We start from the raw sequence: 121,896 nt of genomic DNA on the forward strand, positions 1-121,896 counted from the left end.
AATTCATCTTCATCTTAACATACACAACGTTAAGTTGAGTTATTGGATTGTAAAAGACAATAGCGTTTGAATGAGCGGTCCCAAGAGGAACTGAACTGAGACTTTTAATACTCTTCAGAGAACCAGTAGTATCAAAATAAGAGTCTCTCAGGACTCCCCCTGGTGGTCCAGTGGCTAAGACTCCCTGCTCTCAATGCAGAGGAACCCAGGTTCGATCCCTAGTCAGGGAACTAGATTCCGCATGCCGCAACTACGAGTTCACCAGCTGCAACCAAAAATCCTGCAGGCCGCAACGAAGACCAAAGATCCCATGGGCCCCAACTAAGACCCGGCACCGCCAAATAAATTAATTAATAATTGATCATTTAAAACAAGAGTCTCTCTTGCCACTCCCCCAACCCCAACTTAAAAGCTCTGTTTGTCACAAGTAAGCCAGGCAGAAGAGGGCCAGTCAGAGGTGGAGCTGAAAGCCCGTGGGCCCTGCTGTGGGCAGCTGGTGTCCTGGGTCCAGAAGGAGAACACGTGGAGGCAGTGTGTGGCAGGCAGGACGTGCCCCGTGGTAAAGCAGTCTGGAGGACGGGCAGTTTTTAGACCAGAGTCCAGGCCCCTGCAGGGGGGACGGCTCCCCGCCTCCAAGGACCTGCTGCTGGCAATGCTCTTCGCACCCCTGACTGCCTCCCCGCCTTGGAATCTATCAGTACTTCCTCTCCTGACGCATTCTGCTATCTCTGCTGCTCAAGGCGGCACAGAGCTGAGACCACCCAGAGCTGCCCCGTGTTGATGGGGGCCACACGGGGGGGGGCGGGGTGCTCTGCCTCTCACTTCCTATTTCCCTCTGATCAAAACGTGGCAGACTTCCCTGCTGGTCCAGCGGTTAAGATGCCTGATCCCGGAAGATCCCACAGGCTGCGCAGCAAGTAAGCCTATGTGTTGTGAGCACTGAGCCCGCGCCATACAGACCGTGCTCTGCAACAAGAGAAGCCACTGCCGGGAGAATCCCGCCCGCCACAGCTAAAGACACACGGATGTCCAGTGCAGCTACATCAGGAAATCACGACAGGGCAATGGATGCTGCTGCTATCTCTGCCTCCAGGAGCTGACAGTCTTGCTGTTATCATCCCCCAACACAAAGGGGGAAACCGGGTCCCCTGAAAACAGGTATTCCCGTTTTCAATGCCCCCCAGCAATGAAGACCCAGCACAACCCCCCAAAAAAATAAATGACAAAAAATAAATAAAAACAAAAATTTGGTTCTAAAAGAGATACCTAAATACCTCATATCCAATTTCAAATCATCTTCCACCTACCCCACTCATGATAGAGTAGAAACTATATCCTCTGTTCCTAGAGCAAAAGCAAAACCCTGTGGTAAAGTTTAATAAACAGGTTCTCAGCTGAGATGGGCTTCCCTGATAGCTCAGTTAGTAAAGAATCCGCCTATAATACAGGACACCCCAGTTTGATTCCTGGGATGGGAAGATCTCCTAGAGAAGGGATAGGCTGCCCACTCCAGTATTCTTGGGCTTCCCTTGTGGCTCAGCTGGTAAAGAATCCACCTGCAATGTGGGAGACCTGGGTTTGATCCCTGGGTTGGGAAGATGCCCTGGAGAAGGGAAAGGCTACCCACTCCTGTATTCTGGCCTGGAGAATTCCATGGATTGTATAGTCCATGGGGTTGCAAAGACCCCACAACTAAGCAACTTCCACTTTTTCTCAGCTGAGATACAGAGATTGTCACAGTTATTGAAATGGAGCAGGACCCTATGGTCCTTGCCCTCACCCCTCCACGTCCTCTGCCTGCCTTTTGTCTGTGGAAAACTTTAGTCGAAGAATAAGTTTAATCAGAGAAATGAGAAATGCAGAAACAAAGGAAAACAGTCAAAGGAGATCAAATAGTAATAATGTAGTCGTTAAGCATCATCAAGGACCTTAAGTTCTTTCTCAAGGACTACGAATAATACTCAGAACCATAACCAGGGAGCTGTCTTATCGATACTAAAACCCCAGGTGGAAGCAGTTAGCTACATGGTGACCAGACCGTACCCACGACACAAGGTGCCACAATTCTGAGACTTGGCCTCAAAGAAATGGGAACCCATGGACCCTGGATCCGAAGATTAATTGTACCTAAAACAACAAGATGACCCTGGTCAGCCACCGCTGACCAACCTGAAGATGACTGGCAGAGCCGACCGTTTGTTCCTGCACGTGGCCCCTCCTTCCGTCTGTGAGAGCTCTTGCCCCACTGGTTGCCAGAGTGGGCGGGAGGAGCTGGCCTTTGGACAGATGTCCACCTCCCTCTCCTGGGTGCTGGCTTCTGAAAACAAACTTTCTTTTCCACCAACCCGGCCTGTTTATTGGCTTTCTGGGCGGTGAGCAGCCGGACCCCAGCACATACACTTTTTCAGTAATATTTTTTGTGGCCATGTAACAAATCATCAGGCTACAGTCCATGGGGTTGCAAAGAGTCAGACACGACTGAGCAACTAACACACATACACACACACACAACAAATCATCTCGAAGCTTGGAGTGGGTTGCCATTTCCTGCTCCAAGGGATCTTCCCAACTCAGGGATCAAACCTGCCTCTCCTGCATTGGCAGGCAGATTCTTTACCACTAGTGCCATCTGGGAAGCCCCTCAAAGTAAATTAAGGTGAATGTTTTCACTAATCTGGCTAATCTCAAGGTCCCTTTTGACTTTACCACTCCAGTATTCTTGCCTGGAGAAACCTATGGACAGAGGGGCCTGGTGGGCTACAGTCCATGGGGTCACAAAGTGTCAGACCCAATTGAGCACACACACACACAATTTATTCTGAAGATGTGACGAGGAAAGGAAGATCCCCCTGGGAGTGTTTGCTCCTGAGTCCCTTTGGCCCGAAAAGACCGAGAGGGTCTACACCGTTCTAAGTCAGCAAAGGTGATGTAGGGGATTTCACACGGGATTGCTCTGTGTGTGTGTCCTGACAGCCTGGCAACGCTGCTGGTCAGGACCAAGCCTGCCTCCGTGAACGGCCTCCTGGGCCAGCAACCCCTCATTAATCTTAAGACTTAGTAAGCCTGAGAAGCGAGCGGGCACACCTGTCTCTAGGGAGCAGCTGTGGGTTGGTCCATGTCTTCTGGATTCCTTCCAGCTTCTGGGTTGGCTTTTTTCTTGCAAATCAGGAATGGGTGTGGGACACAGCAAGCTTCTGACCCCCACCTGCGGCAGCACATTCATTCACCTGCCAACACAAGCCGCAGCTTGCAGGATCAACACTTCACTTCTCTTGTCTAGAGATTTCAGACAATCAGGCCCCCTTCTCATGAGGCCCATATAAAGAAATTGCATTAGAGGCGTCCCTGGTGGTCCAGTGGTTAAGTCCCTGTGCTTCCCCTGCAGGGGCCATGAGTTTGATCCCTGGTTCGGGAAGTAAGATCCCACAGGCCATGAGGTATGGCCATAGAAAAATAGCATCTTTTATTTGAGGAAGGAACATTTCAATTCAGGAGCATAGGGAAAAAAAAAAAAAAAAAAAAGATGAAGAAGAAATTGTGTTAAAAACAAGAATATATACTCCAAACACAATTTCCACCTCTCTCCCTACCTACCCACAAATACTCATGGAGGTTGAATTTCAGAGCAGCCATGCGTGTCTTTTAGAAGATTAGCTTCCTCCCAGTCAAACCAACCAAACCTCCAGCGTCTACTTTAGGTCTTAATGACTTCCTTTCTTTTAGAATGTGTCATGCTCCCATCAGAGGCATTAAATCTTTCTCTTTTTATGAATTAAAATGTCACAGCTAGGAATTACAACTCAACATTTATCTGCCCTCATATGCCACTTCCTACCTGAGACTTTCAAAACTTTCAAGATAGAAGGACAGCTCACACAGTAGGAAAAAGATAGACTCTGAGTGAGTCTGAGCACGTCATTGTCCTCTTCCTGAGACGGTGCGTGCAGGGCCAGAACGCTATCACAGGGACTCTTTCAGATCCTTTCTTCCTCGAGTTTATGATGGATTACAGAAAATGCCAAGGACTGTCCCCAGTTTGTGACAGAATTAAGCGTGGTGTGTGATCCTGGCTCTCCATGGTCATTTCTGAATGTTAAGCCTGCCAGTATTCTATTTTCTATTATCTTTCTGAATGAAGCAATAATCATCTCATTATTCTGCCTTTTTTTGATATTTCCTTTTATGCTTAAAAACAGCATCTTCTTCAGATTATAAAATTAGTACTGTTCATTACAAAATTCTAAAATATGAAGAAGTTATGAAACATATCAATCCCTCTACCAAGAGATAATTTAGGAAATTCCCTGGCAGTCCAGTGGTTAAGACTTCACCTTCCAATGCAGGGGGTGCGGGTTCATGCCTGGTCAGGGAGCTAAGATGGACCACATGTCCCAGGGCCAAGAAACCAGAACGTAAACGACAAAAGCAGTATTGTAACAGGTTCAGTAACGACCTCAAAAATGGTCCACATCAAGAAAGATCTTTAAAAAATAGATAATGTAATTGCCAATATCAGTTTTGGTGAACTTCTCTTTAGAGTTTTTATGTAAAATCATTTTCCCTCCCCCCAAAAGCCGCCTAGCAGATAAATCAAAAGCAGTTTTCTCATTCTTGACCCACATCCACGTGGGATAACACGACTGGGCCTGGTGGCCAGCTTGTCCCACATGCCACCAGCCTGGGTGCTCCCATCACAGCCTGTGGTGTGGTCCAGCCACCTGAACCCAGCTCCTGGGCCAGGACCCCACAGGACTGCAGGCTGGGGTTTTGAATACTTGTTTTCAGTGCTGTTTGACCCTTTGGACCTGGGGAACAAGGACTGAAAAAGCAACTCTTCAACTTTGCACCTAATATAACAAAAAGCAAGTAAGGCTTTCCTAAATCGACATGCTTTACTGTTTTCGATGCTTTAGAAATTAATCTAGAGTTTTACTCTGCCTCTTTTAAATGGCAACGTTTCCAAAGACAGGGGCTTCCCTGGTGGCTCAGACGGTAAAGTGTCTGCCTACAATGTGGGGGACCTGGGTTCAATCCCTGGGTCGGGAAGATCTCCTGGAAAAGGAAATGGCAACCCACTCCAGTATTCTTGCCTGGAAAATCCCATGGACAGAGGAGCCTGGTAGGCTACAGTCCATGGGGTCGCAAAGAGTTGGACACGACTGAGCGACTTCTCTTTCTTTTCTTTCTTTCTTCCAAAGACAGGAGATGATACCAGAGAGCAGGCACCTTGCCCCATTCCACATGTATCAGCATGTGGACCTTATCAAGTGCTCAACGAATGTCCACAAACGCTTAAATGACATTTGTCAGACTCTGGCTTCCTCTCTGGAGGGAATGGAATCAAAGCTTGAGATTAATACAAGCAACAGTAACGAATGTGATCACACAGCAAGAGTGATTAGCTTCACTTTCTGTACCTTAAACTTCAACCCACCTTTAAAGTTTAGGTAGCAAATTCTACTGATTTTACTATATTCTTGTATCTTCTCCAATTGCCTAAAACTTGGGTATCGATGTTTTTGAAAAACAAAATTATATTTTAGAATGTTGCTACTTAAAAGAACCCAGACACTTCATACTCAGTAGGATGATCCGTTAAAAAAAAAAAAACAACCCAAAACAGAAAATAAGTGTTGGCAAGGAGCTGGAAGCCCCCGGTTGACTCCGTGGTAAAGAATCCTCCTGCCATGCAGGAAATGGGAGTTCGATCCCTGGATGGGGAAGATCCCCTGGAGGAGGAAATGGAGACCCACTCCAGTATTCTTGCCTGGAGAGTCTCATGGACAGAGGAGCCTGGGGGGCTGCTGTCCACGGGGTCGCAGAGAGTCGGACACGACTGAGCGACTGAGCACAAGGATGTGGATAAATTGAAACCAAAACGATATGGAGGTTTCTCAAACATTTTAACATAGAAATTCCAGATGATGCAACAATTCCACTGCCGAGCATTACCCCCAAAGAATCGAAAGCAGGGACTTGGAGAGTTATTTGGATACTCATGTTCCTTTGTTGTTGTTTAGTCACTAAGTCGTGTCCGACTCTTTTGAGACCCCGTGGACTGTAGCCCGCCAGGCTCCTCCGTCCATGGGATTGTCTAGGCAAGAATACTGGAGTGGGTTGCCATTTCCTTCTCCAAGGGATCTTCTTGACCCAGGGATCGAACCTGCCTCTCCTGCACTGGCAGGCGAGTTCTTTACCACTGAGCCAGCAGGAAGGCCACTCATGTTCCCAGCAGCATTATTCTCAAGAGTCGAAAGGTGGAAACAACGCACGTGTCCACCAACAGGCGAATGGATAAGCAAGTTGTGGTCTATTCACATAAAGGAATATAATATTATTTGGCCTTAAAGAGGAACGCAATTCTGACACATGTCACAACATGGCTGAACCCTGAGGATATTATACTCAGAGAAATAAGCTGGTTGCAGAAGGACAACCACTGTATGATTCCACAGGTATGAGTTTTTTGCGTCGTCAGATTCATAGGAAGAAAGAAGCAGGGAGGTCGCTAGAAGCTGCGGGGGGGGGAGGGAGGGATGGAGTTTGTGATTAATGCGGACAGAGGTTCAGTTTGTTGTTACTGTTCAGTTGCTAAGACATGTCTGACTCTCTACGACCCCACGGACTGTAGCCCGCCAGACTCCTCTGTCCATGGGATTTTCCCGGCAAGAATACTGGAGTGGGTTACCGTTTCCTTCTCCAAGGGAATCTTCCAGACCCAGGGATCGAACCTGGGTCTCCTGCATTGTAGGTGGATTCTCTATCACTGAGCCACCTGCGAAGCCCCAAGGTTCGGTTGGGAAGATGGGAAAGCTCTGGAGATGGATGGTGGTGACGGTGGCAGCAATGTGAAGGGACTTCATGCCGCTGGTTTGTGTTATTGCATGTTTTCCACAATTGAAAAAAGAGCCATAGTTGAGTCCTGCTGTAAAGCAAAGTCTCTTGAATGACATCAGGCATCACACCACCTCCCCCTCACTAACCTGAGATGCTTAGATTACATATACCGAATTCTCTGAAGCCAGGCACACCTGGGATGTGTTTTGCTCTGGGAGCTGCCCGTCTGCCATCACTTCTTCCAGGAGATTCTATGAAAGCCCCTGATGTACAGACCTTTCATTGCATGCTTGTGTCTAAAACCCACTTTGCGAGTCATGGCCATTTATTCACCTCCATCACTGTGTGTTGTCAGATGTGTGAAGACCAATCTGCTGCCTGACCACGTCACTGTGTATCTGCCCCACCCCCGGGGGCTGGGGCCCAGAGGCCGTGGGCCCCCTCTCATCACGGAAGCACAGGGAAAAATTCCTGCTCCTTTCACCCACGGGTCTGTGAGTAACAAGGATCTGCCAGCCACAAATGAAGCTTCTTCTGACTCATCCATGCTGGAAGCTGCTTTATCCCCCTCTCCCCACCCTCGTGGCCTGCCGGTCTTTTCCCAGACAAGCCAGGGACAGAGATAAAAGTGGGCAGTCTGGGCCAGAGAGCAAGGAGGCTGCTGAGCGAGGCCGCCAGCCACAAAGGCCCCAGTGATGCTTCCAGCTGGGGCCACGCCTCTCATCGGGGACCACAAAGGCCTTGAACAGTGGCCTATGAGTCCCAGGAAGGCCCTGGGAAACGACTGGGCTATTCTCGAAGTCGGGGAAGCTGAGGCACAGTGAGGATCACGGTCGTGACGGGCATCACGTAAGAAGACGCTTCAGTAAGAACTCAGGGGCTTCCCTGGGGGCTCAGTGGTTAAGAATTTGCCTGCCGACGCAGGAGACACAGGTTCGATCTCAGGCCCAGGGATAGCCCACACGCCGCAGAGCAACGAAGCCCATGTGCCCTAGCGCCTATGCCCTGCAAAAGAGGAGCCACCGCAACTGGAAGCCCGTGCCCTGCGACCAGGGAAAGCTCCGGCCCAGCAACAAAGCTCCAGCACAGCCACAGATAAATAAGTAAAATTATGAAAAACAAGGATGTGAGGCTTTCACATTATGTTTAATCCTTCCTCTCTCACCCTTTTTCCGGCTATTTTTTGGAATCGGCTTCATATTCCCAGGGGCTTCCCTGGTTGCTCCGACGGTAAAGAATCTGCCTGCCATGCAGAAGACCCGGGTTCGATTCCAGGGTCAGGAAGATCTCCTGGAGAAGGAAATAGCAACCCACTCCAGTATCGTCGACTGGGAAATCCCATGAACAGAGGAGCCTGGCGGGCCATAGTCCACGGGGTTGCAAAGAGTCGGACACGACTGAGTGACTAACATTCTTTCATATTCTCAATGGAGGGGAAAGGGAATAACAACTTTGTACAAAATATATAAATAGCCACCCAAAGCTTGAGGAGAGCCTGGAGAATTTTGGTTTGCATGGCTTTTAGGACAGCTCTGGGACTTGCCAGGTTGACCAGTGCTTAGGACTTCACCTTCCAATGCAGGGGGCGTGGGTTCGATATGTGGTCCGGGAGCTAAGACCCCACGTGCCTCATGGCCAAAAAATCAGAACATAAACAGCAGAAGCAGTATTGTGACCAATTCAATAAAGATTTTTGAAACGGTCCACAGTAAGAGAAAAAAAAAAAGCAAACCAAAAAACCCCTTAAGAAATAGAATAGCTTTGCTTCCTACACTCTCCCAGGAGTGTCCTCTTCTGAAAGCTTTATTTCTTACAATATCAGTGTCTTTTCAGAAGGCAGGCTCCTCAGGTTATAAGATGGGGTGTTTCTCAGAACTTAACACTCAGAAAAATGACCCAGAGATCGTACTAAAAATGCAGACTCTGATCCAACAGGCCTGGGAGGGGGCTGAGCCTCTGGATTTCTAGTAAACTCTTAATTGCTGCTGGTTGTCCAGAGACCACACTTTGAATAGCAGAGAACCAGCCGGGACAGCCACTCGTGGACACTGCATATCTCGAACAATCAGACATGGAGCCCATCCATTGCTGCCCTCAACAACTTTCTGGGAGCTTAATTATCTGAGCCTTTAATTATTCTGGGGCTTCCCTTGTGGCTCAGCTGGTAAAGAATCCTCCTGCAATACAGGAGACCTGGGTTTGATCCCTGGGTTGGGAAGATTCCCTGGAGACCCTGGAGAAGGGAAAGGCTACCCACTCCAGTATTCTGCCTGGAGAATTCCAGGACTGTATAGTCCATGGGGTTGCAAAGAGTTGGACATAACTGATCGACTTTCACTTTTGCTTTTTAATTATTCTGAGTTTAATTATTCTGCCTCTTTAGAGTCTGATTTGCAAACCATGCTCATGTTAGCACAGTACTGGGATGATGATGATGTGGTTGTTTAAAGCCTATATACACTAGGGAGGTGGTTTTATCTCCGATTGTACTTAGAGTTAAAAGACATGCTCCTTCAAAGAGTACTACCAGGTAAAATGGTCTGCTAAGCAATGTAATAGACTGAAAAAGAGAATAAAATTAGTAGGAGGTCACTTAAGTGAAAAGAAACTACCTTTCAAACCAACCATCCATGCATCTCAAGAACTGAGTCCACACACATAGGAAATTTTACTGTGTACGTTTATCAGTGTCTGACATGACCCTTCACCTCTGCCAAGTTATTCATGCGCCCAGTGGTTGTCAAGGCAATGCTGATAACCAGCAGTGACTTCTCAACGTCCATGGAATGCTGGAGGGATCGTAACAGACTCAGTTTGAAGCCTTCCAGCCAGTCACGCTATAAACTAAAGGACAGCTGAGGCTCTAGGACAGTGTCTTAGTAATTAGGTGTATTGCTGAGTCTAGGACCTTCCCAAGCCTAAAACCTCAACCCCCAGCCTCCAGGAACAGGAGACAGTCACCGCAGGAGGAACCCTGCCTGGGCTATACTGGCCCGAAAGCAAGAACGGGGACAAACATGGGTCTGCTAACATCTACTGCCCACCAGCCCCTCTCCCCGCCCCCCTGCCCCTCCCTGCACCCCCCTGCCTCTCCCCACCCCCCACCCCCCGGCCTTGGCGAGGGGAGGATGGTGGAGATGGAACTGATGTTGCCCCCAACACACTCCACTGCCCCCTCTCCAGCTGAATGAAGGGGCTGGCTTGGAGGGTTAGGGGGCAACCTCTCCAGCGCTGACTTCCCCTAGACAGCAAACTTTCACTCTGTCCACAAATGCCTACAGCCCAACAACATAAAACTTCACTCACCTTTTTCTTTAATATTGAGAGATATTTCAAATGTACTGAAAAGTGCAGATGATTTTGCTAATATGTAGATACTAGTTTTATCAAATATTGACATGAAATGTTTTCAAAAGAAACCAATGTCCAGGTAGAGTTAGTATTCCCTGAGTATTCACTACCAATCCCTTTCCTCTTCTTTTTTCCAGAGCTAACTATAACCATGACTTTGCTAGTCGTCGTTCCCCTGCATATTTTATCCTGTGACTTCAGTTGTTAGTGATAATACAAATATGTTATCTTTTGCTTGGCTTTGTATAAATGCATGCCACTGTATGCAGTTTCTTAAAAAACTTTATTTCACCGAAAATTATGTTTATGAGATGTATCCATGTTGACATGTGTGTTCATTCATTTAATCTGCTGTACAGTATTCCATTGCATGAATTAAAAACAATTATTTACCCACTCTCCTGGCCAAGGGCACTAAAGTCAATTACAATTTTCACTCTTGCAAATGAGGATGCCATGAACATATTTGTGAAGTCCCCTCATGCGCAAGTCCTAGATTCATTACCTAGAAGCAGAGTTGCTGGGACACAGAGTGGCATAACTTTCTTTCCAAAGTGAACCAGCTTATGCTTCTACCAGCAGAGGGGAGGCCTCCTATCTCTCCACGTCTTTAACAACACTTTGAATAGTCAGACTTTACAGTTTCTGCCCATCTAGTTGGAAGAAAATGGAATCTTCCTCCCTCTTTAAAAACAGCCTCATTGACATATATATTCATAGACCATACAAATCATCCATTTAACGTGTGCAATTTAATGGCTTTGAGGTTACTCGCAGAGCTGCGCATCCATCATCACAGTCAATTGTAAAATATTTGGGGGGTTTTTCTGGCAGTCAAGTGGTTAGGACTCTGCGCTTCCACGGCAGGGGTCACAGGTTCCATCCCTGGTCGGGGAACTAAGATCCCACAAGCCTCATAGCAGAGCCAAACAACAACAACAACAATAAAAAAAAAAAAAAAAAAACCTGTGAAATATTTTTATTACCCCAGAAAGAAATCCGGTTCCTTTTAGCTGTCCCCCCATACCTCCCTTCTCCCCATCTCCCCAGGCCTAGGCAACCACCGACCTGCTTTCCCTCCCTGTAGATTTGCCTGGTCTGGACCTTTCATATGAGTGGGACCACACTTTCACTCTTTTCACAGATTTCTACAACTTGACCACACAACGTTTTGCTTAGTGTTTTTCTTTAATTTGGGGGAAGATATCAACATGTGGTTGGTGCCCATTTTAATTTGCATTTTCTAATTGCTAGTAATTCAGACAACGTCTTCATAGGCTTATTGGCTATTTGGGATTCTTCTTCTTGAAATTGCATATTTACATTGTTTTATACATTTTTAAATAGGATTGCTTCCCTTCTCCTTGTTCATTTGCAGGACTTACTTCAATATTCTCTGTGTATGTGTGTGCTCAGTTGATGAGTTGTGTCTGACTCTTCTGTGACCCCATAGACTGTGGCCCACCAGATTCCTCTGTCCACGGGATTCCCCAGGCAAGAATACTGGGGTGGGTTGCCATTCCTTCTCCAGGGGATGGTCCCAGATCAGGGATAGAACCCTCGTCTCCTGCATTAACAGGCGGGTTCTTTACCACTGAGCCCAAGAGGAAGCCCCTCCATATTCTACACAGGGATCCTCTTCGACTCTATATACTGCCGATATTGTTGGAAGACAATGCTCCCTGGATTTCTCAGGGTTCCCTGCAGTGTCTGGACCTTTCTGAGCAACATGTTATGAGGGTAGAAAAGGCTCCCTTCTCCCCAGACTCATTTTCCCTTCATTTTCTAAAGGTGATAAGCCCAGAGCCATGTGTTTACATTCCAAGTGGCTGTAAAATCCCAGAGAGCATCCTCTCCTCTCCCCAGAGTGGAATGCTTTAGGTCAGAGAGCAAAGGTCTCTCCCTCCAGAGTGGGAAGGAGGGACGGGTGAGCCCTTGGCATCTACAGCTCTGAGAGCCCTGGATCTCCAGCTCCTCCCAGTGGTACCAGCCCCTCCCGGGCCCATCTGCCCTCGGTGTGTTGCCTGCTGGGAGTTGGCAGTAAGACTGATAATGTCAGCAAATCATCGGTCTCTTCTCTGATCCAGAAACCTCATGCTTCCAGTCAGGATACTAAATGAAGACAGATATAAAAACTTAACCAAGGGACTTCCCTGCTGGTCCAGTGAATAAGACTCTGCGCTCCCAACGCAGAGGGCCGGGGTTCCATCCCTGGTCAGGGAAGTAGATCCCAACTAAGACCAGGCCCAGTCAAGGTAAATAAATAAACAATAAATACTTTAACTAAAAAAAAAAAAAAAAAAAAAAAACTTAACCAATATCTTCTCCTGGTCTGAAGCTTATCTTTTCCCTTTGTTTTTGTTATCCTTTCTTTTTTTCATTGTAGTAAATAGACATACATAAAATTGACCCCTTTAACCATTTTTTAGTGTAGGTTTCAATGGCATCAATATATTCAGTGTTATGCAACTATCAACTCTCAAAATTATCCATTCCTAGATGCTTTCCATCTTCCAAAACTGAAGGTCTGCACCTGCTGAACATGAAGTCCCCCTCCTCCCTCCCTCAGTCCCTGGCAAGCACTGAACTATTTCTGTCTCCATGAATTGGTTACTCTGGGACCTCACATAAGTGGAATCAAACAGCATTTGTCCCTCTGCGACTGGCATATTTCATTCAGCATAAAGTCTTCAAGGTTCACCTGTGTTGAGGCATATGTCTAAATTTCCTTCCTTCCTGTTTTTCAAATTGTGGTAAAATACATATAATAGAGAATTTACCATTCCAATCATTTGTAAGTGTACACTGTAAGGAAAGTAAGACTCGCATTGTTGTATAACTATTATACATCCAACCCAGAACTCGTCCCATTTTGCAGAACTGAAGCTCTGAATATCCATTAAACAATAACTTTCCATTCCTCCCTTTTCAAGGCTGAATCCTATTGTATTCACTGTGTGCATACAGCACATTTTCTTTACCCAATTATCTGTCCCTGGACACTTGGGGTGTCCTCAGCTTCTGCCTAATATGAATAATCCTCTGTGAACATGGTGCACAGATATCTGTTTGAGTCTCTGCTTTGTTTATGCTGTCTTTTAGCTTTTTTATTTTTTTGGTCTCACTGCATGGCATTTAGGATCTCAGTTCTCTGACCAGGGATCGAACTCTTCACTGGAAGTGCAGAGTCTTAACCGCTGGACCGCCAGGTAAGTTCCTTTTTCTTTTCTTTTTTTTTTAAGTTTTAACTCATTCATTTTTTTTACTCTTTCCTGTATGGTCTGTGCTTTCTTGTTTTTTATCCCATGAAACATGATTTTTTTAAATTTATCACGTTTGCTGCAGTGGCCTGCCTATCTCTGGTTCCTGTTGTCCTAAAAATCATAACGTGGAGGCTGTTCACACCTAACTCTGGCTCTAAGCCAACCTGCTCAAACCCGAGCAGTCAGGGCTCGCTGGCTGATGATTCACTCAAACCTGATCCCCTGGACCCACTATCCAGGCTGTTCGGTCTGCTCCCCTAGGACCCAACCCCCAACTCACAGCTCCAGCCTCAGTCTGGCTCCTCTTGGCTGAGTCCCGCCCACTCTCATTGGTGGTTCTAACGAACAGCCTTGGGCCTGAACTCAGTCCCGGAGCCTGGGGCCTCGTGGCATCTGTGCCTGATTCCCCACACCCTCCCCATACGGCCCCCACCCCCCGTCATTGGATTGCCTGAACCTGGAGCAGCTTGCTCCAGGGATCTTTGGGAACCTCTTGCAGGCCAGGGAGGTCTTAGATGGCCTGAGTCTTGGGGGAGGGTCACTGCTTCTTCCCCAGCGCCTTTTAGACTACAATCAGAGGTACTTACGTTCTTCATGAAATGAAACTGACCATTATTCATTCTGCCTTTTTTATGTGAAAATTAAGTCAACAAAAGGAAAGCAAACTAAAATAGAATTGGGAGGCCAGAAGGGGCACTTTCACAGCCCTCACACTCTGCATCATTCCATCCCAACAGGAAGAGTTTTTTTTTTTTTTGGCTGAGCTGCGTGGCTTGCAGGATCTTAGTTCCTCAACCAGGGATCAGGGATCGAACCCAGAGCCCTCCTGTGGAAGTGCAGTGCCCTAACCACTGGCCGGCCAGAGAACTCCCTCAAAAAATATGTTAAGCAAGTGTTTATTGAGGAGCTAACAGGTGGCCAGCCCTGAAAATGCAAAATAAACAAACAAACCAATTGAAATCGAGGTCTCAAACCTATGTTCACAGCAGTACTATTCACAAAAGCCAGAAGGTGGAAGTAACCCAAGAGTCCATCAATGGATGAATGGATAACAGAATGTAGTCTATATGCACAATGCAGAATTAGTTGGCCTTAAGAGAGGAAAACTCGGGACTTCCTGGCTGCCCAGTGGTTAGGTTTCCATGCTTCCAGTGCAAGGGGCTCAGGTTTGATCCCTGGTCAGGGAGCTAAGATCCAGCATGTCACACGGCACAGCCAAAGAAATAGAAAAACAAAACGAAATGAAAATCTGCCATATTCTACAAAATGGATGAATCTGGAGGCAATTACACCGAGTGAAACGCACTGTTACAAAAGGACAAATACTATGTGATTCCACCTAAATGAGGAGCCTAGAGTGGTCGAATTCATAGAGACAGAAAGCTGAAGGGTGGTTGTCAGAGACGGTGGAGAGGACAGAATGGGCGTTTAGTGTTTGATGGGGACAGAGGTTCATTTGGGAAGATGAGAAAGTTCTGGAGGTGACAGTGGTGGTTGCACAACAGTGTGAAGGTACCTAACGCCACTGACGTGAGAACTGCAAAGACTCCATTCAACTCCCTCTCTCAGTGACCTGCCCAAACTCCAGACGGCTATGGCGGTCTCAGGCCCCATCCCTGGAAAGACCCCACCGCCCCCACCCACCCCCTTGCTGTTCTCTAGAAAAGCTCAAAGCTGCCCAAAGAAATTTACCATTTACCCAGCCAACCCCTTATTGATAGGCTTATGATCTCTCTTTCTTGGGGAATTTACTGAAAACATCAAAACAAAACAGAAAAGCTTACAATTGTAAATCTTTCCCCTGTCCTTCTGAGATGCAGGTGTTTCTGTTACAACCCAGGACGATTTTTCTCAAAGACCTGAAAGCCATTCCCTTTAAGTGTCATCGCCAAGAAGAACAGGGCTTCCGACCGACCCCCAGTGTCTGGGGGAGGGGAGAAGCCTCGCTGAGAAATGCCAGCTAGTGAACACAGCGGGCCTGATGGCATTTCTCCTGACCAGCCCTCTCATCAGCGTTTTGTAAGGTTTAATTTCCCTGTCTCTGCTTGAGCCCTGCCAGCCGCTCCTTCCCACTGCCGTTTTCCCTTGACGGTGCCCAGTCACCTCTGGCAGTTCAGAAGGAGCTCAGCTATTTCCCCTGAGGTGGGAAAGAGTTCAACCAGACGCGCTGTCTAGTGAAAGGAGCCAGGCACAGAGCCACAGGATATCATTATGTGTTTAAAGTGGGGAGGCGCAAAGTTTACATACATATTTGCCTGTGTACACAAAACCTGCGAAAGTCACACAAGAAGCTGGTAATGCTGCCTTTAAAAAAAAAAAAAGTTGCCACTTTATTCATTTATTTTATTAATTTTTGGTTGCACCTCGGCATGCAGGATCTTAATTCCTCGACCAGGGATCACACTCACGCCCCCTGCATTGGAAGCATGGAGTCCTGACCACTGGACCACCAGGGAATTCCTGGCAATAAAGGCTTTTTTTAAGTTAACTTTTGGAGAGGGGAACTGAGTAGCTGGGGGTGGATTGAAGGGGAGTAAGATATTCTTCTGAGTCTTTTGAATTTTGAAACATGTGACTGATACTGTTTCCAGGCGGAAAAGATTTACATAGCAACAAAACAAGAAGAGTAGGGCCAAAACAGAGAAGTGAAGCTGCAGAATTGCAGGATTCTTCTGTCTTTTTAGTTGAGGTGTAATCCACATATCATAAAATTCACCATTTTAAAGTGTACAATTCAGTGATGTTTAGTATAGACCGAGAGTTGTACAACCATCACCACTGTCTGGTTCTGGAATATTTTCATCAGAAGGGAAACCCGTTAGCTGTTAGCACTCCCGGGTCCCTTCCCCTGAGTCCTCGGGAACCACTAACCTGCTTTCTGTCTCCATGGATCTGTCAACTCTGGACATTTTGTGTAAATGGGATCATACAACACGTGGTTCTTTTTTATTGGCTTCTTTCACTCAGCAAAATATCCAGGTTCACCCATGTGGTAGCATGTGTCAGAATTTCATTTCCTTTTATCACTGAAAAAAATTCCATGCTACGGATATACTTGCTTTGTTTACCTGTTGATGGACAGCTGGGTTTTTCCACTTTGGGGATGTCATGAATGTTGTTCAGTCGCTCAGTTGTGTCTGACTCCTTGCCAACCCCATGGACTGCAGCACGCCAGCCTTCACCATCTCCCAGAGTTTGCTCAGATTCATGTCCATCGAGTTGGTGATGCCATCCAACCATCTCGTGTCATGAATAACACTGTAGAAATGCAAAATTCTGGCCCATGCTGAGTCCAAGATTTCCTAACACTCCATATTAAAACTGGGCAGCATGTCCAGCTACAAAATGAATGTTTTCTGTACACGTTTTAATACACATTTAAAATAAATTCTAGTGCAAATGTGAAAAGGTCAAAATTTCACTTAAGTCAAATCTTTGCTTTTCTGTCCCATGCACCGTCACCCACCTGCTGCGTTTCTTCTATCCCTTCCTGCCTTCTCGGTCTTCTGCACCCTCTCTCTCTCCAAAAGCCCAGTCCCTCCCCATCTCCCCCATCCCCAACAAAATAACTAAATTTTCTTCCTCTATTAACAACTATTTACTTATTTATTTGGCTATGCGAGGTCTTAGTTGCAGCATGTGGGATCCAGTTCCCTAACCAGGGACCAAACCCAGGACTCCTGCATCGGGAGCTCGGTGTCTGTCACTGGACGACCAGGGGAGTCCCTAATCATTTTCTCCTTTACCGGGCATTTTTTCATTCTGCTTCTGTTTGCCAACATATATAATCATTATTTCCAAACTAATTCATCCTGGAAAAAAGAAAATTAAAAGCTGGCACCCGGGAGCTGTCTTTGAATAGTCACATTTACCATTCGCTCTTTACCTGCAGGCCAAGAGGTTTGTTGAAACCCGCCTGCCCCTCAGCTCCCACGAGCCTGAAACTGTGGTCTGTTCAAGCCCAGGTTCACTGGGCTCCGGAGACTCTCTTAATGGAGGTTAGGATCAGCAGCAACTAGACTGTATGCAGCTACAGATAAGATCTGGAGAAGCAGGAGGGCAGGGTCTGTCTCACACATACACACTCACACACACACACACCCCACAGGCTCTCTTCAGAGTGACCTCTGTGCCTGGAGTCTTCCCTGGGAGTCAGAGTAAACACGAAAGATAAGGGCTCAGGCGCTTCCGAGTCTGATGCCATCGCGTCCATCCGGCCTCCGGAGAGACTTCCAAGGAGGGCAGGCCTGGTTGACCAGAGACAGGTCCTTGGGGGCCAAAGGTCAGGCTTTCAGGTCATGCTGGTACAGCCTGAATAAAACCTGCCGGATTTTTAAATTATGTCATTGTCCTTTCCGTGGCTAACGTGCTCTTTATGGGAACACAGAAACACACCTCTTTCAGCTGTGTATCACGGACTCTGTATCCCCGTCTGCCAGGAGCGGCCAGCACCCTGCCTCTCCGGGTCTCCCACCACAGGGCTCACTGCTCCCGGTGCTCGGCGCAGTCCACCCTGCACGGAGACCCAGCTTGATCTCCGCCCTCCCCGTCAGTCACCCCCAGCTCTCACGAGTTCCCAGGACCAGCAGGACAACGTCCCGACCCTGAGCCTGATGCACAGACCTGTATGATGTACCCCGACGACGTCCCGTCTGCCTTCACCGTTCTCCGCTCACACCTCCACCCCAGCCGAGCAGGCTGACTCCCTCTCCTCTGAGCATCCCAGGCTCTTCCCAGCCTCCACTCAGACCACACTCTACTCTCTGACCATGATGCTCTTTATTTCCCTGTTCAACAAATATTTACAAAGTCCCCACCACGTCCTCATGGGGCGACACAGCCAGTGCAGATGGTGTAGAGACACAGCCCGTTCAAATGCAGCACGCAGAGGCTGTCAGGAGCAGGGCTCTTGGGGGGCAGAAATCACTGGGGTGGAGGGGACAGGGAAGAAAACCAGGCACATCGAACTGCACATCAGCAACTGTTAGGGAGATGCGGTCCCCGCCATCCTAGAGCAGAGGAGGTGGACACCGAGCTCGTGGCGAGCTCATGAGTGGCTGGCCACTGCCCTGCAAGGCTGCATCCTCCCCCAGCCTCCCCAGACCAGACGGACCTGAGGACGGAAGCTGTGCCTCCTGCCTTTCATCTGGGGAGTCACTGCCTAAGCCTTGTTCTGGGTGGCTGTTTTTTTTTTTTTTTTTTTTTATTATTATTTTTTTCCAGTGGGTTTTGTCATACATTGATATGAATCAGCCATGGATTTACATGTATTCCCAATCCCGATCCCCCCTCCCACCTCCCTCTCCACCCGATTCCTCCGGGTCTTCCCAGTGCACCAGGCCGGAGCACTTGTCTCGTGCATCCCTCCTGGGCTGGTGATCTGTTTCACCATAGATAGTATACATGCTGTTCTTTTGAAATATCCCACCCTCACATTCTCCCACAAAGTTCAAAAGTCTGTTCTGTATTTCTGTGTCTCTTTTTCTGTTCTGCATATAGGATTATCGTTATCACCTTTCTAAATTCCATATACATGTGTCAGTATGCTGTAATGTTCTTTATCTTTCTGGCTTACTTCACTCTGTATAATGGGCTCCAGCTTCATCCATCTCTGGGTGGCTGTTTTAAACTTGGTGTGCGTGTCTTGTCTTGCCTCCCTAGCTCTCCATGTCCCTGTGGGCAGGGTGGAGTTCCATACACGCTGTTTTGTACAGAGTAGGCAGCCAATAAATACCTGCTGAATGAGTAAGTGAATGCATGTCAGGGAATGCGACCCTGTGGACTGTAGCCCTCCAGGCTCCTCTGTCCATGGGATTTCCCGGGCAAGGATACTGGAGTGGACTGCCATCCCCTCCTCCAGGGGCTCTTCTGGACCCAGGGATCGAACCCAGGTCTCCCTCATTACAGGTGGATTCTTTACCAGCTGAGCTACCAGGGAAGCCTAGGAATACTGGACTGGGTAGCCTATCCCTTCTCCAGGGGATCTTCCCTACCCAGAAATCAAACCGGGGTCTTCTCATTGCAGGCAGATGCTTTACCAGCTGAGCTGCCAGGGAAGACTGTGTCCTCCTAGCTCCTGCCTATCTATCCAAAATCCATCCAAAAAATAGCTCCATAAAGCACAGAGGATTGCTTTTCCCTGTTTTACAGGGAATGCTGAATAGAGTCATTCATCTGTGACCTTAATGAGGCCTGCATTCTTCTGATCAGAACCGCTAAATCTTTAGCAGGCTCACTGACCTAGAGAACAAGCTATGGTTTCCAGTCGGGAGAGGGAAGGGGAGGAGCAACGCAGAGCTAGCAGATTGAGAGGACAAACTACTATAAACAAAACCAGCTACAGGGACATGTCACACAACATGGGAGACATTGTTGTTTAGTCGCTACGTGTCCAGCTCTTTTGTGACCCCAGGGACTGTAGCCTGCCAGTCTCCACTGTCCATGGGATTTTCCAGGCAAGAATACTGGAGTGGGCTGCCATTTCCTTCTCCAGGGGATCTTCCTGGATCAGGGATCGAACTCACGTCTCCTGCAATGGAAGGTGGATTCTATACCACTGAGCCACCAGGGAAGCCACATAACCAATATTTTATAATAACTATAAATGAGGTTAAAAAAAGGGAAAGTGTTAGTTGTTCCATTGTGTCTGATTGTTTGCAACCCCATGGACTGCAGCCTGCCTGGCTCCTCTGTCCGTGGAACTCTCCAGGCAAGAATACTGGAGTGGGTTGCTATTTCCTCCTCCTGGGGATCTTCCCAACCCAGGGATCGAACCCAGGTCTCCCTCATTGCAAGCAGATTCTTTACCATCTGAGCCACAGATTGGCCTATTAAAACTGTGAATCACTAAAGAAAATTGTGGATTACTATAGTGTACACATGTAACTTACATGATATTGCACAGCAACTATACTTCAATAGAAATACACATACTGGGTTGGCCAACGAGTTTGTTTGGGTTTTTCCAAACCCAAATGAACTCCTTGGCCAACCTGATATATGATAAGAACAAAACCCACCATATATTGGTGGTTGGAAAAATTTTCATAAAATAGAATTTATTTTATCTCATAAAAGGGGGCCTGATTACCCTCCCTTAATAACCATAAAAAGTCACATTTACACTGAAAACACAAAGCAGAGAGCATAGGATAAGGGTAAAAACATATGTTCCCCTTTTACATGTCATTTCTCTCTTTTGCAGGGTCGGGAGTGATTTCCGGAGGTTTCCCAGGTGGCTCTAAGTGATAAAGGACCCACCTGCCAATGCAGGAGACATAAGAGACGCTGGTTCAATCCCTGGGTTGGGGAGATCCCCTGGAGGAGGGCATAGCAACCCGCTGCAATATTCTTGCCTGGAGAATCCCCATGGACAGAGGAGCCTGGTGGGCTACCGTTCATCGGGGTCGCACAGAGTAGCACACAACTGAGGCGACTTGGCGTGCACGCATGCGCAGTGATTTCTGAGTATGCACGCATGCGGTGATTTCTGAGCACTGGGCGGTGCTGCCAGAATCACAAGACACGTACGCAGCCTTGCCCAGCTCAGGGCTGGCCTCTTCCCATTGGCTGGAGAGCCCAGCTCCTTCAAAGCCAGGACACCGAAGTCTTGGAGCAGCTTCCCACTCAGCAAAGGGCTGGGGACGCTCCACCCGGGCCCCAAGCACTCGCCAGCTTTTGTCTCTGGGAGAAAACGCTGCTGAATCCTAACTGAATGTGCAAGGAGATTAAAAGTAATTGAGGGAGACCCAAAGCTCTGCTCCCCACCCTTCTCCTCTGGGCACCTGCGGCTCCCTGCTCCCGGGATGCCTTCAGTGGGAGGCGGCCCTGGGGAGACCACCCCCTTCTTTCAGGCTGCCCTCCATCTCTTTACTTCTCTGGTGGTTTAGTTGGTAAAGAATCTGCCTGCAATGCAGGAGAACAGGGTTCGATCCCTGGAGAAGGGCATGGCAACCCACTCCAGTATTCTTGCCTGGAGAATTCCAAGGACGGAGGAATCTGGCGGGCTACAGTCCATGGGGTTGCAAAAGGTCAGACGTGACTGAACCACCAACACTCACTCACTCCGTCTGTTTGGGCGACGCAGCTGGAGTCTTCCTCCAGTCCTTCGGAGTGCTCCTGCGCGCTGTCCCAGCCGCCTTCAAGGTTGAAGGCAGTGTTCCCTTCCGGTCTTGACTCCTCACGCTCTGTCAGGCAACCCCAGTTTTTCCTATAATGTCAAACCCTCCTCCTGCCCCTACCCCCAAGTGGCACCTCCCGGATCTTCACATCCCTTCACACACTTGCAAACTCATTAATCCCCCAAAGCATCTCTTTCTCTCCCCCCCAAACCTGATCCCGCCCTCCTTTTCTATCTTGATGGCTTGAACTGCTGTCTCCCCTGCTACCTGCCACCAGGGCCGGGGTCCTGGGAGTCAGCGAGATGCTCCACCTCCGCCCCCGTCTCTACAGCTGCATCTCCACGTGCTGTCAAGCGGGACCCTCTGCATCCTGAGCCCCACTGCCTCCGCATGGCGCACTTCCTTGTCAGCCTCCAAAGCGGCTCCTTCGTTTCCAGAGTGGCTCTTGCCCAGTCCGAATTCCACATGTTGGTCAAAGGGCTATTTCTCAGATGACAATCCGATTATGTTCTCTGACCGTGTAAATTCCTTTGGTGGGACTGTACTGCCTAAACCAGTGGCTCCTAAGCCTGGTTAACAGAGCTGAGAGCGTTTTAAAATGTTATTTATTTTTTAATTGGAGCATAGCTGCTTTGCAGGTTAACTGTTTCTGCTGAGCGACAGTGTGATAGGCTATGTGTGTATTACATCTCCTCTCCTCCCCACCCCAGCCCGCTAGGTCGTCCCAGAGCCCCGAGCTGAGCTCCCCATGTCTTACCGCAGCTCCCCACTCGCCATCTATTTTACACCTGGTAGTGTATGTATGTCATTGGACCTGAGAGCTTTAAAAAAAAAAAATCGAGGATTCAGAGGACCAAAGAACGGCTGTGTTGGGATCTCCAGTGAGTAGTAAGAGGGTAGCCCCTGCCCTGGGCCTGGTTTTGAAAATCACTCGCCTTAAAAATCTACTTTAAATTCTTTTGACGCACCTCGGCTCTGACACTTGTCCTGAGTAGCCGTCCTGAATGATCTCATTTCCCACAGGGACAGCCCATCTCTGCCTGGAGCCCTGGGCTCACTCAATGCCCTCTCCAGCTGAAGGCGACCTGCGCCCCCAGGCGAAATCAATGCCGTTCTTCTAGACCTTGTAGCGGAGAAAACCTTCACATACCATATCGTACCTCTAGGGCGTTTTTTAAAAAGATGCCCCTCTCTCCAGCTGGGCCATGAGGCAAGTCTTAAATAGCTTTGCCCCCCTCAAGTCTCAGCACAGAGCTGGCACACAATCGGGGCTCAATAAGTAGGTATCAAATGCAGGGCTAAGTGAAGGTGAACACATTCTTTCCACCCCCAGGATTTTACAGAGATGAAATAATATGAAGAACCACCGATAATTTTTACAGTTTCTGAAATTTTAAAATTTCTGAAAGCCCAGAAACTTGCCATTTTCTGCCTGAAGTCTGACATCTCCACATCATCACAACAGGTTTTCTTTCCCCAGGATCCTCAACCAGAACCTCCAAGCAGCGCTGTCTTAGGAGAGGGAGACGTCAGCTTAGGTGCAGACAGTAAGGGATAGCTCTGTCTGCAATGATTTTAAAGACAGTAGTAAGCCAGTTAAAACTCCCTCTGCTTTTTATTGGGACTTCTCTGGTAAAGAATCCGCCTGTCAATGCAGGAGATGCAAAAGACGCAGGTTCGATCCCTGGGTCGGAAAGATCCCTGGAAGAAGGAAATGGCAACCCACTCCAGTGTTCTTGCTTGGAGAATTCCATGGATAAAGGAGCCTGGGAGGCTGCAGTCATGGGAATGGCAACCCATTCCAGTATTCTTGCCTGGGAAATCCCATGGACAGAGAAGCCTGGCAGGCTACTAGTCCAAGGGGCTGCAAAGAGTCAGACATGACTGATCAACCAAACAGCAACAAAAACTGCTTTTTATTTTCACCATGTGCTGGCAATTCTAAACAATGTGAATAATAAAATTCTGTCGGTCCTCTGCCCACCACGTAAGCCTGTCTTCTCATGTTTCTGTCTTTGTTATTATAAGTGAAGATATGTATGATCTTTAAAGCTTTATCAATAAGAGAGAGAGAGAGACCTGAAATCTGTCCGTGATATTATTTCTACCTCTCCTTCACTTTCCTTGGCTGGCTTTGAAAAGACTCTTAGAATAACATAGCAATAAAAGAATTACCCATTCATCCAAATATAATATTTTTGCTTCGTTTTCTCTTAGGAGCTCACACCAATGAAGTTAGAGATGGCCAGGCCACCTCTGCTGTGTTTGTATGTCCTTCCTTAAGCAGACAGTCCTGCTAGAGTCTGAGATGCGGTTCTGGATAAAGACACATGACGAGCAAACCTAGCTCACTTCATTCCTCCTGAAATGCTAAAAACCAAAGAAACAAAACTGGCGCAGGGCCAGGGAGAATGAGAGAGGAGACAAAATAAAACTTCGGAAGCTGGAAAAGATGGACCAGTGGTAAGCAACTTGGCTGACCTGAAACGGCTGAATGTTACCAATGAGGGAAGCTGAGCGCAGCTTGACTTCTAGCCCGGGATCCTTAAAAGGTGCGGGAAATGGCAGCTCTGGGGTCTCAGGTGTGTCAGTCACCCAGTTATATCTGACTCTGTGCGACGCCATGGACTGTAGCCCACCAGGCTCCTCTGTCCATGGGATTCTCCAAGCAAGAATCCTGGAGTGGGTTGCCATTTTCTGCTCCAGGGGATCTTCCCGACCCGGGGTCAAACCCACATCTTTTATATCTCCTGCATTGACAGGCAGGTTCTTTACCACTGGCGTCACCTGGGAAGCGTGGGTGACCTCCTTTCATTGTCCTTTGTTTTCTGGGGACACCTGGGTTTCCATCACGTGGAGGCAGGACTCACGCTGCCTTAAGGCGCGGGCAGCCTCCCCACGCCACACACCCAGCCTTCAACAGCTGTATCCAAACCACCCCTAATTTGCCTCCTCGGATTGCTCTCCCCTCAATCCACATGGTCCGGAAAACAGATTCCTGCGCCTGCCAGGGGCTGATACTGGCTGGCAGGAGCCCAACCTGAGGCAGGTGGACCAGGGCCGCCTGCTGAGGCTGGGCGGGGCCTCCCTCGGGCTTGAAGACAGAAACAGCTGAAATTTCAAACCCCAAATGCAACCGTTCAGGGATCTTTACTGCACTTGCCTTCTCGTAGGGGCTTGCCCTTTCTTTGTCACAGAAATGTTTTCCTATCATTAAGATCTTTAAGGATTTTTTTTCTTTCTTCCCAAGACTCCTGATAAGCCTGTTCCAGTCAAAACAGCCAGATTTCCTCTTCCCGACACCTTGAGAGACTGTGCCTCATTCTGGCGAGCTGCCCCCAGAAAACGCGCTCTCTGTGCCCTAGGCCCAGACTCCAGCTCTCTCTGCACCATCCTGGGGCCTCAAAGCCATGCCCCAAAATCAAGGGTATTCAGAGATGCCAGGAGAGTGGATCCAGCCATGGGCCAGGGCTGCTCACTGCTTTTCTGTTGAGGCCGCTTTCTTTAGACTGGCAGGCACAGCCTAAAACCCAGCAGACACATAGTAGACTTGTTCAGAAACTGGGGAAGACGCAGTGAAGTTCCTGCAAGAGGGGCGGGGAAGGTCCTAACAGAGGGCGCTTCCCAGGAAAAGCAAGGGCCCCAGCTTTTTACCTTCCACCAAGCTGGGTAACTAGGGCTTCCCTGGTGGCTCAGTGGTAAAGAATCCGCCTGCAGTGCAGGAGACTCAGGTTAGATGTCCTGATCGGGAAGATGCCCTGGAGAAGGAAATGGCAACCCACTCCAGTATTCTCGCCTGGGAAGTCCCATGGACAGAGGAGTCTGGGGGGCTGCAGGCCACGGGGTTGCAAAGAGCTGGGCTCGACTTAGGGACTAAACAATAACAACAATAACAAGCTGGGTGACTAGGTGCTCGGTAGGCTGCCTTATGCCGAAAACGAACCAATCAACCCAACAAAAGTCAGCCAGAGAGCAAAACCAGAAAGCAACCACTCTGCAAACAAACCGCGGATCTCCTGGAGAATCCTGACTACGTGACCAGCTTGCCTGGGGGTGTCTGGATCCACCAGGGGGAGGGGCGGCCTCGGCCCCGGCCCACTTCCTGGGGGGAGTGCTCACCTCTTCACCTGACTGGGAACTCCAGCCTCTACGGCTCGGGTGATAGGTGTGGGTGCCAGCTCCCCAAACCAGCTCTGCCTGAGCCCCCAAGCAGCACACCTGAGATCCCATGCCCCAAAGTGGGGAGCGGTTTCCTAAAAGGATGACGCCGACTCCTCCCACCGTTTTAAGCCGGGGCGGGAACGGCCCAACCGAACTGCCAAGTCAGGAAGTTTGGCCACCGGGTTCCTCCACCCTCCCCTTTGTAAGCATCTGCTCGCTCCCCACCCGACCCCTCTGACACTCCCTGCCCTCCGCCTCGTTGAGGTTCACTCCCCAGAAATTCACTACGTACAGTTTGGTGTGAATTTATCTTCAGATGAAATAAAACCCCTCATCAGCTCTTTTTCCAGTAAATTGCTTATAGCTAGATTTCCCCCCTCTGGCCGCTGCGTGGTGGGCAGGATCTTATTTCTCTGACCAGGGATCAAACCTGTGTCCCCTGCAGCAGCAGCAGCTGAGTCTTAACCACTGGACTGCCAGGCAAGTCCCACCCCTCGTCTGCTCTTAAGACTCTCATCCGAGGCAACGTGTTGGTGGTGAAGGCCATTTTCTCCTCTCTGCTCCCAAGGCTGTCCGTAGACTTGACCACTCGCTGCAGAGTCCTCATCTTTTAAGTTCCCAATTATCCTGTTTGTGAAATAAAACGTATTCATTCTGGAAGAGGGAAACAGAGCAAGATACCGACACTGCCAGGGAACTTGCCCTAGCATTTCCTCGAATTCTGAGAGGAAACCAATTATTAATTGAGTACCATCTTCGTTTCAGATGAAGGAGCAAGTTCAGACAGTTTGGTTTGCCCAAGTTCAACTAGCAAATAGGGGAGGTGGAATTTGAAATCAGACGTCTGACTTGCAAGTTCAGCACTTGCAACTGGAAGAGGCTTTAGCAACCACCCTTATTAAGGAGATGAGGAGACAAGGACTTATGTCAAATGACTTTTCCAAGCCCAACACACAGGGAAATCCAGCCAGGCGGCAAGTGTATCAGCCTATGCGCTCAGTCGCTCCGTCGTGTCCCACTCTTTGCGACCCCATGGACCCCCACCAGGCCCCTCTGTGCATGGGACTTCCCAGCCAAGAACACTGGGGTGGGTTGCCATGTCCTCCTCCAGAGGATCTTCTCGACCCAGGGATCGAACCCGCGTTCCTGTGGCTCCTGCACTGAGAGGTGGACTCTTTACCACTGAGCCGCCAGGGAAGCTCATATCAGCTTATAGGTTTTTGTTATTTCACTTCTCTCTTCCTCCAAATGGCTTTGTTCTCTTCATTGATAATATTGAACATGCTGTTTACTAAAGACCATTTAACAATTCTTCAGAGGGTATAAATTATAAATAAAAAGGAGTAGAGGATCCCAGATTAAATTTAAGAGTTTCTTAATTCAGATCTGGGACTTTCTCAGTTAGAACATGTAGGCTCTTACTAACATCTGCCTAAACATGAACAAAACTGCAAATGAAATGGGTGATCCCATAGGTTCTATGGCAGTGCTGGTACAATGTCATAACTTGCTGTGAGCCATCCCAGTAGAGTCAGAATCTTCTTAGAAAAATCCTTCAGCCTCTATCCTTCATTTTATATGGAACAGCACCTATTAGTAACTAGCTAATACTTAATTTTTAGAGACAGGTACAGTGTACTAAATGACTTGTCTGCATTAAATCTCATTTAATTCTTACCGCAAGAAGACGGACACTGTTACTCTACAAGCAACAGTCCGCCTACACTAGCCTTACTAGCAACGGGTTTTTAAAGATGCATCACGTATTTTTGGTTGCACTGGGTCTTCACTGCCACGTGGGTTCTCTCCAGTGGCAGTGAGCGGGAGCCTCTCCAGTTGTAGCGCGTGGGCTCCTTATGGCCGTGGTATCTCTTGTGGAGCACAGGCTCCAGGGCATGTGGGCTCAGTAGGTGGGCCACACGGGCTTAGTTGCTCTGGGGCAGGTGGGATCTTCCCACACCAGGGCTCGAGTTCGTGTCCCTGGCAGGCAGGTTCTTATCCACGTCCTAAGATACGATTATGATGGTCCTGGTGTGGACCTCGGGGACCTCGGGCTAAACGAGGGGCGCCACTTCCTGGAGCGTTGAGGTTACTTGAGGGCAACTGAAGACTTTTCCCAAAAGTTCTTTACAGAAATTTATTATGAATGCAAAACTCACGTGGATTCTGTCTTTTAAGCTAAAACAAGAGATCAGGAAAAACACGTCCTGTCTGGAGGTGGAGAGGAAGGCAGCTTCAGGCTGTGTTCTCAGCGAATCCTTTTCTTTCTTTAAGGTGGACCATTTTTAAAGTCTTTATTGAATTTGTTCCAATATTGCTTTTTCTTTTTTACCTTTTTGGCTTTTTGGCCCGGGAGGTATGTGGGATGTTAGCTCCTCCATCAGGGATTGAACCTTCACCCCCTACACTGGAAGGTGGGGGCTTAACCTCTGGTCCACCAGGTAGGTCCCTCAGGGAATCCCTTTTAGCAGAGAAGTTTGAGGGGCAAACCGAGAAGGTCACAAAATACTGGGGTGGAGGGGTGGGAGCAAGTCTTTAATGTCGCCTTTACGTGTTTAACATTTTTTAAGAGCCCTGTTTCCCCTCATACACTATATATATGATCGGTATTTAGGCCAACTGGAATGGCAATTTTACTTTCACAAATAATATATATATATATACATTTGAACATGAAGCTTCAGAACTGTCTTATAGAAGATTGGTTGAGACAGATTCTGGGGAAAATTTTGCTCATTCCTTCCTTCACTCATCCCTTGCTCTGTCCTACACACCACATAGTCACAGATGCCATTTAAAATGATCTACCCCACAAAAAAAGTAAACAAAGGTGAAATTAATTCCAATTTACTCTATTTCACCCAATATATGCAGAGTATTATTATTTCGCAAGTAATATCAAAAAGTACTAAGTTACTTTATATTCTTCTTTTCGTACTAAGCCTTCACAATCTGGTGTGTATTTTACATTTGCGATCCAGACTAGCACCATGGCAAGGACCCAGGGGTCACCCGTGGAAAGTGCAGCACAGGAACCATCAGGGGGCTTCACCTCTTCAAGGTCTGCATCTCACAGATGAGGAAACTGAGGCCCAGAGAGGCGAAGTGAGCCTCACAGTTAACAACGGATCAGACTCCCAATCCAAGGCTCTCCATTTAAAATGTGATTTTAATACTGAATACTACATGCCTATGTTTGGGTCATCATTTTTTAAAATTAATTTTTATTGGAGTTGCTTTATTTTTATTAATTTTTAGTCTAAGTTTTATAGTTGCTTTATTTATTGATTTTGAGTCTAAGACTCTTGAGAAGTCTTTGTGTGTGTGTGTAATTGATGTTCTTTTCTATAAGTATGTGTCTAATTTTAAAGTAAAACAAACAACTCCTGATTAAAAAGACTTTCAGGAAATGTTATTCGGCAGCTCTTTCGAAGGACGAGTTTAAACACCAACCATCAAGCACGCACCCTCATCAGGATCCATTAGTTTAATCCTTCTTTAGTGTTAGTCCCTCAGTCATGCCCAACTCTTTGCGGCCTCGTGGACTGCAGCCCATCAAGCTCTTCTGTCCCTGGGATTTTCCAGGCAAGGATACTGGAGTGGGTTGTCATCTCCTTCTCCAGGGAATTGTCCCAGCCCAGGGATTGAACCCAGGTCTCCTGCACTGCAGCCAGATTCTTTACCAACTGAGCTATGGGGAAAGCTCTGAATCCTTCTTTAAGAGGAATGGAAAGATGTGAACTTGACCAGCCTTCTGCTTCCTACGCAGTCAACAGCCCACAGCAAGTTCCTGCAGTTCGCAGGACGTTCACGATGAGAATGTAGGCACACACCTCCCTCCAGAGGAACAAAAGTTATTGCAGGACAACGAACAGAATCCCCGTCACAATAAATGGTGCAGGGTAAACACACAAAAACCTGCCTTACGGGATTATGAAACAAGTGAAAAGCAAAGCTGGCCTGTGTGGTAACTGACACCTTAAACCCATTTATTGCGTTTTTTAATAAACACTCTTGAGATGGAATTGTAACCTGGCCCCGTGGCCTCTGAAGGACCTGTTCTAACTTACTGATCTGCTGCACTTTTTTTTCTTTGTCAGTTGCTTTATCAATTTTATATAAAGCCAGAAATCAAGTAGATGGTATAAAATGTGCCATGTGCCGTATCCATGGAAAAAACATGAGATGTCTTTGGGCATGAAATCCGAGAGGCGTTTGGGCGTCCTGATAAAACGATAGCATTTGGCTTAGCAATATCCAGGATGCCTGGAAGACAGTTATTTTAACAATGGATGGCTGTTAATTATTTGCCCTCACACGTTACTTTCTTTGTGCTTCATACCTTCTTCCTCAAGCCTTCCTGAGACCCCCTTTTTCTCTAAATATACATTTTTCACACCTCCCTTCGTTAAAGTCATCCACTTATGCTATGGTTTTTAAAATAACAGAATTGTAAAGAAATTTGATGACCATTTTGTGTGATGAGAAATGCTCCCATGAAGCAAAGTGGGTTATCCATTCCAGCATCCCTTCCCCACCCCAGCAAGCCCGGACCACGCTCACATGCTGGGCGGCAGGGGGCAGGCTCCCAACGTCACTGCTGATGTTGGCATCATTTAGTGAAAGAAACCAGGCTGGGCGAGACCAAGCGCCTCCTGACATTCATGCCCACCCCTGGGGCTAGGGTACGCCCTGTGTGTTACTGTAGGACGTCATCAGCTTCTCAAACAAGCGGAGGTCATGTTCAAGCTTAGGACCTTCCCTCGAGGAGGAGGTCAAGACAGGGGAGTAGGAAGTGGCGCTAACACCCGCCCCCCCACCCCCCCACAAAAATACATCTGTATCTGGAGCGATTCTCACAGGACACCACCAGACCCACCTCTGGTCATCAGTACGTCTTCAAACTTCCAGTCTATACTTGGGAAGAGATGGCAACACATGTGCATAATGAGCCTTGGCGTCTACCAGGTCCCCCACTCTCCCGTATTACAGTGAACTGGATTTCTGAATGAGGCATCAGCTGACCCACGGCTGCCCAAGCACGCTGGCCAACACTGCTGTCAAACAGTCTCACGTGGGCAAAGTCAAAGCCACAGTCCAGGTTCAGACGCACCCGTCCCCTGGCTGGAGAGCTGTGCTGATGCCACACGGTTCTGGGGAGCAGAAGGCTGCAGGCATGGCCCCATCCCCGACGCTGCTCAGGCTGGTCACCTTAAAGTGGGTGAGACCCGGTCACTGGACAGAGGGCTGGAGGGCATGACTAGTCGTCATGGCTGGGGGAAGGGGGGGGAGGCGGGGCCCAGGGGGAGAGGGATGCAATTGATGCCACAGCCCCATCTTTAAGAAACACAGTACATCATTCACTTAAGTATTTATTGAGCATTTACAATGTTTTAGACACAATTCTAGGTGCAGGGACACAAAACCGAACAAAGGTAAAAACCCTTGTCCCCGTGGAGCTTATTCTAGTAAGAGGTTGGGAGGTGAGGGAAAGACGCATGACATGTGTTAAGAAAATGCAGACACGTACGTACAGGCAGAACGCGGACACTGTGTGCTCGGCTCTAGACCACGACACGAAGCGACTATCGTGGTAGAACAAGTTACATGGAGTTTCTGGTTTCCCGGTGCATATAAAAGTGATGGTCACACTTGAGTGCAGTCTGTGTGCAGACATTATACCTGAAAAAGTTCATTTAAAAATCCTTTATTGCTAACAAATGCTAACCATCACCCGAGTTGTCGAGGTGTAACCTTTTTGCTGGCAGAGGGTTTGAAAGACGGCAAGAATTACCTCGTGACACAGGGGCACAAGTGAGCCAGGGTGCTGGGAAACGGCAGTCAGACGCACTCAACATGGGGCTGCCCCAGACCTTCAATCGGTAAAAGAACCTCGGTATCTGCGAAGTGCGGTAACGCGGGGACAGCCTGTCGGGTAGCCTGTTAGAGCAGCTTTAGAAAAGCAATGCAGAGCAAAGGTCACCAGGACTGTAGGAGCCTCAGCTGAGGGGGCAGACCGCACGCCAGGGAGTGGTCAGGACAGGTCACTGCGAAGAGGATGGTCAGGCTTGGCAGAGCCAAAACTCAGGGCAGCTCAACACACACGTTCTGGAAATGCCTCCACCAGGGGAACCAGAATCTCGAAACCAAAAGGCATGTCAGGGTACCGGAAGGCACTAACAGTCCTCCTGAGGCCTTCCTCTTTGGCCCAGATGATTAAACAATTAAAGACCGGGCCAAAAAAAAGGTTACTTAAAAAGAACAAACAAAAATACAGACGCTTGTATAACACAGTACAAGTATGTGGCATTACAAGTATGTGGCAGGCCCTGTTTTAAGTACTTAATAGAAACTTCGATTAAAAAAAAAAACCCCAGCTTTCTTACAGAAATTGTGAGAGAGAAAAGAGTGTAATGAATCACAACACACCCATTAGTACTCTGTCTCAGCAACTGCTGACCTGCTATTCTTCATCCACCGCTGTCCTTTGGGGACTCAGGAAGGATGGAGAATTTTGAGTCACAGGCATCCAATCATTTCACCCAGTGAGACTTCAGTCCAGGCTCTGAGGGAACCATGTCAAGCATGAATACCATTATGACATCTGGTAAAGGAACAATCCCTTACTATCACCTGACATCTCCATGCTTACTTTTCCCTGTTTGTCTGAAAAGAAACCCCAGAGAGCCCATCTTTTTAAAACTGGTTTCATCTAACCAGGGTCCAGCTGAAATCCACAGCACTGGGACACAGCTCTTAGACCGCTTTTCCTTTTCATTAGACATCTCTTTCCCTCCCCACTGCCCTTTTCCTGAATTCCACTGACCACATCCTCCCAGCATCGCGGATCCTGCTCCTGTGAGCTCACGTTTCCTGTAACCTGACAACCACAGCAAGAGGCTTCGTGGGTTGAGGTCCAACCTTTCTGGGGAGAGGCAAGGTACTGTCTAGGGGATTCCGTGAACCTCTTTTCACACCACCGCGGGAACATCGAGGAAGTCAGTGGCTGAGTTCACTTTCACTGGCGTGATCCAGCCCCGGCCAAGCTCCCCTGAGCTCCCCTCAGTGTCCTTCACAGGAACCCCATGAAGCAGGCACTGTGCTGAGCTCCATGCACTGGTGGCATCTGACTGCTTCACAGGGTCAGGCTCCCCCGCTTCATCGCCCTGAGATGCTCCCCCGGGGCCATGGGGACAAACGTGGCGTCTGACGCCAGCAAAGTGCCTCGTATTCTCAACTGCCTCTCTGGGGGACCCCCCTTCCTTGCCCCATTTAAACGCTGGCTGTCCAGAGAGCAGTGACATCATCAGACACCACACCCCCCATGGTTGGCCCGCCCGCATCCCAGCCTGCTGGAGACTCAGGCGTGTCTCTCATGGACTGTCTAAAACCAGGCCTGTCCTAATCCAGGACGGCCCTTCCAAAACGCCGGCCTCGGTCCCCTGAGCATCTAGCCTTCAATACCCTCCGCTCCCCGCGGCAGCCACTCACGGCCCCGCGGTACCGCAGACACAAGCCTCAGGGGCGCCTGCGCCCGGACAGCTGTAACCGCTTGCCCCTGCCCGCCCCCCCTCCAGCTGAGGCACCCGGGCCCAGGGACCTGCCACCCTGTCACCGACAGGTTCATGACCCCAAGAGAGCGATGTGGCAGATGTGTAAAGGGTCAAATTTTACCCCGAGATGCTGTGGTTGTCCGGCCTTGAAACTACTATGCGGTAATAAGAAATGCAGAAAGGCTCAGAGAGCTGGAGACAGCTCTGCTCACCCAGATGACACCCCTGCTATTCTGGAAAAAAAGGACAAAGACTAGTGTGGCTCCTCCAGGCGGTACGAGGGCCCCCTCCCGGCGGCTGCCAACCGTCATAGCAGGAAGTAGTGTGATATAGAAAGTGAAGGAAAGCTGGAAACCACAGTCACCAAGTCCACAAGTTTTCATTACTCAAATTCAAGCCCAGAGGTTCCCACAGCGCTTCAGCTGGGACTAAGATCTCCAGAGAACACGGGTGCGGGAAAGCTATCTTTTCCTTTGGAAACCAGCTTAAATGATTTCAGACCCAACATTATAACCTCCCCCAGAAAGTTGATAAACGCCCTTATGTCCAAGGCAACACAAACCCAAAGGATATGAAAGTTAAAAACTCCAACCAAAATGCAGGGACTGTAACAACCTAGTCCAATTCAACAGACAGAACATGGAGCACTCTTGTTTTATGACCACCAGGGATTGAAAACCTTATCTATCTGATGCAATCACAGGAAATCTTCACAGGAAATTATACAGTGAGGATCTGCTATAGCTTCTGGACTTTTAGAAATGTCAACCTTCAGAGCCCACGACACTCAAGATGCCCTTCGACTGAGTTTTTACCAGCTTCTAGAAGAACTTTCTCAGCTCTTCACTTTCTGAGCTGAGAGGTTAATGAAATCATAGCCACAAAATAGGATGGGCCCTCAACCAAGAAACAGCAAGCTGCTTGCACTGTATTCAACAGAAACTAACAAAAAGAACAGATCTTCTCCAACCAGTCTTGGTACCAAACTACAAAACTCTCCAACCTTGAGTCCACCATCACCAAGGAGAAGCAAAAGTTGAAGAAAACTTGATGTCGGCCCCGAAGGCAGACTCGCATTTGATCAGACCCGGGCAGCCGGCCGCCGCGGCGCCCACCTCTTCACCCCGAGACCAGGCTCAAACACTGTGCTCCCGGGCGGGGGAAAGGGCCTGTCCCTGAACTGCTTCATCAAAGGAAAAATAAGGACTCGGGCTGCAGAGGAGATGGCGGTGACTCCGCGCTTCCATGAAACCACCCAGATCCCTCACAGTCAACTTTGAGAGAAGAAACGCCTGCATTTTTTAAGGGATTAGAAAATCGACAAAATAGGACAGAAAACCAGGTATGTGGACAAAATGATGTCCCGGCCTTTGGGCCAAGAGACCCCAAAAGCTCACCCCTGCAAATGGAAAAGTCACTGCACAACCAGTAATTCAGGGACAACAAACCCACCAGGTGCACAAATTCTATTGCAATGGGAGCCAGAAGGGGGCTCTGGACGTTTACCTAAGACGGGGCTCCTTCTTCCAGATCTCCTGGCAAGAGTCAAACAAGGGAAGTGGCATCAGACCCGTCCGGCAAGAAGGCTACAGTGGTTCCCACTCAGCCACAGCTACAGCCCAGAATCCAGACGGGGAAAGGGCTACGTCAGCACGTTGTCAGAAAGAAGGCGTCTTGAGCCAGAATCCCCCTGCAGGCCCCTGTCCAGGCGCGTCATTTCCTCTTGGCAGCCTGTGATGAGGGCTGGCCAACCAACCAATACTGGCTCTGCCCAGGGAAACTGATTCCAAACTCAGCGGCTGCACTCGATTCAGCAGAAATGGCACTGAGGAGCCTGACCATCTGGATGAAGCTCACCTGGCCGGGGAGGAGGCCCCGGCCCAGGCCAGAGCCAGAGCATCCTGAAGGTGACGCCCCCGAAAGGGCACTGGACTGCTCAGCCCCCTGTCTGTTTTCTCCTCTGTTGTGTTCACTGTATAGTATTTCAGAGGGGACACAACAGTGTTTCGCTGAAATTATATTTCGTATTTGAACTTTTTTCAAGTCGGGAAAGGAGGTTATTATGAAGATAAAATTTAAGCGGTCTGCTTAAAATTTTAAGACCTCAGCTGACCCTGCCCCTCTGCCAATAACCCACCAATTCTCAAATAAGCAGGGGCAAGCTCCAGTTTAGGGGAAACTAGGTTCATCTACACAAATTTTTTTGATTCTGGGGCTAAAATCGGCATTTCTCGTAACACACCCTGTAGCTCCTATACTAAGAATCCAAAGGCTTCTCTCCATGTCCACTGCTACCATCCTACACCAAGCCACCATCATCTCTCACACGGGTCATAATAAATACCCAGCCAGTCCCTACCCCTTACCTCCTGGTCAATTCTCCATGAAGTCAGAGTGATTGCAATTCTTTAAAAACAAGCCAGATCACATCATTCCTCTGCTCAAAACCTTCCAGGCTCCTACCACCACCCAATCTAAGCCGCTACATTCCATCTCCTTGACCCAACCCCGCCCCCCATGTGGCTACGATGCTCTAGCTTCTGGGGTCTGGAACATTTCAGGCACACTTCTGCTTCAGGGCCTTTGCACTGGCTGTCTGCTTTACCTGGACCATTATTCTCTCCCAATAGGCACACGACTCACAGACTTCAAGTATTTGCCCAAATAAGGCCTCTTCTAAACGTGCACACCCTTCACTGCCCCAGGCGGTGCTATTTCTTCCATGAAATTTACTAAGCTGATACACTGTTTTCCTTAGCTTGATGTCTTGTCTTCCTATTAAAATGCAAACTACCTGAAGATAGTAACTTTTGACTGCTTTACGCAGCTGACCCTGCTCCTCCCTCAGTAACCCATGGATCCAAGCCAGTGCAAGCTTCAATTTAAGGAAAACTAGGATTATCCATGGAACTTGCCTTTGATTTACTGCTGTGTCTCCCAAACCCAAAACATCCTAATGTTGATGAATGAATGAATGAATAGGCCACATATTTGAATGTGAAATAGCTTATGAACTAGCTCAGAAAAGAATAGTAAAGATGAAAAGTAAGTACACTATAAATAATTACCAGTACACACAGAACGAAGCTTCGATAAACGATCATATCAGCAGCCAACTGAATTCTAAACAATGGCCTTACAATGATTCCAGGTGGGTCTTTGGTACAAACAAAGACAACTTGCCCAAGTTTGTCCAAAGTGCCTTTACACTTACACAAAAGGCAGGAATGCTCAATATGTTTAAATAATTACAATGCTTTAAAAGCAACATTACAGAAGATAAAAATATACAAAAATAAACTTGTATAAAGTTCATTAAAACAGTGGCTTATATAAATCCTCTATCAATACCACAGAGCTAGGGAATGGACCTAGACAACAAAGCTCAGAGCTGTTTACATAATTACATGAAAACATGAAAAGCGGTCCCCAGGGACACTGCAGTAAAAACCATTTGGTTAAAATCAATAACCCATCCTCCAGGGGGAGCTCAGCGCACAGGCGCAAAACCTAACTGATGGAAAATCACTGTACATGATACAGTTCTGGTTCTATTTGCCCCTTTTCATCTTGGCTGCCTTCTCCTTTCTTTTTTTCACGTGTTTAGGAATTTTGTTTTTTCTTTTCTCTCTCTGGGCTTCCTTGACCATCTTTTTTCTTTCCTGTAGAACAAAAATAAAAAGTATGAGGATTTCCTGGCGGTCCAGTGGCTAAAGATCTGCCGTGCAAGGCTCAGGGGCGTGGGTCCCCCTCCTGGTTGGGAATGAAGGTCCCACGCACGCCCCATCAAGACAGCCCGTGGGATGTGTGTTGCCATTAAGACCCAACACCGCCAAATCAATTAGTGCTTTTTAAAAAAAAAAAGTTTGGAAAAAATCAAAAGCAAAAAATCTGCAAATTTCATTCATTCTGAGTAGTCACATTATTATTACAACTAAATTTTTAATATATGTAAAAAGATAAAAGGTGAGTGTCACAAAAAAAAACTGCAAATGATTATGGCTTGGTGGTGGAACCGGGGGTGAAAACTGTCTTTACAATTTCTTCAGACATTTCAAGACAGTCAACACAGATGCCCATGGGGACATTATTAAATGTATGCCACTACTTTTCTTTATATGGTTCGTATTCTAACAGAAATAAATGTTGGAATGAGAGACAAAATACATATTTCCAGGAGACAAAGAGAGAACGTGTACTAGAGATCTGGGGATGTCTCTTGGAAGTCTTGGAACCCACACTCTCCAGGGTTTAAAGGATCAGGCTAAGAATAAGGAATAAAAAAAAAAAAAAGAATAAAGAATAACAGTCACTCAGCCGTCATGGATCATGTATCAGTTGTGTCTCTTATGTCTACAGGCAGGAGTGTAAGAAATATCTGAGATTCTGAAAATGGGGAGCTGGGCTGTAAAAACGCCCCTGGAGTGGTTCTTTGGTATTTCACCATGGGGGCCACTCCAGCATCACTTGGACAAGTGCATCACAACCACTTTTAATCAATGCGTTGAAACTAGTGTGTCCTCTCCCTGGGCAGTGCCCAAGGGCTCCTAGAAGAAGCCCAATCTCCAGATGATGTTACCACCAAAGTGACGTTCACACTTCAGGAACTGAAAACTGAAACTTCAGCTACTCTGATCCAGATATCTGAGTACACAGTCTCAAGGGACTGCGTGGTCGTGTTGACAAACGTGGGAACATGCACTCTCAGCTAACCTTTCTATCAACTTCAAGGTCGGCAGGGGGCTTCCTGGAGCAGGCGTGATCCCCCTGCTCCTCAGAGTCTGTGTCAGAGCACTCCACACTCCCTTCATCTTCTGAATCAGAACCAGTCTCTTCCCGAACCTGACTTTCCAGGAGTGCAGGGACCTTGAAAACATCACAGGACCATGTTATTCTCAACAAGCCAGCTACCTACTGGCATTCAATGTGTTAATGACAGAATTCAGATTTCAGCCTCACAGACTTTGAAAAATGTACTGAAACATCAGAACAACAGGGTCCACGCTCAGCAGGAAGCCTGAAGCAGCCATTCCAGGACGGCTCAAGGACGCTCCCAAAGGGGGGAGCCACCCACATCAACAACAGGACTGTTCCACCCCCTTCAGCACAACTGGCGGGCTGAGCCGGGATTTGGAACACAGATAGGAGAAAAAAGTGAACATATCTGGATAACTTCACAGCTGTTGGCCTGCAGATTAAATTTCAAGTGGAACATTTGTTAATCCAAGAGGGAAGACAATCTTTAAACAAGAAACATGTTCACTTTTTTCCCTGAAGGTTAGCAGTTTTTAAAGTAGCAGGAAGCATTTTTTAAAGCACGAGGCCTTCTTTTCATAAAAAAAACAAACAAACAGATTTTTACACGGTGATGGTACAAATAGGCTTCCTGGCCAGTGGTAACAGAATCTTCCTGCTCTGGAATTCAAAGCACAACTATCGTCACACCTGCCACAAAAAAACCAGAAACGCAGAATCCGAGAATTCTCCTAGTCCGATTCTTCCCACAAAAGAGAGTCAATTTTCAAAATGTAAACCACAAACCTTCATATTAAAACATCCATTAAGAACATCAAAAGAAGTTAAGAGCCACCTTTATTACTGCTTGAATTAATCTCTGCTGATTGAAAATGTTAAGACACAATGAAGCTGCTGTAAGAAAAAGCACTACTGGAATCTGCACCGTGAGACGGCAGGACCCGTGAGCCAGCCTTCAGCAGCCTGTGCGCCAGGGTGAGACCAGCCCCCACTGCTGTTTCAGGTTGGTTGTAGAAACATCTAGAAGCATGTGGGTACTGTTAACAGCTTCACCAGCAAAGACAGGATACACAACAACAGACCTCTGCCTCAGCAACAACAGACCGATTCAGGGGCAGAGTAAACAACAAACCTCATGTGCCCACAGCTCAAGCTCACGGTTAAAAGGAATGAACACAATGGCCACAGACTGTGAAAGCATCTATACCAGTAATAGCGCACCATTGTTATTTCAACGCTAAAACTACTTGACACACAATTTTATACCCTTTTGAGTTTTCATGTAAACAAACACACGTTCCTCATACCTTCTGAACACCCGACAGATCTTTCTTCAGTCCCGTGACAGTTTGGTATAGAATCTTAAAACCAAAGAGACAAAAAAAAAAAGAAAAGAATAAGCATAAAACTGAACACTGAAATCCGCTGCAATATTAAGAAAGGATACTGTTGCCAGCTAAATGATACCTTGTGTGAGTATAAAAAGGTGTCCAAACTGTGTCTCAGGGGACAGAGAGTCTAGCGTGGGTGTGGTTCTCCTCCACAACCACACAACCACAGCAGGTCTGCACGCCCCGGCCGGGGGCCTCCGCTCACCGGTGGTGGCCTGGGGGCTCTTACGGATATACAGCTGTAACCGATCAGTGACAGGCAGTCCTAACTCTGAATCTCAGCTAAGTGCAATGTTTTCTACTCCCCCAAATAACTCCATTCCTTTCTCATTATCATGAAAAGGTGTATGTAGTCAATATTATTAGCATTTTTAATGTCATCAAAAATTGGGAGAAAATTTTTTCTCTCATATAATGACCCATACAATGCCTCAATTTTGTTTCTTGGCCCGCGAAGCCTTAAATATTTACTATCTGGCCCATTAGCAGAAAAAAATTTTCCAAACCTCGAGACGTGTGTCAATGGATCTAGCACAATGACCATTTATAGCCTGGACTTCTATACATATCTTCCTTTCCTGTGATTACAGCCTGTTTGACTCATTCATTTCCTTTCGTAAAGGCCAGTGGATTGATGTCCTCTGCAAGCAACGGACACAGAGGGTGTGCTATGCGAAGGGAATGAGCTGTCTCACTAGTTCAAAGGCAGCACTCAAGACCGCGGCTTCCCTGGTGAACTCGCTGAGGACAAACCAAGCTACTCACGTTATCCTGCTGGGCGTTCATGGCCATGTCCTCTTCCTTCAATTTCATCATTATATCCATGTCCCTCTCATAGTTTTTCACTTCATTCAAGGTTCTAGGAATGTAAGCTCGCTTGAACACCTAGCAGAGGCAGAAGAAAAGTGACGTGGAGACTGAGTCACGGCTCCTCACGTGCACCGAGCCTGCCCCCGCCCTCAGTCACGGAGCAGGTCGTCACCGTCCTCACGCTGGGCGCGGAGCCTCAGCCAGGCTGTCTGCACACTTGGCGCGGCCCGGGCCGTGTGCTGGGCACAGGAGTTAGTGACTAACGATGAAACACAGAATGATACACAGTTTCCCTTGGAATAACACCCCTCCTCTGTATTCCAGAACGTGGCATTTCTGAGTGGGACAGAAGGGAGCCGCCGTGAGCAAGCACTGCCTGGCTACGAATGACAGAGGACGAGGTCTTCTGGGGGAACAGCGTCTACCCTGTGCTACAGTGGGAAGTACGGGGTGCCTTATACTCACCCATCACACCAAGAGCTCTGAGAATTACTTTTTTAAAAAAGCCTCCTATGGATCACTTTCACAAAAAACATACTGACTCCCAACATCTTAAAAAAATCTTCCTTTTTACCAAATGTAAATATATAAAATCTACAATGTTACTGGAATCAACACTTAGATCGCTTAAAAATTCACATTAACAACAGAAATAGACTTGCAGACTTATGGTCTGAGAACACACTTATGGTCGCTGGGGGGGAAGGACGGGGGTGGAAGGGATGACGAGGGAGTTTGGGACGGACACGCACACACTGCTGTATTTAAAACGGGGTCACCAACCAGGACCGACTGCATGGCACAGGGGTCTCTGTTGAGCGTGGCAGCCTGCGTGGGAGGAGGGCCTGGGGGAGCACGGGTACATGTGTGTGCGTGGCTGGTCCCCTCACCGTGCACCTGAAACCATCACAGCGTCGTTTGTTAATCGACCATGCCCCAATACAAAGTAAAAAAAAAATTCACATTAGCAAACTAAAATCAGCTTTTCCTTTTTTGAATCACATCCTCCAGTCAGTTCTGTAAAGATGTTCTCCATGCAGAACTAGGGGCAAACAAGCGGGAATGGAAGGACATAATGGGATGTAAGCTACACAATTTGGGTCAATTTAATCATGTAACATGTTATCTCAAGAAAACATTATCATCATTTAAAATACTGCATGTCTAATAAAATCAAGATCATGTCCCAGCAATATATTTAAAAAAAAAGACCCCAGGACACAAGTGTTCCCAAGGCTCTAACAGATGATCAATCTCACCTCCTCATCCACATGATCTTGGCTGGACCTTTCCTCCTTGGTCCTTTGAGATGCTATTTCCATGGCCTTGGAAAGAAAACAAAAATCACCTTCCTTCATATTCAACCCACAGAACATATATCCATTACCCAGAAACCTGGCTTTACCACTGGCTTTTTACTACAGTTTGATCCCTCACTTGTGAAATCAGAAGGAAAAGGTCTCCGGAAGCTGTCACGATGAACAAAAATCATGCTAAACCCCAAGTCCTCAGAAGTGACACAGAAATGCCACCACTACCGCTATTTCCTGTTCACTCCAGTCTCGGCCCCGCCTCACCTTTGAGAGATACGCATCCATGTTCTCGGGTGTAACTGACGGATCCGTGACAAATTCAAAGAGCTCCCGCACAGTCATCACGGCAACGCCATGCTTCAGAAAGAAATCTGCCAGAGAAGATGCTTGTGAGAGCTCTGCGAGGGAAAAGGGTGCTATTCCAACCTCTTCACAGACAAACAGATAAAATTCACCATCGCTGAGCCAAGGGTGTCAGTATCACTGAGTCAGACGGTTCAGTGCCACAGTTCTCTATCGACGGTTTAGCAGAGTACAGAGCCACAGGCGCAAACAAGTCAGGGAGAAGCGTGGTTACCACTCACCATTGACGTTGGCGCAGTCCTTTCTCAAGAACTCCAAGGCGTGCGGGTGGTCGTGCTCCACGGACTGAGAAACGTCGATGATGTACACACCTCCGCCGTGGTACCTGCGTGGGCCAGGGCACAGGGGCTGAGCCAGGCTGCCACCACACTGCCGCAGGGGCTGGGCACGGGGGCCTAGGGGACACCGCTGCTTGCCTGTATCTTACCTAAAACTTTCTATTTTAAGAGCAACAGAAGACACTAACAAAGTGAATGAAGTGGATAAGGAAAAGAGCCACTGTGACTAACAAGAGATGGAAACAGAAAATATCCAAAGTCCTTTTAACTCTACCAGTGATCAAAGCAGTCAATCCTGTGACCGAGGCCACCAAACACGTCCTACCCCGTGACCCTGTGGAAGACAACTTGAAAACTGAGAATTCAGACGACTTCTGGGATTGGGATTTAGTTCGTGTCCCTAAAGGATCTGAGGGGACTTGTGGAGGCTCTCATGGGCTACCCACTCACAGCATGTTGAATTCACTGAGGTCCGCATGCACCAGCCTGGCGTCCTGGTACATTCTCCTCATGTACTCAATCACTTGCATGTACAACTCCCGAGCCTTGGACTCTGATAACTGGACGTTTTTCAAGAGCGGCGCTGGCCTTGAACAAAAATAAAGTGAACAACTCAGATAAGCAGACTCAAGTTTTTCTTGCTTTCTGCTACACTGACACACATTCTTTTCTTCTATGGCTCACACTGACCAGTTTAGTTCACTCTAGAGATACAGTTCTAAAAAGCTGTCCACAAACAGGTGCTCTGCCAGATAAGACATTCCTCAAAAACAAGGTGAGCTCTGCTGCTCTGAAGCATTTTGAGACTTAAAAAGGTTAAACAAATTAAAAACCCATGTACTAACAGAGTGGGAAAGGCTTATTAAAAAATATCCCAAGGCAAAAGGAACTATTTAAACGGGAAACATTCATATATTGGAAGACTCAAAGCACTTAAAAATACAATGCTGGGCGTGTAATTACTAGCCCTCCTGTGCACTCACATGTCGTCTTTGCCGATGAAACCCATGATGAGAACATGACTTCGCAGCAGGATGGGTTCTGGGCATGGAATCTCTGCTGTGTTTAGCCTGTGATATGAAAGCAGGCGAAAAGGACAAATGAGAAGCTGAAACAAATGACCTAAAGCATCTACTCTGAAACAGCTGACAGAGCACTTGCTTGCAGCGTACAAGATGGACAGGGCTATAAGCAAACAGCACCCAGGCCTCTCGATTTATTACTCCATTTCATAAACTCTAAAACGCCTGAGACTTTAAGTGGCACCGTTACACGTCACAGAGAATGGTGACTGAACTAGGTCCCACAGCCTCTAACACCCAGCTCAAAGCCAGACGTGTTAAAACCATGAAGACACAGGCCCCTGAGAACTGACGAAACACAGAAGTTATGTTTGCGATTCTTCTTTGAGTTGATCAGTGTGGACAACGATTAATAAAAATAGTGGACTCATGGCCAATTGCTAATTGAGCATAACATTTCAAAAGGACTTTCAAGCAAGTAGACTTGGTTGTTGTTCAGTTGCTAAGTCCCGACTCTTTGAGACATGGACTGCAACATGCCAGGCTTCCTTGTCCTTCACTATCTCCCTGACTTTACTTAATAATATGAAAATACCCAGTGTATGACACCTAGATATAGCATATAAAATGTTAAAAGACATTTGAAAGAGAGAAAGAAAACCTTCATTATTTAAAGCATATTTAAAACTCCAAATGAGGAAGCTTGAAGATGCCTTTACTTGATACAAAGGTGCCAAGGCAAAGAATATATAAATGTGTCCAGAGTCGGACTGAAGAAGAGGAAACTACGATAGAGAGTTCAGGGCCTAACAAAACGGTCTAAAACTCCAACACCTGCACAAAACAACACATCATTCTCCCAACCTGATTGTGTCGCTTCCCTGCTTCAAATCCTGCAGGCTCTTTATCACCCTCACAGTAAACTCGAAACCTTCTCACGAGGCTCCCAAGGCTTTTCATGGGACCCAGCCGTGGCAGAATTCTTCCGCAGCGGGTTTGTATGACAGGGAGAGAAGGTGGTTCCTACTTGCCCAGCAACCTCTCCTCTGTTTACCTCTGCACATCTCAGGGACTGGAAGTGCCCTGAGCGTCCCTGGCCTTGACAGAATCACAGCAGATCTGCTGGGAGCCAAGTGCCGGGACTGACAGGCAGACACGGCACACACAGATACAGACACACACACCCCAGACAGTCACCTGATTAAGTTCCTCATTTCCTTCTCTGCCCACGTCTTCACCATTTTTCTGGGGTTGCCTTTACAGTAGCCATGGCGAAATCTTGAATGAGAAAAATACCTGTTATTTCAATCATTCCATTATCCTAGTTTTTACTTTTTAGGATATGGAAATTAAGCCACTTGGGGAAAAAAATTATCTGAGCTTACCTGAATTCCCCACTGACATACTTATCCCGGTCTTTGAACACCAGAATCGAAGTCTTGTAAATTTTGATTGCTCTGCTCTCTCCATTTGCTGTGCGAGCATGATATACATTAGCCTATTTTAAGTCAAAAACAAAAGAAATTAAGTCTGTATTAAATAAATATAATATTTTGCTTTTGCAATCTATTTGATTCTATCCTCAAAAGTAGAAGTCCAGTAAACTGAAATAATATGCATAAGGAATACCATCCTCTTTTGAATATGTGCATTAAAATATACAACATAATACTAAAAGGTATAGTAACTATACCTCCTACTTACATATATAGTAAACAACAATTTAAATTACGTTAGATAGACAAAGAAAACAAACTTATGGTTACCAAAAGGGAAAGGTGAGGGGAGGGACTAATGAGGAGGCTGGGGTTAACAGATACACACTGCTATGTATAAAATGGACAACCAACAAGGGCTCATGAGATATATATATATATATCTGAATCACTCAGATGTATACCTGATACTAACACAACATGGCAAATCAACTATACTTCAATAAAAAGTAATTTAAAAAACAGGTCTTCAAATTAAATACCTACATATATACGTATACACACCTGAGTACTTTGAAACATTTTTATATTTCAAGTATGTGGAAAATATCTGAAGACATTCTTATATCTCGTGATTTATAAAGTGAGTTTCACTGAGAACTGCTTCCCACAGAGTAAGTTGCTAATTGAAAAGCAACATGCCCGTCTTTCTCCCATACGTAAAGAAAATACTGAGAAAGACATGTGCTGACTCAAGAGACTAGACCCCCACCCCTGCCCCCATTGTAACTGTCCGACCATCTGAACCAGCGCTGGGCACACCTGGATGGGCTGACGGTGCTGGGGAGGCACGCTTCTGTGCACAACTCCTCCCGGCCGTAACAGTAACAGCCATTTTTAAGAAACGTCACTGACTGAACTACCCTCATTTGGCACAGTTTGTTTACTAAGTGCCCTAGTTTCACTTCTGGGGGGTTTCCCTGGTGGCTCACAGGGCAAAGAGTCTGCCTGCAATGCAGGAGACCAGGGTTCGATCCCTGGGTCGGGAAGATCCCTGGAGGAGGGAATGGCAACCCACTCCAGCATTCTTGCCTGGAGAATCCCATGGACGGAGGAGCCTGCCGGGCTACATCCATGGGGTTGTAAAGACTAGGATACAACTAAGTGACTGCCACTTTCACTTTAGTTTCACTTTGGTATCTGAAATAAGAAAACGAACACGGAAACATTCAGACACCCGAAGACTGGCTCACTTCTTTTCCGGTGCTGATGCAGCCATTGATCTCCGCTATGACTCCCCTCGTCAGCATCTTGAACAGGATCATTCGTGTTCTGGGGTCCAACACCTAAAAAGAAATGCAAAAAAGTAGAACGTTCAGACAGAGTGTACCAATATTTCTCATGGAAGCATTAGACAAGAAACTGGAGCTAAGTGCACTGTGCAATCCTGCTGGGCTGATAGAATCACTATGGCAGTGTTCTAGTCACTCACTGCAGTGAATAAAATGCAAGATGAGACCCAAAGGAACCAGAGAGGCAAGAAACCAGCAAGTTCACCCAGTCGGGGAAATCAAAGGCCAACAGGTCCAAGGGAAGCAGAAACTGACTTCAGACCCAGGAGAGCTACTAGAAATACAATCAAACCAGAGGTAACTTTGTATTTTTCAGCCATCATAAAAACAGGTGAAATTAATCTCTATTTTATTTAACCCGGTACATCTAAACCACTATCATTTCAACAAGTGGGCAAAGTAAGAAGTTATCAGAGAGAGGTTTAACATCCTGCTTCTCACAGTCTTCAAAGCCTGGTGTGCCTGTGCAATCCTGGCACACGAGGCGCCAGCCTGGCCGCTGCCCTGGACACGAAGCTCCACAGCAACCAGCAGCACTCCGCAGTTCCCGATCAGATCGGCCAGCCTGCTTCCTCTACAGCCTGCAAGCCGGAAATGGTTTCTACATATTGAAATATTTAAAAAATTGGGAATTCTCTGGAAGTCCAGCTGTTAGGACTCTCCACTACAGACGGCCTGGGTTCAATCTCTGGTCAGGGCACTAAGATCCCTCAAGCGGCATGGTGCAGTCAAATAAAAAAGAGAACTGTGACCCACAATGCCAGAAGTATTTATCATTTAGCTCTGTAAAGAGCTGGCCAACCCCTGCTGGAGGTGGGTAAATCCAGGAAAGGTGTTATCTCCTTCAAGGTTAGAGCAGTCAGTCTCAAGTAAAAAGCAACCTCAGATTCGCTTTAACAAACAGAAGGCAATGAATTTAAAGGCTGTTGCGCCTGTTCAGTAACTCAGAAGAGAATCTGAAGATTCATGTCTGACTGAGTCACTGCTGTACACCCAAACTAACACGGCACTGTACGTCAACAGTGCTTAACTCAACACTTGGAATGCTCTGGAATACCACTGCTCCAAACTGGGTCTGTGCTATGTGTATGGGACGGGTGGGGAGGCTGGCAGGGGGTGGAAGTGATGGTCTGACCTGTTTCATCACTCTATTCCCTTCAGATACCTGGGTCAACTCCAATACCCAACCACAACCCTCGACACGTGGTGGGTGAAGTCGGGTTTCCCCCCTCATTCCTGCATAAAGAATAAAACAAGTCTGACTTCTAAACCAAGTAAGGGATTCTAAATGAATATCTGAAGGCATTATCTGTCTCTCTCCTTTTTTCTACACACCTACACACACACACACACACTTTGTGGTGGATACCTGACTCACCTCCTGGGAAGGCTCATAAAATTCCCGCAGACCTTGTTTAAGACAAAAGAAAAGATTCCTGGACTTACAGGCAGTTCTGCTTCCCCCAAGAAGATGAAAGCATTGCTGGGTGGCTTCATGGGCCATAGAAGCAGGGCATGATTCTAATTTATCTATTTAAAGTGCTGTTATAAATAAAGCAAAATGTAGATCTCTAAACTCAAAACTATAAGGAGGAGCAATTTTATACAGAAGCAATTCTAGGTGACATTAGCATGACGCAAGGAGGATGAAAGCAAATTACAATTCAAAGACAAAAATAAAAATTAAAAAAAAAAAAAATACAACTCAAAGACAGAATTACTACTTTAAAGAGCATGCAACACATTCATTTACACTATACCTGTTCTACAGTTGCTCTGTCCGCCTTATCTTTGATGCGATACCTAAGACAAAACCAAAAAATTAAAGGTGACATTCAAAATTCAGAGGAGCAAAACCGAAAGATTCTAAAGGTACATGATTCCATGATATTCCTAAGCAGGTAGTTCTTTAATGACACATTTCATAACCTCGTTGTAGTTTCACATCGTGTGAAACTTCACTGCCTTTAACAAGCCAATCAGTTCCCTAGGGCAAAGGGAGCGTATCTGCAGTAAGAAAAAAAAACTTCCGTCCATATTTCAGAAGGGTTAAATAAGAGCAGTGAGGTAAAACAACCTATGCAGGAAAAAAAGAACAAGTCTGTAAGTACTGTTTCTTAGACCATTAATGATTTTCTTAGTACAGAATTAAAGTAATTTATAAGGCTTTCTCTTCAGAGTCCTTTTCTACAAAGAAAACAAGCTTTTATCATTTCAAGACAGCTACTGCATGAAAACAGACTCTGATTACTTTGGCTCACATGCTAGGTGACTCAATTCACAGACTAACCTAAACTAATAAAAGGTCCAAACAGGCAGTTCAGTGAAATAAAGTGTGCCGTTTCTCAAAAAGCTGGTATCCCTTACATGTAATAATAAACCAGAAGAAAACTGGGTTTTAAGTTCAGTTCTAACACTGCTATTTTTATGATCTTAGTGTCATTTTCTGTAACATATTGTTAATGCTTTAGCATTATTAGCAATAGGAGGTGAGCCAAAGCTTAAACATTCGGTTTTGAGAACAGAAATGGAAATTGTTTTCAGTTAAACTACTTAGTTTTAAATCTGCTCTCACATTTCTAAGGCTCCCCAGTGGCTCAGTGGTAAAGAATCCGCCTGCAGTGCAGGAGACACGGGTTCGATCCCTGGGTCGGGAAGATCCCCTGGAGGAGGGAATGGCGACCCACTCCCGTATTCTTGCCAGGAGAATCCCATGGACAGAGGAGCTGGGCATGTCCAGTCCATGGCATTGCAAAGGGTCGGACATGACTGAGCGATTAACTTTCACTTTCACTTTCCATTAAAAAAAAATATTTCATGGAAGGGAGCAATCCTTAATAAGCTCTAAAAAGGGGACATTTTTTATACTCTAACATTTTAAATTGAAATCTACAAGCACTGTTACCCTGAGAGCACTTTCATGAATTTTACACAATTATAGTTTTAGCACAGATTTCTTAAGAAAACTCATCTAATATTTTCAACTTACAAAGTCATAGGATATCCTCACTTAAACTTAAGAATTGGTTTAGGTATAAAAAGGAACATCCTTTGCAAAAGCATTATGAAAGAGACGCTACTAATCTGTCTACAATTAGTTTGTATCAGTCACATTTTATTTACTTTACTGTATATGCTTGATATATTACTTACATATCTGCTTCCTTTTGCCGAGACTTTTCGGTGACTTTGTTTATTACAGAATCAGTAACATTTAGCTTATCTAAAGAAAAAAAACCCACAACATCAGCAACATAAGACAAAGTTTCTGAATAGGATACTTTTCCCCTTTCCCTTCTCCACGTTCTAAATATTTTACTACACACAGTAATGCATGTTAGTAATGAAAAGCGTGTTTTGTGTTTTTAAGGGCAAGCACTTACTTACTAACAAAAATGATCACTTTCATCATGACAGGTGTCATTTCTCAGCCAGAGAAATCTAGATTCAGAAATCCCTCAAAAATATTCTATCTGCTCTTTCAGACATTTAATATTTTGTACAACTATCATAAATATTATAATTCTAAAAATGTCAGTTTCACTTCCAATTACAGGTCCGCACTAGGGATGATCAGATTTGAGAGCTGTCATACCAGGCTCCTAACAGCCTTCGTCTACGAGAGAAAGATGACCCCGTGTTTCTCAAGAGGCTTCAAATTCACACTGTGATTCCCTGCATTCGATGGCTCATGAAATGATTTAATGCCACACCAAAAGTCAAACAAAATGTGATTATATTCAATAGTCAGGTATTTTCACCATTCTACTACAAGATAACCCTACTAAAAATCTAACACAAAACCAATGATAACTTGAATAAGTATCTGTAACTTTGTGTTTCCATAACAGGAGAGAACACAGGACTAAAAAAGTGTAAGCTAGAGTCTTTTCTTTAAGTCATGTTTTTAATTACTAAATTTTAATTTCCTCTAAGCTTTATTATTTACCCTGTAACACTGAATATATCCACTGATTGATCTAATAAAATTTTATAACACTTTTTGTTGTCTTTGAAGAGTTTTCTCGTTGCCTAGTGAGAGGAACTGTATCTTAAAAACTCACCTAGATTAATTTTATTCTCAAATTTCCGTAAGACTTTGTCTGCTGGAGTAGACATTTTGGCTGCATTGAAGCTGGGAGTCTGTCTATTGGCCTGGAAAAAATGAGTTCCAGAGATGAAAGCTCTAGATATACATACAAGCCTAAAATTCATCATATCTTCCCTTGGTTCATAGTCAATTATTAAAGCATCAATACTTAGGGGAGTACCCTAAAGGAAGGAAAGGATCAATCACATTTGCCCAAGAGGTTTTTAAAAAGTCACTTGAAATATGCTAGACATTCAGAGACGTGTTCTTTTTTAAAAGGACTTTTTGTGGCTCTGGAATTTACAGAAAGATTTTCACCAAGCTATGTTGCCCTGCAGCCCTAGCCTACACGGACTTTCATTCTTCATCATTTCCATATTTCTGATAATGATGTGGATTCATTCCATAATCAGTAAATTTAAAAAGAGTTATTTAAATCACCATAAGAGCCTTAAAAAAATTGCCTGGGAAAAGACACAAATATGCAGTTTACTGCAAACAGTAACAAAACAGAGAAAAGTGCAGCTTAACTAGTAAATAAAGAAAAGCAGATTAAGTATGTAGAGGTGCTTTGTTTTCAATTATGAACTGACAAGAGACACTTAGTGTCTGATGGGGACAGAGGTTCAGTTTAGCAAAGTGAAAACTTCGGGAGAGGGATCCTGTTGAGAGCTGCACAATGTGAGCGTGTGCCGGCCACTGCACACTGAACTGCACAGTTAACTATGGTGAAAACACGGTATGCTTTGTATCATGTGACTTTCACCACAACAGAAAACAACAACTACTAAAGAAGACATAAGCAAACAACACAAAGACCTACAGGATTGTGTACAAAATACCTGAGGGTTACTCCCTCCACCTGAAGCGTAACACCGGGTGAGCTTTCCGACTCCATCGCCCCAGGCCCAGTCATCGTCTTCGTCATAATCTCCGTCTTCCTCCTCTTCCAGCTCACTTTCACCCATCTTCTCATTGGCATTACTCTGAAGGTCTTCAAATACAACATCGTCTTCCTCTTTGACGGTCTTCAAGTCAATGTTTTCACTAGAAATAACAACATTTTAGCCTGTTTACACATTCTTAATTGGACTTACGTATGTATTTAAGAGAGAGTAGACGAATCTATACAGATACATCAAAAAGGTTCAATTATAACATGTATCTCCCAATAAATTCAAACTTAATACCAAGTTGTCCTGTTTCTGAGTTCTATTTCAGCCGATGGGTGATTGTCCAGGTCCGAATAAAGTAGTAGTATTCATCAGGTTGTTAAATCTGCTCCTGCCTTTGTCATTTTCTCAGCTGAATGAACTAGCTCTGGTCAGTACAGCAGACCTCAACTCCAGGAAAACCACTCACAAAGCTGCTCTGAGAGCAGACAGGGGAGGCTTTCTGACAAAACGTGGGAACAAGTCTAAAGCTTTATTTCAAGCCTTACCTTGAACTCAATTATCACTCTACAATGAAAAAAGCTTTAGCAAGACTTGTGTCACACAAAGAACTTCAAATCACCCCTGCTCCTGAAAGGAAGGATGGTGACGAGAAGCAGCACAAACGAGAGAAGAGGGCCGGGTATAAGTAAATGGGAGAAGCGGGGATTGTCAAGCCCAGAGAACTGGCCCAGAGGAAGGGATCACAACTAACAGGGTCTGTTTTTGCCACGTGAAAATTCAGACCAGCGTCGCTGAATCTTCTTAGTTTTTCAAGAGAAGCCAGAACTCTGCACTTCCGTGGAACATCTCCCACTTAACTGGTGTGTTCAATTTTAACAGGCCACTGTGCACACCAAACACGTCTGCAGGTCAGATCCCCGAGAAGCGGTGAGTACTGCCAGTTTTGAGCCATCAGATGGACGGCAGGTACAGAAATCATGTGAAACACTCAATAACATGCATTTCAGCACACAGAGGAGTTTAAGTAAATTCAGATGACCAATCCCAACTCATTAATTAGCCATGGCTTAGAGGGCTCCAAATCTCCATGGACATGGCTGAGAAGAGAACAAATAACCATCAACCCCCTGCTGTTTATTAGAATTTCATAACCATAATCCATAAATTGATCCTTCAAACTGCCAACCACCTCAAGCGGCATGTTAAAGCTATCCTGTCACTTGCACCACGGCTTTCCCACCTCAGCTGGGCAGTCCCTTGCTGTGGGCGGTGGTCCTGTGCAGCAGCATTTCCGGCCCGAACTTTCCAATTGTGGTAAGCGCACAACCACGCCCAGCTGTGACGCCTCCCAAGTTCCTGGAGTTGGCAAAACCCACTGGTTTACATCTTCACAAAGTCCAGTGCACACTCCTGACCGGTAACTACTCACCAGGCGCACTGGCTGTTTCCTTCTCCCACGTGACTTAGTCTCTGGGGACTGCTGCACGCTCACCTGAAAACACTGACCTGCAATGCCTTCCTCATTTCTCTGGCTAAACCTTACCTACCCTTCCAGTAATTAACTTTGCTCAGGGAAGGCTGTGCGGTTCTTCTCCTTTCTACTACTTACCCAAATCTCATACAAATAATTTGTCCAGTTATTCAATACGTTGCCCTTGCTAGAGTGCAAGCTCTGTCACCCAGGGGAGCATTTACCAATGTATCAAGATCAACCGACATGAGATCTGTCACACAGAAAGCGATCAACCTGTATTTACTGAAAAATAAAGCAATACCGTCTGCACACAGTAAATCCTTACTATGAATACAAAGTAAAAACCCTCTTCTGGGAATTCCAAAATGAACACTACGTTTCATTTTGCTTTCAAAGTAGGAGTTATCCCCAATTTCTTTTGACTCCCACTTCACATCTATTTTATGGTTAGAAATCTGTCCTTCTACTTCCAGAAACATCCCCGTCTAGCGCCCATGATCTATGAACTGAATTCCCCTAGTCCTTTTAAACATGTCCACTCCTGCCCTCCAAAACCATCTCCTCCATAGCAGAATGATTCCTGTCAATCACAAACCGGGTGATGTCCCTGCCCTGCTGAAAGTGTGGCTTTCTACAGCATCAAGAATATCTCAAATCCTTACCATTCCTTGTCACTCTCTTAGGCTCTGGCTCCTCACTTCTGCACCAGCCGATCTCTTCATTTACCTCCACCGTGCTCTGGGCACAATGACCTCTAGATCTTCCTTCCACAGCCAGGAGGGACCACACCTGCTGTCCCCTCTCCCTTCTCTACTTCCACAGGTTGGCTCCTTCTTGTCCTTCCGATCTGGACTTAACGTTCCCTGACTGTTAAGTCACTACTTAGTTCTATCAACTGATTTTAACTGTTTGCATAGTATATGTGTTTTTAAAAAAAAAAAATTCCATGTACTTATCTGTCTCCGCCTCCTTCCCAAGTAGAAGGGGCTTAGTTTGTCTTGTTCATCACCGTCTTCAGCGACTAGAACAGAACAGGCACACAGTAGGTGCTCAAACATTTCTGGAACGCTAAATGGTAGTTAAAAGCTCAAACACCTGCTTCCCTGTTTCTCTCCCCAACTCTAACCCCTCAGGGATGCTGTCAACCCGGGAGCCGCGGACTAACTGCCGTCACCTGGATCGAAAGACCCAGCTGAGATGGAAAAGCCCCAAAAGGCTGTGAAAAGAGGCCCAAGGAGAGATGCATAAGACCGGTCTCCCTCTCAACCACAAACAAGCGTCAACGCCCCCAGGGGACCGCGGCGGCGCAGGCGCGGCTGCCCACCTGTCCGAGGAGTCCGCGTCGTCAAACTGCCCGGGGACCACCCGACTCATCAGCAGCCGCCGGTAGTCCATTGCGGGAGCAGCACAGTGACGGTTCCGCCAACCGGCCCAACGGCCTCTGCGTGGACGCCCGCCTCAGAACGGCTCAGTGGCCGCCGCGCCCTACGCGCGGGCCACGTGCGGGCACCACACGCCGAACGCCCGGACCTACGTCCGCCCCGACGGGAAGTCCCGCCCCCGAACGGAAGCTGTGTTCCCGCAGGAAGTTCCGCCTCGCGCGGGGGCTGAGCCCTGGATATTGACCTTCCGCGGAAGCCGTTGGTTGTGTGGCGATCTTGCTGTGGTCGGTCCCCGCGGGTCCTGGGCTGGCCTTCCTTCCCGGAGCTCTCCGCGTCGGCTTGCCGTTTTGTCTCCTCCCGTGGAGGCACGTGTGTAAGCTCGGCCGGGGCTGCTGGCCCTGGGGGCTCACGCTGTGTAAGTCCCTAAGTGTGTGAACGGAGACCTGAAGGCGCCCCTCGCCGGGCCCGCGGGCATGTCTGAGGGGACGTCGGGTGGTTCGGAGGCCGGAACTCGGCGGCCGCGGCTGGGTGGACGTCACACAGGGGCGTTCCAGCGTGTCCGCAGCGGCGGCCCGGCGTTGAAGAAAAAGGTTGAAAGCGTTCTCCCCGCGGTAGAGCCCAGTGCGCAGGGAGGAAGCCCGAAATCCTTATTTCAGATCCGAGCCTCTATGGACCCTGGAAGTGAGCATACTTTTGCGACCTAAAAAGTTTGTTACGATATTGTGAGGTGGAAGTAAGATGAGTGCTTTTCAGAAGTTAAACTTTGACTGAAAATTAAACTTGAGGATATTTGCCAGTAACCCCAGTGACACTCTTTTTATTCCTGTCCTAAAACAGCTTAGAAGTATCTCTGGAATATCTATCCAATCACTTGAGTAAGTTTTTTTCTTATGTGTGGCAGAAGTTATGTGAGGACAGAATGAAAGATGAAAAAAGTAAGCCTAACTAAAAAAAAAAAAGGTGAATTGGCAGATCATGCCATAGGGACAGAGTTGTAAAAGTTCTAATTGGAAGTTCTGGGTTCACAGACAAAATTTTGAAGAAATAAGGGCCTAGTAGTTTTTTATTCTTGGAGAACAAAAGGATGCTTTAGTCCTCCTCCACCAAGGCCCAAACAGCATTTATGTATTTGGAAGACACTATAGGGAAAGTGAAAGTTAAGTTGCTCAGTCATATCCACCTCTTTGCGACCCCGTGGACTGTAGCCCACCAGGCTCCTCCATCCATGGGATTCTCCAGGCAAGAATACTGGAGTGGGTTGCCATTTCTTTCTCCAGTATATATTTGGAAGACAATATAGGTGAGTATAAAGTCAGGTCTTTCACCAATCCCAACTAAGCTGTTTGGCTCACTGGCTTTTTTATACTTTACCAAATGATGACAGGTTTGAAAAAATTAAACCTTAATAAATTATTTATTAATCTGATAGTTCAATAAAATAGCCCAGGAAAGTGATTAAGTTGTTTTGATAGAAATATATCATTGGAGTGCAGGATTTAGTGAACATATTCTCTAAACAACTCTGATTGGTTTACCTAACGGGATATTGAAAAACCTTAAATAGATTCTTTTTGTTGTGTTGCTGTTCAGTTGCTGCTGCTGTTGCAGCGGCGCTTCAGTCGTGTCTGACTCTGCGACCCCATAGACGGCAGCCCACCAGGCTCCCCCGTCCCTGGGATTCTCCTGGCAAGAACACTGGAGTAGGTGTTCAGTTGCTAAGTCATGTGTTTGCAACCCCATGGACTGTAGCCCACCAGGCTGCTCTGTCCCTGGGATTCTCCAGGCAAGAATACTGGCGTGGGTTGCCATTTCCTTCTCCAGGACTCCTCTTGAGGTCTGTATAATATGTGAGTTCCCACACTAACACCCTTGAAACAATGGTGAAGACTAAAATAGCATACAAATAATGTGCTGAATTTTGAGATAGACATTTAGACATTGTAGGAATTTTAAAACTAGATGAATGGTAAATAGGAAAGTTTTAGGAAGAGAAGCACTTGCCAGAGCAGACTATTGAAATTGTAAGGCTCATGATCTGTTTGCAGGAAAGTAAGCCTGATCTGACTCGAGCAGAGGACTGGGTGGGTAATGTGGGTCCAGGCTGCGTAAGGGCTGAAAGTCAAACAGAAGAATTGGATTCAGTGTAATGTGATTGGACAAGTTTTCTACTCCCATCCTCTGACAGACCTGAGGAGGTCATGAGAATGTGGATCAGGATGATGCCACAGTGAGGGAAACAAAGCACGGGTTATGAAGAACATTTTTAAAGTAGAAAAGGACAGGACCTGGAAATTGAGTAGTCCATGGGTGATTAGGTAGAAGGATGCCAAAGACGTCTGGTTTTCAAGCCCAAGTGCCTTAGAGGATAAGTGTGGCGCAGGGAAGGGAGGGAAAACTGATGTGTAGTGTTGGATTTCACTTGGTAATGAGGTGAAAGAAAGTATCAAGTACATAGAAACTGTGTTTTACAGATGCTAACAGTGCTCTGATAATAGTAAGTATCTTTTGATTAAGTGAGAGATCCTTTCACCTTCTGGGTCCCAACACTTCTTTTTGTGCAAATCAGTATTTACTTCCATACAAAGGTAGTAAAGGCAAAGGAGAAATGGAAAGATATACCCATCTGAATGCCAAGTTCCAAAGAAGAGCAAGGAGAGAGAAGAAAGACTTCTTAAGTGATCAATGCAAAGAAATAAAGGAAAACAATAGAATGGGAAAGACTAGAGATCTCTTCAAGAAAATTAGGGATACCAAGGGAACATTTCATGCAAAGATGGACACAAAGGACAGAAACAGTATGAACCTAACAGAAGCAAAAAATAGAAGAGGTGGCAAGAATACACAGAAGAAATATACCAAAAAGATCTTAAGGACCCAGATAACCACCATGGTGTGACCACTCACCTAGAGCCAGACATCCTGGAATGTGAAGTCAAGTGGGCTTGGGAAGCATCACTACAAACAAAGCTACTGGAGGTGATGGAATTCCAGCTGAGCTATCTAAAATCATAAAAGATGACACTGTGAAAGTGCTACAGTGAATATGCCAGCAAATTTGGAAAACTCAGTAGTGGCCACAGGACTGGAAAAGGTCAGTTTTCATTCCAGTCCCAAAGAAAGGCAGTGCCAAAGAATGTGAAAACTACTGCACAATCTTACTCATCTCACATGCTAGCAAAGTAATGCTCATAATTTTCCAAGCTAGGTTCCAGTAAACTGAGAACGTTCAGATGTTCAAGCTGGATTTAGAAAAGGTAGAGAAACCAAAGATCAAATTGCCAACATTGGTTGGGTCATAGAAAAAGCAAGAGAATTAAAAAAAAAATCTGCTTCATTGACTATGCTAAAACCTTTAACTGTGTGGATCACAACAAGCTGTGGAAAATTCTTAAAGAGATGGGAATACCAGACCCCCTGACCTGCCTCCTGAGAAACCTGTGTGCAGGTCAAAAAGCAACAGTCAGAACCAGACATGGATCAATGGACTGATTCCAAACTAGGAAAGGAGTACGTCAAGGCTGTATATTGTCACCCTGCTTATTTAACTTATATGCAGAGTACATCATGCAAAATGCCAGGATGGATAAAGCACAAGCTGGAGTCAAGATTGCTGAGAGAAGTATCAATAACCTCAAATACACAGATGACACCACCCTTATGGCAGAAAGTGAAGAAGAACTAAAGAGTCTCTTGATGAAAGTGAAAGAGGAGAGTGAAAAAGTTGGCTTAAAACTCAACATTCAGAAAACTAAGATCATGGCATCTGGTCCCATCACTTCATGACAAATAGATGGGGAAACAATAGTGATAGACTTAATTTTCTTGGACTCCAAAATCACTGCAGATGGTGACTGCCAGCCATGATATCGAAAGATGCTTGCTTCTTGGAAGAAAAGCTATGACAAATCTAGATGGCATATTAAAAAGCGGAGATACTACTTTGCTGACAAAGGTCCATCTAGCCAAAGCTATAGTATTTCCAGTAATCATGCATGGGTTTGAGACTTGGACCATAAAGACGGCTGAGCATTGAAGAATTGATGCTTTTGAATTGTGGTGTTGGAGAAAACTCTTGAGAGTCCGTTGGACTGCAAGGATATCAAATCAGTCAACCCTAAAGGAAATCAGTCTTGAATATTCATTGGAAGGACTGTTGCTGAAGCTGAAGCTCCAATACTCTGGCCACCTGATGCGAAGAGCTGACTCACTGGAAAGGACACTGTTGCTGGGCAAGATTGAAGGTGGGAGGAGAAGGGGATGACAGAGGGTGAGATTTTTGGATGGCATCACTGACTTGATAGACACGAGTTTGAGCAGGCTTTCGGAGATGGTGAACGACAGAGACGCCTAGAGTGCTGCAGGCCATGGGGTCGCAAAGAGTTGGACACAGCTGAGTAACTAAACAACAACCATACAAAGTTACTGTGACTTTATACCATACTCAGACTAGTTTTTTATGTTTCCAATAACTTTCATGAATGACATTTTAGATATTCCCCCCTCACACCAAAAAAAAAAAAAAAAACAACAACAACAACCCAAACACAGGGCCACCAGCTTCAGTATGGGTCTTCCCTGATAGCTCAGTGGTAAAATCTGCCTGCAATGCAGAAGACACAGGAGATGTGGGTTCGATCCCTGGGTTGGGAAGATCCCCTGGAGTAGGGCATAGCAACGCAGTCCAGTATTCTTGCCAGGAAAATCCCATGGACAGAGGAGCCTGGTGGGCTACAGTTCATGGGGTCACAAAGAGTTGGACACGACTGACAGACCAAGGAGCACCAGCAGCAGCTTCAGTCTAGTAGTTCTCTCTGGGTGGGGAAGAGGAAGGAATTTAGATGGAAAGGAAGGGTTATTTATTTGAAATACTTTTTTGCATGTTGTCTTCTAATTTTTTAAAATATTAAACCTAAATAACTTGTCATATTCAGAATCATAAATAGTATTCTAGAATCCCAGCTGCACTGCTTGCCAGCTGTGTCGCGGCAAGTGACTTAACATCTCTAATGTTTCAGTTTCCTTATCTGTAAAAACGGGTAATAACAGTACCTAGCTCATTAGATTGTTGTGAGCTTAAATGTGTTTATGTGTGTTTGCTATTATACTATACACTGTGTTTTTATTCTTTTGAAGCATTTTAAAATTAGAGTACCACAAGAGAATTTTGAAGATGTCTTAGAATTTGTTGCAATGGTATTTGACAAGAATGAACTGTAAGAAGCTTTTTTGTGGTAGTCACTTGATGACTTTTTCCTCCATGTAAAAAAGTTTTGTTGCAGCTGCTAGCACAAATAAACTTAATGAAAAAGGTTGAACTTATAATTCTTAAAAGACTCCAACAATTTATTTCGTAAATGTGAATGTAACTGTTAACACATAAATTTAAGGTCAGCTAATTCTTATTTCCATCTTTCTTTTTCTAATGAGATGTCAACATTGGAAATTACTCACAGAATGTACTCACTCAGCCAATTGACACCAGCATTTCTTCCTTGAAAAAATTTGAACCCCTTTGCCAATTTCATCAGACAGAATCATTTAATAATGAAATAGCAGTTCAAGATCTGACGGAAAGCTTATCTTATACAGAGGAGCCAGAATTGCAACATTATGTATGTGATTATGCAGAAGACACCAATATACAGGAAGACTCATTTAAGGAAGAAAACCCGATGGGAACTAGCACTTTCACACATACAGATCAGTTTGCTCTTGAGTGTGTCAGACAGCCTTCTAGAAGCCCACCTCTAATCCACTGCAGTGAAGAGACACTGAAATTCATGGAAATGCCACTGGCTAATAGTACTGCCACGGAATCTGCCCTCAATCCTAGTCAGTCTCAAGACTTCTTGTGTGAGGAAGAAGTACATAGTGATGTTGAACAACAATTTTATAAAGAAAATCTGAGAGCTAATTATGAAGCAGAGGAGGTAAGACTTTTAATGATTAGTACAGTCCATAGAATATTAAAGGATGTGTTTTTAAAAAACAAAAAATTACTGCTTATAATCTGAGGCTTTTGGAAGTAGTCCTAAATCATCAGCGTAAGGGACATTGCTTCTCTGGGGAAACTGCCTTCTGAGATCTTCCTCAGTTTAGAAACAGTCCTTTTTAATGAAATCAGATCCATACTTGGAGATTAGCTCTACCACATGATAATTTCTTTGAGGGTCAGGATGCTATCTTACTCATCCCTTTATGCACCCCAACATCTACATGATACCTTGAGTGTATCAATACTGAGCTTTTATGGCTTTCCCTGGTGGCTCAGACAATAAAGAATCTGCCTGCAATGCAGGAGACCCAGGTTCGATCCCTAGGTTGGGAAGATTCCCTGGAACAGGGAATGGCTACCAACTCCAGTATTCTTGTCTGGAGAATCCCATGAACAGAGGAGCCTGGTGGGCTACAGTCTGTGAGGTAGCAAAGAGCTGGACACAACTGAGGGACTAACACATTCCTTTTCAAGTTTTTATACTTAGTGAATCATATTGATTAGAACTCAGAAGTTTACAGTAAGGAAAAGGTTGAGAAGAGGAAGAAATGCAGAGGTATTAATTAAAGTATTTGACAAGAAAAGCTCATGATTTTGCTATTATGTGGAATTTCTACTGATCAGCAAAAAAAAAAAAAAAAATTTTCTACCAAAGTGAAAACATGAATTTGTCTTTGAATTGTTAATTCTGGGTATGTAGTGTCATAAGAGCACTGAAGATGCCAACAGTATAAAGTCTATATAGTCTGTCAATTTAAAAAATAAATAATAAGAATTGGTGTGGGCAAATAGATAGCAATCCCAAAGATAGCGTAAACAATACCTTTTCATTGTGAGTTTGGTGAGAAAAGCTATGGCTGTTATATTTCACTTACAAGTGAAATCAGGATTTTTTGTTCATTTTATTTGGAAGCAGCATTTGAAAGATGAGTCTATTTACCTGTCTTGAGTTCTGGAAAATAACATTTTAAAAAGCTGCTGAATTAGGATCTCTCAAGATTGTAACTATATCCATTGCATCTAGCCCTTCAGTCAGTCAGTAAATACTTTGAGGCATCTATTATGTCTGAGGCCTTGTGCTATGTGTTGGTTATAGAATGGTTGACAAAACCAGAAACAAAAAGATGTGGGCACTGTCCTCATGACAAGAACACTCTCATAGAGGAGACAGACATTAATCAAATAATCACACAAGTAAATATGAATTTTCGACTATGAAAAGTGCTGCAAATAAAAGTTAATATAAAGTGTATATGTTATAAAATTACATATAAACTGGCAGCTGTGGTAAATGCTATAAATCAAGATGGGGGTCTTCCTGTCCCTGGTCAGGGAATTTGGGTAAGACTTCCCTGAAGTGTAGTGGTGACTGAGCTCATTTCCACAGGATGAGTGGGGGTAGTTAGGTGGTGGGCATGGGAAAGCATTCCACACATAAGTATTGAGAGCAACTAGCGTGAAAACCTTGTGGCTTCAGGGAGCATGGTCCCTTCCTTTGTGGATCTGAAGGCAGCTTAGTGTTGCTGGGTTGGAGGGATGTTGTAGAGGATGGAGAGGTAGCATGGGTTAGATATCAAGATCAATATCAGGACCTTACAGGCCTCAGTAAGGATAGTTGTCTTTATCCCAGTATGATGAAAAAGCCCTATAATATAAGGGTCCAATATCCCTAAATTATATCAGTCCATCCCTTTAGAGATCTTTTACTAGCTTATTCTGCCATGTTTATTTTAGTGTTTACTACAACTTCCCAGGGCTTCCCAGGTGGCTCAGATGGTAAAGTCTCTGCCTGCCATGCAGGAGACCCAGGTTCAATGCCTGGGTCGGGAAGAACCCCTGGAGAAGGAAATGGCAACCCACTCCATTATACTTGCCTGGAAAATTCCAAGGACAGAGGAGCCTGGTAGGCTACAGTCCATAGAGTCTCAAAGAGTTGGACACAATTGAGTGACTTTACCTTCACTTTCCTACAACTTACTGTTGTTGGTTTTTTTAACTCCCCCTTCTCCCAAATCTGTATTGTGAGCAGAAAGTCATTCACCAGATATGTTCATCTGACTTGCTAATGTTCCCATTAGAAGTCATAGCATTGTGAGGTAATGGTTTGATGAGGAATCAAAAGGTCATTATTCAAAAGAGGGCTCACCATATATGATAAACCCATAGCAAACATTATCCTCAGTGGTGAAAAATTGAAAGCATTTCCCCTAAAGTCAGGAACAAGACAAAGGTGCCCACTCTTACCACTACTATTCAGCATAGTTTTGGAAGTTTTAGCCACAGCAGTCAGAAAAGAGAAAGAAATAAAAGGAATCCAGAATGGAAAAGAAGAAGTAAAACTCTCACTGTTTGCAGATAACATGATCCTCTACATAGAAAACCCTAAAGACTGCACCAGAAAATTACTAGAGCTAATCAATGAATATAGTAAAGTTGCAGGATATAAAATTAACACACAAATCCCTTGTGTTCCTATACACTAACAATGATAAAACAGAAATTAAGGAAACAATTCCATTCACCTTTGCAACGAAAAGAATAAAATACTTAGGAATAAATCTACCTAAAGAAACAAAAGACCTATATATAGAAAACTGTAAAACACTGATGAAAGAAATCGAAGATGACACAAATAGATGGAGAAATATACCATGTCATGGATCTGAAGAATCAATATAATAAAAATGAGTATACTACCCAAAGCAATCTATAGATTCAACACAATCCCTATCAAGCTACAAATGGGATTTTTCAGAGAACTAGAACAAATAATTTCACAATTTATATGGAAATACAAAAAACCTTGAATAGCCAAAGCAATCTTGAGAAAGAAGATTGGAACTGGAGGAATCAACCTTCTTGAATTTATACTATACTACAAAGTTACAGACATCAAGACAGTATGGTACTGGCACAAAGACAGAAATATGGATCAGTGGAACAAAATAGAAAGCCCAGAGATAAATCCACGCATCTATGGGCACCTTTCAAATTTGGAAAACTCAGCAGTGGCCACAGGACCTGAAAAGTTCAGTTTCATTCCAATCCCTAAGAAAGGCAATCCCAAAGAATGTTCAAACTACCATACAATTGCACTCATCTCACACGCTAGTAAAGAAATGCTCAAAATTCTCCAAGCCAGTCTTCAGCAGTATGTGAACTGTGAACTTCCAGATGTTCAAGCTGGTTTTAGAAAAGGCAGAGGAACCAGAGATCAAATTGCCAACATCCGCTGGATCATCAAAAAAGCAGAGCGTTCCAGAAAAACATCTTTTTCTGCTTTATTGACTACGCCAAAGCCTTCAACTGTGTGGATCACAATAAACTGTGGAAAATTCTGAAAGAGATGGGAATACCAGACCACCTGACCTGCCTCTTGAGAAACCTGTATGCAGGTCAGGAAGCAACAGTTAGAACTGGACATGGAACAACAGACTTGTTCCAAATAGGAAAAGGAGTACGTCAAGGCTGTATATTGTCACCCTGCTTATTTAACTTTATTCAGAGTACATCATGAGAAATGCTGGGCTGGAAGAAGCACAAGCTGGAATCAAGACTGCCAGGAGAAATATCAATAACCTCAGATATGCAGATGACACCACCCTTATGGCAGAAAGTGAAGAGGAACTAAAAAGCCTCTTGATGAAAGTTAAAGAGGAGAGTGAAAAAGTTGACTTGAAGCTTAACATTCAGAAAACTAAGATTATGGCATCTGGTCCCATCACTTCATGGGAAATAGATGGAGAGACAGTGGAAACAGTGTCAGACTTTAATTTTGGGGGCTCCAAAATCACCACAGATAGTGATTACAGCCATGAAATTAAAAGACGCTTACTCCTTGGAAGGAAAGTTATGACCAACCTAGATAGCATATTAAAAAGCAGAGACATTACTTTGCCAACAAAGGTCCATCTGGTCAAGGCTATGGTTTTTCCAGTGGTCATGTATGGATGTGAGAGTTGGACTGTGAAGAAAGCTGAGCGCCGAAAAATTGATGCTTTTGAACTATGGTGTTGGAGAAGACTCTTGAGAGTCCCTTGGACTGCAAGGAGATCCAACCAGTCCATCCTAAAGGAGATCAGTCCTGGGCATTCATTGGAAGAACTGATGCTGAAGCTGAAACTCCAGTACTTTGGCCACCTCATACGACGAGTTGACTCATTGGAGAAGACCCTGATGCTGGGAGGGATTGGGGGCAGGAGGAGAAGGGGACGACAGAGGATGAGATGGTTGGATGGCATCACTGACTTGATGGACATGGGTTTGAGTAAACTCCAGGAGTTGGTGATGGACAGGGAGGCCTGGCGTGCTGTGATTCATGGGGTCGCTAAGAGTCAGACACGACTGAGTGACTGAACTGAACTGAACTGATGGGCACCTTATCTTTGACGAAGGAAGCAAGAATATACAATGGAGAAATGACAATCTCTTTAACAAGTGCTGGGAAAACTGGTCAACCACTTGTAAAAGAATGAAACTAGAACACTTTCTAACATCATACACAAAAATAAATTCAAAATGGATTAAAGATCTAAACATAAGACCAGAAACTATAAAATTCCTAGAGGAAAATATAGGCAAAACACTCTGACATAAATCACAGCAGGATCTGCTATGATCCATCTCCCAGAGTAATGGAAATAAAAGCAAAAATAAATGGGGCCTAATTAAACTTTAAAGCTTTTGCACAGCGAAGGAAACTATAAGCAAGATGAAACAGCAGCCTTCAGAGTGGGAAAAAATAATAACAATAATAACAATAACAATAACAATAACAATAAAAATAATAAAATAAAATAAACAAACAAAAAAAAACCAAATAAACAAAAAAAATAATAATAACAAAAAGCAACTAACATAATTAATCTCAAAAATATATTAGCAGCTCCTGCAGCTCAATTCTGGAAAAATAAATGACCCAATCGAAAAATGGGCCAAAGAACTAAACAGACATTTCTCCAAAGAAGACATACAGATGGCTAACAAATACATGAAGAGATGCTCAACATCACTCATTATCAGAGAAATGCAAATCAAAACCACAATGAGGTACCATCTCACGCCAGTCAGAATGACTGCTATCGAAAAGTCTATAAACAATAAATGCTGGAGAGGGTGTGAAGAAAAAGGAACACTCTTACACTGTTGGTGGGAATGCAAACTAGTACAGCCACTATGGAGAACAGTGTGGAGATTCCTTAAAAAACTGGAAATAGAACTGCCAGATGACCCAGCAGTCCCACTGCTGGGCATACACACTGAGGAAACCAGAGTTGAAAGAGACACATGTACCCCAATGTTTATCGCAGCACTGTTTACAATAACGGGGACATGGAAGCAACCTTGATGTCTGTTGGCAGGCGAATGGATAAGAAAGGTGTGGTACATATACACAATGGAATATTACTCAGCTATTAAAAAGAATGCATTTGAATCAATTCTAATAAGGTGGATAAAACTGGAGCCTATTATACAGAGTGAAGTAAGTCAGAAAGAAAAACACCAATACAGTATATTAACGCATATATATGGAATTTAGAAAGATGGTAATAATGACCCTATATGTGAGACAGCGAAAGAGACACAGATGTAAAGAACAGTCTTTTGGACTCTGTGGGAGAAGGCAAGGGTGGGATGATTTGAGAGGGTAGTGTTGAAACGTGTATATTATATGTGAAGCAGATCGCTGGTCCAGGTTCAATGCATGAGACAGGGTGCTCAGGCGTGGTGCACTGAGATGACTCTGGGGGGTGGGATGGGAAGGGAGGTGGGAGGGGGATTCTGGTTGGGGAACATATGTGCACCCATGGTTGATTCATGTCGATGTTTGGCAAAAACCACTACAATATTGTAAAGTAATTAGCCTCCAATTAAATAAATTTTTTAAAAAAAATAAAGGCTTTAGAGAGGGAAAAAAAAGAGGGCTCACAAGAGAGGGTCGTCAGCATCATGGTACATTGAGATACTCTCTCGGTCTCTGGTCTTCAATCGACAATTAGTATAACATCCACAGCTCAACAGATGTGGCTCTCCCCAACACACCAGGATGCTGGAGAATTCCACACATCCATACATCTAAAGAAAGATGGACTGGAGCACACAGAGGAGGCTGCACTGGGAGACTGTGGAGGTTTGCCTGCGATCCTGGTCCCCCTGGGGTGGCAGCTGAGCCCACAGCCTCAAAGAACCCAGCAGCAGGAGGAGAGGTGGCACCCATGACCTTCTGGCCACTAGCCAACCGTGGGTGACCAGCAGCAGTAGAAGTGGGGCCTGCGACCATCTCTCCAGCTGCAGAGGCACCCATAACTCCCCCAGTCAATGCAGCCCACAGTGGCAGCACCCAGGAATCTGATGACACCCCACTCCTCCCAGCTCTCCCCCTCCCTGCATGCAGTGGAACCTGTGACTCAGGAGATTTTGGACTGGGTCAAAGTGCCCCAGAGCCCCAGGCAGTGACATCAACAGCAGCAAGGCACAGCCACCCTAGAGGTACAGGCAGTGACACCAAGGGTGCCTGTCAGAGCCGGAGAGGGTGGGCAGTGCCAACTCCCAAAGGTAACCAGAGCTAGCGCAGGAAAGAGAGACCAAAGACTTAAGCTATAGACGCCATCTCCTGGAAAACAAAAGAAAGGCCTCTAATTTCTAACCCATTGAGTCATTAGAACCAAGAAAAATTAAAACAAAGCATCTTCACCTAAAGAAGGAAGCCCTTTTGCTACTTCAGATGCAGTGTGCCGAGGAACAACTAAGGCACCGAGGGTGAGCCACAGTAACAATACCACAAAAAGAAAACGGCAGTTCTCCAGAAACTAGACTTAACCACCATGGAATACTGAGATCTAGCTGACAGTACATTCAAAATAGCCATCATAAAGAAATTCAAGGAGCTCTGAGAAAGCTCAGAAAGGCAATTCAGTGAGCTAAGGAATCAAGTGTATTGACGGAAGGAACATTTTACCAAAATGTTGAAACTCCAAAAAAAGAACCAAACAAATTCTGGAGCTGAAGAACTCAACAAGATGAAGAAGGGATTAGAAAGCCTTGGAAACAGAGCAGACCATTTGGAAGAGAGAATTAACAAGCTTAGGGATAGAAATCGAATAGAAATGAAACAGGTAGAAGAGGAAAGAGCATTTTTAAAAGTGAGGAAATTCTGTGAGAGCTGCACAACTCTTTTAGGAAGGACAATGGTAGGGTAATGGGAAATCCCAGAGGGAGAGACAAGGAGAAGGGAGCAGAGAATTTACTTAAAGAAATAATAGCTGAGGGACTTCCCTGGTGGTCCAGTGGTTAAGATTTCACCCTTCCAGTGCAGGGGGCATGGGTTCGATCCCTGGGCAGGGTATTATGATCCCATATGTCACAAGGGATGGCCAAAAAATAAATATAAATAAGGATTACTAAAACCAAGAGCATATCAGGGATGTAAAAAGATTAAGGTGTTTTTTTTTTTTTAAATAGCTAACCTAAAAAAATAGCAAACCTGAGAAAAGAACTGTATGTACAAATCTGTGAAGCTAAGAAATCATTGCTAGTAGATCTTCTCTAAGACATGTGGTATTAACACTGTCAAAAGTCAACGACAAAGAGGTGTTAAATACAATGTGATACTCTGGACTGGATATTGGAACAGAAAAAGGACCTTAATGTGAAAACTAGTAAAATCTGGAGTTTAGTTAATAGCAGTGCATTTGTATTGTTTTAACAAGTGTGCCATGGTATACAAGACATTAACATTAAGGGACCCTGGGTGAGAGGTATAGAGACCTCTTTGTGCTTATAACTTTTTCGTAAATCTAAAATTATTCCAGAATAAAAATTTTATTAAAGATAAAAAAAGTTAAAAAGGGAAAAAAGGATGGTTATCTATAAAGGAATCCCCATTAGGCTATCGGCAGATTTTTCAGCTCTAACTATAGGCCAGGAGGGAATGGAATAAAATTCTCAAAATAGTGAAAGATAAAAACTGTCAGTCAAAAATACTTTATTCAGAAAAGTTATCATTCATATATGAAGGAGAAATAAAGACTTTCTCAGACTGAAGAGACTTGCAGCAGCAGCAGCAGCAGACAGACAAAAGCTGAAGGAGTTCATTACACTAGACCTTGCTTACAAGAGATGTTGAAATGAGCTCTTATGCCCAAAATAAAAATGTAGAATACACAAAACTTTGAGTAAGGTGATAAATAGAGTCAGAAAATTGCAACTTTATGTCAGGATAGATTATTTACACTGTATTATGCCATAAATGTCAAGGGGGGAAAAAGGCAGGAAAAGTTACTATAAATACTTTAAATTGGTAATAAATTTACAACATTAAAAGGGATAATTTGAGACAGCAAAAACAAAAGAGAAAGAGGAAAAGGACAGAACCTGTATAGGCATATGAAGATCAGATGCTGTCAGCAGAGAAAAAGGACTTTTATCTATAAGATGTTTTAGACAAACCTCATGATAACCACAAAGTAAAGATCTAGAGCAAAGATGTGAAACATAAAAAAGAAAAACATCATAGAAAACCACCAAACCAGAACAGCAGACAGAAACACAAGAAAAAGAAACAGTGGAGATACATAGCAAGCAGAAAATCAAAGATAAAACCAAGTTCTCATCTGTCAAGAATCATCCTAAATGTACATGGATTTAATTCATCAAAAGGCAGATTGGTTGGGGCTTCCCTGGTGGTGCACTGGTTGAAAATTCACCTGCCGATGCAGTGAACATGGGTTCAATCCCTGTTCCAGGAAGAACCCACATGCCTCAGAGCAGCTAAGCCCATGGACCACAGCTATGGAGCAGGCACTCCAGAGCCCATGAACCTCAGAGAGAGAAGCCCCTGCAACGAGAAGCACACCTCAACAAAGAATGGCCCCTGCTGTCCAAAACTAGAGAAAACTTGAGCAGCAAATAAGACTCAGCACAGTCAAAAGTAAATAAGTGTGAGTGAAAGTCGCTCAGTAGTGTCCAACTCTTTGTGACCCCATGGACTATACAGTCCATGGAAATCTCCAGGCCAGAATACAGGAGTGGGTAGCCTTTCCCTTCTCCAGGGGATCTTCCCAACCCAGGGATCTAACCCAGGTCTCCTGCATTGCAGGCGGATTCTTTACCAGCTGAGCCACCAGGGAAGCCCAAGAATACTGGAGTGGGTAGCCTCTCCCTTCTCCAGTGGATCTTCCCCACTGGAATCGACCAGGGTCTCCTGCATTGCAGGCAGGTTCTTTACTAACTGAGCTATGAGGGAAGCCCTTATACCTCATAACTCAACAAAGAGTAGCCCCTGCTCTCCAAAACTAGAGAATGCTTGCATGCAGCAAATAAGACTCAGCACAGTCAAAAATAAATAAATAAATCTTAAAAAAAAGAGAAAAGAGCAGTTGGGTGGATTAAAAAGCAAGACCTCCCTGCACTCCAAAAGAGAGATATTAAAAACAAGATCCAACTGTCTACTCCCTCCAGGAAACTCACTTCAGCTTTTAAAGATAAATGTAGACTCGAAAGGATGGAAGATGATGCCCAAAGCAAATGGTAGCTAAGGGAAATTGAATGTAGCTAGATTCATATTTGACAAAATAGACTCCAAACTCCAAACCAAAAAAGGTAATAAGAGACAAAGATGGCCTTACAAAAACAATAAATTTAATTTACAACAAAGGAGCAAAGAACATACAGTAGAAAAATGGTAGTTTCTTCAATAAATGGTGATGGGGAAGCTGGACAGCCACATGCAAAAAAAAAAAAACAACAAACAGGAAACTAGATCAGTATCTCACACCATACACAGAAGTTAATGCAAAATGGATTCAAGACTTGAATGTTAGACCTGAAACCATAAAAGTTTTAGAACTAATCATAGGCAGTATAATTAGTGAATTGACCTTAGCAATATCTTTGGGTATGTGTCATCAGGCAAGGAAAACAAAAGCAAAAATAAATGGGACCTCATCAAACTAAGAAGTTTTTGCACAGTGGAGGAAACTATCTACAAAATACAACCTACCAACTGGGAAAAGATGTTTGCAAACCACATAACCAATAAGGGGTTAGTATCCAAAATATATACAGGATTCATACAATTCAGTAACAACAAAAAACTATCTAATTAAAAAATTGGCAAAGGAACTGAATAGACATTTTTCCAAAGAAGACATACAGGTGGCCAACAGGCACATGAAAAGATGTTCAACATTGCTAATTGTTAGAGAAATGCAAATCAAAACCACAATGAGTTTATCACCTCATACTGGTCAGAATGGCTCTCATCAAAAAGTCTACAAATAATGAATGTTGGAGAGGGTGTGGAGAAAAGGGAATGCTCCTATACTGTTGGTGGGAATGTAAATTGGTGCACCTACTGTGGAGAACAGCATGGAGAGTCCTCAAAAAATAAAGAACACATATGATCCAACTATTCCACTTCCAGGTATTTATCCCCAAAATACAAAAACACTAATTTGAAGAAAGTATATGCACCCCTATGTTCATCATAGCATTATTTACAATAACCAAGACATGGAAACAACCTAAGTGGCTATCAATGGATAAATGGATAAAGAAGATATTTCATATATTTACAATAGAATACTACTCAGTCATAAATAAGATGAAATTTTGCCATTTGTGGCAACATGGATGGGTGGATCGTGAGGGTATTATGCTAAGTAAAATAAGTCAGATGGGGAAAAACAAATATGATTTCATTCATATATGGAATACAATAAAACCCAAACAAATAAAAACCAAAAAATAAATGAACAAAATAAGTGAAATGAGTAAAATGGATCAACTGTATGGTGATAAATGGAAACTAAATGTTTGGTGGTGAGTATGCTGTAGTGTAAACAGAAGTAGAAATGTAATATACACATGAGGTTTACATAATGTTAAAAACCAACATTATCTCAAAAATAATTTTTTAAAATGTCTTTGCAGATTTAGGGTAATGAATAACTTTGTTTTAATTCATTTGAAGTCAAAGGAAATATCTTGTATGTATTCAGAAAAGTTTGTGTCATAGATGATGATGAGAGTATCAACGTTTACTTTTTTTTGTAAAAGTATAAAACATATACCATACCTGCTGTGCTGCTAAGTGCAGGACATACATTCTGCAACTAATACTTAAGTATTTTTGTTAATTATATATTAGTGTTGGACGTACACGTCACCCCTGTTATTTCAGGGCTGAGAAAACTGAATTTAGGAATCCAGGGTTCAAGGGCAGCTCTCTCTGACCTCAAAGCTCACGATCTTTCTACTCTTTCAAACTTATTTTATTTACTGTAATTTACAGATTGAAGGTTCTTCCAAAGGAGTACAGAATTCTATGGATATTCCTGAGATGTCAGTCAGGCACCAAAAGGAAGTCTCAGAAAAAGGCAGGTGGAGTCCACAGATGGTCTCAACTTGGGCTCCTGCAGGCATTTGTTGGAGTGGTGGAGCGTCTCAGGAGGCCTGCATGACACCTGACACAGAGCAGAGCTTGGAAAGCTTACAGCCTCTGGAAGAGGACATGGCTTTAAATGAAGTCCTACGGAAATTAAAACGTACCAACAAAGAACAGGAAACTCGGATCCAAGACCTAGAGTGTCATAACTCGTATTTAGAGAAGAAGGTTGAAGAACTACAGATGACTACGACTAAACAGCACGTGTTTGTGGACATCATCAATAAGCTAAAGGAGAAGATCGAAGAGTTAATTGAAGAAAAGTACAGAATAAAGCTAGAGAAGAGTGATACAGAGAAGACACTGCAGGGTGTGCATGAGATTTTAGTTACCACCCAAATCCACCTTCAGGAATACCAGAGTGAAAAGGAAACCTTACAGTTAGAGTTTAAGAAACTCAAGGGCAATTATGTGAGTCTACAGGAAAGGTACATGACTCAGTGCATGGAGATGGACAGCGCCTTGAGCAAGAAAGAAGAAGAGATAGAGAGACTGCAGCAACTCAAAGGAGAACTGGAAAAGGCCACCATTGCTGCTCTGGACTTGCTGAAAAGGGAGAGGGAGACCAGAGAGCAAGAGTTCCTGTCTTTATGGGAGGAATTTCAGAAATGTGAAAGGGAACACCTGGATGAAAGAGAGAAATTGAAATCTAAACTTGAGAAATTGGTCGCTCAGGTTCAGAATGTACAATTCCTATCCGACAGTGAAAAGGCTAAGAATGCAGAACTCCAGCAGCAGATCAACGAAGTAAAAAATGAAAACACAAAACTTCAGCAGCAGGTTGCAACGAGTGAGGAGCAAAATTGTGTCCCTAAATGTGAGATAGCTCGACTCAAGGATAACTTAGAGGATGTAATAGAGTCAGATGTGGCCAAGGTATTATCACAAATTCAGAATCTCTAAGGCAGAATTTCAGAAGCTTCTAATAGTCTGCTGAGGCGTATTTGGGCATGGCCCATACCCTAATTTGTTGGTGGAGAGAATTAACAACCAAAAAGAGAGAGACAATGGAGAAGGTGCCACAGGTTTGGAGGAGTTTCTTTGAGTCTCAGATACTCACATTAATGAACAGCCATTCCTGGCCTCTTGCGATTATATTGGTAGAGTTGCAAATGAATGTGGGAATTTCATGGGTACCTAGGAGTCTGGTGAGCTGCAGTCCATAGTGTCGCAAAATGTCGGACACTACTGAAGCGACTTAGCACACACAGACACGCGTGCATGAGCAATCATCCAAAGCTTCCTCTGAGAAAAGAATTTCTGAGTGGGAATCCTAGTCTTTTCATGCCATGTCTGCCTAGTCAACGGTAAAACTAAATAATACAGCTGCATATTTGGTTTACAAGGCAAAACCTACATTGTATCACACAGTACTTTTGTAAAGTTATAAACATTTTTACTGAGATGGCATACTATATTAGTTTTAGGTATACAGCATAAAGCTTCAATATTTATATATATTGCAAAATGATCATCAAATATATCTACTTAACATTGATTAAGAACAACATGAGAGCCTCATATCAATGTGTTTGGAGAACCTGTAATTTTGTATTTGCAGTTTAGATGGCTTTTTTGGTAGACAACTGGAAGCCAAATAGCGATAATCTTCACAAGCCAGAGCACATCTGCTCTATTTCAGTTTTGTAGGCCTGCCTTAAAATATCTGTAGCGCAATCTTATTAACTCTGCTACTGCTGCTGCTAAGTCACTTCAGTCGTGTCCAACTCTCTGCGACCCCATAGACGGCAGCCCACCAGGCTCCCCTGTCCCTGGGATTCTCCAGGCAAGAACACTGGAGTGGGTTGTCATTTCCTTCTCCAATGTGTGAAAGTGAAAAGTGAAAGTGAAGCCACTCAGTCATGTCCGACTCTTAGCGACCCCATGAACCACAGCCTACCAGGCTCATCCATCCATGGGAAATTCCAGGCAAGAGTACTGGGGTGGGGTGCCATTGCCTTCTCCGTATTAACTCTATTAGAAGGCTAATCTGAGTCAGAAAAATGTATATGTTTACTTTTATATTTGTCATAATAACTTAAACTGAGTTGATCTGTTGCTCAAAGATGTGCTTAGAAGACTTTCTTTTGTGAATCTCTAATCAGTATTAAGTATTGTTTGTAAGACAAAGATTCTATTATTTTTAATGGCTCTTAGAGAAATACTGTTCTCATAGGACTAAAAATTCTGTCATCTTTTCTCCAGAAAGAAGGAAGGATTATCTAAGCCAGTGTGGTTCTCAGACTTTAGCGTTCATCAGCCTCAGCTGTGAAAAAGCAGATTGCAGGGGCCACCCCAGAATCTCTGATTCAGCAGGTGTGAGGTGGGGCCTGGGCATGTGTGTCTCCAGGAAGATCTTGGGGTCTCGCTGATGCTTCTGGCCCCAGGGTTACGCTTTGAGAACTACTGACCTAAGCAGGTCAGGAAGATCCCTTGGAGAAGGGAACGGCAACCCACTCCAGTATTCTTGTCAGAAAAATCCCATGGACAGAGGAGCCTGGCGGGCTACAATCCATGGGGTCAAAAAGAGTCGGAACATGGCTGAGTGACTAACACTTTCATTTTCACTTTCAGCCTAAGCAGAGATGACCTTCAGTTTGCCTGTTAACCAAACCATGACAAATTTTGAATCAGTAAACACTGAGTAAATTAGTGTAACTGCAGCAGTTTATCCACTATACAATTTTTTCCTTGAACTTTCTTTTTTTTTAAAGGCAGCTTTTGCTTTACCTTGACTAATGCATTTTTTATTTTTACTTCTAGTTTTGCTTTTCATTAATCTTTAGGTCCATTTTTCTCAATGTGTGTTCTGGGAGCATCTTTGATGTCAAAGCATTTTCATGGTAATATGAAGACATCATTGCCTTTTTCACTCTCATTCTTTCCCACGTGCACAGTGGAGTTTTCCAGTGAAGCCATGTGATGAGTGATGGTGTAATTGCTTTCATGGTTGATGGACTGTGGAGAGCACAGTGGAGAGTCTAGCTGTCTTCTGTTAACCCAGCATTAAAAATATTTGCAGAAAGTGTAAACATTCCCACTTTTCACTAATTTTTCGTTTTGACAAATGTGGTAATTTTGTATTAAATTGTCACTTATACTGACATAATAGATTTATTGTTTAAATGAATTAGTAAATAAATATTTTTGAATGTTCTCAGTTGTAATTTCTAATACAATGAATATTGATGATATAAAATAGATTATAACAATAAATATTTATAAATATAGATATTGTATTCCTAATACAATAAATATTGTTATTTAAATGAATTTGTAAATCAATATTTTTGATGTTCACAGCTGTGATTTCTAATGCAATAAATATTGACAGATACATCCTAGCAAACAAAAGCTTTGGGGGATCCTCAGTAATTTTTAAGAGTATGAGAGCATCCTAAAAATCAAAAAGTTTGAGAACCACTGCTTTGAGTTTTTAAGAGTGGTAATTTATTTAGCATTTTACCTAAAAAGTAATCCAGATTCTTTATTGTGACAAGTCTGAATTGTGTATACGTAGGATGCAAAGATGACACATTCTAATTTGTCCCCGAATCACTCACCTTGTGAAGAAGGGAGCGCAAACCCCCCAGACATGAAAAGAACTTCACAGCCGACGTCCAGAAGTCTCAGTCTTCTGGATCTGATGGTAGAACTTCTCCCACAACAGGTAATTATACAAAAATCGTATTTTTTACCAAAAAATATCAAGGTTTGGCAATCAAGTTATGAAAGAAAAATAATGGAAGGAATGATACGGATGGACAGGGAAGCGCAGCGTGCTACAGTTCATGGGGTCGCAAAGAGTCAGACACGACTGAGCGACTGAACTGACTGATAGAGATACTTAAACCAGTCAGTCAGCCCTTCCTTCTCCCCACTGCTTCATTCTGTCTTTTTTTCATCACCTAATTCCCATAAATCAATAGTAAGATAACATAGTAGGACTAAAAAAAATAAGAACTTCACGCAAAACCGTCCCTCAGTACTTTCCATGTGTTAGGAAAACTCCCTCCGAGCAGTAGTCTTGGGCTCCAGGCCAGCTGCTCCTAGTGATGAGTTCACATGAGTGGGCAGTTTACCCAGTCTGATGTCAAGTGCAGCTTTGGGGCAGGGTGGGCAGTGTGGAGCTGTGTACACGGGAAGAATGAAAATGAAGTTAGTGTCCAGTGAGTTCCAGACCTGGCCTCTCTACCTCTTGGCTGTGTGACCTGGCCAAGGAAATTTTCCTTTCTCAGCCTTAGCTGAAGTGGTATTCGCTGCTGCCCTGGGAAGTGACAAGCCCTACGTCTTAATGAGAGCACATTTGAAGGGCGTGGCGCTCGGAGCAGCTTCTCAAATTACTGAACTCTCTTCCTCTTCCCTCTGATTATTGTACATTTCTTTGAGCTGAAGTGCACTCCTCTGAGCCAAAATTTGGCAACGTGGGTTTGCTGTGTTCCTGGTCCGACACAACCTTTATTCCTGTTTTCTTTCAGCTAAAATTTGTTGAATGCTAGCATCTATTGAAGGCTGGAAACCAAGCTAAGTAATTTTAGCGGAGATCACAAATTGACGGCCCATAGACTGTATCCGCCTGAAGCTCTGTCTTTAAAATGTTTGAATTTGCATGTGTCACCAATGCTTCTTGCTGCAACCTTTTCCATCACCCCTGGCCCTCAGACATCTGCTTTCTCACCATACTTGCTTGGTTTCCTCCTGTCCCAGTGGCTGCTGCTGTCCTTTCTCAGTCTCATTTGCTGGCTGCTCCTTCTCTCCCAGACCCCTCAGTGATGGAGTGAGCCATCAGCACAGGCCAAACAAATACCTGTTTGCTCAAGGCTTTAAGCTCAGAGACTCGATATGTGATATGCCCTCTGCTAATACAGGGTAAGCTTCTAATAGGCACTGGACAAATATTTGCTGGCTGCCCATCCTGTCCTTGGAGGCATTTAAATTAACCCTGCTTTTCATGGGTTATCTCATTCAACTCTTAACACCATTAAAAAAAATATATTATCAGACTTTTATTTTTTTAATGTGGAAAAACAAACAGGCTTAGAATAGTTGAGTTTCTTGTTCAAAGTCTCACATAAGTTAAGTGGCAGAATGAATTCCCATTCCATTTCAGAGGGGCAGCAGATGCTTTCTGCTGTGCTCAGTCGATCAGTCGTGTCTGACTCTGTGACCCCATGGACTGCAGCCCACCAGGCTCCTCTGTCCATGGGATTTCCCAGGCAAGAATACTGGAGTGGGTCACGATTTCTTTCTCCAGGGGATCTCCCCAGCACAAGAATTGAACCCATATCTCCTGCATTGGCAAGCAGATTCTTTACCACTGAACCACCAGGGAAGCTCTAAGTGGCAGAACTCAGATCCAAACCCAGGTAGTCTGACTTTTGACCCTTAGGTTACAACGGTCTTCATTGTACAAGTACAGTGTATAAGTATCTTCATTCTGGGGGCCACTGAAATATCTAGAGTTTCAATATTATTAAAAATGTCTGAGTGTCAGGTATAACAATTAGTCTAAAATTTGGATTTGTAAACTGACTAGGCTAAGAGGAAATGTATCTATGAGTGTGTAGTCATGTATAGTTATTATCAATCTGTATTAACGTCCAGCAATTATCCTAATTTGTCCCACTTACAATTTATATGCAAATGTGAATCTAGATGAATTGTTTCCACATTAACCTGTTACTAGATATCTTATGATGAGTAACTTAAGAGTTGAGTTCAATATTTTTCTTCCTTCTTTGGTTTGGCCTCTTCTTTTGCACAGGACATTTAATTTGTATTCTTTCCTTCATCCTTTTAATTTTACTGAAAACTTTTTAATAGAGCTTCTCAAAATGTTACCCTTAGGACATCATCAATCCTGATGCTGAACATTTCAAAGAGAATGAGAAAGTTAGTGATACCATGCCACATAAATTGAAGAGTTTTCATCTTAAAAAGAAAATTTTAGATAAAGAGGTATGTATTCTTCATTCTAAAAATTATATCATTTTTAGTGAAAAAAGAAGTAAAAAAAAGCTAGTGTAAAAGTATAAAGAGGCTCCTAAAACTTTGGATTTTTTAAAATAATTATTTCAGGGGACAAGATTAGCTTTACTTTGACTCCAAGGAGGCCTTTTGTTCAACACTTGACTTGTTTTATAACCTAAGTATGTATTAGAAAATCCCATTCATCTACCCCAAAACTGGTATGAGTATCTTTTCACTTTTGTATGGTACCACTGATTCCTGAAGATAAGTATATTTTGACATTCCTATAGGGCTTCCTCGATAGCTCAGCTGGTAGAGAATTTGCCTGCTGTGCAGGAGACCTCTGTTCCATTCCTGGGTCAAGAAGATTCCCTGGAGAAGAGACAGGCTACTTATTCCAGTATTCATGGGCTTCCCGGGGCTCAGACAGTGAAGAACCCACCTGCAATGCCGGAGACTTGGGTTCAATCCCTGGGTTGGGAAGATCCCCTTGAGGAGGACATTGCAACCCACTTGAGTATTCTTGTCTAGAGAATCCCGTGGACAGAGGAGCCTGGGGGTCGCAGAGTCAGACCCTACTGAGCGACTAAGCACAGCACATAGTTATTACAAACTTTATCACTTGGAATAGTGGATACGTTGGAAACAGATTTTATTTCTCAAGTGAGACAAATAAGGGAAAGGCCCTTGGAACCTCTTCAGTCAGTCTTTTCCCGGTTAGTGGTGAGAGGTGGAGAGAGGGTCAGCAGAGCCAGTTAAGTGCTGTTGTTCAGCTGCACAGTCGTGTCCGACTCTGCGACCCCATGGACTCCAGCACGCCAGGCTTCCCTGTTCATCACCAAATCCTGCAGCTTGCTCAGAGTCATGTCCATCGAGTGGGTGATGCCATCCAGCCATCTCATCCTCTGTCATCCTCTTCTCCTCCCACCTTCAGTCTTTCCCAGCATCAGGGTCTTTTTTAATGAATCAGTTCTTTGCATCAGGTCGCCAAAGTATTGGAGCTTCAGCTTCAGCATCAGTTCTTCCAGTGAATATTCGGGATTGATTTCCACTGGTTTGATCTCTTTGCAGTCCGAGGGATTCCCAAGAGTCTTTTCCAGCACCATAGTTCAACAACATCAATTCTTTGGCACTCAGCCTTCTTTATGGCTTCCCTCGTATCTCAGTCGGTAAAGGATCTGCCTGCAGTGCAGGAGACCGGGGTTCGATCCGTGGGTTGGGAAGATCCCCTGGAGAAGGAAATGGCAACCCACTCCAATATCCTTGCCTGGAAAATCCCATGGACAGAGGAGCCTGGTGGATTGCAATCCATGGGATCTCAAAGGGTCGGGCACAACTGAGCGACCTAACACTTCCAGCCTTCTTTATGGTCCAACTCTCACATCCATACATGAATAGTAGAAAAACCATAGCTTTGACTAGACGAACCTTTGTTGGCAAAATAATGTCTCTGCTTTTTAATATGCTATCTAGGTTGTTCATAGCTTTTCTTCCAAGGAGCAAATGTCTTTCAATTTCATGGCTGCAGTCACAATCTGCAGTGATTTTGGAATCCAAGAAAATAAAGTCTGTCACTGTTTCCATTGTTTCCCCATCTATTTGTCATGAAGTGATGGGGCCTGATGCCATGATCTTTGTTTTTTGAATGGTGAGTTTTAAGCCAGCTTTTTCACTCTCCTCTTTCACCTTCATCAAAAGGCTCTTTAGTTCCTCTTTGCTTTCTGCCATAAGGGTGGTGTCACCTGCATATCTGAGGTTATTGATATTTCTCCTGGCAATCTTGATTCTAGCTTGTGCTTCATCCAGCCCAGCATTTCTCTTGATGTACTCTGTATATAAGTTAAATAAGCAGGGTGACAGTTTACAGCCTTGATGTACTCCTTTCCCGATTTGAAACCAGTCCATTGTTCCATGTCTGGTTCTAACTGTTGCTTTTTAACCTGCATACAGGTTTTGCAGGAGACAGGTAAGGTGCTCTCTTTAAGGTACTCTGCTCTCTTTAAGAATTTTCCGTAGCTTGTCGTGATCCATACAGTCAAAGGCTTTAGCATAGTCAGTGGAGCAGAAGTAGATATTTTTTTTTAAATTCTCTTGCTTTTTCTATGATCCAATGGATGTTGGCAATTTGATTTCTGGTTCCTCTGCCTTTTCTAAATGAACCTCTGTCCATAGTTCTTCAGGCACTCCGGCTATCAGATCTAATCCCTTGAAATTATTTGTCACTTCCACTGTATAATCATAAGGGATTTGATTTAGGTCATACCTGAATGGTCTAGTGGTTTTCCCTACTTTCTTCAATTTAAGTCTGAATTTGGCAATAAGGAGTTCATGATCTGAGCCATAGTCAGTTCCCGGTCTTGTTTTTGCTGACTAAATAGAGCTTCTCCATCTTGGCTGCGAAGAATATAATCAATCTGATTTTGGTATTGACCATGTGGTGATGTTCATGTGTAGAGTCTTCTCTTGTGTTGTTGGAAGAGGGTATTTGCTATGACCAGTACGTTCTCTTGGCAAAACTCTGATAGCCTTTGACCTGCTTCATTTTGTACTCCAAGGCCAAACTTGCCTATTATTCCAGGTGTCTTTTGACTTCCTACTTTTGCATTCCAGTCCCCTGTAATGAAAAGGACATCTTTTTTTGATGTTCTAGAAGGTCATGTAGCTCTTCATAGAACTGTTCAACTTCAGTTTCTTTGGCATTAGTGGTCGGGGCATAGACCTAGATTACTGTGATACTGAATAGTTTGCCTTGGAAATGAACAGAGATCATAGTCATTTTTGAGATTGCACCCACGTACTGTATTTGGACTCTTTTGTTGACTAGGAGGCCTATTCCATTTTTTCTAAGGGAGTCTTGCCCACAGTAGTAGATATAATGGTCATCTGAATTAAATTCACCCATTCCGGTCCATTTTAGTTCACTGATTTCTAAAAGGCCAATGTTCACTCTTGCCATCTCCTGTTTGACCACTTCCAATTTACCTTGATTCATGGTCCTAACATTCCAGGTTCCTATGCAATACTGTTCTTCACAGCATCGGACTTTGCTTTCACCACCAGACACATCCACAGTTGGACGTTGTTTCCCCTCTGACTCAGCTTCTCCATTCCTTCTGGAGCTGTTTCTCTGCTCTTCTCCAGTAGCATATTGGGCACTTATCGACCTGGGAAGTTCATCTTTCAGGGTCATATCTTTTTGTCTTTTCACATTGTTCATGGGGTTCTCAAGGCAAGAATGCTGAAGTTGTTTGCCATGCCCTTCTCCAGTGGACCGCATTTTGTCAGGACTCTCCACCATGACCCGTCCGTCTTGGGTGGCCCCACACGGCATGGCTCATAGTTTCATTGAGTTAGGTGAGGCTGTCGTCTATGTGATCAGTTTGGTTAGTTTTCCATGATTGTGGTTTTTATCCTGTCTGCCCTCTGATGGATGAGGATAAGAGGCTTGTGAGCTTCCTGATGGGAGGGACTGGCTGTAGGAAACTTGGTCTTGCTCTGGTGGGCGGGGCCATGCTCAGTAAATCTTTAATCCAATTTTCTGCTGATGGGTGGGGCTGTGTTCCTTCACTGTAGTTTGGCCTGAGGCCAAACCATGGTAGGGGTAATGGCGACCTCCTTCAAAAGGACTTATGCCAGCATGCTGTGACTGTCAGTAGGGAAAATGATAACAGGACTCCAACAGGAGCCATTTTTAATCTGAGAGGAAAACAGAAGTGACCAGTTGACCTGGCTGAATAGTAAATCTGGGATTCAATTTTAATATTGTACTAGCAGGAAATGACTTCTCTGAACTGTGAGGTGGATAGGAAATTTGTTGCAAGTGCTCTGGGGAACCTATCTTCTGGCTAACCTATAGAGAAAAGGACCAAGGAATAAACAGACATGAAGAAAAACTACTGGTCTCCACTTTTTTTTTTTTTTTTTTTCAACTAGCAATAATTGTGCCTCGGATAAACCTCATTGGCTATGATACTGCCACTGCACAAAGCTGGTCAATACTTCTTAAACCAACCTTCAAAAAGAAGCCTCATTGAGGGTTCAAAAGGGATGTTGTGCTTAGCTGCTCCGTTGTGTCTGAGTCTGTCTGACCCCATGGACTGTAGCCCACCAGGCTCCCCCGTCCCTGGGATTCTCCAGGCAAGAACACTGGAGTGGATTACCATTTCCTTCTCCAATGCGTGAAAGTGAAGTCGCTCAGTCGTGTCCAACTCTTAGCAACCCCATGGACTGCAGCCCACCAGGCTCCTCCATCCATGGGATTTTCCAGGCAAGAGTACTGGAGTGGGGTGCCATTGCCTTCTCCAAATAGTTACATGGGGGTTCATTAAAGTTTTTTCTGTTTTTTTTTTAAATTGTTCATAGTAAAAAAAAATTCTGTACAGCATACTTTATCAATGATATTTGGAGGAGTTAAAATATTGAATATTAAAGATCTATCATTATTATATGGAACAAACAAGAAATGATACTAAATTGTATCTAGAAAAAGTTGGCTAATTTTTTTCTGTAAAGCAGAGTCTTAATAGCGTGGCTGTGAAAGTCATTGAGTATTAGGATAATCTCTGTGGAGCTCCCATGCCCTCCCTCAGGTTTGGTGACTTACAGGACTCACAGGACTCAGCACCCAGTCGTCCTCCCAGTTATGAGGTATTATTACTGCAAGAGGATTCAGAGCAAAACCAGCAAAAGGGAAAAGCACGTGGGGCAAAGTCCGGAGGAAACCAGGTGCCCTTCCCTTCCCTGGCAGTGAGCTGTGCAGCCCACGTGAAGTGTTCCCAGGGAAGCTCGCTGGAGACTGAGCATCAGGGTTTCTATCGGAGGCTGGTCGCATAGGCAGGCACCCTCTGCCTGCCACATACCAAAATCCCAGACTCTCCCAGTGGAAGGAGGCGTTCAGCATAAACCACATCTTCCGTGCAAACAGGTTAGACACAGTAAGCCTTCATATCAGGAAACGATGGAGACCCTCCCAGGATCCAGGTTCCTAGAAGCCAATCAGGGGGCAGCTTGGTGAGCAGGCCTTTCTGGGGACAACAGTCTCAGCCTGTTGTGTGAACTCTGCTACACAAGAGCTCAAAATACAAGACACCTTTGAGACAGGGATTGAGCTGTGCATGGTTTGGTGATTTTATTAGAAATGTTAACTGAATGTAGTCTTATTTCGTCTCTGTCTCTGAAATAGAAAATGCCTTTTTCCTTAGCTACTGAAACATAAAGACAAAATTGCAGCTTTCAGAGAGTTACTTGCTAATGAAAAATCATTTCAACATCAGGTTCCTCAGGTGAGTTAAACATTCACTGTCTCTAACATACAAAAATGCAATTTTAGATCTTACATTGAAAGCATTCTGTTATTGAAGCCCCTAGAGAGCTCTCTGATGGTTTAGCTGATAGCGTATCCATTGTCCTTTGGTCCAAGGAAAGTGAACATATTGGAAGTGAGCACAAATATGTTTCATTGCAGGTTACAGAATTTGCCTCCAAGGAAGCCAAGAATGCCAGAGACGTGCCTGTTGTACTGGGAGCCAAACTGAACCAGTACCACAACCTAAACGAGGAGCTTGATTTTTTGGTAAGAAATACCTTTCGTTGCTCTGCCAGCCTTGTTATTCACAACTTTCTTAATAACAAGCTGTGGGAATGACCTGCCTTCAGAAGCTTTGCTCCTGGAACGGCCACACGCGGGCACAGTAGCAGTATTACTCACCCCCACAAATAGAGAACTGAAGCTTGCACACTCAGGTTTTGAAATTTTAAATATTGTCCCACCTGATTTCTGTGTAATCAGATTTTTTTTCTTTCAAAATGCAGAAATTTTCAAGTATGTGCAAGTTTTTCATAGTGAATGAAGCACATTTATATTGTGGCACGTACAACCACCATTCTTAGAGCAGTAGGTGTTTTCAGCAATCGCGATTAAGGGGGTGAGGGAGAAATGGCACTAGTCCTTTGGCTGGCACCCAAAGCCTTCAAGGGGAGTGGTGATTGTGGGAGGGGTGGAGCTAATGGCAGTAATCATTTTGCCATATATCAGTGTATCAAATCAGCAGGCTGTTCACCTGAAACTTACACAGTGGTTGCATCAGTTATGCATTAGTAAAGCTGGAAAAAAGGGTTAAAGCAGATAAAACAGGAAAAATCTGTGGGAAGAAAATGAAAATATCTTGGTACCTAGAAAGTTACAGTCCATTTGGATCCCACTATCTAATGAAAAAGAGGTTAATTAACTTAACTGGTTTTTGTAACGTTTATTTATCTCTGGCTGTGCTGGGTCTTCATTGCCGCACAGGCTTCTCTCTAGTCGTGGCGAGCGGGGCCTCCTCTGCAGTCGCAGTGTACGGGCTCTACGCACGCGGGCTTCAGTGGTCGCGACTCGTGGGCTTAGCTGCTTTGCAGCACGTGGGATCTTCCCGGACCAGGGCTGGAACCCGTGTGTCCTGCCTTGGCAGGTGGATTCTTAGCACTGTGCCACTAGGGAAGCCTCCAGAATTTATGTTTTCATCGTTAGAGAAGTCTGTCGTATTTCTAAATTGTTAAAGGCAGCATTCTGTACTAAATTCATTGCATAAGAGAGAGGAAAAAGCCTGATGCTATGAGGGCTTACAGTTTTCTTCCTTTCTACTGCATTAATTTTCTTCATTATGTAGGTAATTATTGACTTCCTTGAAAGGGTAAGCAAGGCTAGTCAATATGGAGATATTGATGGAAAGTTACATCAAACGGAAGCCCTGCCTCCAAGGAATCTAGAAAAGAAGGTGCAATATATAGATAGCTATTTGGAAGGACTAGAGGGAACCTTTTTAGAAAGAGCTAGGATACACATCCGACAAAGGAGACGGTTGTCGACCAGCTGGAGCTCAGAGGAGGAGCCTGTGACATCTAGGTGGGAGAGGCGCAGAGGACAGCCCACGGGCTGGCAGGGGGCAGATAAAGGGTGCAGGCTCTGTCTGCAGCTTCTGGGCTTCAGGCACAAAAGAGGCTTGGAGCGGACCTCAGTCTCCCCTGGGTGGGAAGCTGAAGTGAGAAAACGCTCACAAATGGCAGCATCTCAGTCACACTATGTTGCCTCTGATATGTGCTGCAGACTTTCTTGTACAAACCGTATCTCAGAGGGACCGAATAACTGATGAAGGAGAGTTCTTCGCTGAAGAACAGTAAGCTGTTAAAAGCAGAAGAGGGACTTCCCTGACGGCGCAGTGGTTAAGACCTCGCCTTCCAATGAAGGCAGTGCCAGTTGGATCCCTGGTTGGGGGCTAAGATCCCACATGCCTCGTGGGAAAAAAAATCAAAACAGAAAACAGAAGCAGCATTGTAACAAATTCAACTGAGACTTTAAAAATGGTCCACATCAAAAAAAAAAAAATCTTAAAAAAAAAGCAGAAGACACACCTATAGAAAATTACATCTTGCATCCCTGAATAAAATAAGGAATCTAGACACTGAGAATGGCTGCTAAAACCTGTAAGTTCAATACGCACAGGAAGCTTTTAATGGCCCACACCAGAGCCCTGTTGTCCAGCGTAGCCGCACAAAAGGTGAGGTGTGCCGTCGACGGCATGAGGCGTGGGACGGGCGCTGTCCGTGGTGTCTCACCTGAAAGCAAGCTTCCAGACCACGCCACTCCTGAGAGGATAAAGAAGCACATTAAGCTGACCATGATAAAAATTCCAAATGTGAGAAATTCTAATCCATAATACCTGGCACACGGAAAGGAAGAGCTGCTCTAGACCCAGAGGTTCAAGGTGGTGGTGTTCAGTCGCTCCGTCATGTCCCACTCTTTGCAGCCCCATGGACGGCAGCACGCCAGACTTCCCTGTCCTCCAGTGTCTCCTGGAGTCTGCTCAGATTCGTGTCCGTTGAGTCAGTGATGCTAACAATCTCAGCCTCCGCCGCCCTCTTCTCTCTTTCTACTTCTAGCCATGTCGTTTAAAAAACATTTTAAATTCTCTTCACCTTGGGTCTGTCTGTTAAACTGAGGTAATAGCTGTACTCCCCACCTTAAATAACATGTGCAGTCAGAGGAATGGGACCCCGATTTGATATTGTCCCCATTAAAATATCTGTGTAAAGAGAAAGAGCAAGAAAGCTGCTGTGTCTGCAGAAAATTTGTTCTGCCATTGTTTCCTGTAGGGCATCTAACCACAGACGTGTAAACATATATAAATAAATATGTTTAACTATTAGAAAATCAATGGCCACTCTTAACATTGTTATTTAAAGGGAACATTTCTGTCCTTTTTCTTCTATAATTGCTTTGAAAATTAAGGTAACTGCTGGGGAACTTGTGAATACCCTTTCTTGATAATTTATCCTAGATATCATTTTTAGAAATACAAATTTTAAGTTATTAATGTAAAAATACAATGTTTAAGTTGTTAATGTTAATTTCTTGCAAATAGAAATTGGACCAAAAAAATTAAAAAATTAAAAAGCAAAACAAAAAACAAAGAAAAAAATTGGACCATAAGTCAGAATGTGATGCACATTGAGCTGGACCTTTTAAAAACTCATTTATATATGTGAGAATATTGATGAAACCTGAAAATTTATCATCAAGCAGCACATCAGTGCTTCAGAGAGAATCAAATATCCATTGGTTATGTACGGAAAGAAGGTAGTCTATGCGTTGGTTATGTACGGAAAGAAGGTAGTCTATGCATTGGTTATGTACGGAAAGAAAAGACTTGAGTCTAATAAGTACTTGTATTTACTAGCAGGTGTCTAGCTACTTGCAAAGCTATTTCATTGTATTAAATTGTAGAAAAGCTGAAACACCATTAAAATTTCTGTTCATGTGTTCTAATTGCATTCTAACTAACAGCCTCTCTCAATTCACCTATGGTACAAATCAGTGTAAGAGAATATTGAAATAAAGTATAGCTCACTGTTCTCATTGTTCTCAGCATCCATATGTGGTTTTTATGGCAGTTTCCAAGTTAGCATTTTTGCTGATGTTACTCCATAGATTGCAAAATTGGAAAATCTTCTAGAGACAAAAGAAGACCACTGCAACAGACTCACTGAAGAAAATGACAAGTATCAAAGACATTTAGGCAACTTAATAAATAAGGTACAGATTTTCTTACACAAATATATTTTTAACACTATGTCAAATATTAAAACATTAGAATTTGGGTGCGAAAAAGAGATATGAGGAATCAGTTCAGTTCAGTCGCTCAGTCGTGTCCGACTCTTTGTGACCGCATGAATTGCAGCACGCCAAGCCTCCCTGTCCATCACTAACTCCCAGAGTTTACTCAAACTCATGTCCATTGAGTTGGTGATGCCATCTAGCCATCTCATCCTCTGTCATCCCCTTCTCCTTCTGCCCCCAATCCCTCCCAGCATCAGGGTCTTTTCCAATGAGTCAACTCTTTGCTTGAGTTGGCCAAATTATTGGAATTTCAGCTTTAGCATCAGTCCTTCCAATGAACACCTAGGACTGATCTTCTTTAAGATATGAGGGATGATGTAACACATTTCACTTCATAATGACTTTGTGTCATTATCCTTTTAGCTGGAAGTTAGCAGAGAACTGTATATGTTCATATAACCTTCTGTTGTCAGCAGTCTCTTAGTCTTAGCATCACTGCTTCATTTGGAGGGTCCTTCTAAATCTTGCCAACATAGTGTTCTAGTTTACCTTTTAAAACTGCATTGTGGACTCTGACCTTGGGTTGACACATACACTACTTGTGTGGATCACAGTTGATTCACTACAGTTGTCCATGTTTTGATACTTTTTCTGCATGGTGAACAGGCACATTTCAGTTCTACTTGTATCCATATTCCTGGTTTCAAAATACAAGGAAGATGTAAAACCTTGCTTGAAACCTGCATTCACAGAGTCATGTAAATGAACTTCAACTTGTGCAGATTCTTAAAAAGCAAAAATATGAACAAAACTAAGTAAATATCCTAGAATCGATCACAGAATAATTGTTTTAGCTAATGTTTCCCAAGGTTACATCTTATGAGGAGATTATCAAATGTGCTGACCAAAGACTTGTGATATCCCACTCCCGGATTGCACAGTAAGTTGAAAAAACTTCGTTTTTAACTTTGTAAACATTTGCTGGTGTATCATTTTCTGACTTGCTGAGTTCATCTTTCAGACTCCTACAAAGAGGGGAATGTGCCATTTTGTAAGTCAAGAAGACCATTCTTCAGTAATGTGTTTATTCTGTTTAATGTCTGGATTACTTGAACACCCAGAGTTTCGTCTTCTTTCTCAGAACCTTTGATGTGGGGGTGGGTGGGGAGCGAGGTTGAGGAATTAGTGAGAAACATCCAAGAACTTTAGAGGATATCACCACAGTGTTCAAGTAAAATAATCTTGCTATGCGTAGAATTTATCCACATAAGGTTTTTGAATGCACCCCAAATGAAACATATCAAGTACCAAACAAACTTTCTCATTTATTGAGATTCAGGGTGAAATATTCCAAAATTAGTGTTTTAAACTCTGCAAAGTTTTTCCACTTATTTATTCTCTTTATTTCTTACGTGCTGTTTCCTCCACCCTTCTCCCAGTTTCATTTGTACAGTGCTTGCTGCCATTAGGGCTTAAGCAGAAGGTCTAATCTTACACCCCCTAAACAGGAGCTTCGTATAGTGCTAACTCACCACAAGATAACTGACAGAAAGTGTGGGTAAAACACACACACAAAACAAAAGCAAACTCATCAATACAGAGAACCTGTTGGTGGTTACCCGAGGGGAAGGGAGTGGTGAGCCAGCGAGATGGGTGAGGGGGATGGGCTGTGTGGTGATGGGTGGTGACTGGACTTCCGCTGGTAACACTAGTCATGCATACAGAGGTCAAATTATAACGCCATGCACCTGAGATTTATGTAATAAAATATACCAATTTTACCTCACTAAAAAATAAAGAATGGAGAAGGAAATGGCAGCCCTTTCCAGTATTCTTGCCTGGGAAATCCCATGGACAGAGGAACCTGGCAGGCTACAGTCCATGGGGTCGCCAAAGAGTTGGACACGGCTTAGTGACTAAACAACAAACAAAACCAGTGAAGAAGTAACTGTAATTCAAATACACAGATCCCTTTGAACAGAACAAAAGCTTTCACATCACTTAAACACAAAGGAAAAAAAATTAGAATTTATGGTTTAAGATTGTATACTTGTTTACATTGAATTTCAAATCAAAGGACTTAAAAAATTTTTTTTTTCCATAAGGGCTGCAACACATACAAACACATAAATATTTCTGTTTTTAAATAAAACAATTATCTTTGATATTGTGTAAAAAAATAAAGAAGACAATATAAATATAAAATAGTACATTCAATATTATAAAAAGGAGGTATACTTGTTTCTTAGATCTTAAGATTCAATATTGTTAAGACTTATTTCTCCCCAAGCTGATCTAGATTTTATTTTTATCTTTTAAATATGTTTTATTGAAATACAGTTGGTTTACAGTGTTCTGTTAATTTCTGCTGGGCAACAAAGTGATTCAGTTATACATATATATATATATATATATATATATATATATACACACACACACATTCTTCGCAAAGGATGCTGAAATCATTGGTCATCCATTTGCAAACAAACAAGAAAACAAAAAATGCTTTGACTTATACCTTGTATCACATGCAAAAGTAACTCAAAATGGATACTAGACCTAAATGAAAGAGCTAAAGTATAAAAAATTCTCAAAATATAGGAAAAAATTTCTGAGTAGGGTTGATGTTGGGTTAGGCAGTGATTTAAATATGATACTAAAAACATGATTCATAAAAGAAAATTTTGATAATCGTACTTCATCAAAGTTAAAAACTTTGGCTCTTCCGTGGACATCATTAAGAGAATGAAAAGACTAACGTGAAAGAATATTTACAAGTCATATATCTGATAATGAGCTTGTAACCAGAATACATAACAGACTCTCAAAACCCGAGAATAAGAAAGCAACCCCATAAAAATGGGCAAAGATTTGAACAGACACTTCACCAAGAATATAGATATATGGATGACAAGTAAGCACATTAAATGATAGTCAACATCATTAATAGGCAAATTATACCCCAGTGAAGGCCACTACACACCTATTAGAATGCCTAAAAAACTGACCATACCAGGTATTGGCAAGGACATGGAGCAACTGAGATGCTCATAGCCTCCTGGTGGAAATGTAAAATGGAACAACCTCTTAAAAAACAATTTGGTGCCTTCTTTAAAAGTTAAACATATCCAAGGTATGATTCAGCCAACCCACTTCTGTGTATTGATCCAAGAAGAAAGAACGTGTGTGTTAACACAAAACAGAATTTCAAGATAGCTTTATTTGTAATAGCCCCAACCTAGGGACGACCTAATGTCCCTGAAACGGTGGCATGATGGACAAACTGTGACATGGCCACCCAGTGGAATTCTATACAGCAATAAAAAACGAGTGACCTTGGATAGGTGCAATGTGTGGGTGAGTTGCAAAATAATTAGGCTGAGTGTAAGAGTTCATTACACAAAATTCTACATGGTGCAAAACTGTACTGTGAGAAAGCAGATGAGGATGTGGGGACAAAGAGGGCTGGGAAGGAGGGGTCACTCTCCTTCTTCACCACTGGAACCTTTAAAAGGAGAAATTAATTAAATAATTTGAGTTGCTAGGAAAGAATTCCAAGTTCCCATATAGCTGTCTTCTCAGGTGGCTCAGTGGTAAAGAATCCGCCAGCCAAACAGGAGATGCAGGAGACACAGTTTTGATCCCTGGGTTGGGAAAATGTGGAGGAGAGAATGGCAGCCTCCTCCAGTATTCTTGCCTGTAAAATCCCATGGACAGAGGAGCCTGGCAGGCTACAGTCCATGGGGTCCCAAAGAGTTGGACGCCACTGAACGACTGAGCAGATACAAGATGGGTGGATGATGTATACAAAGCTAGACCATCATTAAATTTACCTACTCAAATCCTCCAGTGACGTTACCTTAGAAAAGTCCATTTTAATCATAAACTTCAGTTGTTTCTTTTTTCAGTTTAGAAGAGAGAAATAAACAGTTGGAAGATTTAATTAGAAGGTCCAGAGAGAGAGTCAGAAAACCAAGGTAAGTTGTTTCTCTTTCTAAATGATAATGTCTTTAACTTTAGAATATATGCATAATAATGTTAAACATTTAAAAAAAAACACCTTTTTCCTTGTCTTAATTTAAGACAAACAAGATAAATTATGTAAAAGTGCTTGGTATTTTGCCTAGCATGAAATAGTTGCTTCATGTGTTTTTGTAGGACCTGAATTGCAAAGCAAAGTTCACTGCACTCAGGGAACTTGTGATCATTTCTAAGAAAAATACTATACAGATTATGAACTAAGATTTAGTTTACAATAAAACAGCTTATTCTGATATAAATATACAACAGGCCAGATCTTATGATCAGATTTTCTTCCACTGGTATGGAATCTTATAATCTGTTGTTTTATTAATAGAAGACTCTCAACTCTCAGTATTCTGTGCTCCAACCTGTATGCACAAACCCTAAGGGGTTGATGAGGACCATCGAAGGATGTTAAAATAGAACTCTTTCTTGGCCAGCTCCTAAGATGCTAGTTAAACATTTACCAGGTCTCTATTTTAACCCTCCTCACCCCCCCACCCCGCTTGTTTTTGTTGTTTGACGTTGTTCTCTCTCTGTTTCCTGCAGACTGAGAAGTCAGCTGAAGCTCCTGACCGCGGTAGGTCATACTGATTGATGACCATTATAAACAATGTGATATTTCCATGTCATTGTCAAATTACACGAGATTAAATATGAGTTCCTAGAGTTATATTTCAGTAATCTTCAGCACAGCTTACCCCGCTGCCCCAGATAAGGGCCTCTGGGCTGTGATTATAGTTGGTCTTGCAAATGGAAGCCCCTCCCTTAATTGTATTAGTCCCCTCGATGTCCCAATGTTTTGAAACAAAAATGTTGATTAAAATATAGTATTAGTATTATCTGTGGAGTTTATCTGTAGGTTTTCCTTGCACCCGTTTTTCATATGTAATCAAGAACATGCTGTTTATGGAATAGGAGTTCTGTATGTGATCAAGAATTCCACATGTAATCAAGAGTCAGCTGTTCTGTTCCCAAATGTCTCTCCTGCAAACTTAAGAAACATTTTTTTCCTTTTGTTTTTAGATGCCAGTTATTTTAGAAGGAAATAGAAATGATTTAGATTAAACAGAACTGAAGATTAACAGTTAATCATTTTTGTCAGCCTCTCCAGGAGCAGAGTCATTACTGAGTACTGTACCCAGATCCATCCACACAAATGATACATTAAAATCTGTATAAGTAGTGAAACTTTACAATCCAAAAAATGTGATTATTTTTCTTCTAGTTTCTTCCTGTGAACAATCAAATATATTCTAATATAACATAAACAAGTGACTACAGTGGCTTCTTTTCTGAATACCTGCCAATTTTCATTCTTACAGCACACCAGTCTTGTATTATTGTTGTTTAGACGTTAAGTCATGTCTGACTCTGCAACTCCATGGACTGTAGCCTGCCAGGCTCCTCTGTCTGTGGGATTCTCCGGGCAAGAATACTGGAGTGGCTTGCCATTTCCTTCTCCAGGGGACCTTCCTGACCCAGGGATCGAACCCAGGTCTCCTGTACAGGCAGGTAGATTCTTTACCACTGAGCCACCAGGAAAGCCACTCCCGTATTGCCAGACCTTTAATAACATTATGAAAATTGTTCTCTTATCTCACCCCAACTTTTTTTTCCTCTCTGGGCAGGCAGGCTCTCCCTACTATCAATCAAATTTAAAAAGACTTAACGCTGAAATCATTTGGAATTAAAACCCAGATGATAGGAGATTTCACCCTTATAACTTCCACCTTAAAATATTTTGAGGGATGAGTTCCAAGTTTAAAAAAAATGAACCAGAGAAGCTGATTTTGTAATATGTATTGGAAAAATGAATGTACATAACAAATATATTATCTTTTTGATAAATCCCAGAGCCAGGGTGGAGGTATAATTATTGAATGAAGATATACCTTGAATGGAGGGGAAGAAATGATTTTATCTCACTGAAATTAGCTTTGCACTTAAATTAGGCAGGTAAGTACAAGGGGGAAATATATGGAGAATCTATATCTGGCCCCAAAGGAAGTGATGAATAAAAAAAAAGTATTATTATTGATATTATTTTTGTTGAGGAATTGTATAAGACATCTTACATGAATGTTGAAACAAAGTTAATTTCTCAAATTTAAGAAGTTGCAATACACTTTAAGACAAACCATGAGAAATGCACAGGCAGTTGCAGCTATAATCATGCTTCATTTGAAAAATGTAAGCCCTGAAAGCTTTGGAAGTGATCAAGTTTTAAAAAGAGACATTATTATTAGTTCCATGGGGTTCTCTAGGGAAAGTTAAGGTGTGCTACGAGAAAGGCAAATATTATGATGGCTAACACAGCATCTGGAATCTGCACACACACGTGGTGAGATCTTTGGAAGGGACAGGTTAACACAGGCTGTCCATGAGCAGGGCTGTGTGCCTACGTGCTGCACTCCCCACGTGTGTGATTAGACGTTCATGACCTTTACCTCCAGGCTGTCTCACAGTGAACGTACCTTCTTTGGCACACAGTTCAGGGAGGCAGCATCTAAGCTAGGGCTTCTCCCTATAAACATTTAGTGACTTTCAACACACCACGTGAACAGCCTCTGTATTAGATGCCAAAGTGAAAGTGAAAGTCACTCAGTCGTGTCCGACTCTTTGCGACCCCATGGACTGTCCATGGAATTCTCCAGGCCAGAATACTGCAGTGGGTAGCCTTTCCCTTCTCCAGGGGATCTTCCCAACCCAGGAAGCGAACTAAGGTCTCTTCGGCATTGCAGGCAGATTCTTTACCAACTGAGAGATGCCAAAGGTACCATGAAAAGCCAGGCAGAGATGGCCAAGGACCACATGATGTATGGGGGGAGATGGATAATTGATTCTTTTCTGGATTGGCACATGGGTCTGACCATCTGGGATGCTCTAGAAGCATAGATGAATTGTCTCTGGACTAGATGATGAGAAAACCTTAGGGCAGGTTTTACAGAAGTGAAGACGCCCGAGCCCGATCCTTCTCACTGACTAGATGTTCTCCAGGTAGACAGAAGAGGAAGCTCCTCTCACACAGCACAGGGGCATGAGGTACCTTGTGATACTCTCTGAACCACAGGTAAATTCTAAAACTTGCCTTCTTCACATGGCAGGAGATGACTATGATCATCAATAATCTTCCGTGCCACATGAAGTGTGAACCTTGTCCTTGTGAGAAGCTCTGAGCGATTTTACGTGGAGGAGTAATGTGGTCGATTATGCATTTTGAGGGACTTCCCTGGTGATCCACTGGTTAGGACTGCACATTGTCACTGCCAATGGCCTGGGTTCGATCCCTGGTCGGGGAACTAAGACCTGCAAGCCATGCAGCATGGCCAAAAAAAAAAAAAATTATGCATTTTGAATATGCATTTTGATGTATGAAGTGAAGTGTAGTGATGGTGGGTGATGCTAGAATCAAAACTACCAGATAAGATGCTCCAAAAAAAATGGAGGCCAGAAACAAAAATCATGACAGAGGAAACAAAGGAGAAGTTATGCATGCAAAGTGATTTCAAAGACAAATGAAAAGGATAGGTGATCATTAGCTCTGAGAGTGAAACAGGGAGGGGGTTAGGACATCCTTGCTGGGTGAAAGAACACAGAAGTCTTTGCTTGCATATAATAAATGTAACTTTTTTTTTTTTGCTTGATAGTTTTTCATTTCTCATTAGGTCTACAGTTGAACTTAGGTTGCAAATTTGTGAAGGGAAGATGTCACTTGTAATAATGCAACAAATGCAACAGATATTTTCTGAGTTACTGCCGATGTCAGGTGCTGTTCTGTATCATTGACTCAGTTCAGTTCAGTTCAGTCGCTCCGTCGTGTCCAACTCTTTGCGACCCCATGAATAAAGGTACAAAAATCCCTGGCCCCAACATGCGACAGACAGGCGATGTAATAAACTGTATATTGTGTTAGAAGACAAAAGGAGCTATTAAAAACAAAGAGGACAGAGACAAGAAATTGAGAGTGCAAAGGAAGGGCTAGGGGCTGTAAGTTTAAACTGGGAGTGAGGATGAGCCTCACTGAGGACGTGGTCCTCGAGCTAAGGTTTAAGGCCAGGAGGAAGTTCTTTAGCTACTCTGCTACCTGGGGGAACACCCAGAACAAAAACAAGGGTTTAACAGACAGCATCTAATGATGCTGAGGGAAATCTTAAGAAATCAAACAAAAAGAAAGCTCTGAACTTACAAATTCCAAGGAAGTAAAATAACAGAAGTGGAGAATCCACTGTGAGTTTGCCTGAGCTGTGAGAATGGGAATAACCAGGATGCGGTATATTTCTGGAAAACACAGACCTTCAAGGAGGTAGATGCGGAAGCAAGAGAGAGAAAACATAGAGGTGGGGACCCAGCGAGAGGGAGGGCTCTGGGTCGGTACCCAGGGAACGCTGCTCATTACGGGGAGAAGGGAAATGGCAATAGTGCAGAATTTGTGAACACCCAGATCAGGGCAAGGATTTTACTTCAGTGAGTCATAGGCTGCTGCTGCTAAGTCGCTTCAGTCGTGTCCGACCCTGTGCGACCCCATAGACGGCAGCCCACCAGGCTCCCCCGTCCCTGGGATTCTCCAGGCAAGAACACTGGAGCAGGTTGCCATTTCTTTCTCCAGAGTCATAGGCTACTGCTTTTTATTTTTGTACCAGTTAGTCACACAGATCTCTCTGTTTTCTGCTTGTATGACCTGATTTTCACTCAAATCTCATCCCAAGAAGGCACACTTTGTCCCTGTGTGGGGCACCTTTAGTGGCCAACTGTCTAAAATTCCAGTCCCAAATAAAAATCTCTTAGTAACCATTTAATAATAAAACAAGCCAGAGTCCAGAGTCCAAGTCCCAGTTTAAGCCTAAACTGCATTATCCTCGTATGTTCAGCCTCTGGAGAAACACATCCTGAGAACCGGAGCCACAGACCTTATTAGGGATCTCTTTAACATCGGGAATGAGAGTCCTCTGCCAGAAACCAGCTCTCTGAGGGAAGAAAGTCCAGGAGACAGCCCTGGTCCAGGGTCAGAATAGGTGATTTTAAATACACAGCAGGATGAGATATAGAGACAAAGAGTTTGAGCAGAGCCAGTGCAGGAACAAACAGCAGACGTCTTAGGCCAGTGAAGCCTGAAGTCTGGAATCAGACTCAGTTCAGTTCAGTTGCTCAGTCTGGTCCAACTCTTTGTGACCCCATAGACTGCAGCATGGCAGGCTTCCCTGTCCATCACCAACTCCTGCAGCTTGCTCAAACTCATGTCCATTAAGTCGGTGATGCCATCCAACCATCTCATCCTCTGTCGTTCCCTTCTCCTCCTGCCTTCAATCTTTCCTAGCATCAGGATCTTGCCTAATTAGTCAGTCCTTCGCATTAGGTGGCCAAAGTATTGGAGTTTCAGCTTCAGCATCAGTCCTTCCAATGAATATTCAGGACTGATTTCCTTTAGAATTGACTGGTTTGATCTCCTTGCAGTCCAAGGGACTCTCAAGAGTCTTCTCCAACACCACAGTTCAAAAGCATCAATTCTTTGACTCTCAGCTTTCTTCATAGTCCACCTCCATACATGACTACTGGAAAAACAGTAGCCTTGACTAGACGGACCTCTGTTGACAAAGTAATGTCTCTGCTTTTTAATATGCTGTCAAGTTTGGTCATAACTTTCCTTCCCAGGACTAAGCGTCTTTTAAGTTCATAGCTGCGATCACCATCTGCAGTGATTTTGGAGCCCCAAAAAATAAAGTCAGCCACTGTTTGCACTGTTTCCCCATCTATTTCCCATGAAGTGATGGGACCAGATGCCATGATCTTAGTTTTCTGAATGTTGAGCTTTAAGCCAACTTTTTCACTCTCCTCTTTAACTTTCATCAAGAGGCTCTTTAGTTCTTCTTCACTTTCTGCCATAAGGGTGGTGTCATCTGCATATCTGAGGTTATTGATATTTCTCCTGTCATTCTTGATTCCAGCTCCTGCTTCTTCCAGCCCAGCGTTTCTCCTGATGTACTCTGCATTTAAGTTAAATAAGCAGGGTGACAATATACAGCCTTGAAGACGTACTCCTTTTCCTATTTGGAACCAGTCTGTTGTTCCATGTCCAGTTCCAACTGTTGCTTCCTGACCTGCATACAGGTTTCTCAAGAGGCAGGTCAGGTGGTCTGGTATTCCCATCTCTTTCAGAAATTTCCAGTTTATTGTGATCCACACAGTCAAAGGCTTTGGCATAGTCAATCAAACAGGCAGCTCATGTTCCTTATACTAGGCGGCATTACTCTTTAATTGCACAAAGACTTTATCGCACTGGGAACCAGGCTGATCGTCACTCAAATAAAGGAACCCCTAACTGGGAGAGAGGGATGGAGGGCGCGGAGAGCGGCAAATCGTAGGTGGTCGCCAGCCCCCGGCCGTGTTGGGAGGCGGACTCTCGCGGGATTCTCGGAGGTCTCGCGGGAATCTCGGAGGACATAGCAAACTGTCACGTGACTCCCGGGCGGCCCGCGCTCCCCCACCGCTCAGACCAAGCGGCCACGTCGGGAAGGGGCGTGGCGAAGGCCGTGCGTGGTGCGTGCCCCGCCTCTCTTCCGGAGCCCGGATGAAGAGTAACGCCATTCGCGCCGGAGCCGCCGAGAGCTTTCTCGGTCCGGGTCTGGACGCCGGAGCGCCCGGCCATGAGGTCCCTCCGCCGCCTGCTGCTGCTTTTCCTGCTGGTGTTCCCCGCCACCCTTCTGCTCCGAGGCGGCCCGGGAGGTGAGGCCGTGGCCGTGGGTGGAGGGGCTCGGCCTGGTGGGCGGGAGCCGCCGTGGGACCAGGCAGGCGTGGGGCCGGAGGCGGCCGCGGCGCTCCCCGGGGCCGGGGTCACCCCGCGGCCGGGGTACCTCAGGGGCCGTGGTCCCCCCGCCGACCTCTCTCGGCGGCACCCGGACCCCATCTCCGCCCCGGCGTGCAGTGCGGCCCCGCTGGGACCTGGTCCCGGCACGGGGGGTTCGGGAGGTTCGGGCGCGACTGGAGCCTTAGCCGGGCAGAGCCGGGGCGGTAGGCCGAGCGCTCGGGGACCGCTGACCGCCCGCGGCCGCAGCTCCTCCCCCTGCCCTACCCTCCCCTTGGCGCTGAGCTGACGTGTCCCTGGCTTCCAGGCCCCGCGTCTTCCATTCATTTGCAGAAACCCGGGCGTTTGCGGGCCCAGGCGCACAGCTGGGCCTCCGGTCCTCCCCCCGTGTATTAGCTCAGCCCTCTGCGTCCCCGGGTGACTTGATTTCACTTAAACCCCCGGTCCTCGTCTGCTAATGCAGCCCTGCGTCCAGGCGGGCTGCGGAATCCCTGGGCATGTCCATTACTCCAGCCCTCCTTTTGCTCTCCTTTCTTTGGTAACTTTTTTTGTTTCGTGGATCCATCGCATAGTCCTGAAAAAAAATGTAGTCTACTTCGTTATTTAGGTGTATTCCGACAGTTTATCTGGTGTGACAGTGAATAACAGGACGATAAAAATGTGGAGACTTGGCTTCTTGCCCTGATTCTGTCTTGAACTGCAGTTTTCTCCACGGAATTTAGTCTGACCGTATGATCGCTAGAATTCCTTTTATTCTGTAAGTTTAATCAAGCTGTGTGGCAAAATGAATGATGGTGACAGCCCTCCACGTGTTCTTTTTGCAAAGAAAAGTGAACTGACTGATTTCTGTTTAATGGGTAGAAAACCAAGTGGAAGAACTAACCACAACTGTTAATTTATTTGCAGATTTAAATAGAAATGCTTTTCCTTTAGGAGTTGCTTTCCTTGTTGTTTTCATTTTCTTTAGGAAAATTTGGTGATCGTATTTGTCTAGAATCTGGACTATGTTTTTTCTGGCTTTAGAACATTTTCTTAAGAAACATCAGTATCTAACTGGGTATCTTTGTGGTTTTTTGTTTTTTTTTTTTTGGTGCCTTAGGGTCTGTCTTTCAAAAGATGTCTTCTCTTAATTTTTCCAATAGAAAAGTGTTAGATTTTTTTTTTTAAGGCATAAAATTGTTACTGGTTAGCATAAAAACGTTTAATAAATGTTGGGTGAAAGCCATTGTATTTATTGAGAAGTCTTGAAATTTAAGTACAACTTTGTTGTGTCAGATGTAGGTAGTCTTCTTGCTAGTTTTATTATCAATGACGAATGCACTGTTTCAGTTCAGCAAGCAGTAGAAGCTGGCTTTCAGTTCATGAAGTGTGGTTCAGTGTTGACACTTGACTTAAATCTTAACTGCAGTGAGAACTCAGGGAGGTGGAAAAGGCTTGAAGTACCGAGTCCTTCGTATTTACTGTTTCTTCTTGGTTTTACAGCGTGTGCACACGCTTCCTTTCTCATCCCCCGCCCCCCATACTGAATTGCCACATCATCATTCTTTCTGAGAAGTGTTGGAAGAGTCTCTGGAACTTTGAAATTTCTTCTGAGCGCCTTGCCTGAAATAGATTTAATGTGACATGTATTTTTGCTTATAAAATTAGGATTTATAATTTTTGGGCATTATAGTTATGCTTAACTTTCACTATGACTTTAAGTGTAGGGATTATAAGAAGTATCTTAAAAACATGTTTGAAGCTGTATGCAGAAATAAATGCATGCTTTCCCAGCTCTCAACTCTGAAATTACCAATATAGTTTTTTACTAAATCACATGTGTTTTATCAGAGCTAGTTTTTACCATGGATGTCATACAGATGTTTGTTTCTTGGAGTTACATGCTGTGAAATGCTAAGAGTTTTGAGCTGTTGTGAACTTTAATAAACAGTTTCTTGCCTAGATATTTAGATTGCTATTTTCCTTTAGACCTGGATTTTGTTTATTATTTATGGTTAATGATGGATTAAATTGTAGAGCTTTTTAGTTTTAAAACAAACTTTGTTACTTTTGATATGTTTAACAAAATTGCTTGAATTTATTTACTTGGGCTTTACAGCATCTGTAGTTTTAGCAGTTCATTTTTCCAGCTGTTTTTTAAAGTTAAACAGCATTTCCCACTAAAATTACTGTGCAGTTGGTAAGACTAGCAGTAAGATAAGATCGTCTGAATGTTCTTAGATGCATTGTAATTTGGCATCACTTGAGTGGACTGGGAGATTGAGTTATTCTAAGGGAAAGTTTTGTTGCCCTTAGAAAAGGAAAAGTTGGTATTCCAGGATAAAGGCTAACTGCTTGTTTGGTGTTTATTGTTAGGCTCTTTGGCAGTGGCTCAGGATCTTACGGAGGATGAAGAAACAGTGGAAGATTCTATAATTGAAGATGAAGACGATGAAGCAGAGGTGGAAGAAGATGAACCGACAGATTTGGTTAGCGCCGTGTTCGATTCATTACATGTATATGATGCATTTAGAATTTATCCCTTATATAGACAAATATGGTATTAAACTGTTTGCCTTTAGAGGTTTGTTAAGTGGGATCAGAGTGGATTGAAGTTGGGAGAATGGGGCCAGTCATTGAGGATAATTCCTTAGTATTTTTTGGCACAGGGAAGGAGGTGTGAGACAGAACAGTTCCAAGATGATATGGACAGGAATCTTTAACAGAGCAGGACCACCAGACCAGTGGATGGGTTTGGGACGTATCACGCTTAACTTTCCGACCTTGGGCAACTTACCTCTCTGGGTCTTACTTCCTCTTCTCTCCTTCCTTCCCTCAATAAGCAGTGTATCTGTGAGTTCCTTCAACGTGTCAGGCGCTGTTCTGGATTCCCTGGGTGAACAAGTCAGATAGCCTCTCTGCTCTCGCGGTCTTTATGTTCTTGGACAGTGTGTATGCATTTTGCTGCCAGGGGGTGAGGAGCAGACAAAATATGTAAACTATGTTCCATGAAGATTCATCATAGAGAGAGGGCTTGGAAAAGATCTAGAAGTTGTCTGACTTTGAAGCTCTTACTATAAAATTATAGTATGACAGCAGACATATTGAGCTACAAGTAGGGTCCTTGTGGTATGCTTGTAGCTGAAACCTGGCGGGCTGCAGTCCGCGGGGTCACAGAGTCGGGCATGACTCAGGAACTCACACTTTCGCTTCACTTTCTAGCTTATTTTTTCTCTAGGACTACTGTAATTTATCCTAAGTAGAATCTTTTAACCACTTTCAAACTCCAAAATCAGTTTCTCTTTGAAGTCTTCTCAGCAGTGTGGTCTTTGACGTCAGAACGTGAAGGCCATCAGTGCGAACTCTGTCAAGTGATCTGCGTTCTTCTGAATATATTACGCGCATCTTGTCTGCGACTTCCCTTTCAGAGGGTTATTTTTCCTCTCCTTCAGGGTGGGCCCTCCCACCTTCTCCCCGTCTGGCCCTGTGGGATCTTGCTTATTATCCTTTCTTCCTGTGGCTTCAAGCTTTGCGCTTTCTCGGTGACTCTTTCTGCTCAGCCACAGCCGTGCCCGCAGCCCCCCACTGGTGTTCCTCCACATTAAGTTGCTACAGGTTTTTCTTCACAGCCCAGTTCTTGGAGAGTGCTCTGTCCAGCTGTCTCTTCTGCTCGTGTCCCATTCGTTCTCACAGCGGTCGCTCAGCGCCCACGAACCTCGTCAACCCTCCTTGCTGCCGCGCTAGTGGCCTGCTGGCCGGGCCTGCGCCCCGCGCCCCGGCTGCGTGCCCCTCCTCGCGGCCTCGTGGCCCTGCTGGGTCTTCTCCGTCCCGCCGCCTCTCCCCTCTCGCTCCTTAACGCCAGTGACGCCTGTGCTCAGGTCATGGGGGGTTTCTCTTGTTTCTCAAGGGTCTCCTTTTCCTGTATTTGACAGTTTATGGCTCCTACCTTCCTGTTTCTTGTCTCTTCCTACTTTTTTTTTTCCCCCAAAATGGAAATTCACTAACTCATACTAAATGAAAGGATCATTAAAGATACTTAAAATGTAATGGTTGGACAGTCATTGAACAAGTGTTTTGAGTGCGTTCTCTTAAGCATATGAGGTGGGTGCGGAGAAATTTTAAAATGTAAGATAGTCTTTGTTGACATTTTTAAAACAATGGTATTGAAATATAATTACACATCATGATACTTTCTCATTTTAAGCATACGATTCAGTGATTAGTAGTCAATGTTCCAAGTCATGCAAATTTAATTGAATTTCAGGGCATCTCCACCTCATTATTTCCCTGGTCACATTTTTTTAAAGACTTTCTTCTGAGTGGTTTGCCGACTTCTCGCAGGGAAGTTCTGTAAATTGGGACAGAATGACTCATAACCAGGCCTGGAGCAAGGGCGGCAGAAGGAGCCCGCGGGCCCGCGCCGGCCATGCCGCCTTCTCCGTGCCGCCTTCTCCGTGCCGGCTCTGGCTGCTCGCCTTCTCCGCCTGCAGATGCATACTCGTGGGGGAGACCTCGTGGCTCCCAAAGCTGAAAGGATTTGATATCTGAGTCCTCAGACTGGCCCTACCTTCCCCTTTTTTGGGGAGGGGGGTGGTGTGAAGACTGTGTTTGAGACTATTTCTTTTCTTGGACAGTAGTATTCCTGGCATTTAAGGGGGAAAATTAATACTGTCCATTTTAACTAGAAGTTATATGTCCTTTTGAAAAATACGGTTTTCCAAGTTTCAGGCTTTACAGAAAACTTACCCACCTGGGCTCTAGAACCTTGCAGTTCAGAGTGTAACCTGAGCACCAGCTTCATGGGCTTTTGCTGGATCCTTGTTAGAAATACAGAATGTCAGGATTCACTCTCTGTCACAGTCGCAGAGTCCCCGGGGGATCTGTATGCACGTAGCTGTTCATCCCACTATGGATCCCAGCAAAGCCTTGGAGATGCAGTATACTAATACATTGTCCCAGATCCAGTGCAGTCACTCTTCTTAAATGATGCTATGCTTTTCCCCATAGTAATCTGTTTTCAGCATTTCTCTTAGGCTGAAGATAAAGAGGAAGAAGACGTATCAGGTGAACCTGAAGCCTCACCCAGTGCAGATACAACCATCCTGTTCGTGAAAGGAGAAGGTGAGCAGGGAGTGTGGTTGTGACTCAGACGCAGGGATTTTTAAAATGACAGGCTCACTGTTTGGGGAGGCGTTGATAATGGTGAAGATCTTTATTTTTGCAAACATAGTGCAGACACATTTTGGGGGATAAAACCAGCTTATATAGATATGAATACCCATATCTGTAAAGTATCGTTTCTGGCTTTGAAACTAAGGGGGAAGATAAATACTATCCATTTTAACTAGAAATTAAATGTCCCCTTGAAAGATACTGTCTTTAAACTTTATCCAAACTGCCACAGTAAAATTAACATTCATATTTTGAGTGTAAACATTAGTGAAATACTAAATATTTTATATTAAAGCTGGTGTTACGTTAGAAGAAGAAAAATGGCTTACATTTATTGAGAGCCGATGTTTTGAGTATTTTGCGTGTGTTACTGAATCCTAACAGGAACCCCAAGAGAAGAGTTGTTGAACAGATCCAGAGAGGTCACTGTTTGCTCAGGGTCACTCTCTGAGTAAACAGGCTGTGAAGACGGTTTAGACTCGGGCCCCTCTGGCCCCAGAACCCGTGCTTCAGTGTATGAGTAGCTCTGTAGATGATTATTGAATACTTACTATTGGAGATATTCATTTGGTGGGCCTTCTCAAGCTCTGTTTTATTCCCATGTACATTCCGGCTCTGTGTCCACAGAAAGTGTGATTTGATTGAGAGGTTTTTGTTTTCACAGTTTTATTTTTGTAGCTGCCTCCTTGGGTCTTAACCTTCAGATCTGCATTCTGAGGAACTGCCTAAAGTAGATAAGGGTTTTTTTAAACGTCTGACAGACGTTCCAGTTTGCAGGTGAATCTCAGGCGTGCCCTCCCTGCCGCTGCTCCCCACTGGCGGCACAGACGGCGGAGCCTGAGCGGCGGTGCTGGTGGCCCCTCCACCGCGGGGGCCCTGACGCAGCGCCCGCGTTCACTGGCGGCTTGGCCGCAACTGGGCTCCAGTCCAGGTGCTCCGTTGAGCTCCTCAGTTGGAGCGCTGGCCTGTCGCCGAGGGTTTCAGCTTAAACACAGCCTCCAGGCAGCTTCTGGAGTGTTCTCCTGAAACAGGCTCTGAAACCAAGTCCATACACAGCAGGAAAGGACGTCAGAATCCATTTGTAATGTTTGTGTCTTTGCACCCTTTAAATGTTTTCTAACCTTCCCGTCTCTTTTTCTTAGATTTTCCAGCAAATAACATTGTGAAGTTCCTGGTAGGCTTTACCAACAAGGGTACAGAAGATTTTATTGTCGAGTCTCTCGATGCCTCTTTCCGGTACCCTCAGGACTACCAGTTTTATATCCAGAATTTCACCGCTCTTCCCTTGAACACGGTCGTGCCGCCCCAGAGACAGGCAACCTTTGAGTACTCCTTCATCCCCGCAGAGCCCATGGGGGGCCGGCCCTTCGGTCTGGTCATCAACCTGAACTACAAGGATTTGAACGTAAGGCCCTCCTTAAGTTACAGGCGCTTGAGGACAGTTGACGTTGTCTAAGTACCATTGTGTCTGTTCATTCAAGTGCCTGTTTGGTGGTTGAAATTGATGGGCAGCCAGCAGGCATAGATAACACACCTCTCTGTCTTCGAGTCTGTGATGCAGTTGGGTAGAGGGGTAAACACGTCACGGTGTGACAAGTGCTGCGTCCTGGAGATGAGAGTGAGGGCTGGGGAAGTTCTAGAAAAGAAAGTGGGACCCACTGCCTCTTCACATGTTCATACATGTTAAGTGATCTTTGTGCTTTTTGTTGCTCGCGTTTTGCCCATTTTACTACTGTGTAAGTTTTAAGGACTTTCTGTGACTATTTTTGTCATTTTATACACTTATAAAATATAACCAAATCTTTTTAGAATATTAGAAAGGCTTACGGTTTGTGAGAGCCAGATAGCCTTTTTGGTGTGTTACTCCCTAGCGTAGGTGTGACCAGTGAGTGAATGCCAGAAGCCCACTGGGATTTTGCTGCTGGGACTTGACCCCTAGATGCCAACTGTTACGTCCTCCTTCAGACAGGAGTGCATCTAAAAAGCTTTCAGAAAAGGAAGTTTCAACCTTTCCATCACCTAGTGTCACAGGCGTATTTATCTCACACCTGCGTTTAATTTCTGATGCTGCCATTGTTTTCCTTTTTTGTTTTTTTAAAACTACTTAGTAGAATGTGGGAAAGATTTTTCCATCTTTTTATTTTTTTTGGCTGCACCTCACGGGCTTGCGTGATCTCAGTTCCCTGACCGGGATTGGACCTGGTGCATTGAGAGCACCGAGTTGTAACCATTGTTCTGCCAGGAATTCCCCTTCCTTATTTTCAAAACAATGTACTAAATTTCCTCAACTTTATAGTTTAGTAGCTTGAAGGATTATATATTTCATCTTCTTTTTTTTTTTTTTTTTTTGTCTTAAGGATTTATTTCTTTTAAAATATTCACCATACATTTTTGTGCAAGGGTTCCATTGAATTTCTTTGGTTTTAAACATTATAGCTCTGTATGACCTAAATATACATAATCCTATTTGTACCAAACGTCAGAAATAAAAAAATTAAAATTTCAGAAGGTAAAAATGGAATTATTGCTTCAGTATAAAAAATTGCCTGGCCCATTTATGTACTATTATTGCTTTGCTTCTATTGGAAAACTATCCTGGAAATCAGGGAATGTACCCCGTAGCTCCTGGCTTACAGTATAATTTGGTTGTACACTGTCATCTATTAATATGTCCCGACCTTCACCAAAGCTATATATTTCATCTTCTTTTTAAATAGAATTAAACTTAATCCAAAAGCATGCATGTAGTTTCAGTTCTATTTGAATGTTTGTTTCATCTTTGTATGCCAGTTGAAAGGTCTTGGAATAAGACTTAAACCATTACAGTTTAACAGTGAATAGGGACAGTTTGGAAAAGTATTACCTCAGTGCTTCACACAGAACGCTGAGCACAGCTGTGTGTTGTCCCAGTGAGTCTCATGTATTTGAAAACGGAAATTGTGTTGAGCTGACAAAATTATTTCAAGACCACTAAAGAAAAAGAGTTTGGTACTGTGAATGTCACTGACCATTTAATGTAAATTGATTTCCAATCCATTGTCAGTATGGACTTGACTTTTGTTCAAGTCTAGTTCTTAAAACAAGGTTCTACTGCAGAAAGCCCATGTTCATGCTTTCCTTTCTTGTTTGAAGGGTTACATAGAGCAGAAGCCAGGGCTTCTAGCTGAAGAGTGTTCTGTGGTCTCTGCTTCTTTCTGTACATTTTACTGTGTATTCACTTCCCTGGTTTCTCACACATCGTCGCACCCCCCCAAAAGAAAGTGGGGACAATTTTAGCAAAGTTGGAGGCATTCTTTGTTTTGTAGGACAGAGTAACATCGTAATGTTGAGTCCCTGACACTGAATTAGTACACTTACGCACGACTCTGTTGAGTCTTAGGATGTCCTAAGTGATGAGAGAGCCGTAGTGTATGTCAGGATGAAAGTTTGAGGAAATCTTGTAGGCTTTCATTCTTCCAGTGCATTTCAGATTTTTGTGATTTATTTTTTCTTAACAGGGCAATGTTTTCCAAGATGCTGTCTTCAATCAAACAGTTACAATTATCGAGAGAGAAGATGGGTTAGATGGAGAAACGTAAGTGAGGTTTCTGGGATGTAGATCTTGGTCTCAGAAGGCGGGACTGGGAGGCTCGCGTCTGTCATCCTGGCGTTTCATGGTGAAAGTGGAGCCTGCTGTGGATGGGGTGAAACCTTGACCACTTAACTCCACACTTTAGATGATTCTTACAACTGTGATTAATAACAGCATGTTAGGAAAGGTAGTTAAAACTAACAAAAATTGTTTTAGAAAGATAGTTCACTTTTTGTTCTTCCTGTCTTTAAATTGTTTACAGTCACCAGCCTAATGGAAGTTGCATGCCTCCAAAATTGCTACTGAAAATATGTTAGGAGATTTTTATCTTGAAAAATGTATTCTTTGTGAATAGTGAATCATTTTTCAGTGTATACTTACTTGTGATTCACAAAGAGTAGCTTTTAAATAAAATCGTGCAAAATCTAATCTTTGAGGAACAAAACCTAATGCAGTTATTTTAACTGAGCTTAGACTATAACAAATTATGAAGTAATTCATTGTAGATCATATGCCTTTTGGCAGAGTAGGGGGGAGACTCATTGATGTTAAAGATAAAGGTAAATTCATGAAACTATTACCTGGATCTTAGTTGAATTTAAATTATTTTACTCTTTTCCCCACAAATTATTTGGAAAACTTACGGTTTGTTAGAATCATCATTGCAATTATCTTGTAAGTCTTCTGAGTTAAAGCTCAGGAATAGTTTTAATGAGCTGTGGTATTTCTTAACGAACTGAAGCAACTTTCTCTCTCTCCTTGGACATCAGCATATTTATGTACATGTTCCTTGCTGGTCTTGGGCTGTTGGTTGTCGTTGGCCTTCATCAGCTCCTGGAATCTAGAAAGGTAAATACACGTGAACATAACTCCTGTTGCGATACTTCAGAAGTTGTTACAGTGCCAAGTATAATCTCGTTATTTGTGGCTTCTTGCTCTCACTGTGGGTTTATAGATTTACAGGTTTGTTACACCTTTTTAAAATGAAGCTTGAAGATGAGACCTTGGGGGTGTGTTTGGGTTTGTTTAGAATTTTCTGCCACGTGCAGTTAATGGACATGTTATTTTACTTATTAGCCTTGAAGTTTATTCTTGACCATAGGACTGATTTCTAATTAGCAATTAAATGAGTCTTGGTTTGAAAGAGAGTGAAATTGGCCAAATTCTGCTCTTGTTAGAGTAGTGAAGTGTTCGCATCGAAGCCCTTGGTGTGGTCATGGTCTCCTGGCTTTGAACAGGGTGGTTAATTCTTCCCCTGTGTCCTCATCGCCCTCCCCGCCCCCACCCGCCAAACAAAAGCCCCCAAACGAAATAATCCATGCTGTTTCTTCAGTATGTAACAGTATGTTTGTGTCAAATATATTGATATCCACTAACTCCAAACAATTGCTAGATGTTTTGGTTAATCATTATTTGTTAAGCAATAAGTCAGGCAGCTCTGTGATATTGGTAGTACATGTTAATTAAGCCATTATTCTTTTAAAGAGAAATAGTGCTTAAATCTTCATTTCCATCACTTTCGTTACCTTATTTTCATAATAGCATTTTTGCTATAAATTTATGTATTAGGGATAAGCCATTTTTTTCAGTTGTCTTTCTGTGTATTCAGATCTAGTTTTCAGACTGTAATTAATAATATGGTTTCTTAAGTAAATAATTAGATGGGCTTTTATTATTTTTTAAAGAATAGGACTGAAGAGTAGAGTTCCATTTCTTTTCTTTCTTGCAGTTTTGCTGCAGATACTCAAGGAACAAAGTTTGAGGCTGTTAGATTAACTGAGATTGTATGTTTTTGTTTTATTTATACCAGCTACTTAAGTGTATTTAGATACAAGGCAGGAGTCTGCATGCAACATTTCAGTAATTATCCCACATTTTGTTGAATGTGAAAATAAATTTGTTAAGATTTGATTTCCAAAATGAAAATAATATTAATAGTCATTGTATAAATAGTAGTTCTTACTTGGTCTACCAATTGTATTAACATATGAAGCTTTAGAGCAGAGGAAAAGGTCGTTAAAGCCTGGAAATAAATAATTGTGAAGATTTATTCCTTAGTCTTTATAATTGCTGTAGACACGGTTTCCTCCTGTCTAGTTAAGAAAATAATTGAGCAATACATTTTAGCACTAGAAGAGGACGTGTTTATCTATTAAGATGTTTAAGCAGGTAGGCTTGATAGAGGTCTTTTAAAAATTATAGTAAAACACTATAATGGAGCGCCTATAACATGAAGTTTTTATGTTCTCTTAGCGCAAGAGGCCCATTCAGAAGGTAGAGATGGGAACATCGAGTCAAAATGATGTCGACATGAGCTGGATTCCTCAGGAAACTCTGAATCAGATCAGTAAGTACTCAAACTTGCCTGGAAACGTTTCTCTTAAATGGAAGTAAGTGTCTTCGATTTAGCAAAAAAATGCCTGGTCGATGCTACTTAATACTTACCTTTTCATTACTTCTAGAGTCTAATATGATTAATGAATGCTTTATGTTTTTCTCTGTGTACTGTATTTATACTTTAATTTAGAAATACTTCCACATCTGCAGTTTGTGTACAGATGTGTGAGTTCTCTATATTCCTAACCTTTCCCTGTTTCTTTTTCTTTCCTGTTGCTTCAGTGCAGAGTAGAAGAGGTGAGGCAATTTTTTTAATGGTATTTGATGTAGTATTGAGAGCTCTTGTACAGCATGTGAATACCTTATAGTAAGTTTAATGATAGTTTTCTGTCACTGTTTATTAGAGAACGAACTGCCATCTACCCACTGTATTGAAAGAATAAACCTACCGTACTGCCTGATAGTTTATCTAATATAATTTCAGTTTTATTATATATGTAGTTGGTGAAATACTAATCTTTATAGGAGAAAATAGTTTTTTCTCCTCCAGTGGTAAGCAGACTTTTTAAAAAACATAAAAGCAGTGTGACCTCATTTTTTTAAGGTGAAAAACTTAACATCACCTGCTGGCTCCACCAGTCCCACTTTCCATGAGTAACTGGTGTTCACGTGTCACTCTGAGTGGTTTCCGCGCGTGCGTCAGCGTGCACGTCTGCTGTGTCTGCTCACAGATGGTGTCGTGTGGCACACGCTCCCACAGCCTGCGTGCTCCGGCCTCGGGAGTCTCTGTGGTGATGACTTACATACTTGGTTCATTTTTAACGACCGTATAAATGTGTTAGGATTGATTAAGCCTGTTCTCTGTTGAAGGATAGAATAGTTTCTGTGTCCAGTTTTTTTTTTGTTCTTAAAATAAATCCTCCAATGAATATTCTTATAAGATGATGGGATAATTTTCGAAATTGAGATGTAGTTGACACGTCACATTAGTTTTGCATGTACACCATAATGATTTGACGTTTATGAAGTGATCAGGGCACCTCGTCAGCACCGTCCCACACAGGTGTTTTCTTGTGATGAGATGAGACCCTTTGAAGGTCTGTTCTCTTAGCCGTGTTCAGGTGGCAGCCCAGTATCGTTGAACTGTGATCGCCTTTCGTGTATCACATCCTTGTGACTTACAACTGGAAGTTTGTACCATTTGACCCCAGGCTCCTATTTTGCCCACTCTCTTACTCGGGACAATTTCCTCAAAGAATAGCTAAGTCTAAGCATATGTATGTCTTTGTGGAAAGTGTCCCAGTTCCCTCCCCAAAGGTAGTGTTCTCAACAGTGTATGATATTTCCTGTTTCTCTTCCCCTCTTACAAATCCTTCTCGAGTGTTACTACATGTGTTAATCTACCAGTATGCTACGAAACGGCACCTCATTTTTCATTTACAGTTAAGAATGAGGTTTGGCTTTAGGCATCATTATTGGGCACTTAGTAGTTCGGGTTTTGCGGGAGGGGGGCGGTGAGGCGGTGGTTTTCCTTTGGAGACAGGAGCATCATTATGTGCATCAGTTTTCTTTGCTGAAATGAAACGCCACTCTCTAGGCTTTTGTGGCGTTTGGAGCCACTGTCCCCAAAGCTGGGTGACTCCAGGCCCTCCCTCTGTCATTCATTGGTCTGCTGCTTAACTGATGGGCAGACGGGTGGGCGGGCAAGATTATAGACTCACTGTTAAAGGTCAGCTGGATCGGGCTGTTCTGCGATGGAGTGAAATTCACTTGTTGAACAAATACGCTTTGCAGGTTCTTAGAGACTCTTTATCATGTATTTCTGTATTTAAAACTCTGCTGCAGGGGTTGACATTGGAAGTCACTAATGACCATTTCATATCTATAGTAACAGCTGTGTCCATGTAAATGGCTGATTCTGAAATATTTTTGTTGTTGGGGGTGAGGTTGGTGAACATTAATTAGTTATTACTTATTTAAAAAAAATCTTTAGAGGTAGAAAAAGCAATTAATTCATAGTCTAACCTTTTTGAAAACCTCCTGAAAGGTGTAGGCTTTCTTTATCAGAAGAGTGCTTCTGTGCTCAGTTAGGTACTGAGCCCCCGAAACACCTCATTACCAACGGGCAGGCTAAAGGAGAGGCCACTCTCGTGTGGTAACTTCAGTCGTTTAATTCTTAAGGACAGTCTTTAAAAAAGAATTTTTAGCTTGTAAATATTCTTTGTAAACATTTACTATGTGTTTTTTATACTGGAAAGATAATTATAATTTGCAACTTATTCTATAAAGAACTTATATTCCTAATAGGTTAGGTGCTCCTAGAAAATAGGAGAGTGGTCAGAGAGAAGACAGTCTTACTTTTTAAATAAGCTTCAAGATGACTTCTCTTACTGGATGAAACTGAAAGGTTATTTTTGGTCTAAGAGACCACACCACACTAAGACTAACGCAAGAGAAAAAACAAAAGACTGCTTTGCCTGTAGGATGGTTTTTATATTATACTGTATAATTTCCTATAACCTGCCACTCATTTCAGGTAAATTTGTGAAACTGCTGAAAATTGTGCCAAGTGCATGGTGCTGTGTTTGTAAATACTGTCTTTAATTTGTAACCAGTATCAATTGTTTATGTCGATTGTAAAGATTTTCCTTATGCAGGTATAAACATGCTCAGCTGTAGACTTTAGGAAGATTTTGCATGGTAGCTTCAATATCACAGTGACCAAGATTAGGTCTTTTCCTGCCCTGGTTGCAAAAAGTTTTAATGGACAGACATAATGTCATATCAGTTTGGGTATACAACTAATGATAGATAAACACACTGGAAAATGGTCACCGCGGTAAGCCTAGTTATCATCTGTCCCTATACAAAGTTACCAAAAAAGTTTGTGTGGGTGATGATGACCTGAAAGGTTTACTTAGCAACTTACAAGTATGTAGACTTTCATTTTGAGTTAACCCTCTTGAAGGGTTATTTGAAAGTTTAGTTTAAAAATCTGTGCTGGATAAGAAATATTTATTGTTGATGGTCTTCTTGCATGTGTGTTATTTTTTGAGCTAAATGGTAAAATTGAAGAAAAATGCTATTGAACACATTTATATAGTCAGGCAAGTTAAAACTTCCTGTTTTCTTCCAGATAAAGCTTCACCAAGAAGGTTGCCCAGGAAACGGGCACAGAAGAGATCGGTGGGATCTGATGAGTAAATGTTCCTTTGTGCAACAATTCAGTCTTTTAACCTGCCCTAATGTTTTTCGGCCTGATGGGAATTAGTGCAGAGAAGCCATATCACCATAGAAGGCGGCTACTACTTATGTGTGGACTGAGCAATCAGAGTCTGTGGCGATCCTATTGCTGAAAATGCACTGCATTTATTTTTCTAAAGTAACAAATTTGGTTTTTTTTAAAACCATTAAAATCTATGTGTGTGCGTGTGTGTGTATGTGAGCAGTTGGTCTTACCAGAATCATTGTGGGACTGCCTGAAGCAGCCTTTAGAATACTAAACGTATGCACTGTCTCCTTCTTTTGGACACGTGCTGACATTTCCCCCCCAAAACTCAACACTTGCCCAGTATGATTGTAGAGGTCCTGCCTTGGACTGCTAACAGTTGTTTCTTGTTTAGAATAGCTCACATCCCGACTGATGGCACAGATGTGCGTGTTTTTGCTGTTTTACGGCTAGTATTCTAAAGGCACAAGCAGGAGCAGCTGCTTTTAGCAGTAACATTGCTGGGTATTTTGCTGCTGTTTACTATAATGCACACCTTCAGAAACCTTCCCCAGTGAGTTCAGGGAATTGGGGGATCTCTAGCACCAAAATTGTGAAACATGAAAATTCTGGTTTTGATTCATAAAACCAACGTCACTGTCTTTAAAAAAAAAAAAGAAAATGGTACATTTGTGGAAACTGAGTTGTTGTCCATTGTTCTATTTCTGACCCAAGAGATAGCTGTGGGATGACTTGAGACCCCTCTGGTTTTTTTTTCTAAGAGATAATTTTTCTCAACGGAAGCATCTTAAGAAACGTTGCCTTGGTCTACAGACTAAGCAGAATTCTAATAAGAGTTGGATAATTTTTAATGGTTAACCAGTTGTTTTCTATCTAATCTTCGGGGTGTTTTGGTTATTGATTTTTTAAAAAAGTTAATCTGAAGAACTCCAAAATCTTAAGGACTTAAGGACTTAGAATCTCAGAACCAAAATGAATTGGACTTCATAAAATTCCTCTTACTTTCCCTTGCCCTCGACAGTAACTTAAGTTTGATGCTGTCAGACTGGATAAGTAGTAGAGTAAAAGAGCATGAACAAATAAGAGGCTTTTCCTCTCTGTCTTGAAGCCATATTCTTCCATATATATTTTGTAAGGAAATGGTAAATGAAGTTTTAGTAGCTGTTTTATTCCTGATCTGTCTTCATTATAATGAACTTAACCCCTGTTTATTATAATTCCCCTTACACCCATGCTCACACAAGAAAGTAACAGAACAGAAATGAAAAATCTTTCCAAGTTGCTTAAGTATTTAAACATCTGAGCCAAAGCCTACGTCAAGAAAATGAGTGACTGTATAGCTGTGAGCTGCTTTGCGAGCGGGGCTGAGGTGTCGGATTAGCTGCATCGGCTGTGCTGAGCTGTGACTCTTCTGCGCCTGTGAAACAGTGTTTGGGTTTTTAATTGGGCTGTATGATCAATGGTTTCCTTTGGAAGAGCTCTGTGAGCTCTAAGAAACTGCATGGTTTTCACTTTGATGTAACATAGGAGACCCTCCACCTTCGGACGGAATATATTTCAAAACATTTTTGTGAATGTCCCAGGTTTGTGAAATTACAGGGATATAATGAAGTGAGGTGTAATACAAAATTTAATGACCTCTACAGAGCGTTTTATTGAATTCCTGGTTGATACTTAGGCAGTGGCAAAGCCAGGCTCAGTTCCAGGTGCCGGGCCTCTGACTCCTGAGTAACCTGCCTTATTGTACCAGCCCCTCCACTTCTGAGGTCCAAATCAGCGCACGGAAATCATCGGTCATGTTTTATTTTCTTAGCATAGATTGAGAACACTTGAAAATTCTTAAATCCTCAGATGCCAGGGGTCTCTGTAGTGTCAGTGTTTAGCAGAAACTAACTCCATAATGAATGGAATTCAATTCCACACATGGTTTGTTCAAGCACACTTAATAAGTAGCCTGTTTTTTTTAATGTCTTTTTTTAAATGTAAATATTTGGATGAAGCTTTTGTTTGTTTTGATATATTAATTTGTTGCACCAACCATGGTTTCAGAATTCACCTTTTGAACGCCTTGGTTCCAGAGTCTGTAAAATGAACTGAGAGTCTTGTGTATCGAGCCTGTCACTGGGACTTGTGGGAGTAACGTGTTGATAAAGCATGGATCTCACCTCACGTGTGCGGCCGCATCACTTATTTCACGGTCTGACTAGAGGGACTTGAGAGACTTCCTCTCCCATGAACTCCGAGGTAGACGCCTGGGGAAAGGAGATATCGGAAGGGAAGGATCATTCACTTTAGTTTTTAATTTTAAATAAGTGTCAGAAAATAGTCACTTCAATAGGAGAAAAAGGCAAATTTAGATCTTAAAAAGTTAAAAAGCCCCTGCCCTAATGGCGTGCTTGCGTTCACCAGCCTGGAGCTGTGTTTTGGCCCTGTGGGGAAGAAGCTGAGGAGTGGGGTGACCCCAGAGCCCTTCCTTAAGGGCTGGTGGTGTTCTGGAGGAGCAGGCGTGGGTAAGCGTAACACGTGCGGCTCTCGCTCAGCACGCGTCTCGTGTGGGTCAGTGATCCCCCTTCCCTCGGTGTGAGGGAAGACTTATTTGGCTAGTGCATTTAAGTAATGTGATTTTCCTTGACCAATGAACTTGGCAGTACACATCATTTCTACAGGATTTTGCTAAATTACACCCTTCCATTTAAAGACATTTCCAGATGTGAAGTAGTTAGTTTTGGACGGTGTCATTTATAACTGTGAAGCCAGTGAATTCATTCTAATTTTGACAAGTAAAACCCCACTTTTCTTTGAACTAGCATCTCCAGTTTAGTGAAGAGCAGCCTGACACATAAATGAGACCCTGGTTGTCTAGGGAGTGAACTAGGTTCTGTCGTCAGGCTGATCTGTATCAGTAAGATCGTCATCCTCACAAGAGAGCAGGCAGAAGGAACAAAACTTGGGGACTGACTTGCCAGCATCTGAATAATTTCTTCAGGATTCCTATGATTTTATCTTTTTACACAAAGACTGGACTTTAACAGCAGTTAATTATGTGATCTGAAGTTTTAGACTTCAGTTGGAATCATGTAGGAATATGACTTCCCTGGTGGCTCAGCTGGTAAAGAATCTGCCTGCAACTCGGGAGACCTGGGTTCCGCCCCTGGGTTGGGAAGATCCCCTGGAGGAGGGGAAGGCTCCCCACTCCAGTGTTCTGGCCTGCAGAATTCCATGGACTGTGTAGTTCCTGGCGTCCCAAAGAGTCAGACATGACTGAGCGACTCAACTTTCACACAGGAGTACGACTGGGGTTTAGGTTCCATTAAGGCAGTAGGGAAAGAATTTACTAAACATCAACCATGCACTGTGTTCTGTTGGGCCTTTCCGTTTATATCGTAAACTGGCACGGCAGCCCAGGGAAAAGTGGCGCTGTTCCTTTTATGCAAAAGGAAAAAACCGAACCTCCCGAGTTGAAGAAGCTCACACAAGGTTACAGACTCCCCCTGGGGTTGGCCCGTCTTGACTACAGCTCCCCCATCCTTTCCCCTCTCAAACCAAGCATTGGGGCAGTTTACAAATACTGGGTTTTCTAGACTCTAGCAACTAGCAAGTTCAGAAGTCCTCACGGGTATTTATTTCAAAATCATGCTTAAAAACACCTTCAGGAGAGACGTTCGTCTTCAGGGGTCGACAGGCTCCTCTTCGTGTTAAGAGGTGAGGGTGAAGATGCCCGTGCTCACTGCCCAGGGCGGGGAGCAGGGAGACGGGCATGTGGCCTGTCTCCGGGTGCAGATAGGGGTTCCGAGGAAAATGGAGCATCACCTAGTCATGTAAAGGACGAGCCTCCCGGTTCATAGGTCCCAGCGAAAGACGACCAGGCCCTCTCTGCTGTCCCTTCCGGTACCCATGGTGACGGCTGGTCACCTCGTGGGGTGCCCGCCCCTCCGCTGGCCTGCGGTCCTCGGCTTCTAGTTCACAGTCGCGTGGAAACCTAGCGGGGGTTTAAAGAAGACAAGGCAACGTGGGCCGGTGTTCCCTGGCCGTCTTCCAGAGAGGACTGTGGTCAGACGCCATCCTGCGGACAGGCCAGTTGGCAGTGCTGCGAAGTGGTTCGGAGGGGTGGGGTCGCTGCGGTGGGCCAGCTGGGGGTCGAGACAGAGCCAGCGGTGACCGCGAGACGGCAGCTTGCCTCAAGTCCCAGCGTTTCCCCAGTTTCCTAGACGGACGCGGGCCTGTGTCCATACAACGTTCAGTGGGTTTTTTCTCTTTCAAAGTAGTTAAATAGGACCCCATCCGTCTGCTTGGGCTCACATCCCATCGCCCTCCTCTTGGCTGGGGACCCTGGCTCCGGCTTGGGGAGCCTGTTCCGTCCCCCCAGGGTTGTGCTGAGACCCCCCGGCAGGTGACCGGGTGCAGCCGCGTCGCGGGGACACGAGGCCGAGCAGTGGCGGTGCTCCGGAGCTTCGGGGTGGGCTGACGGCTCAGGTCTGGGGGGCATGTTTTAATGGGGGCGGGACCGCCTTCAGGCGGACGCCTCGGGCAGCCCGCTCTGGTTTTAATCGTGAAGGGCCCCCCAGGGAGCTCTGGGGTCGGCCCGGGTCGGCCCGCACCCGCGCGCCCTGCAGAGCGCGAGCGCGCTGAGTGCCCTCGCCGCCCCCAAACGCTTCTGAAACCCCCTCAGGACGTCCTGCGGCCCGGGGCGTCCGCCTCAGCCTGTGTGTCGGGCCGGCCCCCGGGTCTGAGGGCCCCTTCCAGGCAGTGTGAGCGGCAGCAGGGCGCCTGGCTCCGGCGGGCGACTCAGGCCCGCCTCGCGCCCCGGCATGCGCTCCCTGGCCGGGAATCAGGGTGCCCGGGACGCCGGCTACGACTCTGGGGGACGCGCCGCCAGCGCCCGCGGTCCTCGGGGCCCGGAGGGCCGTCCTCGCAGCCCTGAGCGCCGCGCCCTGCTCTCGACGGAACCGCCGCGTGGCTGGGCTCCCGCTGCTGTGATTTGAGCGCACCCCTCCCCGGCGCTGGCTGCGACCTGACGAGGCCGGGCCTGCGGTCCCTCCGCCCTGGGGAGCGCCGCGGGGGGAGGCGGCCCGGCCGGCGGGGTGGGACGCTCCGGACAGGTGCCCAGGGGAGCCGGGTGAGCTGTGGTCGGGCCGGCGGCCTTCTGGGTGGACGTGTCTGTGGAGCCCGGGCGGGCGATCGCCGTCTCCCTGGGTGTGGCCCCGTCCCCGGCGTCTGCCCCCCAGGGTGCCCTGGACGGAGATCTTCCCGTCCTCAGCTCAGTGCTCTCCTGAGGCGTCCGCTTCTTCGCTAGGCCGTCAGCTCGGCTCCGCCCCAGAGACCTCTCCTGGGGTCTCATTGTGCGGTCCGCCCCTGGCCCTCAGGTCCCCTGCGCTTCTAACCGCCTGTGACTCACCTTCGCGGAAATGTTTTGTCCTCACCCCATATCCCTCCATCAGTCTCCCGATCTGACTTTTTGTCCTTCAGTAACCTGACTCCCGTTTATCCAGCGTCAGCTCTCAGGGCCCAAGGTCAGTGATTTGCCTTTAAGTACCTAACACATTCTTACTAATTCTACCTCTGCTGTGAATTAAATCGGGCTTGCCTGGTGACGCCTGGTAACGAATCCGCCTGCCAGTGCGGGAGACAAAAGACAGCAGTTCCATCCCTGGGTCGGGAAGATCCCCTGGTGGAAGGCATGGCAACCCTCTCCGTCTGGAGAATCTCAGGGACAGAGGAGCCTGGTGGGCTACAGTCCATGGGGTTACAAAGAGTTGGACACTACTCAGCACACATGAATTAAATTAGATCTCAGTTCTCTCCATTTCAAAATTGTAAGGATTTAAGGGCTTTTACAAGAAATCTGAATCCACTCGGTACAGGCGGAATGTCTCTGGTTCAGAATGCTTCTTTTTCTGTTTCCTACTTCAGTGCAGGAGGACTTGGGTGTTCGCTGTTTTAATTCCCGCAGCCCTGGATGTTAGTCAGGCTGTTTATGACAGTGTTCTTCTGCAGTGTGCATTTTATCGGTGACTGTATCTGAGAATGTCACCCGACCATCTTTCAGAACTGACTAGTTCATGAAATGTTTGAGGTTAGTTCCTGCTCCTTGAGCATCTGGAAATCGAAGTTTTCCTAGCTTGGTAAACCCAAGAACACCATTTTTTCATTGGTTATTTCCCTTAGTCCAGTCTCCCCCTGCACTGGTCTTATAGGCTGTCAAAACACATCCTTTTATTATTGCATGTCCCTAATTCAAGCTGATTATGAAAGGATTTTCACGCAATACAAAATGATTCATAAAGTGCCAGTGAGTTTTACTGCTGGGTCTTCAGGATCTTTGAGAAGCACAAAGTGCATCTAAAATATTGAGCAAAAGGATAACTAGGATCTTGATCTTCACTTCCCTCTGGAATTTGTAAAAAGCTTCACGTATTTTCAGCTTATAAAACGTAGACATTTCAAGTTACAAAGTCTTACTTGAGATTGAAGATGGTTGAAGATGAGCTTTACATGTGCTGCATGACTTTTCAAATAAGGCCGTAAGACACCTCCCCCAGCCACACACACACACACACACACACACACACACACACGTACACATGTATGTGTACTAAGTTTTGGTTCCTGGATTAGAGACTGCTTACCCTGACTGTTTAAATGTTTTTAAGTAAGCCGAGATACATCTCTGGTTTCACCAAGTCACCAGAGTCTGTCCTGACTTCCTTCAGGATTTTGTTGAATTAATGGTATTCTTCATAGAAAAAGTAACCTTGGATTAGAAGCTGTGCATATTTAGGGGATTTAGTCTTTGTAACTATGTAACATTTTCAGTCTTGTCTGCTAAAAGGAAATGAATTAAAAAATATTAGGGCAAATCCATGGCTGATTCATGTTAATGTATGGCAAAAACCACTACAATATTGTAAAGTAATTAGCCTCCAACTAATAAAAAATAAATGAAAAAAAAAATTAGGGCAGTAAGAACCAGCATTTTAATTTTTCCTCTACAGCAGTTGAAATACTCAGTATTAAGTAAATGTCAGGTTACTCCAAAGTCTGAAAAGAAATATGCAAAATGGCGAAAGCAGTTTCTGTGGCAGGGTGGTGGTGATTTTTTCCTTTTCAAAGTGTTTGTAATGTGCTTATATTTTATAATGGAAAAAAATAAATATATGTGTTAAATTTACAGGAGCCTCCTATGATGAGTGTAAAAGTCCCAGTGGCTGCGGGCAGCTTTGCTGTAGCCCATAAAGAAAAGTTAGCCCATTTAAAACTTAGATGTTTTTGTCGTTTTTACACATTCAGAGAAAATTAAGGTAGATGGGTAGAAAATCCATAAAAGCATCTTTCCTTGGGAGGAACCCAGGCCTGCTTCTCAGCTGTTAATAAACCACCTGCATGGCCGTCTGGGCGCGTGCCAGGAGCTGTGCCAGACCCTCCAGTGCCCGCAGGCAGACCGGCGGGGGACAGGGAGGCGGCCGGCACCCACATACGATGTGGTCCTCACCTGCTCCCCCCACGTCCTGCTTCCCCGCAGTCTCGGCAGTGACCGCATCTGCCCAGGGCTCGCCCCCACGCCGAGGGTCCCCTGTCCCAGCCCTTCCCTCCCGGACAGCTCGCCGCATCCAAGCCCCCCCCCGCCCCCCTGCCGCCACCCCGCCTCACAGTCCGCTCTGGGTTGCCTTCGTCCCCACTTGGGTCTGAAGCTGCCCGGTCCTTCCACTGGCCCCCACCCCCTTTGGCATTGTAAGCTTCATGAATGATGGCAAGAATTTCCACTTAACCACGTCACTGAGTCTTGAAAACAGTACCTGGCCTATGGTAGGTGTTTATAAATAGGAGTTAACATCCCAGCCCTACAGGGAAGTAGGAACACCCCCATCTTGCAGACGAGGAAAGTGAGGGTACCAGTTAAATAACGTACTAAAAATTGGCTGCCATAAAGCAGCAGAGTTGAGACTGGGGGACTTCCCTGGGGGCCAGTGGGTAAGAGTCCTCCTGTCAATGCAGAGGACGTGAGTTCAATCCCCAGTCCGGGGAGTTCCCACGCGCCGCGGAGAAACCAAGCGCGTGAGCCGCACCTGCTGAGCCTGTGCTCCGGGGCCCCCTCGCTGCAACGAGAGAAAGCCTGCGGGCGGCCGCGGAGACCCAGCACCGCCAAAGATAGAAAAATGTTTTTAAAAAGCTCAGGACACGAGCACGTCTGTCCAGAGCCTTCACAGACGTGCTGTCTCCCAGCCCCCAGTCCCTGAAAAAACAGGTTGCCCTGCCGGCCCTGGGTTCACACAGGCCCACGTCCCGGCGCGTCTGCGCGCCCCCCCGGGCCCTCCAGCCTCACGGGGACGGACGGACGGACAGCTGTGGGGTGAGGGTGCTAGGGGAGACGGGGCTACAGCCTCCCCACCAACGCAGAGCCCCTGAAACAGCGAGAGTGCCGGGAGCGGCTCGTGGGAAATCCCGCAGGTCAGCTCCGCAACGGGAGGGGACCGTGAGGGCGTCAAAACCGGGTCCCGTCCCAAAGCGTGAGTGGACTGTAAACCTTAAACTTTTTGTTTGTTTGTTTGTTTTGCTTAAATGTATAATCTAAGCTTAGCAAAGTACGCCAGGTTGAGACTGTGAAGCCATCAGAGGTGACAAGCTGTCCCCCCCGCCCCCGTGGCAAGACCACCGCGAGGACGGACAGCAAAGAAAACTCCGCAGCAGCCCAAGCCCCCTTCAAGTAGTGTCTGAGGTCAGGAGCCCGGCTGTGTCATGAAGGCTTTTTAAAAAGGGAGGAATTCTTTGCCTGCATCGGTCTTCTTGGTTTCATGAGCAGCAGTATTCCTCCTCTGCCAGAATCCTCCAAGTGAAAGGGAGGCACTTGGAAGCCAGAGTTGCCCCCAGGCCCCTGGGGACGCGGCTGCGCGGGGCGGTTCTGCTGCCCCCTGCTGCTCACGGGTGGTATAGCCTCCAGGTTCATTCCCACGGCTGCTGCCTGGGGCATTCCCGGGGAGACTCAGGGATTATCCGCGCCTAAAGCCTCCCTTTAGTACTGCAAAACTCTTGCCATCTCCTGTTTGACCACTTCCAATTTGCTTTGATTCATCGACCTGTCATTCCAGGTTCCTATGCAATATTGCTCTTCTACAACATCGGACCTTGCTTCCATCACCAGTCCCATCCACAACTGGGTATTGTTTTTGCTTTGGCTCCATCCTTTGATTCTTTCTGGAGTTATTTCTCCACTGATCTCCAGTAGCATATTGGGCACCTGCCGACCTGGGGAGTTCCTCTTTCAGTATCCTATTGTAGTACTGAATTTTGCAGAGTCCATCATGAGAAACGCTGGGCTGGAAGAAGCACAAGCTGGAATCAAGATTGCCAGGAGAAATATCAATAACCTCAGATATGCAAATGACACCACCCTTATGGCAGAAAGTGAAGAGGAACTAAAAAGCCTCTTGATGAAAGTAAAGAGGAGAGTGAAAAAGTTGGCTTAAAGCTTAACATTCAGAAAACGAAGATTATGGCATCTGGTCCCATCACCTCATGGGAAACAGATGGGGAGACAGTGGAAAGTGTCAGACTTTAGTTTTGGGGCTCCAAAATCAAGCGGATGGTGACTGCAGCCATGAAATTAAAAGATGCTTACTCCTTGGAAGGAAAGTTATGACCAACCTAGATAGCATATTAAAAAGCAGAGACACTTTGCCAACAAAGGTCCATCTGGTCAAGGCTATCGTTTTTCCTGTGGTCATGTATGGATGTGAGAGTTGGACTGTGAAGAAAGCTGAGCGCCGAAGAATTGATGCTTTTGAACTGTGGTGTTGGAGAAGACTCTTGAGAGTCCCTTGGACTGCAAGGAGATCCAACCAGTCCATCCTGAAGGAGATCAGTCCTGGGCATTCATTGGAAGAACTGATGCTGAAGCTGAAACTCCAATATTTTGGCCACCTCATGCGAAGAGTTGACTCATTGGAAAAGACCCTGATGCTGGGAGGGATTGGAGGCAGGAGGAGAAGGGGACGACAGAGGATGTGATGGTTGGATGGCATCACCGACTCGATGTGCATGAGTTTCAGTACACTCTGGGAGTTTGTGATGGACAGGGAGGCCTGGCGTGCTGCGATTCATGGGGTCGCAAAGAGTCGGACACGACTGAGCGACTGAACTGAACTGAAAGCCTCCCTGGTGACTTGGCGGTAATCTGCCTGCCAGTGCAGGAGACGTGGGTCCGATCCCTGGGTTGGGAAGTTCCCCTGGAGGAGGGCATGGCAACCCACTCCAGTATTCCTGCCTGGGAAATCCCGTGGACAGTGGAGTCTGGTGGGTTACAGTCCATGAGGGACTGAACAACAACAAAAGCAAACCACCTACTCCAACCAGTACAGCTCACCCCCCCGCCCCTGACATCAGACTGCTTGTGCTAAGACATCGGTGAGGTTATTTGGATTGAGCTGAGTGATCACG

At 44.4% G+C, this 121,896-nt stretch overlaps 3 protein-coding genes and 1 non-coding gene across 12 annotated transcripts; 2 read left to right on the forward strand and 2 right to left on the reverse strand.

The window, feature by feature from the left end:
* Positions 1-31,091: 31,091 nt before the first annotated feature.
* Positions 31,092-54,125, reverse strand: RIOK1 (RIO kinase 1). Of its 8 annotated transcripts, none has more exons than XR_009693654.1 (18): positions 53,790-54,125; positions 50,938-51,142; positions 50,070-50,160; positions 49,159-49,228; positions 47,766-47,808; positions 45,907-45,999; positions 44,603-44,715; positions 44,415-44,495; positions 43,179-43,265; positions 42,646-42,783; positions 42,139-42,242; positions 41,819-41,925; positions 41,501-41,566; positions 40,197-40,316; positions 39,348-39,401; positions 37,999-38,151; positions 32,193-36,947; positions 31,092-31,684 (listed from the first exon to the last, which is right to left on the reverse strand). XR_009693654.1 is itself a non-coding variant. In XM_061147671.1 (18 exons), exons 3-18 carry the CDS (start codon positions 51,061-51,063, stop codon positions 36,837-36,839), a joined length of 1,557 nt encoding a protein of 518 aa, XP_061003654.1. In that variant the 5' UTR covers positions 51,064-51,142; positions 53,418-53,486; positions 53,790-54,125; the 3' UTR covers positions 31,092-36,836. The 8 variants fall into 8 exon arrangements, 5 of the variants coding, with proteins under 5 accessions (XP_061003654.1, XP_061003653.1, XP_061003656.1 ...); XR_009693655.1 differs by having other exon boundaries at positions 31,092-31,414; positions 31,527-36,947; XM_061147671.1 differs by adding an exon at positions 53,418-53,486 and having other exon boundaries at positions 31,092-36,947.
* On the forward strand, positions 54,125-91,525 carry CAGE1 (cancer antigen 1). Of its 2 annotated transcripts, XM_061147668.1 has the most exons (12): positions 54,125-54,528; positions 59,275-59,777; positions 71,136-72,164; positions 74,809-74,958; positions 77,136-77,246; positions 82,460-82,540; positions 82,723-82,830; positions 86,224-86,328; positions 87,222-87,292; positions 90,261-90,329; positions 90,925-90,955; positions 91,402-91,525. In XM_061147668.1, exons 1-12 carry the CDS (start codon positions 54,321-54,323, stop codon positions 91,441-91,443), a joined length of 2,508 nt encoding a protein of 835 aa, XP_061003651.1. In that variant the 5' UTR covers positions 54,125-54,320; the 3' UTR covers positions 91,444-91,525. The 2 variants fall into 2 exon arrangements, with proteins under 2 accessions (XP_061003651.1, XP_061003652.1); XM_061147669.1 differs by lacking the exon at positions 82,460-82,540.
* On the reverse strand, positions 81,109-81,248 carry LOC133060063 (U4 spliceosomal RNA). The gene has a single exon (XR_009693725.1). It is a non-coding gene; the product is annotated as a U4 spliceosomal RNA (small nuclear RNA).
* A 5,395-nt stretch (positions 91,526-96,920) lies between the features above and the next one.
* On the forward strand, positions 96,921-113,634 carry SSR1 (signal sequence receptor subunit 1). Its single transcript, XM_061147676.1, has 8 exons — positions 96,921-97,098; positions 99,533-99,645; positions 102,190-102,277; positions 103,471-103,733; positions 105,826-105,902; positions 106,670-106,748; positions 108,153-108,246; positions 111,373-113,634. The coding sequence occupies exons 1-8, from the start codon at positions 97,020-97,022 to the stop codon at positions 111,438-111,440; spliced, it is 861 nt and encodes a 286-aa protein (XP_061003659.1). The 5' UTR covers positions 96,921-97,019; the 3' UTR covers positions 111,441-113,634.
* The last annotated feature ends 8,262 nt before the right edge of the window (positions 113,635-121,896 follow it).

Source organism: Dama dama, chromosome 7 (assembly GCF_033118175.1).
Source record: "Dama dama isolate Ldn47 chromosome 7, ASM3311817v1, whole genome shotgun sequence".
NCBI classification, from domain to species: Eukaryota; Metazoa; Chordata; class Mammalia; order Artiodactyla; family Cervidae; genus Dama; species Dama dama.

What these genes read in the sequence shown, in the direction of transcription:
- RIOK1 (XM_061147670.1), bottom strand. Translation starts at nt 53,860, where the DNA reads ATGGACTACCGGCGGCTGCTGATGAGTCGGGTGGTCCCCGGGCAGTTT. An exon ending in TGAGAATAAAATTAATCTAG is followed by an intron (nt 49,229 to 50,069) that starts GTGAGTTTTTAA and finishes TTTTTTCTTTAG; the next exon opens with ATAAGCTAAATGTTACTGAT. An exon ending in GCATCAGCACCGGAAAAGAA is followed by an intron (nt 44,716 to 45,906) that starts GTGAGCCAGTCT and finishes GACTTAAAATAG; the next exon opens with GCTAATGTATATCATGCTCG.
- CAGE1 (XM_061147668.1), top strand. Translation starts at nt 54,321, where the DNA reads ATGTCTGAGGGGACGTCGGGTGGTTCGGAGGCCGGAACTCGGCGGCCG. An exon ending in TAGAGTCAGATGTGGCCAAG is followed by an intron (nt 72,165 to 74,808) that starts GTATTATCACAA and finishes GTGTATACGTAG; the next exon opens with GATGCAAAGATGACACATTC. An exon ending in TTCAACATCAGGTTCCTCAG is followed by an intron (nt 82,541 to 82,722) that starts GTGAGTTAAACA and finishes GTTTCATTGCAG; the next exon opens with GTTACAGAATTTGCCTCCAA.
- SSR1 (XM_061147676.1), top strand. Translation starts at nt 97,020, where the DNA reads ATGAGGTCCCTCCGCCGCCTGCTGCTGCTTTTCCTGCTGGTGTTCCCC. An exon ending in GCTCCGAGGCGGCCCGGGAG is followed by an intron (nt 97,099 to 99,532) that starts GTGAGGCCGTGG and finishes GTTTATTGTTAG; the next exon opens with GCTCTTTGGCAGTGGCTCAG. An exon ending in AGCTCCTGGAATCTAGAAAG is followed by an intron (nt 106,749 to 108,152) that starts GTAAATACACGT and finishes ATGTTCTCTTAG; the next exon opens with CGCAAGAGGCCCATTCAGAA.